Source organism: Phocoena phocoena, chromosome 16, assembly GCF_963924675.1.
Source record: "Phocoena phocoena chromosome 16, mPhoPho1.1, whole genome shotgun sequence".
Classification (NCBI taxonomy): Eukaryota; Metazoa; Chordata; class Mammalia; order Artiodactyla; family Phocoenidae; genus Phocoena; species Phocoena phocoena.
The window spans coordinates 9,367,314-9,489,861 of record NC_089234.1 but is presented as its reverse complement, the minus strand read 5'-3'; the positions used below and the strand labels follow the sequence as shown (position 1 = coordinate 9,489,861).

The following is a 122,548-nucleotide window of genomic DNA, read 5'->3' as shown; positions in this document are numbered from 1 at the left end:
TCTGAAAGCTAGCTACTGAACATCATTGCGCTGTTCTGATCTTGATGATACCTTGGAGAGGTGCTGGGGTCAGGTCTTTCTCAGCCAGAGTGTTTCTCCTGCAATGAATGGGCTTAGACTCTGGATACTTTCATAAAATTCTTCAAGGAGGAGATTAAATCACAGCAGTAACCAGATACCTACTGCATTAGTTTCCTATTGCTGCTATGATACATGGCCACAAAATTCATGGCTTAAGACAATACAGATTTATTTTCTGGGCTTCCCTGGTGGTGCAGTGGTTGAGAGTCCTCCTGCCGATGCAGGGGACATGGGTTCGTGCCCCGGTCCGGAAAGATCCCACATGCCGCAGAGTAGCTGGGCCCGTGAGCCATGGCCGCTGAGCCTGCATGTCTGGAGCCTGTGCTCCGCAACGGGAGAGGCTACAACAGTGAGAGGCCCGCGTGCCACAAAAAAAAAAAAAAATTTTCTTACAGTTCTGTAGGTAAAATATCTCACATTGGTCTCAGTGGGCTAAAATCAGTAGGGCTGTGTCCCTTTCTGGAAGCCCTAGGGAAAAACCTATCTCCTTGCTTTTCCAGCTTCTAGAGTCTGCCCACATTTATTGTCTTGTGATGCCCATCCTCCATCTTCAAAGACAGGAACACAGCATCTTCAAATCTCTCTCTGACTCTGCTTCCACTATCAGTTCTTTTTTTCTCTGACTCTCTTCTTCCTCCCTCTTCCACTTATAAGGGCCCTTGCGATTATACTGGGCCCACCCGGATAATCCAGGATAATCTCCCTATTTTATGGTCAGATGATTAGCAACCTTAATTCCCCTTTGCCCTATAAATTAATATACTCACGGACATCTTTGTGGACATCCTTGAGGAGGGCATCATTCTCCTGGCCACACCAGTAGGTTTCAAAGCATAGTGGTACCTTCCTGTGTCATGAAGGATATGCCTCTGGCAACTGGGGAGGGGCTATTTCACTTGAAAGGGATGTTATCTCAAAATACATGTTAGCTCTTTGCCTAATTGGAATGCTCAAGCTTAGGAGGTGGTGAGTGGAGCATATATATATATTTTTTTTTACCGTGAGTGGGTATGACCTCAGATCAGGGCACAAGGGCACAGAAGACTGGGCATTCCAATTCTCATGTCACGAACAGCTGATGGTATACATTTGAACAAATTAGCCTATTTGAGTGTCAGTTTTCACATTAGTGAAATAGGCACTTTAATACTAAACCCCTGAGCCCATGATAAGCATGTGGAGGAGGAATCTATTTAAATTTCCGTCAGAAATGTGATTCTTAGAAGCATGGTGTTTTTAAAAAAACAGTATTTTAGTGGAAGGCAATAAAAGTCTACTTCTTTATTCTACAGAGAATTCCCATTTGAGGACATCGAACCCTGGGCATCTGTTTCTTTAAGAGGAGGAAATGAAGCCTTGAGTCATTTGTGAGTCTCTTACCCTTTGGTCCCAGAGGATATAAAACACAGCAATGTTTTCTTGACACCAAACTTAAAATAGGAAGCCTGGCGCCCACGTATAGCCACAGGCTCTTCTCCATTGCGGCCTAGATGCAGAAATTTCCAGAGAAAAGGTGATACGTTTCACTGGTGCAGGCAGGTAAGCGCCACTCTGGGAGTGAGGTCTATGTTAGCGAAGGAGTTGATCTGGGGTCCTATGAGAAAAACAAAATACCGAAATCCACAACGCACAAATAGAAACTCACATGCTTCCCGGAAATATGGCCGCGGGAAGGGGTTTGGATTTAGCCTCTGCCCAATTTAGAGGGCATATCAGCCCAGGAGAAGGCACAGGCAACAGGTTTTGCAAACTGTAGAGCGCAGTACGCTCTAAGGCGCCATGGTTAAGCAGAGTTAGGACTAGGCAGGTGAAGAAAGAAGGGCCAGAATTTGGCTCCCGGAACCAACGAGCCACCACATCAGCCCCAGCTTCTTTCTGAGGCTCCGGAGGCCAGGGCGCCGGCATTCCTCTCCTCCCCTCCGTCTCCACACCCCACCCCGCCCCGGGCTCGGCGGAGGCGGAGGAAGCGCGCGTGGACCGCAGAGTTGGGGCACCGGCCTGTACTTGGCCTTCTCAGTGGTTCACACGCCGGTGCCTTCCCCGCGTTGTCATGAGTAGTGGAAAGCGCCGTGTAAAAAATAAGAGCTGTAGCAAGTTGTCATGACTCAGAGACTCCTGGAGGAAGTCTGCAGCGCATTCGCGAGCAGCGCCCGGGCCGCGCGTCCATCTTTCCGACTGTCTCTCTGTCCCCTGCGCGCTCGGCGGCCGCGGGGCGAGTGGGCGCGCCGCCGCGTGGGCCCCTCGGTGGCCTGGGCGCCCCGCGCATTCCTGGCCCGTGAGGAGAGCGCGGCGGGCGCCCAGCGCAAGCAGCTGGCTGCGCGCTGGCCGGCCGGGAGCGCCGAGAGCTGGGGGAGGAGCCTGGCCCGGCCGCCGCCGCTCTCCCACTCATTGGCCTTTTGTGCTGCAACTTTGCCCGAGCCCTTCGGGGAGCCGCGCCGCCCCGCGCCCGTCCCGCGCAGTTGCCTCGGGAAAGTGTGCGTCCCCGGCCGGGCCGGGCCGGGCCGTGAGACTCCGCGCGCCGCGCCGCCGCCGGGCTCGGAAACCTCAGCCTCTCGGGGGCTCTTGGGCAGTTGCGTCCCCGAAGGAAGGCGGCTCCGTGGTAAGTGCGCCGCGGGCAAGGGCGGGCGGGAGGGCGAGCGCCCGGAGTCGGGAGGAGACCCGCGTCCCCAGGACCTTGGCCGCCAGACAAAGTTGTGCTAGAAGTGGCCGAAGCTCATTTTATCTTTCCCCGACGGGGACTGGCTAAGGGGAGGAAACTGGCTGAACACACATGTGTGTCACTTGCTGGCAGGGGAGTGTGTCTGTGGGGGAGCCGGCGGGGTCCGCGGCTTCTGCCCGGGAAGCTCGTTCCGTCGGGTGAGGCGGGTCGGGATCCGCGCCCGAGGTCGGGGCGCATGCCCGAGGCTGGGATCCCGCTCACGGTGGAGGTCCCCGCCCGCGGTTGGGGTTCGTGCCGGTGGCCCGGCTCCGCGCCATCCCCGCTGGGGTCCTTGCGGGCTGGTGTGGTCCCACCCGGTAGCGCGGGGCCTCCCCCGGCGGGCCACAGCGGCGCGTGGATTAGCCCTAAAACTCTGCACTGGACTTCTTCCGAGTTTGGGACTTTTAAATTCTCGAATAGTTACGTCAGCGGGGCTAGTGCACTTCAGGGCTCGGGCGCACCACGTGACCAGCCCTTGATTTTTTTTTTTTTTTTTTTTTTTTCTTTTTTCTCTTTCTCCTTGGCGTCCTTGGCTCCCGCGGCCTCGGGGCCATGTCGTCCCCACGGCCTCCGAGCGCTTTCTGCAGCAAGCTGTTGCATGGTGTTCCTGCGACGTTTGTTGTCCTCCTCGGTGCTTGTCTTTTCTTAAATGGCATCGTCATCAGCGTGATATTATTATTGTTGTTATCTTTTGCCTCCATCAAATGCTAGGACAGGAAAATGTGGGAGTGGGTTGAGAGGCAAGTGAAATAGACATTGTGAGAAAAATGTGTCTCCAAGGTGTACTGGGGGGATGGAAATAGAAGCTGAGCCTAGGGAAGGATAGCCAGGGTGTTTGGTTGGTGCCGGAGTGTGTGTGTGCCTGCGCACGTCTTCATATGTGTGCGTGCATGTGTACACATGTCTGTCCCAAGCCTTTTCTATCACAGTACATGGAATAGCAGGGGTCCTAGTGCAATTTCCTATCTGTTTTATGCCAGAGGAAGGTTCAGCTCTGTTATTAGGTGGAGAACAACTTCTTATTTCTCTAGGATTCCCTATTGAGGCCACATTTCAAAGACTGTTTCCATTGTATTTAGAAATGACTTTGTCTGGGGCCTTGTCCTGAGACTGAGTTTCATCTGTGGTTTCCATCCATGGTTTTCATCCATCCAGATTCACTTATATATTTCAAAGTTAGTCTTCACTAGTGTTTTTAGGGGGTCCATTTGGACAAGTGATGGAACTCAGAGGAAGGATTTGGTTGGGAATTGTGGAGTGAGTTACCTCTTAGAATGTTCGGTTTTCCTGTTCTGAGGTCGAGCTGGGAGCTCCTCCAGAGAATGGGGCCAGTTGTGCTGGGCACGTGAGTGGAAGGGAGTGGATTCCCACGGGGCTTCTCATAGGCTGTGCCTGGGGCTTGGGCATTCTCTTCAGAGGAGAGTTGCAGGAAATAGGTCAGGGACTGCCCTTCTTGTGCAGACACCACAGCCAACTCTCAGCTACCCAGAGCCTCTTCTTTGGTTCTTACATTGTCACTGGCCCCTCATCAAAAGTTAACTTCCCAAGTCTCAGGGAGGCCAGCACCATACAGTACAACCCATACATAGGCGTTACTGCTTATGGAGCCAACGCACCCCTCCTGGTCCCCTCTGGGAGAGCGAGACAGAATTGGCCTCTGGTCCCTCTGTTCACATGCATCCCTTTTGTCTCTCTGAGCTTGAGCACTTAGAATATTTTAGCTGGAAGGAAACTTAAAGATCAAGATTTCATTTTACAGATGTGAAAAGGGAGACTCAGAGAAGTCCGGGGTCTTGCTCAGGGTCACATGTGAAGGTGGGACTCAAACCCAGGACCCCAGACACCTGGCCTGGCAGCTAAGTCCTGCGGCCTCTTTGGTTTCCCGCTGTGTACCGTGGTTATTTACATTTGTCGTTTCTATGGAGACAGACAGTGCTTCCCGGAAGGCTTGTCTAGTTTACGGTGGTACCACTCCACAAGTGTGACGAGGGGCCGGGGGTCGGGGTGAATGGTAGTTGAAGTAAGTAAGGCCACCCCTGCTCTCAGGGAGGGGTGTGTGTGTGTGTGTGAGATACCTGAACGGACACACACTGGGCAAACTTTATGGTGAGGATAGTGCCCCAGGAGGGGATGTGTGCATATACATGAGGATGTTTGGTCGTCCCAGGGACTGGAGTGGGCAATATCTAGTAAGGGCCAGGGATGCTGTGCATGGGACAGTCCTGTCCAACCAAGAACCGCTTCACCCTAAATGCCAATAGCGCCCCCTGTAGAGGACACTGCAAGGGTTTGAGGAGTTGGGAGAGACCAGTTCTAATTGGGAAGATGAGAGATGGGGATCTATGGGCTCACTAGATCCCAGGCTTCAGGTTTGAATGAGGCTGGGAGAGACTGAGGGTGAGGTCAAGAGCCGTGTGTGTGTGTGTGTGTGTGTGTGTGTGTGTGCGCGCGCGCGCGTGCGTGTGTGTGTTCTCCTGGTACTCAGTTCCACAGCCAAAAGCAGATGGTTCTTGAATTAACTATGGTTTGAGTCGAGCAAGCCCTGACACCTTTTGCATAACCAGGAGAAGGTTTAAGAAGCTGGTGGTGGTGTCCCTGACTAGTCCTGGTGGGAGAAGCAAGTCTAAGGAGGAGGACTGGGTGCCCTGGTCTCTCCCGCTGTGACCTGTGGCCACGGCGCGCGAAATCTGTCCTGGAGGCTGGGCTTTGTCTCCCTTGCCCCCGCTGAGGTCACAGTCCTTTGTTCACAGCCTCAATAACCATTTCCACAGCAACTCACCGTGATGACAAAACAGGCCAAGGATTATGAGATCATTCCAGAGAAAGGAAGCCATGAAAAAGAAGAGCTGGGGAAACAAGTTTGTAGGGAAGTGCCTCTAAAAATAGAGTAGAGGGCAGGCAAAATTCTCGGGGGACTACAGAGCCGTGACCTGTGATGGGGCTTTCGTTTCAGATACATTGGGTATCAGCTGCGTCCCCCTCCCTTTCCTGTCTGGTCCACTCTGGTGTATGGTTTCAGACTGTCATTTAGCAAATGTATTCAGGCTACCACTTAAAAGAAAGCAAAGTTCCCAAGACTGTTTTTCCGTGACTTGGAGAAAGGCGGTCTAGAGAGAGCTCCAAATTCAGAGACAGAGATTTTGTATTAGAATCCCTGCCCCACTCTTACCAGCTCTGTGACCTTGAACAAGTCACTAACCGTCTCTGTGAATCATGATTTCCATCTCATTAACAGTGGGGGTAGTCACGGTGCCTGCCTGGCTCACGGAGCTGTAGGGGCAAGTGAAATCATGTGCGTGAAAATACTTGGCAAACTGTGAAGTGCGGTGCAAATGGAAAGTCATGCTAATGTTTTTCACTGTTATGATTTAAAAGGATTTAATTAGAGGAGGTAGATTTCCTAACACCTCCTGTAGCTTATTTTTGTTGTTATTATTTTTAATTGGAAACAAGGAGGTGTGCTAGTCGATGCAGATCTCTTTTATTTGGAAGCTGGTTATCTAGGTTTCCTTTCTATCCGTCTTCCCTTGCTTTGTCCCCCTCCCTTTTAATTGCTTATTTATACTTTCCCCAGAAAACAAGTAAAAATAAAAGAATAGGAAATGCACGTCAGTTCCTCTTACAGAGAGCAAATCTGGTGAAAAACTGGAAAGAGAAAGCAGTCGCTTCCCTGGCTCCTATGCAGGATTGGCTATTTAGAGTCCTAATTCCTCTCACTGCCTGGTTGCGTCCAGTGGGTCCTCTGAGGTCCAGAGCTCTCCGGGTGGGTGTCTGTGTCATCGAGAGCGTACGGTTCCTGGCCAGCATCCTCAGGTTTAAGCTCCTGAGGGCACAGGGTTGGTTTCCTATCATGACGTTTCCCCAGTGCGGGCCCATTCCAAAGAGGCCATAAGAAGATGGGGCATGTCCACATCAGGAGCATCTTTTCCCTCCTCCTTTTATGGTCAGGATGCCCCTCCCTCCAGCCCTCAGGCTTCCCCTGGCTGCCTGTTCTCCAGCGCCTGCTTCACAGGAAACAGTAGAAGGTCCAGTGTTCCCTTGCAAACCTTGACCGAGGCTCGCTCACCTTGTGAGTTACCTGGCCCAGGAACCTGTGTTCCACAGCTCCCTGCTTCCAGCTCCCAGGTTGTCTTGTGCTCAGCCATGTGCTAGGGTCTCTCTCTTCCAGTGCCGACAAGACCCTGCCTCACTTCCCCGGCATCCTCGTGCCTAGTGTCGTGCTGAGTAGGACACCTGTCCAGCGGTTCCTTCTTGGGTCAGTGACTGTCTGCTTTGGCTTCTCTCTGGAAACGGCGGGTACAAGGCTTTGCTCCATGCGTGATGTCTAGACCTCTCGTTGCATTCCGTGGGTAGGGAGGGCTTAGAGAGGTAATTTTGCTACTTGTGTAGTTTTGGAATCAGGGAAAATCTGTGACTGTTATAAGATATGGAGAACTCCAAGAGGTTTTTTTTAAAAAAGAACACTAAAATTTTGCCTTGTCTGTACTTAAGGCATTTGTTCAGGCCTCAGCTTGATTAGGAGCTCAGTTGCCTGCTCTCAGTTCAGAAAAGTTAGAGAAGCTGGCTCTGGCCTGAATTAAGTGGCAGCTAGACAGCTCTGGTGGCAGCAGCAGTTAACATCTCTCTGCCCTTGCTACTTTCCTTGCATCCACACGTTCAACTAATATTTACCGGACACCTACTGTTTGTTGAGGACCCATTGTGAGATCGACACTATGCTTGACATCTGTGTTTTGCTTTTATTTCTTTTAATAATCTTTCCAAGTTATTCAATTTGTCCCCATTTTATAGGTTCAGAAACCGAGGCTCAAAGAGGTTAATGAACTTGCCTAGGACTACAAAAAGCTAGTAAATGGCAAAGCTGGCTTCAAGCTCACATCTGCCCGTCTCCAGAGCTGTGCTCTCTGTACTATACTCACTGCCCTGCTCACCCACCCAGTGGATGACTCAGTTGGATTTCTGTGCCCAGGGTTCTGGTGAAGTCGAGGCACCTGTTGGTTACATGCACGGGCTCTCGGGAGAAGTAGGCAGCCTTGGCCGAGGTCTTGACCCCAAGGTGCTGGCCTATTCATCAGGCATACCCCTTGGCTTTGTGCTCTCTGATCAGGGGAGCAACTACATCGTCACTTACCTGACCATGTACCTTCTCCCAGCACCTGGATGGGCTTCTTTCTTTGTCTTTTGAAAAGAACAGTGACTACTGTCTCCCTGCCTTGTCCTCCTAGAATAACTTCCTCCCCTTTGAGCTTTGCATAAACCCCAGTCCTTGAGTTCGTTAACCCTGAGAGGTACGGGGGCAGCAGTCCGATTTTAAGGAGTGCGTAAGTAAGTTGTGTATGAGAGGGGGGTTCCCCCTCTGCGCCCCCTCCCCGTCACCAGGTCTCCCAGGGAGCTGGTCACCCCCGCCTCCCATCTGTAAGTCCTAACCAGGAACCTGGCCCCTGGACAAGGTGCCAGACCAGCTGGTGCTGGGCCACAGTGGACACGGCCCAGAGCCTCCTCCAAGATGTCCTTTTCCAGCCATCCCAGGGGGCTGTGCCTATAGAGCCTCGGGGTTTTCAGATCAGAAAATCAGTGGCCTGGAAGGGACCCTGGAGACCCAACAGTCCAAAGCATCATTTTATGGAGGACGTGCCTGCAGCCTGGGTGGGGAAGGGTCTTGCCTGGCTACCCCGGGTTAGAGCCGTGCCAGTGCCCCCGTGGACTGCTCACATGCTCTCTGTGGGGAGGCAGACCCCGCTGGGCTGCTTTGTACGTCACTCTCTTCATTCTGCATGCTTGAGAGAGACGCCGCTTGAGACCAGGGTCCTGTTGGCGTGAGGTCTGCGGTCGGAGCAGCCGGATGGAGCTGAGCTCTGCGTGGCCGTGGGTAGTGACTTTCTCCACCCAGGGGCTCCATTTGCTCTTCCTGAAACGGGCTGTCACATTGCTCACAGTGACAAAGGCCCTGCACGGTGCCCGGCACACAGTAGGTGCTCCTAAACCTTGGTTCCCGTTGCTGTTGCCACCTGTATTCATCCCTGTTCTATGACCCCAGACGGCGTGCACACCTGAGGGAGCACACCTGGGCAGGGGCGGCGGGAGGAGGGGCACGGGTGCTTTGAAGAAGCACGTTCAGTGTGTTCCGTTGGGGAAAACACCACACCCTGTTGTGTTTTGTGTTACTGACGCCATCACTTGTGAAGTACTTCCGTGTGCCGGGCCCTTTGCCAGTCGACATGACTGGTCTCAGCGAACCCTCCCCACGCCCTTTCCAGACAGGGTGGCCCTTGCCCTCTCTGACAGATGGGGAAGCTGGGCTCTGAGGAAATCTTCCACAAGGTTGCACAGCTCTTTATTGCGGGAGTGGTGTTGAGACCCTGGCCTCCTGTCACCGGCTCCATCCTGCCTGTCTGGGGAGAGCGTGGTGGGGATGCAGGTTCTGTCTCGGAACGCTGAGGGGGCACCTGGAAGGGATGCGTGTATGTGCCCCACGTGCTCTCGTGCCTTGGCCCTGGCTTGTAATCTTTGCCAGCTGGGTCGTGCCCAGCTCCTAACCGGCCAACAGCTCCCAAGATGGAGATCTCAGAGTATGCCGTTTTGGTCATTTATGACAGGTTTTGCTTTTCTTAAAAAAAAAAAAAGAGGACTGAGCCAGTGTGAGCAGCCCTGGGCTGTCTTTCAGCTGTGTTGGTGAGAGCTTCACCAGCATTTTCCAAAGTGTGGTGCCCAGCTCCCGGGCGGCCTGGCCTGAGCCTGGGGGCTGCCTCGTCGTGGTGAGTTATCTATTACTCATTCTGTTAGAAAAAAAAGTGCAAGCAGCACTTCAAAACCTCAGACTCACCAGGGTTATTCCCTAGAATGATGTACCTTTATTTAATTTGAACAACTGACTTCATTGAAAGTTAAGTAGAAAGTAAATAATAGTACAGAGGGTCTAAGGTACTATACGTGAAACATGCAGTTATTAACGCGACTTTCCAACCAATCAGATGCTTAAAATCCAAATCATCTTTGATTGTTCTCCGTTTCGCTTTCCTCCATCTTCACGATGTGTTGGGGGGACATCGTGAAGCTCGATGCACGACTGGCCCTGGCTCCAGCTGCTGGGATTCCGTCCCGCATCACCTGGCCCTGCTCCACAGCTCCGGCTCCGGCTCCCTTGTCTGCATTTCCTCTCCCCGGTCATTATTCTCTACTCCGCATAAGGGCTGTCTCCCAGATATTCTGCTGCTTCCCTGCTCTTAAATCTCTGGTGCTCCCCATGCCTTGGAAAACAGCCAGTTCTTGGCCTGACGTTTGAGGCCTTCTGCAAGACGTTTGGGCCCGAGTGAATGGCCCACAGGCCACCGGCTGCCCCGGTGAATGGCCCACAGGCCCCTATTCAACACTGCTCCCGTCTCGACCACACTCTGTCCTCCAGAACCCAGACCGAACTCTGCGGGTGCTGGGGAGAGGCTGCCTGCATGCCTTCACTCAGGAATGGTTTTTTTCTTTTCTTCCTGAAATAATTTCCAACTTACAGAAAAGTTGCAAGAGTCGTACAAAGACTTCCCTACTCCCTTTGCCCAAGTTCCTGAATTATCGCCATTTTACCTCAAGTGCTGTCATCCCCTCTTTATATGTGTACATATGGATGGAGATACATATATATATCCACTATCATCGCTCTTTTTCTGAATCATTTGAGAGCAAGTTGCAAACACGAAGGTGTCCCCATCCAGACGAACACTCCAGTGATCATTTCCCCCAAGCAAGGTCCCTCTCCAGCACAACGCGATACAGCCATCCAGTTGGGAAATCAATAGGATATGTCACGGCATCAGCCAGTCTGCAGAACCCATTCGAATTCATCCACACCGTCCCTTTTCCTACAGATCCAGGCTCCAGCCCAAAGGCACGTGTCACACTCTAAGTATGCCCACAGACTCTCCTTCAGTCTGGAAGAGCTCCTCCGTCTCTTGCTGTCTTTCATGACCTTTCAGAGTACAGCTCTTCCGTTCTGGGAAGATCCCTCAACCCGTGTCACCTCATGACCAGACTCTGGCTGTCGTTTGGGGCAGGGATCCCATAGAAGTGACATAGGGTGAGGACCACCCACCGCCAGGGACGTAATCCCGGTCAGCACCTGGCCACTTCGGTGCCCACCGAGTTTCTCCACCTTTAAGTCACCATTTCCCCCTTTGTAATCTATCAGTATCTGGTGGGAAGGTACTCCAAGACCACACCACTGCCCTTCACCTCCCTTAGTGTCCTTTAAACCTCCTTCACCTTCACCAGCTGTGGGTGCAGATGTGGTAAATCCAGGTTTCATCACAAGCCCTGAATGGATTATTTAAGAATTGCTCTCTATTTCACTGTCATTGTGTTTTGTTTTTGAAATTTATTTTGATAATGGGATTTAGCTGATTTTCACAGCTGCGTTTATGCCGCTGTACACACACTTGATTCTCTTACGGAGACATATAAATCCATAGGTTTTAAGATTCTTACTAGTCAGGTATATTCCTAGGCATTGAATATGGGGTGTTGAGTCCATTTCGTTTGGACTTTAAACCTCCATCCACCTCCCTTAGTGTCCTTAGATGGCTCCTGCCAGAATTCACCACCACTCTGATAGTTTTTAAATGGCAGATTTTCAGTTTTCATCGCTTCTTCTACATTCACCAGTTGACATTGTACTGTAAAGAGGAACTTTCCCTCCCCCGCATTTATGTATTTGTTGGCGTTTTTATATCTATATGGACTTGTGGATTATTAATTTACTCAATGGATTTTAATCTGTTACTATCTGTATTTTTTTTTTTTGATGTCCAAATAGTCCCAGATGTGACCCGTGGCAGCCTCTTTAAGTGGTTCTGATGTCCTTTTGACGTGACCCCTTTCAGCAGACATAGCTGGGAAATAGGTGTGTGTAATGTGTACACACACACACCCCTCTCTATCTATAGCTAGTGTTTGTCTGATATGTCTGATTGCAGCCCAGCCCTGAGAGTTCTTTCAAGCCTCATCACCTTTGTATATTCTATGCAAGTCTTCCCTGACTGTGAGAACATGCTCCCTTTATCCCTGATGAGTTTATTTTTCTGCTAGTCTCCCTGTGGGTAACAGTTTCCTTAAGACACCAGTCTCCTCCTCTGTGCCAGTGTGGCCCCTGTCCCTTCTCCGGTACCCCTTCCTTCCTTGCCCTGTCCAAGGGAAGGGAAGCGAAGCCTGGTGGCTTTCCACCCAAACCATCAGGGAGAGAGGGAGGGAGAAGCATTTTTCACCGAGAAAGCCCTTTGCACATGTCTGTCTGTTGAAGCACTTGACTTGCTTCATCCCCTCACAGGCCCTTCCCAGATCACCCTGGCCTGAAAGGAGCCCATTTTTCTGTGGCAGCTTGTTTTGCTATTACCGCCCTTCACAGTTTTCCTTGAGTTAGACTTTCAACTTGCCTTGCTCTCCATCAGCCTGTCCACCCTGAAGCGTGGGATCCCCATCTTTTTAAAACTACTTTATTGAGGTGTGATTGACATATACAAAGCTGTAGATATTTAATGTACACAATTCGATGAGTTTGGGGATACGTGTACATCTGTGAAACCAGCACCACCATCAAGGCCATAAACATATCCATCACCTCCCAAAGTTTCCTCCCACCCCATTACTATTACTGTTATTATTGATGTGATTTAATTTATCTTGGTGCTGGCCACAGAGCTCTTGCTGTGCACAGGTCTTATGTGTAGAACGGAAGGTGTTGGCTTTTTAGACTAGAATGTGAATATCTTCCTCTTTGAAGCAGAGCCCTCTCTGCCTCAGCCTCTGAAGGAAGGTGACTCATGGCCCTTTGGAGAAGCACTTGTTGATACAAGCTTCCCTCCCTGACATTCCAGTGGAAAATCAACCCTTTGCTGGCTTGACTAAATTTATAGTGGGTTGGCCCCAGCAGCTGGTAGAAGCAGCTGGTGGTTAAAATCTCTGACAGATTTTTTTTTTCCTCTCTGAAAAATATTTCAGTCACCCTAGTCCCGGCACCACAGAATTTGGAAGCCATTTATAGCCTCTTACAGCTGGTCTGAGAAGAATTCCCCTGTGTCCCCAGAAGTCGGCTGTCCCCTATCCTTAGCCATCTGGAGCACGACCAGACCCCTGCGAAGTAAGACAGAAAGATCCTGAGGCTGATGGTACAGTGTGAATTTGACAGTTTTTTGCTTTTAACAATTTCACATAGTTCAATTTAATATATGTGTATACACACATATATGTATATGTAAAAATTATTAAAATTATGTCATATGGGAGGTTTATAAACCTCCCATATGACATAATGTGGGAGGCTTATCCAGCCTATTAACTCTTGATTTACACACTATTCTAACACCCATAGTCTGTAGTACATTAGAAGCAGAGAACTGGAAGGCATAAAGTAAAAAAGAGTCAGGTGAGTTGGAAGCAGACGTACTGGCTCACAGCCTGTGAGGGAGGGACCAGACTGAGTTTGCAGAGTCCTTGAGATTGTGCCGTCCAGGGCCTTCCCTTTTAAAGACGGAAAAGTTGAGCTCAGAGGAGTCACCTGGCTGAGATCCCAAGGTGGGGCTGGTCTAGAATCCAGCCCTCTTGACTTCGTGCACAATTGTTTTAGTGCCATAGCATACCTCCTCACTTATATCATAGTCACTCAAGATGCTGATCATGTGTCATTGACAAAGTGTTTAGTTATGTTCAGGATTCTCTGTTCAGAAAAAATCAAGGAAGTGTCTAATATGCTTTGAAAACTAATTCCATCCCAAAGAGTTAAAATTAAAATGCCATCCCGTAGAATATGCGAGCAGATACTGGTTATCTAAAAAATTCTCTACCAGGACCTTATTTTCCTCACGGGTGCCTGTTGAGTGAGACATGGCTGGGTTTCTGTCCTGAGATGAGGCTGACAAGCCTGGGTCCTTCCTGGGGGAACGTGTGAGTGTAAAAGTGGGGGAAAGACGACGTTGCTCTGCTTGTCCCGTCTCTTGAAACTTTCACTGAACTATGAATTGAAGTTGCTCCCTGGCACTCAAAATTGTCCTTAAAAATGCTTTCTTATTTCTTTTGCTTATAAAAGCAGTATGTGTTCAGAATAGAACTAGAAAATAGAGAGAAATTCCACGAAGAAGAAAAAAACACTCATAACTTTACTACTGAAAGAATTACCATTAATACCTTGGCATTTATTCACTCTGTTGCTCGCTTCCTATGTGGGTGTTTACACATACATGCATGTGTACACATATACACACACATACGTATATATCGATACACACATGCACATAAAATCTGGATCATGTTGCCAATAGTTTTTTAAACTATTTTCAGTTAATAATGGATCCTTTACCTCTGGATACATGGAGGGCTACTTTCTTTTTTTTAATTTCTTTTTTAATTATTTATGTTTTTTACCTTCTTTTTTAAAATGGTTGCAAATGAGTCCATTCTGTGGACATGCTTTAACTTGATTGACTGTCCCCTAGTGTTGGACATTTTGGTTGTTTCCATTTTTTTTTTTTTGCTATTGTGGTCACAGCTATGGTCAGCATCTTTGCTCACACCCTTAATCATCTCCTTAGAATAAATTCTTGGAAGTAGAATGGCTGTGTCAAAGAAAACAAAGTCTTTTACGGCTTTCGATCTGTGTTGCCAGAACTCCTGGGCCACATTTTTCCGCTCAGGTTTTATGACTTTAGAAAGTCGATATTGCCTGTGGTTTAGGATTCTCCAAATCGTGATCCAACAGAGACACCCAGAGTCCCTGCCGGCCTCCTCCTCCTCCAGGCTCGCCCCTTGCTTCACTTCACGCTGTGCCCATTTCTCTCTGGCTCCTTGGGTGTGGTCATTACAGGGCTCCAGGGTCACGTTCTGGGGGATTTGGGATAGTGGGTGGGAACCATGGAGGAAAAAGGAAGCATCACAAGATCCATGGGAATAAATAGAAAGGTGTGGGCACAAACGTGTGCTAGTGCGGTCATATTTAGAACATAGTTTTGGGAAGTTCGCCCTGGGCCTCCCTGCCTGTCTTTCGTCTCGATGCCCAGGGCAGTACTTTGTGGCTGAGTACTTGATAGAGGCTTTGGGCTGATTCTTCAGCTTAGGATCAAGTCCCAGTCCCTCGACCTGGCCTTGTGATCTGGTTCCTGTCCACCTGTCCCCTTCCTGGTTGTTTTGATCTGCGTTCCAGCTACAGTGGCCTTTCTGCATTCCTCCAGAATGCCAGTCTCCTTCCTGATCTGGGGCTTTCAGGTGTGTGGTTCCCTGTGCTGGGGGCACTCTTCCTTCCCTTACTCTTCAACCTTTGGGACATAGCCTAGTGGGGTGGTTAAGAACATGGCTTCTGGGGTCTGGCTTGGGTTTGTATCTTCTTACAGGCTGTGCAACCTTGGACAAATTCTTCAACTTCCCTGTGCCTTAGTTTCCTCATCTGTAAAATGGGAATAATGATAGCACCGACCTCACAGGGCTGTTGTGAGGATCACCATATGGTGATATCTGTAAGTGCTTAGATCCTGGCACACAGCAAGTGTCAGCACATATTCGCTATCACTGAGCTGGTGACTGGCCTCAGCGTACAATTTTACGAAGACATTTTTCCTGACCCCCACTCCCACTGGGACCTCCTAGTTTATGCTTTCTTAGCCATCTGTACCTTTCCTTCTTAGTAGTTACAACAGTTATTACTGGATAAATAAGCATTTAAAAAAAATGTTTGACTGTTTCCTGAGACTGTAAGCTCCAGGGGGGCAGGGACCACCTCTTTCCTGCTCACCACATAAAGTTGTTGTTCAATCAATATCTGCTCAAGGTATGAAGATAACTGTCTCGTTACTCACTGCCCCAGAGCTGAGTTCATCAGAAGGAAGAACTCTTGGTAAACTGAGACATAACTGATCATGAAATGGGTTTCCCAGCAGAGTAAGCAGATTTGTGTGACCAGAGACAGTGTCTGGTGACCTGTGTCCCTCCGAACTTTCAAATCCAGCCTGCTCTTGGAGGTTGTCAAATGCTGACTTTCCCAGTGGATGAAGGACCAGTGTAGTTTTTAATTTCTATCTCACTGTAGATCAAAACTTTTGAAAATATAATTAAATGAATTACTAGAGAATGAAACAAAGCTCAAGGCCACGGTTTCTCGACCTCAGCACTACTGACATTTGGGGCCAGATAATTCTTTGTTGTGAGTCTGTCCTGTGCACTGCAGGATGTTTAGCACCATCCCTGGCCTCTACCTTCTAGATGCCAGTAGCACCCGCCCCCTCCAGCTGTGACAACCAAAAATGTCTTTAGATATTGCCAAATGTCCCCAGGGGGCAAAAATCACCCCTGCTTGAGAACCACCCATCAAGACCTACAAAACACAAGCCGTGACTTACATTATTAGCGTCAACAGACAAAATGACTCTATCGTGTTGCTCTAAAGGTTTCTAAACCCTTACCCCAGGTGTCTGTGCTGTCTCCTCGTGGAGCGGTAAACAGCCCCTCCTGGACCAGCCCCCTCCGTGGGCTACACCTGGAGCAACATCGGCCCCTTCCTTTATGAAAAGGGAAACTGAGGCCCTGCTTAGGGCCCAGATAAAATGTGCTGTTGAAACATATTTAAGGCATTCAGGAACATTTCTGAGCCTTGGTTTTTTTCCTTCCTTCAGTTCACCTGTAGTGGATGATGTCATCGAACCAGCTGCCCTTGAAGACCTGGAAAACCCTCTCTTAGCTGCCTTCTCCTCCCACGGTGATGTCAGCGGCTGGGTGTCCCCGGATTTGACAGCCCAGAGGTATGGTGGCGGTGGTGCCCACGGTGGATGGTGGGACACCCGGGCCCGGCCCCTGAGGCTGCCTCCTGTCCTCTGTCCCATCTTCTGTCCCGCAGTTCCCCCACAGACCCAACACACACACAGGTGTGCTCACTCTCCTGCACAGGGCTGGGCCTCTCTTTAGGGCCCCAGGAATTACCTGAGGGGGCAACAGAAAGACACCCTCCGCCCCTCTGCTCTATTTAAAATAGCAGTCCTCCAGGAGCGATATTGTGCTCTTTATACGTTTCCAGGGAATGACTTAGCCGCCTCTGGCTTCCCGGATCACCCGCTGGGTCATTGGGGAAGGGAAGAGGCATCAGCACACGGGGAAGGGGACCAGATGCCGCGCCTTGCTCAGCAGACCGGCCTGGGCGGCGGGGGAGGGGCTTTCTCCTGCCTCGTGTTCCGCCCGTGCGCCCTCCCCCTGTCCTGCATGCCCCAAGCCCCGCACCCATCGCTGCTCCCCGTGTGCGGCGTGTACATCGGGCTTCGCCCCGGACTCGGAGGGTGCGGATTTGACCCGTGGTTTATTTAAACCAGGCTTGCTCACAGCCAGCCTTGGGACTTGGCTCATACGCCTGTACACACACACACACACACACACTCACACACAATCTCCCTCTCTACACACGTCTATATGTGTCTCTGTATTTATATAACATATGTACGTACACACACACACACACACACACACACAAGCTCTCTCTCTGCACACGTCTATATGTCTCTATATTTATATAACATACACACACACAGAGTCTCTCTACACACATCTATATGTGTCTCTATATTTATATAACATACACACACACAGTCTTTCTCTACACACGTTTATATGTGTCTCTCTCTGTATATAACATGTACATACACACACACACAATCTCTCTCTACACACGTCTATATACGTCTCTATATTTATATAACATACACACACACAAGCTCTCTTTCTACACACGTCTATATGTGTCTCTCTATATAACATATACACACACACATATACACAGTCTCTTTCTCTACACACGTTTATATGTGTCTTTCTATATTTATATAACATATGTACACACACACACAATCTCTGCACACGTCTATATGTGTCTCTATATTTATATAACATATATACACACACACACAATTTCTCTCTCTACATACATCTATGTGTCTCTCTGTATATTTATATAACATATATATATACACACACACACAATCTCGCTACACATGTCTATATATGTCTTTATATTTATATAACATATATATACACACACACGCAATCTCTCTCTCTCTACACACGTCTATGTCTCTATATGTAACATGTACATACACACACACATACACAGTCTCTCTACCCACGTCTGTATATGTGTATATTTATATAACACACACACACACACAGTCTCTTTCTCTACACACGTCTGTGTCTCTCTATATATTTATATAACATGTACATACACACACACACAATCTCTCTATACACATCTATATATGTCTCTATATAACATACACACACACACAGAGTCTCTTTCTCTACACATCTATATGAGTCTCTCTATATTTATATAACATACACACACACACTCAGTCTCTTTCTCTACACACGTCTGTGTCTCTCTATATATTTATATAACATGTACATACACACACACACAATCTCTCTATACACATCTATATATGTCTCTATATAACATACACACACACACAGAGTCTCTTTCTCTACACATCTATATGAGTCTCTCTATATTTATATAACATACACACACACAGTCTCTTTCTCTACACACGTCTGTATGTGTCTCTCTATATATTTATATAACATATGTACATACACACACAATCTCTCTCTCTACACACATCTATATATGTCTCTATATTTATATAACATACACACACACACAGTCTCTTTCTCTACACATGTCTATATGAGTCTCTCTATATAACACACGTACACACACAAGCTCTCTCTCTACACATGTCTATATACGTCTCTATATTTATATAACATACACACACACACACAGTCTCTTTCTCTACACACGTCTATATGTGTCTCTCTCTATATTTATATAACATACACACACACACATTTTCATTGTATTTGTATTAGTAAAACAGCTGCTTTTTGCCGGATGGTGCATGGCACTGGGGAACCATAGTGAACGGGACAGACACTGGGTCCCTTCTCCCCAGGCTGAGACAGGAGCCTCCCTCTGAACTCCTGCAGCCACCCCTCTCCCCCTGTGTCACTGCCCTTCACAGATCCCTATGAATTACCTGTCTCGAATGCCCTCGCAGGGAGGAACTGAATCCGCTGCGACCTCTGGAATCACAGCACCCAGCCTGGCCTGGGCTGGTCCTTGGGGAAGGGCAGTACACTTGAACTGGGTTAGAGGGAAGACGGGGGTGAGTCTCCTTGTCTGCCTGCTTGGGGGCCAGTGTGTGCTAACCACCCCCGAAGTCGGCCCTCTTGGGGGACAGGCGGTCCATTCCTGCCTGGTCCCCGCTGTCCTGCTGGGACAGCGTCGAGAGGCCTCTTCATAAACTGGGAGGAGGTTTGCCTGGTGGAGGAGAAGTGTGAGGGCAGGGCTGACACAGCAGGAAGCTCCAGGCCAGAAACAGGTGCTCTAAGGCAGCTGCACGTTGACGTCGAACTCCGAGTGTTTCTGTTACAGGTGGGAGTCAACCATAGTTCTTACGTATGAGTTTAACTTCTTAAAAGAGGCATCCTAGCTGGGCAACAAGGCCCAGCACACAAGGAGCGTGCAGAAGCTTCCAGGGTGAAGTCGGGCATCCCTTTCCGTCCTTGTGCTCGGCCTCCTCCCCTCCCCCATGGCCCTTCCCTGACCCCCACCGTTGTAGCAAGGCCTAGGGACCTCCAGCTGCAGCCAGAGAGGCTCAGCCTCCCTTAGGGAAAGGAGTGGGGCTGAGATCATCCTCATCCAGTGCTCGAGGGACGCCAAGGGGCCGTGAGAGCAGAGGATACAGGAGGACTTGGCTGGGTGACTCAGGAGAACCAATGTCCACCGGGGGGTGTTACTGGCGCTTCTGAAGTTCCCGCCTCAACCCGAGACTGTATTTTGAATGACCTGTCCCAGGCCCCATAGTAGTCCCGTGATGTCAGCTCTTTAAGCTCCCACTGAGGGCACTTCCTGTGCTCCAGGCACCATGCGGGGTGTATCTCCGTAAATCCTCACAACAGCCCCAGCAGGTAGGGGGTTCTGTTACGACTGCTGTGTTACAGGTGAGCAGACAGAGAGGCTCAGAGACACGTGGCTAGTGAGTGGCAGAGCTGGGGTTTGAAGCAGGTCCAGCTTGGCTACCGAACCTGGTTCTGAGCTTCTCCACTGGCTGCAGGGAGCCGGGTTCCCCCTTCCCCCCACGCCACGGGGTCCCGCCTACATCGCTGGCCTCTCAAGTCCGAGAAAGACATGAGTAAAGAAGTTGTGTCACCTGTGACCATGACCGAGCGTGATCACAGGATGCAGGAAGGGACCGGTGGCTGAGTACTGAGTTCATCAGTGCTGAGAGCTTGGCCAGCTCTCTGGCTTTATTTTCCAGTGGAAAGGCTCAGTAGATCTCAATGCCGACTGAGCAACTTTGGTGCCTTGCCAGTGTGATTGGACATTTGTCTGGAGTTGTATTGTCCTATTTTTACTGGAAGTTGGTGGGAAGGAGGTAGTTCTGGTAGGAGCAGAGATTGGTCTGGCTTTGGTTACCAACTCTGTCTACAGAATACGGTCGATCCGAGTTATTTGCAGATTCCGTGTTTGTGAGTTTGCTTCCTCGCTGAGATTTATTTGTAACCCCAAGATTGACACTCAAGGCTCTTTCATGGTCATTTGTGAACACATGCAGAGCAGCACAAAATTTCGGTCACCTGGCGACCGTGCTCCCAGCTGAAGTGGAGCAAGGTGACCTCTGGCTTCTTGCCACAGCTCTCGTATTATGAAAAGTGTCCTTTCACAGTATAGTTAGTGCCGTGCTTTTTGCGATTGTGTTGATGATTTTGCTGTTTAAAATAGCCCCCAAGCACAGTGCTGAAGTGCTGTCCAGTGTTTCAAAGTGCAAGAAGGCTGTGATGTACCTGATGTAGAAAATACTTGTTAGATAAGCTTCGTTTGGGTGTGAGTTACAGTGCTGTCTACTGTAAATTCAGTGTTAAGGAATCAATTATATATTAAATAAGATGTTTTTAAATAGAAACTCACATAAAGCAAGATTATGTTTTGATCGGTTGACAAAAATATTGGGACCAGTGGCTTGCAGGAACCTAACCCTAGATTTCCTCTAGGAGCAATGGTTTAGTGTCTGCTAATTCAGTGTCCAGGGTGACTTTATAGAACATAGTTACTGTGAATAAAGAGAATCAACTGTACTTAACCTTGCTGCTCTGTGGGAGTGACTGAGAAGGGCATTCTGGGTGTGTGCTGGTGGCTTTTTAGACCTCAGAAATGACCCTGCCTCCCCACCCCATCTGTCTTAGTCTGTTCCTGCTGCTATAACAAATACCACAGGCTGGGTGGCTTATACACAGCAGAAATTATTGCTCACAGCTCTGGAGGCTGGAAGTCCATGATCAGGGTGCCAGCATGGTCGAGTGAAGGCCCTCTTCCTGGTTGCACACCTCTCCTTGTGCTCTTACGTGATGGAAAGGTCTGGGGAGCTCTGCAGGGTCTCTTTTATAAAGTCGGTAATCCCATCATGAGGGCTCCAGCCTCATGATCTAACCTGCTAGAGGCCCCACCTCCTAATACCATCACCTTGGGCACTGGGACTTCCACATAGGAATTTGGGGGGACACAAACATTCAGATCATAGCATCACCCAAGGATTCCCCCCCTCCATTTCCTGTTCAGAGCAGAGACAGGAGAGGCAGGGGGAGAGGTGAGGAGGGACGGGGAAGGAACAAACCTGGGCAGAGGGCAGCCTGCAACGTCCTCTAGAGGTTTGCTGCCCCGCAGAAGCAGGGTTGGTACCTTAAATTAATTTAAATTAAAATAAAAATATGTTAAAAATTATTAAAACAAGAAAAGTGGGGCTGGAGCATTTTCTTTAAGCCACCAGAGAGAAAGCAGAGCAGGACTCTCTCCCTCCTTTCTGCCGCTACTAATTCTTTGGTACTGATCCTTCCCTTTCAACTCTTCTTTCTGAACAAGAACAAAGAGAGAAGCTACCCCCATCCCTGCAGCAATTCTCAAATAAAATGAAAGGGATTTTGACGCTCCCCTTCTGTCCAGTTAAAGCCACTGGACGACATCAAACTTGCTCCCTCTTCGGGAAACAGCCCCTGAACCCCCTGTAAATGGTTGAGCTTCCCTTTGGCTTTTGACATCCCCAGATGGCACAGAAAGCCAAGCCCAGACCCTCCAGAACGTTCTACAAATGACTAGATTGCCCGTGGCCACTTGTACTCCCATCTGTTCAATATTTTCTATTTTTTTTATAAAGCAGCAGAATTGTTTTTCAATTGGAACCTTCCAGCTCTACTACCATTTGTTAAACAGAGTAAAATGGGGCACCCTGGTTACATCTGGGAACCTTCGGTGCTTTTCCTGTAGTCAGGAATCCAGGCTGAGGGGTCTCTTTAGACCTTGAGGTCTCCCGTGGACACAGCTGGAAAACTACTCACCTGACTCACGTCCATGGGGTCCAAACGTTAGCATGCCTCAAAATAACCCACTTCCAGCCCAGATTGCTGCCCCATCCCCAGAGTGTCTGATTCAGGAGGTCTGAGGAGGCACCCAGGGTTTTGCCTTTTTAACAAGTTCCCGGATGCCGCTGCTACTGCTGGTCTGGAGTCCACAATCGGAGAACCACTGGGTAAAGCAACGTGTCCAGATGCTCTTCTCCTCACCTGTCTGGCTGTTAATGGCTCCTCAGGGTAGGAAACACCCGACCCAGCAGCTGGCGGCTGAGCTTTCTGACCAAAGAGCCAGGAGTAGGGGATGGCCCCTGCTCAGCGCGATCATCTCACTAGAGTTTCCAAATTCAGAATTTTCCAGAGTTGAAAGCACAGGGAATTCATACTGACTTACAGCTTCTGTTTTTCCTCTTGCTCCAAATCATGTGGTTTCTTTGGGTTTCATCTGTTTGCACAATAAGGTTTTTTTTGGTCTTTCTGCTATGGGTGTGCGTGGGTAGGTTCAACTGCTTCAGAAAGGTTAGCTGAACCTTTATTTAAGCAAGCACCTTGTTAAAAACCGAGGGATAAAGTGGGGGCGCTGTTGTTTTAACTTAGAAAAGGGATCACCTGAAAGTCTTCTCTGAATAACCGAATTCCTTTGTACCATTTAAAAGCTACATGTTGAATGAAGGTACGTGCTCATGAAATAGAGTTACATAACCAGTACCTAGCAGGCTGAGCCAGTTGGGATGCACCTGTATATCTGTTCAGAACCTTTGCGTTTCCAGTGTCCAGCTGGCTACTGTTAGGTTGAAGCACAGGAATCGCCACATTGGCAATTGTCAAAATATTGACAGCTTCGTAGGGTTCAAACTAGCACAGGATTTTGTTCTTGGTTCGGTTTTTCATGGTTCTGGAGCTGCTTTATGTAGTAGGTAGGTTTGACTTTCTGAATAAATAGTTAAATCTTGGATATCTGAGATCAGTTTCCTTTTGTCCTCGGTATCCTCAGCTCTGCATTTTCTGTTACCAAGGACCGTCAAGGCACGCAAGGAATCTTGCACCTGGGAAGAGGGATGCAAGGAACTGGGAGAGACAATGGTGGGAATTAATGGGCTGGATGACCCAACCCAGATCAAAGCCTCGTGTAGTTTTGGGATGGTATTTATGACTTTCCCTTTAGTTAATATTTTCCTTCCTGATTAAGTTTTGCTTCTGCCAAGCTTAAAAGTAATCTCTGTCCTCTGAGCACAGACTCACTCTGTGAAAAGGGTATGAGTGTGCTGGGAAGGAACCGACAAGCCTGTTCAGGGTTAACTGTGCAGAGCCAGCCTACGGCCAGACGTCTGAAGGTCGGTGGCATTTATACTCTCATGTGGGCTGCTCTTCACAGGCTGGAATATCTCCCTCGCGACTAGAGATCACTTGATGTGCCTGTCTTGGAGTTGTCAGCCAATTTGCAAGCCTCTCTGGGCGCTTTCTGATTTGGGCTTTGTTGCTTCTCAGCGGCTGCATCTCGGAGGAGGGTGATGCAGGATCTCCCATCTCGGAGACTCCTCTTATCAAACCCCAGGCCTCGGTTGGACTGATTGTCCGGTGCTCCTGTCGACCGAACGTAGCTCTCCAAACCAGCAATTTCAAAGCGCTTTTCTTTCTCTGGCTTGCATCTCACTTTCAGCCTGAGCTGAGTCTTTGGCCTTAGCTCTTGCCCTATTACGTGATCGTGTGCACTTGGGGATTCAGGAAGAAAAAAATCAAGGGGGCCTGTGAGGAAGGGCTATTGTGTTAATACCTTCCAGATGGTGATGTGAAATAGGAGATAAGATGCTCTCGCCCATCTGGCCCGACAGGACGTGATATGCTCGGCTTGTATCTTGGGGGCCGTTATCACACTCCCGTGACAGCCAAGGTCACTCTGGTGTTTGTCCTTAGACGGGGGCTTAATTTGGCAACTCTCTCCGATCTCTGAAATGAAACCTGCTATCAGTTCAGTGGGGGATCCGCCAAGGACTCAAAAGCCCTGGACAGGGTGTCAAGAGACAACAGCTGGTGACGGCATCTCACTACAGCTGGGCTTGGAGGACTGTCGGGCTGAGTGCCAGCCCTGAAGCAACATGCCCTGTGTTTCTCAGGTCTCGTGTGGGTGGCGACTGCATCCAAACAGTTAATGGGACCAGTTTTTGTTAGTGATGATCTTGGTGAGGTACTGAATCAGGGATGGCAAACTCTGACCCGTTAGTAGTGGTTCCTTAGGGATCTGTGTTGAGAAGGATTCAGAGGTCTTGTCCAGCTGGGCCTCGCAGGAAAGAATGCCTTGATCGACATGCCATTTCTGTCTGCTGAAAGTATGGTGAGTTTATTTGCCCTTTTTTTTTGTCAGCCCTTCCCTTAAAAAATAAAAGGCTTAAATTAAATCAACATTTCCTTCATCTTCCAAAAATACAAATACTTTACATGAATTTGAATTCAGCTTCTTTGTTATTCCATAGGAGACACTGATTAACTCCTTACATGGGAAAAGGGATTAGTGGACTTTTACAACTAGAAGGGTCTTTGCAGCCCTATTCCTGGCCCATTTTATAGGGGAGGAGATCAAGGGCAAGTGAATGTAAGTGCCTTGCAGAAGCCAACTGAGGGGAATTCCTTGGCGGTCCAGTGGTTAGGACTCCGCGCTTCCAGTGCCGGGGGCACGGGTTCGATCTCTGGTTGGGAAACTAAGATCCCACGTGCCACGTGGCATGGCCAAAAAGAAAGAAAAGAAGACAACTGAGAAGGCAGATGTGGACCCCGTCTCAGGGCTCTGCCCCGCTCTGTGCTGGGCTTGACAGCTGCCCACAGGTTCCCACTGAGGGCTGGGAGTGGTACTGGGCATTGGAAAGGGCCCGACTCCCTGAGAATAACGTCTCTAAGACAAGTCACTGCCGCTCATGGGAGACTTGAGTGGACAGGAGCTGGCAAGGGAGGCTGACCTGGTTATCTGCTCCAGCAACAAGGCCCTCTGGCAGCTCAGGGGGCCTTGGAGGGGCCCTATGGAAGCTTTCCCTCGGGGTCTGGAACGAGGGCTGACTTCGTGGGCATGTGACCTGGGCAGTCACCCAGGGCCCCGTGCTCGGTTCAGCACGTTGCTGTCGTCACCCTCCTGAAATTCTCACATTTCAGGCACACGGGGCCTTGCGTTTCCACTTTGCTTTCATCTGCATTCCTGCAGCTTATGTTGCTGGTCCCACCTCAAGACGGTTGGACTCTGAGATTCCAAGAAGATAGGACAGTTGTCCCACTGTCGGTGGCCTGCACGTTTGGGAGGCCAGGGGGCGGGAGGGAAGGAGCTGCCATGTGCTGTGCACTTGTTCCGGGCCAGGCCCCGTGCTGGGGGCTGGAGAGACCACAGTGGCTGAGTCTCTAATAGGAGAAGAGGACGTGTTAGCAGAAAACAACAGCATATGCAGAAGCCAGGCCCAGTTAAGCCTGGCAATGCAGGGTGGACATCGTTACCCCTGCTGGGGATGGGGGGAGCTTCCTCTTTTGGGTGACACTGCAGGATGATTATGGGGTGGGCTAGGAGGGGGCCTGAGAGAGGTAGGCGGGGATTCAGGGGCAGGGTCTGCTAGAGCAAAGACACAGAGGCAAGAAACTGCCAGGAGCCCTTGGAGACTGGCTTGGTGGGGTCAGGGCAACAGGAGGACAAACCCGGGAGGGGACAGAACTGGGCTGCGGGAGCCCCAGCTTGCGAGGTCCAGGAGTTTCACCTGTATTCCACCAGGTGTAAGGCGTGGAAAGTGGCGGGGGGTGGCCTTCAGGCAATGAAAGGACCTGATCAGGGCTTCCCTGGTGGCGCAGTGGTTGAGAGTCCGCCTGCCGATGCAGGGGACACGGGTTCGTGCCCTGGTCCGGGAAGATCCCACATGCCGCGGAGTGGCTGGGCCCGTGAGCCATGGCCGCTGAGCCTGTGCATCCGGAGCCTGTGCTCTGCAACGGGAGAGGCCACAACAGTGAGAGGCCCGCGTACCGCAGAAAAGAAAAAAGAAAAAAAGAAAGGACCTGATCAGAACTCGAGTTGGGACATCCTGGTGTCTGTGTGTGTGTTGGGGGGTGGATGTGCAGGAGCCCTGCCCAGAGAGGCTGCAGGCCTGGACCAGCAGGACAAAGGGGACAGATTCTGGAAGGACAAGGGCTGTGACTCAGCATGGAGGGGCGATGATGGGGCGAGAGAACAAGGAGAGTCAAGGACAGTCTCAACTTCTGGTCCAGGGCCTGGACAGCTGGTGGGGCCACTAGCCAAGCTGGGGAGAAATTTGGGGGAGGAGGAGGGTTAAGAGGGGACAGTGGGACTTCTGTGGGGCCGGGAGGCATCTGTAGGTGCCCGTGTGTCAGAGCTTCGGTCGTGAGTCACTGAAGCTTTCCCTGTTGGGGCCTGACCTCCCCGCCTCTGGGGTTGGACCAAGGGCAGGCTGCAGACCAGTAGGGAGGGGCGCCATCATTCTTAAAAGAGCTGTTGAGTCATTTGTTTGGTGCCTTTAGCTGATGGGAACAGGCCAGCGCTGGAAGGGTGTGGCCCTGGTGGTCTGGGTGCCAACCAAGTGAAGGGTGGAGGGGGCAGGCATCGGGTCTCCAGGCTGAAGAGCTGAGGGGACCACAGGGTTTTCTCAGGGGTGGGGGCATGCGGTCAGCCTCGAGGCACCCTCATCACAGTGTAACTGTCACTGTGCTTCCCCGAGGGGTTGGCCTTGTTTTGAGGCCACAGCTCCTCCCCTCTGCCAGGGTTTTCAAAGGCAGAAACCTTTCCTTGCACTTTGATGGAGTTGTGTCCACGAACTGTGTCACCTATCCTGTTTGCATTAAATTAAATAAAATCTTCAGGGGGTGTGCAGAGGAAGGGGCTCGGCCAGTGTAATTTCTTTCGAAAGCAAATTTCAGACTGAAGGCTTGAGTTTGTAAGTGGCCTGTTCACTGCTTATGGATAAGAATAAATGTAGCTTTCCAGAGTGTGAAAATGGCTTTCTTAAGGAGCTTAACAGCCCCCCGTAGTTTTCATTATTCGTTTGAGTCATCTCTTTACGAAAAATGTTATTTCAGCCACTGTCCATGTTGTGACAAACAGCAGTTTGAACAGCCAAGGCGTCGTGCCATCTGTAAACCCACTTTGCACTTCTGCCGGTTCTGCCCACGAGCTCATTGTAATTTCTGTTCACGTGTGGATTGCCTTGCTCTGGGCTTAGCCAGGATCATTACTCTCTGCTCTGTTTTTCTCCTAGTTTCCATGAGGCCCAGGGGAGAAGGTCATGTGGTTCCAGCTCTGTCTCTGCTCCCTGAACCCGGTTTGGTCGTAGCCATTCGGGACTCCCCCCACCCCGTCCCCGGCTCTCCCTCTGCCTGTCCGAGTGCCCACTGTGGGTGGCCCGGCTGGATATTGGGCTGCTGGGGTGAATCTGAGAGACAAAGCCCCTGTCCTCAGGGAGCTCGGTCTCCCTCGCGGTCTTCAAGTCCCAGGTGATGGGAGTCACTGGTGATGGGAGTCACTGAGGAGGAGCTGGGGGCTTCCGGGTGTGTGCTAGGGGGTCCGTTAGAAAGTGGGCATGGAGCTGGACCCCAGCTTCGACCTCTGGCTGGGTTTCAGGCTCTCGGTGCTGTGTTAAGGATTCAGAGCCTGGGTTCCCATCCTGGCTCCCCCGCCTGCTCGCTCTGTGACCTCGCCTCTCCAAGCCTCGGCTTTGATCTCTGTAAAGTGAGGGTGGTGACATCTGACTCAAAGGCTGTTGTGGCGCTTCCCGAGGTCACGTATGTGAAGTATTTAACACAGGGCCGGGCTCACAGGCTCAGGCACCTAGGACAGAGCCACCCCGGACATTTGCACCAGCAGGGGCAAGCTACTGCTGTTTTCGTAGCTGCGGAATAGTGAAGGCCAAGCCAGGACGCGGGCAGCGGAGCAATTGCTGGCCCGGGGAGGAGGGGGGCTTCCAAGGCCAGGAGACAGCAGGGGCAGCCAGTGCTGTGGGAACCCGGGGATGGGGGTCCGGCTGGTCAGAGCAGAGCAGGTGAGGGTGAGGACCGTGGGGCGAGGCGCGGGGCAGAAGCCCGGCCCTGCAAGACCTGCTGAGAGCTGCGACGGGGATTCGGGGCTAGACTGAGAGTTCTTTCGCTGTACTGGGTGTGCGGTGCCCGTGGCAGCCGTCCTCCAGGCCGGGAAGCCAGCCTCGCAGGGGACGTGGAGGAGGTGGAGATTAGCAGGACACCCTTGACACGGAAACCTGGAAACCCTAACGTCCTGCCTTCCTGCAGTGCGGGAGCTGCCAGCAGGAGCTCACGCCCACAGGGAAGCAGTGAGTCCCCAGCACGAGGCTGTGAAACTCGTAACCCCAGATTCGACCTCTGGCTGGGTTTCAGGCTCTCGGTACTGAGCCACACAGTGTGGACAGCAGTGCGGACAGCCGGAGAGGCTGGGAGGGCTAACCCGCCCTGGAAGTCTGTGGACGGCCTTGCTAGTCTTGCTTTTGCCAAAGGGGAAGATCAGAACCTCTTTTGAGCTCCAAGCCTGGTGCCTTTTGGATCCAGGGGTGTGTCTGCAGGTGGCTGTCCTTCCTGCCTTCCCTCCTTTTTTTTTTTTTTTGCGGTACGCGGGCCTCTCACTGCTGTGGCCTCTCCCGTTGCTGAGCACAGGCTCCAGACGCGCAGGCTCAGCGGCCATGGCTCACGGGCCCAGCCGCTCCGCGGCATGTGGGATCCTCCTGGACCGGGGCACGAACCCGCGTCCCCTGCATCGGCAGGCCGACTCTAAACCACGGTGCCACCAGGGAAGCCCCTGCTACCTTCCCTCCTGCTGGGGGCCTCCCTGCACTCCCAGCCTTTCCCTGGATGTCCAGCAGGGGGCACTCACCCATTAAACCAGGGACAGGGCTGTGCTCTGGGAATCCTTCCCCAGGGAAGAGGGATCCCGGCAAGTTCCTGGTGCAGGTTCCTTGGTTACACATCAGCCTCTTCACCTCGACTTTTCTCAGCCTCAGAGTTTTGGGCCAAATCCTGGGGAGTTTGCAAAATTGTATTTTAGTTTTCAACTCCCAGAGTTTCACTGCTTATTAAAAAGTGATGAGAAACGATCATATGAAATTCCCTTCCCCCAAACAAAACTCAAACAAGACAACTCAGTGTTCTGACACCCGAGCTGCCTGCAGCCTAAGGGGTGGGGGGGGGAATTCACAGCCTGGCCTGGGGGCTGCTGCACTGGAAGGTGCACCCCGACTGTGTCTAAGTAGAGGCCTGGGGAACCCGGTGGGGAGCCAGTGTGCTGGGTCTTTAAATACCCAATGCCATGTGTGTGACTGGGTTGGGAGGGGTGAGCCGGCCTGATGAATGTGCCAAAAAGGAGCCGAGTTCCGCTGGGAATAATTCTCCCTTTGTGTCCCCAGCACCCACCCAGCTGCTGCCCGTGTGGATCTCACTCCCCCGGCCTCAGAACACACATCTTTGCCTTCCGCCCCAGCTGGTGATGGACACGCACCTTTGCCTTCCACTCCAGCTGGTGATGGAGTCGAAGCTTCCGTTCCCTCCTGCCAAGGTCTAGCCAAGGACTTAAGCAGGTATTGTACAAAGCTCTCCTTCCAAGCCGCTGCCCCCAGAGAGGAGGGGCCTGGTGGTCTCTGTCCCTTAGGCCCTGGGGAGCTGCATTTAGGATGGGGCCAAGAAGGCGTTGACAGTTTGGACCCGTGATGCCATGTGTGATTGTTTGGGCTGTAGTTGATTTGAAGTTTATCCATGCTAGCAAGCTCTCCATGTAACAAAGGGGACGTCCTGTGTGAGTATTGGTGTATTAATTGGCGTTCTCCGGAGAAACAGAACCAGTGGGATATATATACACACATACAGGCAGAACTTGTTTTATTGTACTTTGCAGATGTTGAGTTTTTTACAAATTGAAGGCTTGTGGCAACCCTGAATTGAGCAAGTCTATTGGCTTCATTTTCCCGACATTTGCTCCCTTCGTGTCTCTGTGTCACATTTTGAGGATTCTCGCAATATTTCAGACTTTCGCATTAGTATATTTGTCATGGTGATCTGTGATTGGTGATCTTTGATGTTACTATTGCAAAAAGATTATGACTCACTGAAGGCTCAGATGACGGTTAGCATTTGTTAGCAATAAAGTATTTTTTAATTAAGGTATGTACAATGGTTTCTTTAGACAATACTATTGAACACAATAGTCTACAGTATAGTGTAAAAGTAACTTTTATATGCATTGGGAAACCAGAAACTTTGTGTGACTCACTTTATTGTGATATTCGCTTTATTGTGGTAGTCTGGAACCATACTTATATTACCTCGGAGGTCTGCCTGTTTAGAGAGAAATTTATTTTAAGGAATTGGCTCATGAAAATGTGGAGACTGGCAAATCCCAAAACTGCAAGGCAGGCCAACAGGCTGGAGGCCTGGGGACGCATTGATGTTGTAGCTGGAGTCCAAAGGCCGTCTGCTGGCAGAACTCCTTCTTCCTTGGGGAACCTGAGTCTTTGTCTCTTAAAGCCTTCAACTGATTGGGTGAGGCTCACCCACATTATGGGGGGTAATCTGCTTTACTTAAAGTCTACTGATTTAGATGTTACTCTTATCTAAAAAACCTTCACAGCAACATCTACACTGACCAGATATCTGAGTACAATGGCCAAGACAGCACTTAAAATTAATCCACAGCAAGTATTTAGAACTCCTGTTTCTATGCAAATGGCTGGTTCTGATTAGAAACTATTCTGCTTAGCTATTAAGTCCTCTAAAGAGCATTTTCAGATAGTCTTTTCTTGTGGAGGGCTAAACACACCTGGGTGTGTTGAGAAGGGGAAGCCTGTGGCCTCAGAGAGTCCTGCTACTGGGGAGGCACAGAGGTGCCCAAAGCTAAGCTGAAGGAGAGAGTGAGAGTACAAGGGGTGGCCAACGCATTGATGATCACCTGCCAAGCCAGTGTCCAGAAGTAATAGAGGAATCAGGGGAGAGGAGGCTCGTTGTGTGCAGATGTGGTTCTAGAACACGCAGTGATGAGGAGGTGGGGATGGAGCTGGACCTGAATCTCTCTTATCTGGATGATACTCCATGGAGCAGACGCTCTTCCTTGCCCATTATCTCTTGAGGTCTACCTGCCTCTCTGTTGGTCCCTTGTCCCCGAGGGCTTCCCGGGGGAGGCAACTTCTAAGCTGAGAACTGAAGGCTAAGTGGACTTAACTACACACGGGCAGGGGAGGGAACAGCATCTGCAGAAACCTTGAGGAAAGAGAAGGGAGCAAAACTGAAGAGGTCCCTTGGAGGCTGGGGCAGGCAGAGAAGGGAAGGGGGTAGCACAGTGGTCAAGGGCCGGTGGTTGGCACACCGTGGCTCATGTTAAGGATTGGGGGCTTTATTTTTTTTTCTCGGTAGAATTTTTTTCGATTAATAGATTTCTTTTAAGAATAGTTTTAGACTTACCAAAAAAAATCGAGACAGTAGTATCAAGTGTACCCATTTACCAAGCACACAGTTGCCCTATTATTAACATCTCAGCAGCAGCGTGGTTCATTTGATGCAATTCATGAACCAATACTGACACATTGTTATTAACTAAAGTCCACAGTTTATTCCGATTTCCTTACCTTTTCCCTAATGTCCTTTTTCTGTCCCAGGACCCCATCCAAGATACGACATGGCACTTAGTCTTTACGTCTCCTTAGGCGCCTCTTGGCTGTGACTGTCCCTCAGACTCTCTTGTTCTTGATGACCTTGACAGTTCTGAGGAGGACTGTCAGGTACTTTGTCGAATGCCCCTTAGCTGGGATTCGTCTGATGTTTTTCTCATGATTAGAGTAGAGTTATGGGTTTGGGGAGGAAGATCACAGAGGTAAAGTGCCATTTTCATCACATCATATCAAGGGTACTTACCGTCAACGTGTTTTATGACTGTTCACGTTGACCTTGATCGCTTGGCTGGGGTCGTGTTGACTGTCAAGTTTCTCTTTTTTGTCCCCTTTTCCATACTGTCCTCTTTGGAAGGAAGTCACTATGGGCACATGTCAGGACTGGGGAGTTGTGCCCCCTCTTTTAGGGGGAGTATCTACATAAATTTTTTGGAATTCTTCTGCATGGGAGATTTGTCTCTTCTCCTCCATTTATTAACTTATTCAGTCATTTATTTATATCAATATGGACTCGCGGGTATCTATTTTATACTTTGAGTTATAATACAATACTACTTTATTTGGTCGCTCAGATTGTTCCAGCTTTTCGGCCATTGGGCCATTGGCTCCTAGGGCTTTATTTTAAGAAAGTCCAGAAGCCCGGAGGCAGGCAGAGATCTGAGCAGATTTGCATTTTTAAAAGATGTCTCCAGCTGCTTGGCAGGGCAGGAGTGGTTTCAGGACTGATCAGGGCCCCCAGACCCTGAGACTCCCTGTCCTGGCCCAGCGGACTGGACAGGACCAGGGACAGCTGTGGTCCCATCGCCCTAAGTACACCCTCAGGTGTGGCTTCAGGTTGTTGGCCAGCTCCAGTGTCTCTCCATGGCTGCTCTTTTCAGCGGGGCTGTGGCCTGGATCCAGGGATCCAAATAAGTCCTGTCTTTTTCCCTTTGGCGGGTCCTTGGAAGTTTGCGAAGCAAGTTTCAAAAATGTACAAATGAAAATTTCATTTCACTGAAATGGAAGTTGTTATTCGCCAGGTCTGGGCCAGAGTCTGAGGTCCCTGTTGGTCTCATGATTTGGAGATACATCCTCCATCAGTGCCCATCTCCAGCCAGGCCTCTCTTGTTGGAGCTGTTACGCCCTCTGTGTGTTTTCACCATGCCCAGGCGACGGCAGTGCCCCTGACATCTATGGCTTTGTCTTCCCCTCTTTGGGCTTGGAGGGGAGAGCAGTGGGGCAGTGAGACCTGGTGTCTTAGCAAAGAAAGCCCAGGGCACATCTTATTACAGAATCGACAGATGTTCTGTTCTTGCAGGCATGCTGGGTGACTTCCTGCAGCCTCCCCCTGCTTCTGATGGCTGCTGTGGAAATGATGACATAATCCCACATTTCCAGTGCAAATGGCTTTTCTCCCGGAGTTTTCCCACCCTCCCCCCTCCCCCATGTCCACTGGTAATCATTAGGCCACAAGCCTTGGGGAGAACAGATGTGACTTTGAGAGAGTCCATGGGGAGGAGAGGGGGCTTCATTTCTCTGCTTCCCAACCCTGGCTGAAGCAAAGGGGGTGTCCTGGGAGGGACACTGTCCACCAAGGTGGCAGAGCTCCGACAGGCCTTCCTCGTTCCTTCAGCCCTGCCCGTCTGTGGCGTTTGTGCCCAGCAGACACCCTGACCCGTCTGCGGCGTTTGTGCCCAGCAGACACCCTGACCTACTAAAGCTGTTTGGAGAGCATTATGTGGCGATTAGTCGAGCTTTAAGAGGCTGGAGCCAGACAGGGAATCTGAAGATAAAGACTTTCCAGGAGTGCAAGTCGAAAGCCCTCACTCTTGCAAAGGCAGCCACAGCTGACCAGGGGCTTTGGACCTCGGGGGGCTTATGGCAAAGAGCCTGCTGTGTTGGCACATGGGGCAGGCAGATATGAACCTCAGCAAACATCAGAGCTGACCTCCCGCTCTGCCTACTGGGGATGGCGGTCCCTAAGGAATCGGTAACTTGGAAACCTGGCCAGCGGCTGCCTGGACGACCCAGAAGGAATGAGACGGGGGAAGCAGCTGAACTTCTTGCAAGGAGGAGCTGGTTCTGTGTTGGTGCAGGAAGGCCAGGGGGCAACAACCCTGAGACATACCACCCTGAATGCAGCCTGGCGTCTGGGGAGAGGCAGGTGGCCTGGGCTCACCACGGTTTCTGGTGGGATGTTTGGCCCACCGTGGGCAGCCCTCAAATGCTCCCGTCTCTCTGTCAGCACCTCTCCCAGACTTGAGAGCTTTTCCTAGCGGGAGAGGGAATGAGGAGACCTTCTCCCTGGCCTCTAGGGTGGTACGCTTCTCCTGCCAGCTCAGGGGAGTGAACCCCTTAAGAAATACCGCACATCCTTGCGCACAGCTCAGGGGAGTGAACCCCTCGGGAAATACCGCACATCCTCGCGCACAGCTCAGGGCAGTGAACCCCTCGGGAAATACCGCACATCCTCGCGCACAGAGCCAGGCCGTTTGCCCACTCACAGCTCAGTGGTTAATTTCGTAGGTGGGGTCAGGACCATCCTTGGGGTTGCTGATGCTGAGACTCTCTGGTGATGAGATGCTGCACTGAGCAGACTGGGGTCTCATCTGGCCTCATTCATTGGTTTACGTGAACCCAGTTTCATTTCACTCACTCTCCTGCCTGTCAGACCCACTTCTTGCCCTGGGCGTGGATATGTTGCTGAGAATCACCGTCCTGGCGGGACAAGCAGAGGCTGTCTGACCTGGGCCTCCGGCTCTCGGCCAGTCTCATGAACAGGCACCGGTGTTTGGGGGCTGCTGAGCTTCCCAGTGTTTGCAGGCAGGCGTGTCTGAAGCTCCACCTGGCTGGCTTCAGCCCCAGGAGCACAGCGAGGAAGCCCGTCACTCTGTTCTCCAAACACAGTTCGGTAAATGGTGGCCTCCTCAGTCTGGGCGGAGCCAGTATGGAGCAGGCGGGACCCGTGATCCCAGCTCTCAAATTCTTTTTTTTTTATTTTAATTTATTTATTATTTTTTATGTTTGGCCGCATTGGGTCTTCATCGCTGCGCGTGAGCTTTTTCTATTTGTGGTGAGCGGGGGCTACTCTTCGTTGTGGTGCGCGGGCTTCTCATTGTGGTAGCTTCTCTTGTTGCAGGGCATGGGCTCCAGGCACGCGGGCTTCAGTAGTTGTGGCTTGCGGGCTCCAGAGCAGAGGCTCAGGGGCTCAGTAGTTGTGGCGCACGGGCTTAGTTGCTCCGCGACATGTGGGATCTTCCCAGACCAGGGCTCGAACCCACGTCTCCTGCACTGGCAGGTGGATTCTTAACCACTGCGCCACCAGGGAAGTCCCAGTCCTCAAATTCTTTTTCCCATTTCTGGGGGAAGACAGGAGAGTGGGCCGCCAGGCAGGGCTCCCCTGACCCTGCTTATTGGGGTGCAGTTGGGAGACTTCTCCAAAGCTGGAAGGGATTCTGACCTGATTTGGGGTCCAGAGAGGAGCAGGGTGTGCATGGAGCTTTGAGGGGCCAGTGAAGGCCTGGATGGAAGTCCCCAGCCCAGCTCTGCGGGCGTGGGAGGTGTCAGGGCAGCGTGAGGCCCGGGAGCCCGCCTTCCATTCCCAGTGGTGCCCCGGACCCCATGTTAGGTTGGCTGCCACTTTATAATTTTAGATATTTGCATTTCAGGAGGGTCTCTGTGTCCCCGGCATTGGGCATTTCGTGGGGCATATGGGAGGCATGGCCTCAGCCCTCCAGGAGCTGACCTGGCCCAAACCTCTGCTTTGTAAGGAGAAACTGGATGCTGGGGGTACTGAGGGGCGGCTACCCTAGTTTGAAAGGGTCAGAGCAGACCCCTCTGGAGGGCGATGTGGACCTCCCAGAAACCAGGGAGCCACACCTTGCTGTCCCCAATGCTAGGGGACCAGAGGCATGTTCCCAGGCTGGACAATTACTGCCCCAGGGAAATGTTGACATAAAGTAGGACCCCTTCATCTTTTTCTGCATTAATGGCTTAAAGAGATGCAAAAAAATGTGAATATACCATACACATATTCTGCACTGAACTTTTATAAGCTACCAGCCTCTGAAAGCTGTCACGAGACCTGGTGATGCCTCTCGCACATTTTCTTAGGGTCAGTGGGATGGGGCAGGAATTGGGTCAATCTGCTGTCACGGCAAGATTGTCTTCCCATGGACAGATCAATTCCTAAAAAATCCGGGTATTTGGGAAAAATAATCCCTTTTCCTCAGGCGCTAAGTTATAAGGTAATTGCATCCAGTGACGGTTAGGCAGGGTGCCTAGTGGGTTACATAGTTAGGGTCTATGGGATGGTTATGAAAAGAAGGAAGTATATTTAGGGTTTGGTAGCACACATGTGCACACACACATGTCCCCCCCCCCACACACACACTCAAACTCATTCAGTCACTGCCCTCAGATGTTATGCTAATTAGCTATCAGTAGATGCGCATGGTTGCTATTTCTGGCCCAGCTGTTCTGGATTTCTGTTCTATCACAGAGCCTTGAGTCAGCAGTTCTGGGACTCAGCGCCTGGTTTTCACCGCTCCGCTCGTAAGTAGGACAGCCCCGTGTCAGGCTCTGTGTCACTGCTAGTCAGGCATGGGAAGACATTTACTCCAGACCAGCTGACAACCGGCCACCTTCCTGAACTGGCCTCTGCTCTGGGGCAGCGGACGTCACAAGGACCCAACGAAGGAAGGACCATGAGTTTTAGAGCTTCTGCACGTGCTCTTTTGCATTTTCATCTTGGAAGCATTTCCACGCTGAACGGCCACTTTGGGGCCACTACGGAGAACCCTCTCTCAGTCCAGATGGGTGGAACCTGCAGTTCTCAACCTGTTTCTCCAGTCTGGCTTCAGAAACCAGCTTCACTGTCCATTTTGACAGCTGGGAGATTCCATCTCTGTTTACACTTGAATGTTCTCTTTAAAAGGTCTCTTACTCCTGGTAACCTCTAAAACCAGTAGGCTTAAGCTCTAGAGGAACTCAATAGATTAACACAACAGTCAAATCAAATACAATATTTTAGCTCTTTTAACAAGGACTGAAATGTTTTTATAGTGCTTTTGCAATTTTCTGTTCTTCTTGGAAACAGTTCTCCAAGAGGAAAGATGGATTTCACTGGTTATGTTTTTGACCCCAGTCAATCGGTTCTCTCTTCCCAGGTTTGAATGAAACTTGACTATTTCTTAGTAGAAGCTTGAACTCTGGAGGTCGGTGTTTTATTTGGCCAAATGTCTCCCTGTTCGGTTTTGCCTATGATCTTAAACCTAGTTGTTAAAGTAGTTACAGTAAGGGGTGCAGATTATCTAAAGCAAATTGTTCCTTGAGAAAGGCCACTTAAAATGAATCCACTTGTTGAATCAAACTTTTACGGTAATAGTGGGGAAAATGTTTAATTGGGACTTGATCTTGAAAAAAGAAATGAAAAAATTATGAGAATGATTAATATTTAACAAAATGTGGGCTTTAATGATAACCATATGTTCATGCTTAGCATGAACAAGGAATTTTGGCTACGTTTTTCTGGCAGATTTTCAGACTTGCGTATTCTTCACTTCACACTTGACCCCTGCAGCTCAACTACACAGTCACTTTAACATAAATGCTTCAACTGTTTTCTGAAGGGCTCTCTCCCTTCTTTGATGTCCTCTCCTCGAAGCTACCTTCTTCCTCCTCTTTGTGAGTTTCTCCTCTTCAGTTGTTCACAGATCACCATTATCTCAACAGGTTTGGGTGGCTTTTGAGCAGTTCCTCAGGATCAGATTCATTCACTTCATGGTGTCCTGCAGCTTCTGCTAGGTTTGCAGTTTCCTTTGCAGTTGGTGGTGTTGTATATTTCCCCACAATCAACGAGCGACAACTGGCAGGAACTTGTGAAGCCAGGAGGAGTATCTGAGGGACCACTGAGTCCAGAAGTGGTTGCTTTGTTGATGAACGTCTTCCAAGGCTGACCTTTGCTTTGCCTTATTGTAACCTTGTTACTGTGGGAGCGTGGATGGGAGGGACCCTCTCTGCAGGATGGGGCAACTGGAAATATATCCTCCAGGAACTTCTGATTTTATTGATTGCTAGAGGAGCTAAGTAGGGGCTGATATGTTTGCTGAAGTTGCCATATGAAATTGAATGTTGTGTTGGTGGAAGGATATTGTTGAAGGCATTATCCACCATATACCCTGTCTCCTGATGGAGAACCCATAGGAAAGAACATGTTGAGAATGTGAGTCACGCAAAAAGCTGCTTATCCACGGAATGGCCTTTTTAAAAAAAAAAATCTGCTGGGTTTTATGAATTGTGTAACTGAAAATGATTGTTTCCCTTTTCGCTTTGGCTGCTGGGAAACGTAGAGCCAAACTTGCAGCTTACTCCAACCAGGGTTTAGGTAAGTACTTTCGGGATAACCTCAGTCCCTCAGGCTTTTAGCCATCTTTTCTTTCAAAATTCTTTTGCTGTCTTGAATTGCAAGCTTGAGTCCTTTTTGAGATTAGGTAGGATATATTTTCTAAAATGTTATCTCAAGAGTGTCTTCTACCATTTCCATCTCAAAAGAGCTGAATTTATTTGGTAAAGAAAGAGGGATTTTAAGGATCTTGTTTAGTCTTCTGGGATGTGGTGTTCGTGTTGCTGATTTCCTTTGCACATGTGACGAGACTTCTCAACTCAATGCTATCCTCATTTTTGCATAGCCCTGGGTTTTAGGGTTAGCCTGCTTTCCTTCCTTCTTGTAGGAATCAAAGATTAAAAATGTATCCTGAATCCTTAATTTTGAAATAAAAGTGAGTCTTATCGCTCTCTCTTTTTTTAAATATTTATTTTATTTATTTATTTTTGGGCTGTGTCGGGTCTTAGTTGCGGTGTGCGGGCTTCTCTCTAGTTGTGGTGCGTGGACTCCAGAGCACATGGGCTCCGTAGTTGTGGCGTGCGGGCTCAGTAGTTGCAGTGCTTGGGCTTATTTGCCCTGGAGCATGTGGGATCTTAGTTACCGGACCAGGGATTGAACGGACTTCCCCTGCATTGCAAGACGGGACCACCAGGGAAGTCCCCCTTATCTCGCTTTACTGATTCCTTTTCTAGTACATTTTGGCTTGCCTTCCTGGGTCTAACAGTAAAATCGTCAACCTTCACCTTCTATCCTAAAAGAATTGAAAGGAATTTTTTTCCCCATGGAGAGTAGCCTTTGGGGTGGTCCTTGCTTGCAAGGAACTTTGAACGATCTCAGGTGTACCTGTGGTGAAGGCGGTGAGAAAGGCATAGAAGATCAGCCCTTTTCAAAGAGAGAGCGAGAGAACCTTGGAAAAGGTGAGGTTTTACCTGAGCCTGCTCTTCAGCCCAAGTAAACCACTCAGACTCTGCAGGGTGAGCATGTGAGATCTAATGTTGGAGTATAGAAGATGATCAGAATCCCTGTGGCCCTGGAAATGAAGGAACCCCACCATCTTCTACCTTTTCTCTATTTACCATAAGACTGAAGACTTTTGCCAGGACCTGTTCCCACATCCTCTGAGGTTTCACACCGTGTATGTTTATGAAGCTCTCGCTGAGCGTGGGGCACACGGCAGGCCGGAGAGCGTGGACACCAAACACAGACACACAGATAAAGCGAGACTGATGAGGCGAGAAAGCACCAGGCGTAAATCTGCCCGCGGTAGAGAATGGGGAGAACGAAGTCTGTGGGCTGGAGGAGACTCACCCCTCCTACAAGCTGGCCGGGAGATGGGCCCTGACGCACAGGAGGAATTGGGGGAGCTGGAGAGGTTGGGGAGGAGCATCTCCTCGGCTTGAGGTCACAGCGGGGACCCTGGCCCTGCTCGAATGCAGGATGGAGCCAGTGTCAGGATCAGGGCCGGAATATAGAATTGGGACTTTTTCCCGAAGGCAGTGGACAACTTATGGAGCGAGGCTGTGGGACGTTAAAGCTGTGTCTCCAAAAGCCGAGGAAAATGGCCCCCTACTCTGTAAAACCTGGGTGGGGAAAGTATCAGCAACACGCCGTTCGTGACCTGCAGCCTGGTCCTGTACGCCGGTCGGCTTTGCTGGTCTCAGGCTCCTATTTACATATGGTTGCTGAACGTGGGCCTGCAATCAAACGGCTCCCAGCTCTTAGAGTCTTAGGAAAGGCAGTGAGCAACAGGCTGGCTGGAGCTGTGGGTTGTGGGGCAGGACCTTCCGGGCTTGAGATGAAGGAACAAGCTGCAAGCGGGTGGTGATGGCACCGCAGAGCCGGGACCCTGCCTAAAGGTTGGCGGTCCACATGCTTTTGTGCAGCCTCCCTCTGGTCCCCACGGTGACGGTGAAGGCCAGAGACTTGAAGAAATAGGATCTTGCCCAGGCCCATTCTCCATCTGTATTGACATTATTCGTGCTTGCCAGATGGATTTTCCTGTGATCTGACCTGGTTTCCTTTAGCCAGTGTGCTTGGGCTAATTAGTAGCACAGGGGTCCACTGGTCTTGTTTGGAGAGTGTTGTTGCTATGGCAACTGGAGACTTCCCCGAGGCTGGAGGCAAAGATGAAGCCGCTCAAGTGTGTTTTTCTTGGGGTGTCAGAGGTGCTTCAAATTACTCGCCCTTTCTGACTGTGGCTCGGTCCCTTGGACCCTAATGGGATTTAAGAGTCTGTCCCATGTATCTTATCCCTCAATTACAGGGATTTAGCAGGTTTGCTGATCTTTCTGGTATGTGTCAGTGAGTAACTTGAGAATAGACGCATCAGGCCCATGCTAAATGCACTAATATATGTGGAATTGCTAATTGATCTAGAAATGATGGGTGCATTCCTTGATTTATCCAGGTTTCTAGGATGTCTTGGGGACATCAGTAGGAGGGCTGGCAGTGGAGCCCATCTGAGTGGGCTTAGCTGACCTTTAGCGTTCTAGAATATGCATGCTCTGATCCAGAGCAGAGCGGGAGGAGTTCAGGTCTCATTAGGGCCATGGTTAGAAACATTGGGCATCACTGGTTTGGTGGAGAGAGGAAGTGCTCTGCTGTAGCAGCCTCTGCATCTCACAGAGTGGCCAGGTGCGGGCAGGTAGAGTCTGGAGTGTGGGGTGGGTGTGAAGAGGCGGTAAGGGAGGGAGGGAGGGGCAGCCGGGCCGTTTGAAGGCAGCACTTCGGGGAAGGAAGGCTGGGACTAAGCAGAGGGGACTGATGGGACTGTTGGGACTGACGGAGCCTCAGCTTCAGCCAAAGGTCTGGCCCAAGTGGGTGCTCAGTGCAGGTTTGACTACACTAGGGAATGTGTGATTGCAATGCTAATTGCTTGCATTGTAATAATTTTGGATGGAATCTGTGCTTTCTTATTGTATAAACCCCATGATTTTACCTCCTGGGCATGATTTGGGGTGGAGTGGCTGAGGACGGAAGGGAGGAAGGGGAGGGAGTAAGCAGGCAGGCGTGCGGCCTAGCGGGTGGTGTCTGTGTCATCTGCAGTTTCTGTGGGTAACCAGAGCCTGGGGTCTACGGAGCATTTAAGCGGGCTTAAATGGCCCTGGACTGCTGTTTTTTCGAATTTCCTTGGTCTAACTTGGGTATTTTGTTTTGTTTTGTTTTGTTTTTTAATCTTTTCCCTTTTTGTTAGTCGTTCTTAGTCCTAGAAGTGTATCTTAAGCAGTCCATCTTGGTTGGTCAGCTTGGGCTGCTGTAATAAAAATAACTTGGGCCAGGGGGCTTACACAAAAACAGCGATTTCTCACAGTTCTGGAGGCTGGAAGTCTGAGATGAGGGTGCAGGCACGGTCGGGTTCTTAGGGAGAGCAGCCCTTTTCCTCTCTAATCAGTCTCCCTCCCCATTTTTTTTAAGTTTTCCTTTTTTTCTGGAGGCAGAATTACTAGCTAACCAAGCTTGTTTTATTTTATTTATTTCTTTGGCCATGCTGTGCAGCATGCGGGATTCTCGTTCCCCTATCAGGGATCAAACCCGTGCCCCCTGCAGTGGAAGCGTGAAATCTTAACCACTGGACCACCAGAGAAGTTCCCAAGCTTGTTTTAAATGGTGTGTAAAGTAAGCATCAACTGTCTTAAATGAGGGTCTGAGAAGTTCTTCTGGAAGTTCATCACAGAAACTAGTAATGCACGGATTTCAGTTGCATCGACCTCAAGGGCTTCCAGGTTGTATTTGCTTTCCCCCTGGTTTTTGGTCATGTTTTTAACATCACTGAGATGGTGTCAGCCTACTAAGTGAAGTGTCACTAGGTCATAAGTTTATGACTGTTGGGGCTCTAAATAAAAGCACTTCACTGTAATGCCTCCTCATTTCCCACGTGGTGCTATACTTAGGGGAAAACGTTTCTTATAAAGAAGGAAAGAAAATTAACACCACTCAAGCAGCAATTACAGTCCTAGTCCCAGGCTTTCATACGTATAATTTAATATTCCCAATACCCTGCAAAATAGATGCTTCCTCACTTTTGCCAGCTGAGGAAGCAGTGGTTCAGCATGGTCAAGCGATTGCCTCAAGGCCACACAGCAAAGGAGGGAGAAGTCGGGAGTTGAACTCCCTTCTCATGTCAAAGCCCTCTCTCGTTATTGCAGCAAATCCCTACCGGTTAAGGATCTGGACACTTGGAAGGGTCTGTGCTTTCACGTGTCATGAAAAATAAAAGTTAGCAGATGAGTTCTAATTGTGGTTTCTCATTTTTTCCCCATGTATCTTCCTAGTGCTGAGTTTGGCTGAAGGCCGTACATACCCTCAGTGCCCAGGGAAGGGGTCACTTTCCTCAAAAGATGAAGTCTAAGTTAGAGCTTATGAAGTTTTCAGCTCCACGTGGTCAGGTTCTTTGGACTCCCAGCTGCATATGTGGCCCAAGAGGTCTGTTTTCTGACAAAGAAACAAACCCTCGGGGTGCCGAGAATGACAGGATGAACAAGTCTGAGAATCCCTGCCACCAGATGACACGCCACACGACAGTGAGTGACAGCTTCCTGGGAGGTGCTTTCTAGAGCAAGCCTCACCAGGCCAGCCCCTGACAGTCGCCTTCCCTGCGAGACTGACACATCATTAGCTATTTTCATATAAATTGGAGAAAGTAAACCTTCTCAGTGTTTCCCGGAAATTTCATGTTGCTGCATCCCGGGAAACGATTTTGACTTTCTGGCTCTTTGTCTGACACTGATCTTAACTGTCAGCAGAGGAAAGTCAGCCCACCATGAAGCTCTAGAACTGCTCAGGAGCCACAGCCTCAAAAGTACCCGTCCAGACACCCCTGGCCACAGTTTTAGAAAACACTCAGTGTGTTGGAGGACATATCAAAACGCTTTGAGTTTTGTTTCCATTTAATTTTTCTTTTGGCCACGATTTAGATGCATTTTAGGCTGACGGCGCTGTGGGGTGAAGAAATGCTGGGAACCTGGGGAAGAGTTTTCAATTTACGCATCAGAGGTTCCACCTTAATTCAGTCGTGAGTCTGTGTTTGGAGCTCAGAATGGGATGGATGGTCAGTTCCCGGGTGGGCCCCCAAACCTCCTGAACCAAAAGGAGATGAAATCCTTCTCTAGTAGCCTTCGATGACGCCACCCAGGAGCCCAGGCAAGACTTGAGGGTTTTGGAGCCAGCCAGAGCCAGGTGGGGGGACCTGGCGAGCTGGGCATGGTTACCCCAGCAGGGGGATGGGGGTGGGTACTGTGGGCACTGGATGGGGTGTCACCGACAGTCCTGCAGGCCCAGCCTGTGTTTAGAAGCACAGAGATGGATGTTTTGATTGTATGTCAGGGAGGGCTGCCTTTTCCCTGTGCAGCCTTAGCCTTAAGGGGCTTTTGACATGCTGCTCGCAGCCTGCCTGGCCTCTGATGGTTTAGGACGAGCCCTGGCACGGGGGCTTCTCTGTGGAGCCCTAATCTGGTGGCCAAAGATGGGGCTGCAGACTCTGTAGCCGCTGTGTTTCTTTCTTCCCCCAATACCCCCACCCCCAAAAGGTGTCCTTGGAGGCCGGGCCTAGGTTCACGAGGGGTGGGGAGGCGGGGAGCCAGGCCCTCGCATCTCCCTGGTACAGGCCTCAGCCAGCGCCAGCCTGGCCACCGGGCCTGAAGGAGGCAGAAGCCGCCAGGATACTGCACACGTCTTGCACATTTCCCGCTGCAGCCTGTTTACCTGCTCTCCCAGCCATCGGGAGAGTCCACTTCCTTCCTTGGAGGGATGAGCCAGCTGGAATGAGAATACCCTCACTCCCTCTGTGGTCAGCCTGGCCGAGACCACCACGCCCCTCCCTCCTGGGGCCCCGCGCTCCCCAGCCCGCAGTGCATTTGCATTTCAAAGCCACACAATGCCGGCGGTCTGGGCGAGGCTGCGGGAAGCTGGGGGAGGCGACTTGGGTGTAGAGGGAGGGTCTTCGCCCCGTTTCCGGAGCCAGCGGTGGAGCTTTGTGAAGATCCAGGCGTCGGGGGCTGCTCGGTGATGATGACATCACCGTGTCGTACACTGGAGCCGGGCTGCCGGGGGGTTTGAGAGCAGATCCATTCGGACCCCACCGGCGCTCACACTCACACTCGCGCGCCCCGGCAGAGCCGCGCGCGCCGTCCACACTCGCGCACACACTGAGGCGCGCGCCGGCCAGCCTCGCGCGCACACTTCCGCGGCGCTCGCTCCCCGGGCTCCGGCTCGGGCCCCGATCCGCAACTCCCCGCCGCCGCCGCCCCGGATGCCAGCAGCTGCTCCCATCTGCAGTGCAGCAGCCCCGGCCGCCGGCCGGCCCACCCCGGGCTCCCGCTGGAGGAATCGTGCCAGGACGCTGGCCCTACTCGCGGCTAGCCTGCTCGCCAGGGCGCAGCGAGGATGGGAGGGTCGCAGTCTCTGCAGCCAGTCCCAGCCAGCGACCTGAACCTGGAGGCTTCCGAGGCTATGTAAGTGCTCCGCCGGGCCGCCCTGGAGGCCCCCCCACCGTCCCCCCAGGAGGAGAGGCTACCAGGGCTTTGTTAGTGCCCCCTCTCCTGATGCCCTGGCAGCCCGGAGCTGGGACTGGCCCCGCCGTTCTCTCCAGGCAGCCTTGCATGGTTTTACCTGGTGGCTCCCCCTTCTAGCATTTAGTTCCCCCTCTGGAACGGGCATCTGGCAGCCCCAGGATACTGCCGGGGGCAGAAGTGACCCCCTGGAATTGTACGGTTGTTGAGCAGCCCAGTGCATGACTGGGGGCTTCTTGTGTGTCTTCACTCTGCACCCCCGGCACAGTGGTATTTCCTGCAAGGGAACAGCCGGGCCTCAACAGGGGCCTCATGGGAAGAATCCTTGAGTGTGGCAGTGCTGTGCCCATGGAGACAGACCAGTTTAGGGGCAGCCACTCACGTGGCTAGGCGGATGGAGTGGAGCATCGCTGGTATACGTTCAGTCCCGTTAGCCTGAGCGTCCATGCACTCACTCGCTGGTGAACGCTGTCGATGACAAGGCCTCTTGCTATTATTAGTAAAGGCAGCTGAAGGGTCCTGTCGTTGGTCCATCGGTCGAGGCAGCATTTGACTGTGCATCCATCCAGGAATCCGATCGTTTCTCTAAACCGCAGAGCTCATGTGCTCAGAAGTGGCCTTTATCCTGGCTGGGTGTTTATTAGGATTGCCATTTCTGTACGGTCGTCTCCATTGCCTACCCCGGGCATGCCTGGAGCTTATTGAATAGATCTGGCTGCCGAGCTGTATTTCAGCAGGTCAGGCTTGCGGGCCTCCACATCCCAGCCTTGCCTGCTCTCCTTTCCCAAAGAGAAGAATGTGTTTCAGAGAGGAGTATTTGGTGGATGCAGGGGTGGGGACGGTCAAGTGGTCACGGGAGCCACGGATGTGTAGATTAAAGGGTTGCAGGGATTGGTCTGTGTGTTGTAGTAGGGATGGGGTGCCATGTGGGGCTTCCTCACTCGTCCCCGCTCCTGGGTTTCAATGAGGAGCTGGCTCAGCGCGGTGATGTAATGCTAAGCTGAGTGAGCCTCATGGTTTTCCAGGCTCTGGCTCTTCAGCAGCGAACCACGCTAAGGAGCAGGTGTGCACCGATCATTTGTCTTCCTCCCCGTAGCTCGAGAAAGCATCATCTTACAATGGAAGCGCGTCGTGTTGGAGGATTTTAAGTGCCGTGAGCCTTGCGCTTTGCCTGCCCTGTTTTTCGTTCATGTGTCGTATTGTTAGATGCGTGGAAATCACGTACTACCACACAGGATTTGAGCCTAAGCCTAAAAGAACGGTTTCAGCCTGTGTTTAGTTAAAGGGCACTAGCTGGCTAGTGAGATGTCAGGGCTCAAACCTGTCTAAAAGCTTTAGAGAGACTTGGAAAAGGTAATGTGACCGTATGTTTGGGAAAATACACTCCTCAGCCATTGGGAATTCAGCTTCCCCGTCCCTGGCATCCCCTCCCTCTTTCCCAGTTACGTTAATAAATGACCAGGATTCTGCTGGTTGAGGTCTGAGTTGGGAGAGATTCTGTTGGTAGAAGCTGCCTTTTTGGCTAAGGTCCCCTAAGTCTACCCTATGGGAATAAGTGGTGTTTAAGTAAAACTCCAGGCCAAATAGCCACATCGTGATGGAAGCTGCTTCTCAAATATTGCATGCGTGAGCTGGTCCATATGTGCCAGCCTGAGTCTTCTTTCCCTGGAAGTGCGACTTCTGAAATGTCTCTAAATCGAGATCTTTAAGATGGTATATTTACTCCTAAACAGAATCCCACCCTCCATCCCCTAACATTTTTGTTTTGAAAAAATGGAGAGAGTGGAAATGCTTGGGGCTGGTGCCATACCTGGCAACTATTCTCTAAGATCGCATCTCTGATGTCTGAATAACTGGGGCTTGTTTTCCTACTACAGATTCGCTTATTTCCAGTCTAGAGATTTAAAAAAGTATATTAAGAGAGTACCCCCTTTTTGCACAGGTTCGTGTCTTTCACAATAGCATGCGTTTCCATGCACATAAAATCACAGGCACATGGATAATACGCAAGACAGCGTAGCATATGGTCCATGGCAGAAGAGACGCTTCCACTGTAAGATAATGCTGTCAGGGCTGCAGGGACGGAGATGAACTCGGCGCACGCCTGCCACGAGGTACAGCCCATGACAACTGGTATCTGAACCGAACATCTATATCTTTTTTTTCTGGTGGTTCCCTGTTAAAGATCAAATGAAGGGAGGCCCGTGTGTAAGAGTGAAACCAAAAGACAGAGGAAGACAGGGATGATTTGGAAATCCCTGCAGGACATTTTTTTTTTTTTTTTAGTTTCAGGATTTCTCTTTCTGGTTTCAGGTTGGGGTGCCTTTGGGCAACTTTTGTGGCCCCAGCTGATAGCTTCATTCTGTACAGGAGTGCAGTGGGGTAAGGAAGGAGGAGGAAGATGGCGAGTCTTGGGGTGTAGCAGCAGACTGGAGGGTGGCACATGGGATTGGGAGGTGAGGCAGGGGGACTGAGGTTCAAGTGTTGCAGTCCCTTGCTATTCCCGGGATGGTCCACAAACAGCAGCATCAGCTTCCCCTGGCTTGTTAGAAAGGCAGAATCTTAAGCCCCACCCCAGATCGGCTCCATCAGAATCTCCATTTTAACCAGTGATTTGTAAATATGCCCAGATGATTTTTAGGCAGAAAAGTTGGGGAAGCCCTGAGCTAGGTGAGTCTTTCCATCCTGGTCCCTCAGAAACCATTGGCCACTTCTCTAGCTGCTGCTTTCTTGTCTGGGAAAGAAGTTCTGGTAGTGACAGTAGCCGTTGTTTCCGAATAGAAGAGGAGTAGCAGGGAGAGGAGAATTCTGCCACAGAAAACACTTACTTCTCAGCACTGACGGTTGGGAAACACATACAGGAAAGGGACGGGAAGTACTTGAGTAAATGTGGTCTGAGTCTATTGATTAGACCCGCTGGCTGTGCCCTTCTTCCGCTGCAGCATTAAGTACTTTGTCCTTTGTGTAGCTAGAGACCCTCATTCCGGGGGCTTCCTCAGCTTCCTGCAAATTCCCACACCCTGGCCACCGAGGGGCAGCCAGGGGCCATTAGCATCTGAGAGTGAAAGCGATTGTTCTGTGGGAAAGTTCAGCCTGCTTCGTCTGTGGCACCACTCATGACCTGGGCTCTAAAAAACATCACAAATAGGGAAACCCATGCCTGTGTAGACCCGTGAGGATCAAAATAGGAGGGCCAGGATGGATGGAGAGAAGTGATGACTGCCCTGGTGATTGATGAGACAGGGGAGGGAAGGTTAAAGACAGTGGGGAATACAAGTGCAGGGTTTATACTCAGATGACCAAGAAAAGGATGGTTTCCTTGTTTGCCAAAACAAGGAAACGGGATTGGGAGTGCGTTTGGGGGAAGGTTGATGAGTTTGGGCTGGGATGTGAGATGCAGATGGGATCAGAATTATAGCTGAGAGGGAATTCCCTGGAGGTCTAGTAGTTAGGACTCCGAGCTTCCACTGCAGGGGGCACGGGTTCGATCCCTGGTCAGGGAACTAAGATCCCGCATGCCGTGCAGCATGGCCAAAAAAAAAGAAAAACAATTAGAAAAAGGCATATATATAGAGAGAGAGCCAAGACAGTGGCCAGGACCAGAGAGGCCTTGGGCACCACCTGCACCAGGTTCAGTGGTTCCAGGACAGGGGTTGCACCTCTTCGTGCAGCTGTGTTCGCAGACGGGAAAGTAGAGTTTTGGTCTCTTCCATCCTCGTGTGGCTGGCTCCCCATCCTGTCTCTCAATCTGGGAGCTGCTTAGAGGGTCCAGTGACTCTGACCTTGCCCCACCTGCCTCTTAGGGCTTCTCAGAGGTGAGGTTCCACCTGTGTAGACTCTGAGAAGGCAAAAGCACCAGACAGTGGCAAAAGCAGGAACGCTCTGTGCCTGAAAATTACCAGCATGTCAACCGCTCAGAAGTCCCGAAAGGGCTGCTGGGGCTCCTGGCAGGATCTTTCTCATTGGATCTCTTTCAAAGTCTTGTTTCTTAAGGCGACCCTTGGCTAAGTCATTTAGCTTAAATGACAGCATCTTGAATGTGGGCTTCTCAGTTCCTAGAAGCAGATTTCACTTTTGGATATTATCATTTGACAAAATGATGAGTAGTTCTTTTCCCCCGAAACCGAATAAGCTGTAAAGTTGTCTGTAGAGTGGGAGTTGCCTGAGTCCCAAAGGTGCTATCTTAGTTCAGGTTGCTATAACAAAAATACCACAGATGGGGTGGCCTAAACAACAGATATTTATTTCTCATAGTTCTGGAGGCTGGGAAATCCAAGATCAGTGTGTCGGCAGAGCCAGTGTGTGGTGAGGGCCCCCTTCCTGGTTTACAGACGGCTGTCTTCTTGTCCTCGCATGACAGGGCAGTGAACGAGAGAGACGGAGAAAGAGAGAGAAAAGCAAGCTCTCAAGTATCTCTTCTTATAAGGGCACTAATGCCCTTACAAGGCTCCACCCTCATGACCTAATCACCTCCCAAAGGCCCTACCTCCTAATGCCATCACGTTGGGAGTTAGAGTTTCAGTGTACAGATTTTGGGGAGACATAAGCACTGAGTCCATAGCAGATGTTCTTCCTTGGTTATCATTTCTGAATATATCCAGCGTGGGCTCTGTGGCCAGGTACCTGGGTCCAGAAGAATGGCCCTTCACTACCTTCTCTGTAGGGCTTATCTGCTGGCTTTCTCTAAGGTGAGCAGAAGGCAAGAACATTCCAAGGCCTTCCAGGTAGCTGCCAACTGTCCAAGGGGTCATGCCACGCCTTTCTGCTGGGCACTGGCACAGGGCACCTGCTTATGGTAGGGTGAGCAGCTACGACTGGGAGATGAAGTGACCGTGGCAGGTGTTACATCCAGGTCAGTGGATTCGGGGCACTCTCCCCATCGACGCTCTGTCCTCATCTTCATGTTTCTTTCTGTCATCTACAGCCTGTTTCAGTGGCTATAGTTTTGGTTGCCTGGGAACCACTGTAGCCTGAAATATGATTGGCTGCTCCTGCCAGATGGATTGCCTGAGCTGGGGCAGCGTTCGGGGGTAGGCAAAGGATGTTGAACAATTCCGTTCTCTCTCCCGAAGATTAATGATGAGGACTTAGGCATTGTAAACAATTGTTCCATGAAAGCCAATTGTTGATGGACTCATGCTTTTGCTTCAGGTTGACGGGAGTCTGCGGGAGACTGGTTGGCCATAAAGAACTGACTTAGAACCGCTCGTGTATATCCATTCTGCATTGGAAGTGGTAGCTTTGGTGACACTGGTTCTGTTTATGTTTACAACTTCACTTTAGCGGTTGTTTCTAGAGAGCAGGTGGGTGCTGTTTGCTTTTGCCAAACATGGAAACAGAGCTGGATGCTGCAGTGTCAAAGCCAAGCGTGAAAAGCTCTTCTTCTTGGTCTTGTTGAGTAGACTCAGGTGTTTCCCATGATAGACACATTATATCATTGCTCCTATGATGAGGCAAGTACTTCCACCCCCATTTTACAGGTAAGGAGACTGAACTCACTGCATGGCTTAAATTAAGGGGTTGGCAAACTTTTTCTGTAAAGGGCCAGACAATAAACATGTTAGGCTTTGCAGTCTGTATGGTCTCTGTTGCAACAACTCTTCTGTGAGAGTGTGAAAGCAGCCACGGACAGTTAGTGAGTACATCAGTGTCCCAGTTAAACTTTAGTTACAGAAACAGGCAGTGAGTTTTACTTTGCTGGCACCTGATCATACAGGGCTTGGACCCGTGTCCCCTCCTCTCATTACCTCATGGCCATTTATCAACACAAGGGTCCTCAAGTCTTCGGCCTGGGCCACCTTCTCTGTTCTAAGACATCTCATCCATGCGCATGGATTTAATACTATTATGTACCAAGAATGCCCCCATTTATATCCTTCCTTCTCATCTGAGCACCATACTTATCCAGCTGCTTACTTTATATCTCCTCTTGGGTCTCTCAGGGGGCGGTGAGGCCTAACTTGTCCAGAATAGAACTGATGACCTTCCTTATCTCAAAAACAAAAAAAGTACCTATGAAGTAACCGAGCCTCCACGCCAGTTCCCCATCTCAGCACATGGCACCTCACCGCCCAGCTGCTCTGACCAGAAACCTGGTAGTCAAGTCCTGTTTTTCCTTTTCCCTCACCTCCCTTCTTTCTAAACAGTTCCCTGTATCTGCTTCCCATTGCTTTTAGTCTAACATTCGGCCCTCCTGTTGGGGCCTACAAGCACACCGGTCACCGGTCAGTTCTTTGAGCATGCAATACCCACCTGCCCCAGAGCCTTTGCACATGCTGTAAGCCGTCTAGAAGGCCTTCTGCCCCACGCTGGCATGGCCGCCTCCTTCTCCAGCTTTGATTCTCGGCAGGTTTTCCTGCCTTTACTCTCCAGTGCTGTCCGGTGGAACCTGTGACGATGGAAAGGTCCTATAATTCGTGTTGTCCCATATGGTAGCCGCTAGCCACTAGTGGCTACTGAGCGCTTAAAATATGGGTCGTACACCCAAGAAACTGAATCTTTAATTTTATTTAAATTAAAAGAGCCACGTATGGTAAGTGGCTGTTGTATTGGACATTGTAGCTCAGTATATCATTCTTTTGTTTGAGTTCTTTGTAAAACTCAGCACAATGTGGAGTTGTTTGATTTGTCCCTTTAACTGTTAACAGAATGTGAGCAGCATGAGGGCATTCTCCTTGGTTTTCTTTTCTTTTTTTTTGCTGCTTTTTATTTACTTATTTATTTAGTTAAATTTTATTCAAGTATAGTTGATTGACAGTGTTGTGTTTAATTTCTGCTGTACAGCAAAGTGATTCAGTTATACATACATGTATTCTTTTTCATATTCTTTTCCATTACAGTCTCTCACAATTTTCCTTTTTATGCCTGTGTCCCCCGTACCTAGTACAGTGCCTGGCACATAGTAGGTGCTCAGTAAATCATTTGTTGAATGAATGAATGCATGAACAGATGAATGAATGTCTTACTAGCAAAAAGAATCCTAGGCCCATCAGCTCCACACTGAGCTATGCCAAGGGACCCTGCAGTTGGGGACTTGATGGGGCCAGAACAGGCTCGGGTGGACCCCAGGCACTAAGGTTCTGTGGTACTTGACCCAGGAAGACAGCTGGTTCAACCCTTGGCCTGCCAGTCACCACCATGTAGCGTCACAGGATCCTGCCAGAGCCCCGGGTTAAAGGAAGCACATCCCTGCCTAAAGGCTCCCGCAGAATATCCCAGGATGCATTGCAGGCTACAGGTTACTCAGGTAACAGCTGGACACGCACCGCAGCCTCCTCCTTCCCTTCCTGCATGGCTCGCTCCTCCTCTCAGACGTCTGTTTTCTCCCAAACTTCTGTGCACCTGAGGGTGTCTCTGTCCGTCTCTCAGCTGGTCTCTTCCCCGCCTTCATTGCTGGGTAGATGAGGCAGCGGCTGCAGGCAGTGCAGAGGCTTATGAGGCTGGGGCAGGACAGTGTGAGGTGCGAATTCCCTTTGTTCTCTCATTCTTTGCCCTAGCAAAAGAAAGCGGCTCCTAGGGCCTTCTGCACAGTGCATCCCATTTCTGTGTGATAAATTACCTGTTGGAGAGGTGGACTTCCCACAGGTTTTGTACTTGCCAACCCTCCTTATTTAGAAGCGTTGTTTTCTCTGCGTTAGCTGCTTTCACTGTTTTCTCTGCTTTCTCCTGAAATGGAAGCAGCAGCAGCTCCTGGCTCTGGGCCGGGGATGGTGGGGTGGAGGCAGGGGTGGAGGTGGCCCTTCTGTCCAGGGTTTGCTCCAGCCCTGCTAACAGGCAGATCCAGCATCTCTTTGTCCTTATGGGACTGACAGCTAAGGCCAACTGCTGGGCCCAGTTTGCGGTCAACATCCCAGCTTCATTTCCTTCAAGGTGTTTGTGGAGTTGCAGAGTCTGAGAATTTTAGAGCTGGAAACATCAGGATCTTAGATATCACAGGGGGCTTTTTCCTGACAGAAAGTTAGTTTTAAATCCCATGAGCACGTCATTTGTGAACTATCACTCGGGCCTTTCCTGCTAGTTATTATTCAAACTGAGTCTGGTAGTCATTTTTGTTGTTGTTGTTGTTGTTTTTGCGGTACGCGGGCCTCTCACTGTTGTGGCCTCTCCCGTTGCGGAGCACAGGCTCCGGACGCGCAGGCTCAGCGGCCACGGCTCACGGGCCCAGCCACTCCGCGGCACGTGGGATCTTCCCGGACCGGGGCACGAACCCGCGTCCCCAGCATCGGCAGGCGGACTCTCAACCACTGCGCCACCAGGGAAGCCCTTGGTAGTCATTTTAATCGTTTCCCTTTAACTTTCAATTTGCTAAAAAATATATTTAGATATATCATTTGGCAAGCTTAAACCAGAGGTGTCCTCCCAGGGCAGTGAAATAGCTTAGACTGTAAATTCTCTCCCCGCTGAGGAAGTGTAGTGGATAGTTTATTTGGGGATAAAAATGACTGACAGGGCCCTTGGTCCAGGCCCTCCCTTGAGTCTTAGCCTGTGTCTTTGCCCTGAAGTGTCTTTTAATTTTCTGATTCCTTCCATCATCTCAGGGATGTTCTAGAGGTCAATTTCTAAGGGAAGTGGGGGTTTACCCTGTTTATCCGAGTGGGAGGTAGCTGAAGTTCGTCTAGGTTGAGCTTAACACTTATTAAACACCCAGCCGCTCTTTATTGATGCTGGGGGAGAAAATCACACTGAGATTTGCCAACAACCCTGTCAGTGGCTGCCCGCCCAGGAGCAGCCATGCTTTCTGCAGCTCCGCCCCCTTCCCCCCACCCTGCGCAAGCTCGCCTTTAATGGGGATCAGATCTGGGTCTCTGGGACTTCAGAAGCAGTCTGGATCAAAGGGGGCTCCAGCTTCTGAGAGTTACTTTTCTTTGTCAAGGCCCTGGTGGGACTTGCTAATCGTTCTTTGATCTGCTTTAAAGGGACATGCCTAAAGCAGTCTGGAAGTATTTTCCCTCCAGGAAGAAGGCGGGAGAGGCTGGCTTTACTTTAGGGAAAACATCTGCAGACACGTAGGTCTTGCGTGGAATTTCCTGGCCCGACTTTGTTCATAGAGGATCTTGTCACTGTGTTCATTTCCTTTAATGCTCGAGGGGAGAAAGACTGACCCTGAAGACACTTTCCTGGAGGACACTGCTGCTGGGGGAGTGAGGTCATCACTCACAACATTAGTCTCCAAGGAACTCTGCTCCTGGGGGAGAAGGAAAAGGCTGAAGTGCCCAGAGGGTGTTCGGGAGGCAGCTGCTGGGGGTGGGGGGGTGGTGCCGGGGTCAGGCTGGACCCTTTGGTATTCCAGCCTCAGTGTCTCTTCCTCGGAAGGGCTTTGACTGTGGCCTCAGCTAGGCACCTTCGCTGGCACGTGAAAAACCAAAACTTCAAACTGATTTAAAGAAAAGAGGGAGCGGGGGAGAGAGAAATTAGGAGTTTGGGATTAACAGTTACACATTACTATATACAAAATAAACAACAAGGACCTATTGTATAGCACAGGGAACTATATTCAATATCTTGTAATAACCTGTAAGGGAAAAGAATCTGAAAAAGAATGTATATATATGTATATGTATACCTGAATCACTTTGGTGTACACCTGAAACTAACACAACATTGTAAATTAACTATACTTCAACTGAAAAAATAAAAAAGGTCCAGAGCAAAGAAAAAAAAAAAAAAAGAAAGAAAGAAAAGAGGGAAAATGTTTCCTATAACTGACAGGTGGTAATTGTCAGGATGGCTTAGAGAAAGGGATCTCCTCCCATTTTGTCCAAAAAGCTGGACAAAAACCTGAAAAGCCTAAAGCATCAGAGTTTGTGGCTTTTAGACTCACCTTCTTTGACCTACAGTAGGTGAGTTCCTCCTGGGGCTGCCCCTCTAACCTCTTGATGCCTCTAAGGGGCTTTCAGCAGCTGGGGTTTTGTGCAGCCTCTGGTGCTGCCTGCAGGGACCAGGCTGGGAAGTGAGGAGACCGAGGGGAGGGGTGGTCCTCTGGGCCCCGGTCCTTGTTTGGCCGATGAACTGACCTTCAGCAGCTCAGCCTGTGTCTCGGGCCCTAACGGGGGTGTCATGGGAGGCGAGCCTGCTCCTGGGAAAACTCCCGGGTGTTTCGGCACCTGTCTTTCTCCTGACTGAAAGTCCTCCGTTTCCTCTCTGTCTTTCTGGCTGGTGAAACGGGTCCATATCTGTGACCTGCATATTTTACATGGACCAGAGAGTCAGGTGACATTGACACTGCGGGGGCGGGGGGTGCTGATGTAGTGACCCAGCTGCTCCCGAGATAAAGAGGGGTGAGTGTGCCCAGATCAGCACTAAGCAGCCCATCTCCACTGTCAAGAACAGTGCGGAGTTAATAAACACCGCCTTAAAAAACAATTAGTGGACCGCCGCACACAATGCAGACCTGTCCTAGGTTCCTGGGCACGAGGCATTGCCGGCTCAGTCTGTGCCCTCAGGATCGTCAGCTTTCAGAGCCTCAGTGATGACATCCGTGAAATGGGGTTAACACCCCATCCCCCTCCTTGTTGCAGAAGAATTCTCCACCTAAGAGAATATATGTAAAGAAATGATATATGACATAATGATGGATACATGTCATTATACATTTGTCCAAACCCAGAGAATGTAAAACACCAAGAGTGAACGGTAATGTAGACTGTGGATTTGGAGTGATTATGATGTGTCAATTTTATGTTGATCAATTGTAGCAGATGTCCCACTCTACATGAGGATATTAGTAATAGGAGAGTCTATACATGTGTGGAGGCAGGGAATAGTAAGTATATGAAAAATCTCTATCTTTTCCTCAGTTTTGCTGTGAACCTTAAACTGCTCTTAAAAAGTAACGTCTTAATAAAAAAACAAACAAAAACAACAAAACAAAGAAATGATCTATGAAATGTTTCTGGTTTTTTGTTTGTGTGAACATAGCGTAATTCCTATGTAATCTACTGAAGAAAACCCTGCAATGCCAATACATTATGTAGTAGACTACATTAATATCACTTGTCTGAACTGTTTATAACAACAAGAAAACCCCTTCGTGCTTATGAATGTGGAAAAGAACATGCTAAACCTCAGAACCAGCCTGCTGGGAAGGGGGTGCTCTAATACTGCTGTTTCGTTCTCTAAGCTCACTCTCTTAGGTTTATATATTATATTTCCCAATCTGTGCTCAAAATATATACTATGACATGGCATGACATGACATGATATTTGTAATTTCCTGGGTACTGATTTTCTCCCACTTCTCCGAAATGTGACCACTCCTTCTAAAAGTCAGGGTTTAGATGCCTCTGGTGGTGGGTGGAAGGGACCAGAGGTGCGGGGGTGTTTGGGTACAGGCTTGCCAGATGATACGGATTGCCCAAATCTCAGGGGCCCTGGGAAATATCTTCCCCATACCCAGATGTAACCTTTTATTGGTAAAAAATGAAGTTGGGGATGAAAATCCGTGACGTTGGAGCAGTCAAGTTGTAAGATAGAAGGGAACAAAGTAATAGAATGATGGCTACACATGAAGAATTGGGGGCCAAGGTGATGCAGCGGCCACACTCGGCCTGCAGGGAGCCCACATCTGTTGGGGAGGCCAATGCCACACCCCCAAGCCGTGCACATGGGCATCCTAGGCACTGGGCTGGAGACCTCAGTGTGCAGTGGGGGTGAGGAAATGACCGAGCAGCATCCCGTGTCTTTGCGAGGTCCCCAAGCTGCGCGTTGACAGTGTGTCCATGTGTCAGGAAGTGAGTCTGCATCTTCTCTCATCTGGGACCTGGAAAAAATCTAAGACGGAGAGCACTGGACATACTGTGATAAGATGGGTGAGCTCATCTCAGACAGGCATCTATTAAGGGCTCAGAATCCAGTGTTTGTGCCCGTGGAGTCCCTTGTTCTGAGTGACACATACCCTCCCCTTCCCGCTCTCCTTCTGGCTCATTCTGAGGCATTGCTTCCAAGGCCTGGGGTGAAAATAGTGTCTAAGGGAGAAATTGAGGGTTTGTGGGGCCTCCGTCTTGAAATGGTGCTTAGGAAGTGTCTGATATTTTTTCCATATCTGAGTACTTTTGCATTCTTTGGCGGAGATGCTCATTTTCCATCCCTGATGTCTTTGTTGTAAGATTTCTATTTACTTGAACTTAGAGGCTGTGGAATGAGGACCCGGTGGATGGGGTTTCCTCCAGGAGTCTGATCTCAAGCTGGCCAGTTCTCTCAGTGGCCATGATGATGATTACCTGAACCAAGCCCGTGAGACCCTCTGGTGTTGCTTGTTGAAGGAGGTGCGGGGTGGAATGTCAAGAGTCAGAGCTTCTCCATCTTAATTTTGGGCAAAATGTATCATATTCTCCATTCATGCTTCCCCCAGTTTTGTGAGCAAAGACTTAGGTGAAATTCCTGATTCTTTCCTTTTCTTATCTCTTATGCTTAATCCATTCCCATGTCCTGTGACAAATAAAGGCAAGAAGAGATAAGCCCCTAATTATTTAATTCATCTTACATTAAGGTTTTCAGCTGAAACCAGAAGCATGACTTTTAAATGGCAGGAACCTTGAGATAATTGGAGAACTTTGAGCCTTTGATGCAAGAGATTTGAGAAACAGAGCACAAAGCTGGCCTTTAACATCTTGCCCTAAAAATAAGTGAGGATGGAGGCTGGAGCATGCTTATAAGTAACTGGGTTTGCAGGCAAGATGAAGAGAAATAGCCAGGTGACTGTGGTCAGATTTGTACCATGTTCTGTTCCTTTTATCATAAAATTGAGTTGATTGTTGTCAAGAAGGTCAGCTCTGAGAGTCTATTTTAACCCAATTGGCTTATTGTCACAAATCCCTTAACCTTGAGACAGTTTGTCTGTTTGATGTGGGTAATTTATCTGTTCGTTGGAGCTTTGTTATACGTAACTGAAATATGAGGTTACTTATCAGCTTTGTCATATTTAAACCAGTGATGATGACTGCGATATTTTTGTTATTATTAAATCAACCAGTGTAAAAGATGATTCAGAGTCTCTTGGAGTTGAGAAAAAACTATTTTTTTCCTTGTATCAATTATAGTGCAAGTAAAAATAAATGCTTATATTTAGCCAAAACTTTTTTTTTTTGCGGTATGTGGGCCTCTCACTGCTGTGGCCTCTCCCGTTGCGGAGCACAGGCTCCGGACGCGCAGGCTCAGTGGCCACGGCTCACGGGCCCAGCCGCTCCGCGGCATGTGGGATCTTCCCGGACTGGGGCACGAACCCGTGTCCCCTGCATCGGCAGGCGGACTCTCAACCACTGTGCCACCAGGGAAGCCCCTAGCCAAAACTTTTTGAAAACGCTCTTGGAATCTCAGTTCCACCGCTGACAGCTGGCTCCTTAATTCTCACATGTTAGCACCTCAAATCTGGCCACTTCTCACCACCTTGGTCCATGCCCCTCCTCTAGTCTGAGCCCCATCTTCTCCCTTCTGGACTCTCCTATCTCCTTGCTGATCTGATCATCTCCTCACCCCCCCACCCCCCCCCCCCCCGCCTCCCACTCCTGCTCCTAATGCTGTTCTCTGAGCAGCCAGAAAGACCTTTTAAAAACGTAGATCAGGGGCTATAACTTCTGTTTTGTTGATTATAGTTTCTCTCTGAGTGGCTGTGAATTAATTCAGTAAATAGTCGAGTGAAGTTTCTTGCTTAATTTTACAATTCCTCGCCCACAGCCCTTTTAGCCGTACGTGTCTGGGGGCGGGGGTTGCTGTTAGGTGTGTGGGAAGAACAAGAAAATCACACTCTTTTCTCATCGCTCTGTAGAAAACTCAGGAATCATTGGTACAGCTGTCCTCTGACTACAGGGGGCTTTAAAGAAAAGATGACTATGCTTAGTGTTTCTCTGATTATGTTTAGGTGATGGATACAATAATCTTGGTTGTAGAATTTTAACACTTGAAGGACTGGAGAGAGTAAATGCCTTCGAACTGCCTGGGCTTGTGCACGGCATTTCCCAGGTATAAACTCACTCCTCAAAGTAACCCCATATGGCTGGTGGTACCACCACCTGTTACTCGCTACTACGCGCACTGCATAGATGGGGAAACTGCGGCCCAGGGATGTTACAGAAACTGTCCCACGTGGCTCACCTCACAGATGACAGAGCAGGACTTTTAGAACCAGATCTGTTGATCTCATTTTTTATATTTGGTGAATGTTGCGCTCTGTTCATCTACAAAATGATCAGAATCATAAATTCCTATCTTATACACAAAGAAAGTGCTTTCACTTAGATTTTATCAGTTCAGAATTTTTAATAAGTAGGTCAAAGACTGGGTTGATGTCGCTGCGTCTTGTACGAGAGAGGGCACGGTAACACACTGAGGCAGGCAGTGCCTTCAGGGAAAAGCGTGTTTTCAAGGCATTGAACAATACTTATACTCTGCAACTGGCCTCCTGTTTACCAGCTGTTCTTTTCCTTTTTATCATGTAAAGAGATGGGAAAGAAAGGGACACAAGATTGGCATCCTGCTCCTTCTTTATTATACAGAAGCGCTGTTTGCAGACGGTGGTAGAAAATGAGCTTTTCAAACTTTCTAAATGTCAGACTTTTTTTTACAGAAGTATCCTGGCCACCCCATCCCGAGTTCAGGTTTGTACATCTTGTTTCTGTGTGCAGCATCGCGATGGAGGCTCATTGAGACCCACAGTGGACCGCAGGTTGTCATTCACTTAGCAGAGCTGGGAAAGAGGTTTTCTGGAGAATTCATCTTTCTGATTAGCAGAGAGAGGCTGTGGGACGTATTGGTCCAGATAAGTGAAATATAGCAAAATCTAAACCCACTCTGGAAGCATGTTCTCAGTTGTCACAGCATCGGGGTCTCCAGATGCGTCGCTGAAGGTCACTGTTCTCTTCCCCAGGAGGGTGTTGTTTCTGAACTGAACTTGGGTCCGCTCGCCTGCTTTGCAGCAAAGCCGATCTACTGACACTGGATTGCGGTAAAAGAAAGTACAGCATTTATTTGCAGCGCGACAGGCAAGGAGAATGGTCAACTCATGCTCAAAAGACCTGAACTCCTCAAAGGTTTGCAGGGAAGGATTTTTTTTCTTACTTATTTTTGGCTGCGTTGGGTCTTCATTGCTGCACACGGGCTTTCTCTAGTTGTGGCGAGTGGGAGCTACTCTTCGTTTCGGTGCACAGGCTTCTCATGTGGTGGCTTCTCTTGTTGCGGAGCACTGGCCCTAGGTGTGCGGGCTTCAGTAGTTGTGGCACGCAGGCTCAGTAGTTGTGGTTCGCAGGCTCTAGAGCTCAGGCTCAGTAGTTGTGGCACACGGGCTCAGTCGTTGTGGCTCACGGGCTCTAGAGCGCAGGCTCAGTAGTTGTGGAGCACGGGCTTAGTTACTCTGCGGCGTGTGGGATCTTGCCGGACCAGGGATCAAACCCGTGTCCCCTGCATTGGCAGGCAGATTCTTAAGCACTGCGCCACCAGGGAAGTCTGGGAAGGATTTTTAAAGGCAACATTTGGAGTGAGGGCTGCAGGGTGGATAACTTTCTTTTGATTGGTTGGTGGTGAGGTGACAGGATGACGTTTAGGGAATCTCAATCATCAACCTTCTGGTTCCAACCAGTCTGGGGTCTGCGTACTTGTGGTCAGTGTGTAGTCACCATCCTCCACCCGGGAGGGTCTTGGTTCCTGCAAAACATGTGTCCACTTGTTCTGTGTATATTGATACCTTCAGGAGGAACTAGGACTCTGTTTTATCACTGAACTATTGTTTCTTTACTGCTTTTCCTTTGTTTCTGCATTCCCTCACTTCCTAATCAGTAACTGCTTGAGTCTGCTCTTTGGAACCCAGGGAAGGCCAAGGAGACAAAAACCTTTTTCTACAAACAAGAATCTGTAGGTTCCTGCTCCGTTAATAATCCCAGCTGCTTGGGTCTCACAAGGAACTCGCCATGCTTTCTGGGATGCTCAGGTTTTAACAAGCTGGTTGAAATCTACCTGTAAGGTGTATATGTATTTGTTAAGGACAAGGACTTCTCAGCGTGACTCAGTAATGTATTTATACTGAGTGAAACATTACAAGGGGTGAGTATAGGGATGTTAATGCCTGATGCAGTAAGGGCCCTCAAGTCCTTTCTCCAGTGGCCATTATTAACAATAATTTGCAAAGCCTTAAAGGACCAATTTAAAGGTAAGATTATAAATGAAGAATTTTATGAAGTCAAAATGCATGAGCTTTAAGTTATTGATGGAAAGTGCGGGAATCAAATTGGCAGGGCAGCCTCCACTGCTCCTTTTCTTGTTTTGACTAGAGAGGGGGATGGCATGGCGGGGGAGCTAGGCAAGGGAGGGGACACACATACACGTGCGCACACGCACGCACGCACAGGAGGGGAGGGAGGCAAATAGAAATGGAGACACAGAGAGATAGACACACAGAGAGAGACAGACACTCAGGTGAGGACACTTTGGATCTAAAGAACTTGGGAACCAGGAATCTAAGGCCAGAGCCGCCCCTGCTCTCTGCTAAGCGGAAATCCTGTGGCCTCCTGAAAGAGTCTGTCCTGGGATGTCAGCACTTCAGTCTCCCTTGACTCTGTGATGATATTACCCTTTGCCCAGGATGTGATTGATGAGGGTAACAGACTTCAGGGGCTGACTTGACCCCCAACAGAGGCCACTTTCTTGACCCCAGAGGTCTGAGTGGCCCATGACCTCCCCTCATCACTCCCTGTAGGTTCTAAGAACCTCAAGCCACTATAGTCAGGATGCCAGGGCCAGGGTGCCTAGACATACACTGGTTGAATGAGGGGGAGGGGGTTAAGTGTGGCCATAAGGAAGGGGAGAGGGAGTGAGTAGGGCAGGAGACCCAGGCTGGCCTGGCTGGATACCCTGCATCAGGCAGTCGTGGACCCAGACGCAGAAACTCCATTTGATCTCTTGCCTTGGAGGTGAGGATGCTCTGGGAAACTGACAGCACCCAAATGTACCAGAGACTGATCTGCAAATGAGGAGTCTAGCCTGTCAACGTCCAGGAGCCTCTGGGACGTGGAGGACGGTACTTGGGTTAGGACAGGAGACGGAAGACACGAGCTCTGGTATTGGCTCCGAGCCCTCGGCAAGTCGCTGAGCCACTTGGCTATGGATTCTCCTCCTGGGCACCCAGGAGGACGCAAGCTTCTCGAGATGGGGAGCTGATCTGTCTGACTCAGCTGCCCAGGTGCCCAGCACCTGACAGGTCCTGCTGAAATAGTCATGGAGTGAAATCCACGTGCCTCCCTTGTTGTGAGGATCACGTGAGAGGCTGGATGAGGAAGCTCTGAGGTACTGATTGTAAAACATTGGCCCCTGCTTGGGGCACCCCCATCCTGGTACCCAGGTGCCTGCCTGGAAAACCACCTTGAAATCAGAAGAATGCTCGCTGAGTGTGGCAGGTGAGCCCTGGATGCAGGACGGATGCTTCTTGCAGGCTGTGACAGCACCTGGAGGGTGGCCCCGCTGCACTCCTGCGGGTAGAGCCTGGAGGGGGCTGGCCCACGTGGGCGTGTCTGCCCTGAACTGTGCAGAGGGGATTGGCTGCATTCTAGCTGCCACTCTGCTTTCTCCAAACTCCTTGTCGGCGCCTTCTCTTATATTGTGTCACTCTGGACATCCAGCTAATCAGGTCCCAGCTGTGTTCAATTCCTTGCGTTCTGGACCATCTCTACATAGATATATATGTGTATGTAAATATACATGTGTTTATGTGTATTTGTTTATGTTTATATATAATTATTGTACCCCAAATAAGCTCATACTATATTCCTTAATTTGCTCGGGTATTTTTATAAATTTATTTATTTTATTTATTTATTTTTGACTGCATTGGGTCTTCATTGCTGCGCGCGGGCTTTCTCGAGTTGCGGCGAGCGGGGGCTACTCTTTGTTGCGGCACGCGGACTTTCCATTGAGGTGGCTTCTCTTGTTGCGGAGCACGGGCTCCAGGTGCACGGGCTTCAGTAGTTGTGGCACGTGGGCTCAGCAGTTGCGGCTCGTGAGCTCTAGAGCGTAGGCTCAGTAGTTGTGGCACACGGGCTTAGTTGCTCCGTGGCATGTGGTATCTTCCCGGACCAGGGCTCAAACCCGTGTCCCCTACACTGGCAGGCGGATTCGTAGCCACCGCGCCACCAGGGAAGTCCCTGATTTGCTGTTTTTCTACTTACCACTTAGCTTGGAACTCTCCTGACTGTACTTGCAAACCCACCCACCCTCATTAACAGTATGCGGTTCTGAGGGAGGGTTTGTTACTTGCCAGGTGCTAGAAAAAGCCCTGGTGGTTGTGGCCAAACATTACTGCTCTGTTTGAGTTTTTGCCTCCTCTCCTATTGTTTTTCTGTCTCTTTTACCACTTAGTCTTTATAGGTGCTATTTATCTGCCTATCGTTTTTTTGCTAGCATCCATCAATATCCAGTTAGATTTTTAAGAATCTGAGTTGAAAGATTCCAATGTAAGTTACTCAGGCAAGCCGTTAGGCTACAAAGATGAGATTTCAGGAGTATCAGCATGAAGGTCAGGACATAAAAGGGCCATCTGGGTCCCTTGTCTCTTTATTTCTCCTGAGACTTGATTCAGTCTGGCCTTTCTCCAGGAAGGCATAACACCATGCGGTTACAAATCTGTGGAATCACGAGTCCGGAGCCCATTCAGCGTTGATTCTTCACTGCCTGCAATGAGGCCCGCAGCCAGTAGAGTCACTTCTCTTTTGTGAAGTTTCCGGTGTCATTGCAGTTAAGTCAATTTCAGAGCTAACTCTGTGTGTGTGTGTGTGTGTGTGTGTGTGGCGGGGGGGGTTCATCGGGCACACGTGTACACACACGTGTGTAGTGCCACACCGAGCCCTCACCCCTGTCCCTGGCAGACGTGGGTTGTGTGCACCTTGAGGGAAGGATGAGGCCCAGCTCAGTGTGACTCTGAGAGTGTCCACATTCTCATGGATGCACTTGTGTCCACGGACCACCTGGCAGGACAGCCATCCCGTGCTGTGTGTGGCCTCCAGATTCTCTTTCATGCCCAACTCAGTAGGCAAGACCAAATAAAATAGAAGACTTAACTGGCTAGCAAATCACATTCCCCCAAATTTCTGTTGCTTAGAAGCCAAGGGCAGACTTGGAGCCGTAATAATATGGAGGAAGTATTATCCTTCCAGTTATTTCCCCACTTATTGGACAAACAATCCAAGGGCCTGGGAGGTCGAGTGACTTGCCTAAGGTCACACGGTTACAGTGAGTGACGTAGTTATAGTGTCGTGAGAGCTGATGGACTGCATACCATCCATTCCAACTTCTGATTTCTTTGGGGGACATTCTGTCTCCCCCATTCCACTGGGTCTGGATGGGTTGCTTATTTATCAGGGTTCCCTACCCTCTTCTAGCTAAATGATGGGCCTGCGATCCAAGGTGGGCCAATTGGACACTCCTCCCTATTTCTTCAAATCTGACTCCTCAGCCACCATAGCTTTTCTGTATAAATTCCATTTTTTAGTTATTGAGTCGGTTCCTGTTTCTTGCAACTATAGTCAATTTACAACAGGCCATCACCAGGTCTGCGGGACTCCTCTATGTATGTATACTCTTTCCCTTTGTGATTGCATTTCTCTTGCTGGAGCAGCAGCCTAACCCAGAGGTGGCCAGTAAGTTGATGGCCAGTGCCTTTTGAACCCTGCTGACGTCTCAACATAGCCACCAAGTGAAAGCTGCTTGAATCTGAAAATGGACCTGGCTTATAGCCCGACAGACGCTAGGTGCCAAGAATCTTGGGATACGTGTGTTAGCATCTATGTTGATTTTCCCTAGAGTGTCAGGCTGAAAATCCTAGCTGCCTGGCTTGCCAGAGCTGGCTCTGTGTTCGTGAGAGACAGCACTTGACCGTGGGCCCCTCAGTCACCTGACAGTCCAAGAAGCATCCCAGCCAGCCTTTGGTTGTGTTGAAATCACGTTCTCCCTTCACCTGTATATTGAGGAGCGATGCTGTTGAGCAATCCCTTTTCTATGTCCGGGATGGACAAATTAAAGTGAAAGGCCCTTTTCAGTTGGCCCGAAAAAATGACCAGTCCGGCCAAGTTGTTTTAGGCAGGAGGGAAGCATGTGTGTGTGTGTTTGGGGCAGAGACAGCTTTTCTTGACAAGGCTCTCACAGCAGAATGTTCTGACGAGTAGAATTTAGTGCACATCAGTTTCAAAGATATCTGCTCACTCACAAATCCATCCGACTCTTACGTGAGCTGCAGAGATGAACGAGACGTCTGATCTCTCGAGAGCTCAGGTTCGTTCCCGGAAGGTCTCCCTCTGTCTTCGGGCGGGACGGTGGTCTTCTGACCTGGAGGATTCGAGCCGTCCTCCCTGAGTCGGGGCTTTGGGCCAGTGCTCTGCCTTTCCCTTGGTTTGTCTTCAAGGAGGGGGTGGGTAGGAGGAGAAGGGGCTCACTTCTCGCTCATGTGGTCCCTCCACGAGGAGCTCAGAGGCTGGGGCTCGTGTCCTGGGAAGCCCCCCACCTCTCAAGTGCCTACACTGTGTCCTTTCACTCTTGGTGGGTGGTGACAAGAACCTGTGTCCCCCGAATCACTTTCACAGTGGGAACTGTACACTGGAATTCTGAGGAATTGATCTGGAAATTGATACGCACGTGGAAACGTCCCCTCCACCTTAGCAACGCTTAATCACACAGTGTGTCTTGATAATCAGGTAACCTGTAAGTATAGGTAACTTTAGATTTCCAGGGTGGGAGGGACATTATATTTAGAAAAGAAAGCTGTTATTTGGAGTCAGTGTTTCCTGCAGGCAAGCCCAGTTCTATAGAACGTCTGCCACGAATGGGCTGGTGGCCTTGGGAATCACTTTAGCTCTCCAGGGCTCAGTTTCCTCACCTGTTTAAAAAGACGTGATAAGAGTGTTGGAGCAGGAAGGAGTCTCTAAGTTTTCCACCAGCTTCAAAGTTGGAAGATTCTGTGGTCTCTAAAATGTATTCTCCCAAGCCCTTGAATTAGCTTTAGTAAAACTTAAGCAAAATGTAACCGTTTAATGATGTGCTGGAAAACTGCATTTATAGTTCTCTCTTAAAAGGGTCTGACGTTTTATTTATAGATACACATTCACACATGTATTTGTATATGTATGTATGTATGTGTATATATTATAATATGTTAATTATATTATACTAACTACTTATATATGATACTAATATTATACTGTGTTATATTATTATTATATTATGTGAGTGATCTTATACTACTTTGTTGTTGTAGTTTATAGAAGTAAAACACAAACATATTTAAACCAAATCAAAAATATAGGTTAATAGGCCTCGGGGTTCTACATTCTGCCGGCTGTCTTGCTTTGGGGACAGTTGCCATAAAATACTGTTTTGACACAATGTGCCATCTATAGAGGGACCGTATTCGTTGTTGTACAGAGGAGAAGTTTCCAAGCTGTGCTCTGTGGGCTTCAGCACTCTATAGAGATTCTCCAAAATCTGAGAAAAGTATTTGAAAAGATATTTAGAAACTTTACCAGCGCACTGGGGAGCTTGGTAGACTTCAGGTTTCAGCACCCAGCACGGTGTGTCCGCACTTGGTTACACATTTCCATCTTTCTTTGTACACACACACTGTGTGGTGTTGGATGCCACAAGCATATGGCCCTGTGCTGATAGATTAATTTGGTTTTGCCCGGTTAGGTAGCTCTCCTGTCTTATCTGCCTTATTAAAGAATGTTCCATGGTCACAGGACAAGCTGTTAAAAACAGGTGTTGTTTGTGGTTAACTCATCGGTATGTATCGGGACTTTTCTTTTCTTTTCTTGTTTTGGCTGCACTGTGCCGCTTGCAGGATCCTAGTTCCCCGGCCAGGCCTCGCGCCCGGGCCCACTGCAGTGGAAGCACGGAGTCCTAACCACGGGACCTCCAGGGAAGTCCCTGGGACTCTTCTTAATAATGCGCAGCCAGGAGAGGAATTAACAGATCTAATGCTGCAGTTGGCATCCCCGACCCTCAGTGTCAAATTTTCAAGTTCATCAAAATAGCTTAATTGTTCTCAATAATAGACTTTATAATGAGAATATATTATACCTTGAGCTTACATAATAAGTGAAATACGACCTTTCTCTATGCATAGGAATTTCATGTAAGATGCATTTGGAAAAATAGTTCTGTTGCTAAAAAGGTTTGGAAGCCACTGATGTAGTAAGACAGCCCAGATTTTAGAGGCAGACAGTTCTAGATATGAGCCCAGCTTTCCCTAGCTTACTAACCGGATGGCCTCGAGCGAAGTAATTTGCCTCTCTAAACCATAGTTGGTGTCTTCTGTAAAATGGGCCTGCTCTCCAGCAGCAGGATGTTTTTGCAGATTCTCGAGAAATGTACAGATGGCCTAGTCCAGTGCCTGACACGTAACAAAGAGTTCAGCATTTGATAGTTATTAGAACGCTCTTCATGCTAGGAATTAAAGTCATGATAGTTCATGCCTGGCCATTAAGAGGTATGTCTTTACACTATGGAAGTGCATATACCTTATCGTATTTGCATGTATTTACATATTTCCTTATATGGAGAGCCTAGCTCTGCATATCCTGCTGAATATATTTCCCTACCATTTAGAGTCGTTTTGGCAGACTGTAATGGCACATTTCTCTTTCTAATACAGCTTCTTGGCAAATTAAATGAGTTACTTTTTCATTTTAAAAGTGTGGAGCCTTTGCAGAATAATTTCCTGTGCTTTAGGTTCTTTTGGTAGGAAAAAATAATCAAGCAGCCGATGGGAACTGCTTTTATGCATTGGGACTCTGAAATGCTGCTTTATTTTTATGTCCAGGCTCTGTGGGGGGACTGCAGAAATCCCTGCTCTTGGGAATGTTTTTGAGCCCCCTGAGAAACTGAATAGGGAGAAAAGAGCTAACTTAAAAAGCTGCTCTCCGCCTCCTCTAATTAGCTTGCTCTCCGCTCCTGGGAGAGGGAGTGAAAATATGAAAACAATGCAGGAAGTGCTGGAAGTGAATGGCATTCTAGGGGTCCGTGGTAGCTTCTGATGCTTTGATGCAGAAAAGTTCACGGTAAACAAGGCAAGGAACCACACGGGGGCTTGGTGTACCCTTGCCCTTCCCACGCACTGCGTCCCGCACGGGGCCGTGGGGAACGGTGGTCCCTTCCGAGCAGGTGTGCCAGCTGGGCAGCTGCAAGTAGGGGAGACCTCATTGGAATTCAGCAGCTTGAATCCACAAGCGTCCAACCCTCCCTGTCGCTTGCTTGTGCTCTTGGGAAAGATCAGGGGCCCTTTGTGCTCTAAAGCCACGCATCGCCAGGGCCCGGGGATGCAGAAGCCATGGGAAGAGCACAGAGTCTCTCCCTCAGTATCTCTGCTGGAGGCTGGGGAAGCTCTCACAACATTTGTGGCTGGCGGTGCAGCTAACCTTTTCGTGACATCTTAAAGAGATTCAGATCCCGGAGATACCAGCAAAGGAATTAGGGGTGGGAATTGGGGCGACAGAAGCTGTTTTTCAGCGGAGATGGCTTTTGCCTCCTGGTGGACATGGCCCCCGGTGGAATGGGCCCGGTGGATGTGGACAACGGTGACCGGCAGTGGGGACTCCAGTCTGCAGGTCCTTCAAGGAAACTCAGGAAAGAGGCAAGTTGTCTCCGTGTATCTCTTCAGCACTGCCCCTGACGTGTGTGAAGCTGGGGGCCAGGGCGACCCCCGGGGCCCACCACGCAGATCCAAGCTCCTCTTTCTCTTTGATGCTCAGTTGTATAACTTCCTTGTGTTTTTCATCCCGGTAAACAGATTCTGCAAAACGTCAGCACCTAGATCTGTTGTTGTCCAGGCGTGGATCTTAAATTTCCCCCCTAGACAAAAGCTAAGTCCGTTAATATTAACGTGTGTTTGTGAAAGTCAGCATGGCCTCTGTCGTGTTTGCATGAATCCAGTCTTTACTAATGAAATTTGATACTATGCAGGCTTCGGCTCATTGGATCCCATCAAAAGCAGCTCTGATGTTTCTGTTCGTCTCTTTGTCCCTGAGGGCTGTGTGGCAGGTTGGAGGAGCCAGGGTCCTTGAAAGGATGGGGGTGGGGGAATCTTTGGCTCTGACAAAGTGAGTCTCTGACAGACAAGTTGTAAAAACATCGATGTAGATTTCCTGAAGGAGAACTCACCAAATGGCCCTTTTTTTCCTGTCCTGCCTGACTGTGGAGGGATTGGTTTGTCGTGGCGTTCTCTGCCGGCTGGCAGATGGTCTTTAGAAGATGCTGACTTCTGCAGAGGACACTGGTCCTTTGATATCTTGGTGCTCTGCGCTGTGAGCGTTTCGCGTTCCATACACACCTGATGCGTCGCCCTCCGATTATACATCTTCTGCCAAATCGCCGGCTGGGTCGCTCGTGCCAGCAGCGATCCTAAGTATCCACCCTCTTGATAATTACCTTCCTTGTTGCAAGTAAGTAAGTGGCATCTTGGTCTATTTAAAGTACCCCGAGACGGAAATTAGCCCACGTGATGCTGCTGCTTCTTGCACGCCGGCATCCTCAGAGTGTGGTGGGGCTGGGACCATGGACCCCCGTGCATCCTGAGTACGTAAGGAGCTGCCCTCCAGCCTGAGGACACATGCCTGGCTCAGTGATTTGGGGGTGCCTCATCCTTTCTGGCTTGAAATTGAGTCCTCAGTGGAAGCAGGGTGATGGAGGAGGACTGACTGCTCTGGATTTTCTCGAGCCCAGGATAAGGCTTTAGTTCGGTGAGTGATATCCCCTTGTTCCTGGGTGGGGGGCATCCTCTGGGTGGAGTTTCGGTTCATCTCTCTGGCTGAAGAATCTTCCTTGAGAAGAGACTTTGCTGCAGACCAGCGAGGGCCATTTTCACACTCTTGGGATCAGCAGGGGGGCTGTGCTTTGTGTTTTAGTCTGACACGTCCTCCACCTGACCTGCCAGCTCTCATTCATTCATGTATTCACTTACGGGATGTTTAGGCTGGGGATGCAGTGATAAAAAAAACACAAAACAAAACAGGCTGTCCTCTTGGCCTTTCAGCTCAATAGAAGGGAAAGATCATTAACATGATTAGAAAGTGACTAAATCTATAATAACAGGTTTTGTGCTACGAAAGAAAGGCAGTGGGAGAGAATGATGGGGTGAGGGGGAGAGAGACCTAATGAGATTTTGTCTTGTGGGGTGAGGGTCCCATGGGTGTGTTGGAACCACAGCATCACAGAGTATCCCTGGGAATGCTTCCATATCATTTTGCCTGAATTGTTGCCAAAATAACGCGAGCCAGCGTTGATCAAAAGATTCCACTGTTTGTATTTGCCACTAAGGCCAGAAATACGTATTTCGTGTAGAGCTGAGTTCAAAGACTCCATCATTTGGGCGCAAAGCTGGTGATAACGAGTTTCACTCCTGGGAATCACGCTGAGAAGTGACTTTGCTCACGGCTGGCCTTGGACCGTTTAATTGGACAGTGAGACTGGTTGCACCGGTCCTGGGAAGGGTCATTAGGCCGTGCATGGCTCCCCAGCACTGGCCCCTCGGAGCCAACGCAGCCCCGGCCACTGTCTAACCTGCTCTCCACCCCCTCTCTCTCCATCAGGAGTTCTGACTCTGAAGAAGCATTTGAGACCCCGGAGTCAACGACCCCCGTCAAAGCTCCACCGGCCCCACCTCCGCCACCCTCTGAAGTCGTTCCAGAGCCCGAGGTCAGCGCTCCGCCTCCCCCAGAAGAACCAGGTAACCAAGGATCAGGCGCCCCTGGGGGAGGCCTGGGGGCAGCCCTGCGGCTGAGCCCCAGGAAGACTCAACAGCGGCTCCTCAGGGGACCCGGCCGGAGGAGGGCACACACCCCGGGGGGCTGGAGCTCCTTAGATTGTCACCAGCCTCTGGGGCCTCTCAGCTCCCAGGCTTGCTTTGATGTGGTGTAAACTAAGGGTGCGGAGATACAGTGGGCTATTTTGTGTCTGCTTTGCAGAAGTTTAGGGGAGGCCTCTGGGGAAACCATGCATTTAACTCTGGGTGCCTTTCAGCTGACGTCCAGAACTGGGTTTGTGCGGGTCATGGAATTCTCTGGTGCAATCTTCGATTCTGACATTTGGCCCCTTGCTCCCATAAGAGTACTGGTTCTGGATCGCCCATGTGAACCTGCATTTTTATTAAAAACGTTGCCCCTGTGGGCTTGGGGATGATAATTAGTAAATGGGCGAGAAGAGAAAATGATGGACGGCTGAGTCTGTGCAGGGATGGCTCCTTTTTTCCTCATTAACTTCAAATTATCCAGACTTCTTATCACTTTCCCACACCCCCTAGTGTGACTTAGAACAAAGACCTTTATGTACCTTTCGGATGTGGTGACTACTGTGATTGGGAGGATGGGGAAGGATAGGACAGACCTCCTGTCCCAGCCTCCAGCCTGCCCAGCTGGCTGGAGTCTTCTGTGTGCTTCCTTCAGTTACACCAGCAGGGGTGGGACCACCTCAAGGAGGCCTGGAAGGAGATGGGGATTGCTAGGAATGGCCTCACAAGCTGGTCAGGGGGCCAGGTGGTCTCAGAAATGGCCATACAGGCCAATCAGGGGGCCAGGTAGTACTGTCTTCAGAGCCGGACAGCCTCAGCTGGACCCTGAACTTCAGAGGGCCCCATTCTGGCCTTCCTGGGGCCACAGCCCTCACAGCGAGGTAAGTCTGCAGAGCCAAACTCCTCCTGGACCGTGTTCTGGATACCTGGGAGCAGCCACTTCCTGGGCCCACCCCGTCCCCATCTCCTGGCCCATCTTCCCAAGGCTGACTGTGCCCGCGTTTGCACCCTTTAGCCAAGGAGATACCAGGGATGGGGCTGTGACTTCCAGTTGGGTTGTCCACACACCTGTGCTCGAGGCTGCCCCTGGTGAGGGATGGAGGTTGGGGAGAGAAGGAACAGGCCAGGGGCCCGGCCTCCATTTGTACTCTCACCCTGGCCAGGAGCCAGGTGAACTGCAAAATAAAAAACGATTTTGACCTTAATGTTGGTTTTAGAAAGAAATGGATGGGATTCTTTCTAGCTGCTCTGGCTTCAAGCTGGCCATAGTTTCAGGGCAGATACTCCTGGAGCTTTGTTCCTAAGCAGATGTGCTCCATGGTGCTGGGGGGAGAGGAGAGATACCTTTGCTGGTGTCTAATAAATGCAGTTTTCATATTCTCCCCTTTTGACAGCTTGTCAGTTAGTAGTACCGGATGCTGCAAAGTTCGTTTAGGCACTGAGCTCTGAGAGGGTAATTATTGGAATTTATTTGATTTTAAGGTGGGGAAGAAGCAGGAAGGGCTGCTTACATTTCTCAGGGAGTCGTTTGCACCCCAACTTTCTTTCTTTCATATAATAAAGAACGTAAAAATTCCATTTCCTATGATATTGTAAAAAACTCGCCCCAAGGTTTTAATGGAAAGTGACTGAATGACAAACATTTCAATCCTTAGGTCAGATGTGCAGTTACGATTAAATTACCCTTTTTTATGGGTGTAATAAGTTCACGCCTTAGGAAAGATGTCAGAAGAAGAACGAAGGCCGAGGACAGTGTGTGGTCCAACCCCAAGTGCCGTGCAGCGTCCAGAGGACGGTCATTGCTGTGGGCACGTGTGCGTCCCGTGGGATTTCCAGTCACATAGCGCTTCTGGGGTTGGTTTGCCACCTCTGTTCTTTTCTTCAGCCTGTCTTTGTTCTTTCTTCCTGACTTCTCTTGCAACAAAGCGAAGAACAATCTCCATTCTTAAACACACACCCACACGCACGCACAACACTCAGCTCTTGCTTGGTGGCACTTTTTGAAAGAATGAACACTATGGAGGATTAGGAGAGAACCCCCAGTGGAAGGGGTTGGAGCCGTGAATTGCCATGAGTCACAGCCCCATGGAACTTTTGATTACCCTGGCTGGAGTCTGACTTTATGCTTCTCCTCCTTGGAAAACTACAGTGAGGCTACATGTATGCGGATTATACAATAAGGACGCTTACGGTCGGGATTGTGTCTGCCTAAAGCCCCCCTGTCTCGGGCTGTACAAAGATCCATCTGATTTGTCGCACTCATTAGAAAAGTCTGCTGGTCCCTTCTGTGGACAGCATGGGACGGTACAGATTAAAGGGGCGCTGTGCTTGCTTGTGGAGGTGGCTAGAGGAGAAGAAAGCTTCCTTCTGGGAACCGAGGGAGAGAGAGGGCAAGAGAGGAAAATCTACCGTTTGGTTTTTGCCTCTGCAGAGTGCCTGCGATGTTGCTAAAGGTGCCAAAAGAACCACAGGAAATAATAGACGAGACCTTTGGCTGTGAATAAAGACATGATTTTTCCTCCTGGAAACTTAATTTGACAAAATAACCTGTCACCTTACCTTGGGTGCCGCCAGATGGTGGTGCTGCACGGGACAGGATAATGGGTGAGATGTGGCTGGCCACCATGTGTCTGCCGCTCGTCTGGGCTGTGCCAGGGGGTGGCTTATCTGAGCCCAGTTTTTTTTCTTTTTTTTTTTAATAACTGACCTAAGATTTTTTAAATGATTGTATGATTTTACTAGTTATTAGGTAAATATACATTCCAGAGGCTCTTAGCATTTACCATTGATTAACATAGTCTAACTAGGGATGGTCACTCCAGCCTTTATGGCTTTTACTTCAGTGGCTTTGTAATTCTTGCATGGTTGGTTAAAACTGATGGTTTAGCTCATGATACAAAAACATGTGATTGCCTACGTGGATTAGTCATTAAATCTTCTTTTCAGCTAGGACATGATTTTACCTTAGGTTGCTACGTTATAGACAGATTAACTAAAAAATAAAAGTGAAATTAACCTCTTTAATTGAAAAGAAACGGGAGAAAATTAATTTGAAAAGTTAACATGCACCCCATTGTTCATAGCAGCACTATTTACAATAGCCAAGACATGGAAGCAAACCACGTGTCCATCGACAGATGAATGGACGGAGAAGATGCAGCGCATATATATACACAGTGGGATACCACCCAGCCATTAAAAAAGAACGAAATAATGCCATTTGCAGCAACATGGACGCACCCAGAGACCATCATATTAAGTGATGTAAGCCAGACAGAGAAAGACAAACATCATATAATATCACTTATATGTGGAATCCAAAAAAAATGATACAAATGAACTTATTTACAAAACAGAAATAGACCCACAGACCTAAGAAACAAACCTACGGTTACCAGAGGGGATAGCGGGGGAGTGGAAGGTAAATTAGGAGTTTGGGATTAGCATAAACACTCTACTGAGTGCAAAATAGTTAAACAGGGACCTACTGTAGAGCACAGGGAACTATTTTCAGTGTCTTGCAATAACCTATAATGGAAAAGAATCTGAAAAAGAAGAAAAAAAAAAAATATATATATAATCACTTTCTGAGCCGTTTTCTTATCTGTAAAATGAAGCAGGTGACCCGTGAGTCCTCTGAGATCCTTCCCACTCCGACTTTTCGTGGTTCTGTAATCAGGACGCGTGGCTGCTCTACAGTGGCTGCATTATTAGAACTCAGAACTGACCACTGAAGGACAGAATGAAACGTCACATAATTAAATAATAGCTCCATTTCGTGTCTATCATGTGCCAGTCCTGTGCCAGGTTCTTAGCAAGTTTCATCCCATCTCAGGCAAGGGAAGGAACCCCAGTGCTCACAGCATCCCTGTACTGGGCATCTCATCACCTGCTTGCCAGTGAGATGTGGGGCTTCTGGACCTTGCCCTTGGTCTCAAAACAAGTGAGGGGCTGTGGCATCAGAATCCCCGCTTCTCGACTCCCTTCCATTTGGAAATCAAGTTGCTCTCTGTGCAGGCGAGATGAGCCGGTACATCCGAGGCAGAGGGTAGGCCATGCGGTTGCCAGGTGGTGGCAAGTAGGTGGTCAGTGAGGAAAGCCTGTCTATGAGACCAGGGGCGGGTTTCCATCCTACAGTTGCCCTCCCTCTGGAGACGCGGTTCCCCGTGGGGGAAGCGCTGTTTGCTCATTGTCGCACGGGAAAGGCCGGTGTGGGGGCCTTGGAGGTGACCGGAGCCACCCGTGCCCTGCTTGACCTCGACCTTTCCTCACTGCTCAGCGGGGAGGGTGGCCTTGTTGAGGCTCCAGTTGTGCTCCACGTGGCCGTGTGTGGACTGCTGTCTGCAGATTGACCCAGAAGGGAGCTTACTGCACCCAGGGGCTTCTGTTTTTACGTCTCAGGACTCAGTCTCCATACATATTGTCACTTGCTTTCATCTCCTCTGAGGTTGAAGTGCAGGGTGCCCCCCGCAGAGAGAGAGGAAGCCTCCTGGTATCAGGCGAGGCATCTGAGAGCCCGGCCAGGCGAGGGCCCTTCCCATCCTGGGGCAGGGGCACAGGGAGTGGGGTCACGGTGGCGTGTGTAAGAGTTGGGGCCCACGGCTGCTGTTTCCTGGCACTGCTGTACCCGGGACTAGGTGCTTACGTGCTCCTCCTGTTTCATCCTCACAAGAGTGCTTGATTTATGGTTGAGGCTCAGAGGAGTTGAATAACCTGCCAGGGGTGGCCCTGGGCACCTTGGGTGGGCACACCAAGAACCTGGCAGGGCCCTGAGCCTCTGGGCTCACATTGTCTGCCCTTAATGACCTCGCTGGAGGACCTTGACTGCACTCAACGTCCAGCTCAGGTGGATCCAACCTGTTTTCACAGAGAATTTCTCCATCTGCAAACAAAGTCACCCCGGTCGATAGCTGTCGTGACCCACAGAGCCTCGAGCAGGGCTGCTCCTCAGCCTTTGGGAGCTGAAGGCAGTTTGGAGAGCATAGATGTGGGAGAGGAGGGCAGGTGTCCAGGAAGCAGCGGGCACAGACCTGCCAGGTGTGGAGGTCCTCGGGACCCAGCAGGGTCTGCGTGAGAGTCCGGAAGCCGGTTTTGCATGGGCTGCCTGCCTCTCTTGCTGGTCCGTTCTGGGTTTAGTGACCACATCAGAGAGTGGACACACAGGGACCGCATCTGCCTGTCACTTCCACCCGCCCTGACGTCTCACACCGCTGAGTACCCATAAGCAATCAGAACTCACCTCAAAGATCAGTCCAAGCCATCCAGGCTGATCCTTCAAGCCGTATCTGTGGCCACATATGAAAACATTGCCCCCGGAGATGTGAAGAACTAGACTGTGTCCTGATAGGAAGCAGGTGACGTGAGCTAGCCCGGGCCCGACTTGCCTGCTCTGGGAGCCACCCGTGGCACCCGTGAAAATGGGCGTTCCGAGCCCTGATCCCAGCTGTGCTGAACTGCTTCGCCAGGAAGGAGCCAGAAGCCAGGGCTTTCAGTGAGCGTCTCAGGCAGTGCCGCATGAGGACTGAGTCAGGCTCCATTTATCTCTCATTAGCCTTCTTAAAACGGAGGCCTTGGGCTTCTCTGGTGGCGCAGTGGTTGGGAGTCCGCCTGCCGATGCAGGGGACACGGGTTCGTGCCCCGGTCCGGGAAGATCCCACGTGCCGCGGAGCGGCTGGGCCCGTGAGCCATGGCCGCTGAGCCTGCGTGTCCAGAGCCTGTGCTCTGCAATGGGAGAGGCCACAACAGTGAGAGGCCCGCGTACTGCAAAAAAAGAAAAAAACGGAGGCCTTTTCCAGAATAAACATTATTGATTGCAATCGATTATTATTCACATGCTTGGAAGGATGTAGAGCTAGGCTCCCCGTGTACAAGACCATTTACGCTTGATATCCTGGGTGAAGCTAAGCGTCTGAGTGCAGGGGTGCCTTGTGTTGGCACCTTTAGGCCTCTGGGCCTGTGGGTTCCTGCCCAGGGCGAGCTGGCTGTGGGGGCGGGGGGGGGGGGGAGGCAGAGGGAGCAGCACAACACAGCTGGCAGTACGTGCTCCAGCTAGAAGCAGTCAGCAAGGCTAAGGGATGTGGCCTTTGAAGACAGTAGTGTGAGAGTTGGGTGACATCGGTTGCCCCTCGTTGGCTTTCTCCCTTTCCTTGGAATCCCCTCTTGTTTCCAAACACATTTCTTTTTTCCTTAGCTCGGGGATTGTATTGCCTAGCACAGTTAGGGACTGCCCTGTGTGCCCTCAAGTTCATATGTTGAAGCCCTGACCCCCCAGTGTGACTGTATTTGAAGATAGGACCTTTAAGGAGGTGACGAAGGTTAAATGAGGTCGTAAGGTGCTAATCTGTTAGGGCTGACGTCCCTGTAAGAAGAGGAGGAGACGTTAGGGATGTGCTCACACAGAGCAAAGGCCGTGTGAGGACACAGGGAGAAGATGCCCATCAGCAAGTCAAGGAGAAACCAAACCTGTGGACCCCTTGACCTCGGACGTCCAGCCTCCAGAGCTGTGTTGTTTAAGCCCTTTGGTCTGCGGACTTTGTTCTGGTGGCCTGAGCTGACTGATATGTCGGGCACCACCTAGTAATCCTTTGGGTATCGTGAACCAAAGATGCTGATTTTGTCCTCAGACTGAGCCAGAACCTGGAGCCAGGACAAGGCGTTGGTCTCCAGGGCAAGCGTTGCCCAGGTCTGCGCTGTTGGGATGCAGCAGGCAGAGGACGTGAGCACGTGGATGGATCCTTCCTTACCTCTGTGTCCACAGCATGCCCCACAGTGGCTGACGTATAGGAGGCAGCCAGATTGTTTGACATATAGGAATGAATGAATAAATTGTCTTCATGCAGATACGATGTATGGACATTTAGAAATCCAGTGGGGGGGACCGGGAATCCAGTTGGACCACACTTGCTTTGGAAAATCAAGGCCTGCACGTGGCAGTGACCCATTTCTCTGGTCTAAAGTTTTCTCTGAAGAGCATCGAAGGGCCCTCCCAGCCCTGCTCCGGTCAACAGACAATAAAACAGTGGTTCTCAACCAGGGATTATTGCGCCCCCCAGGGAACATTTGGTAATTTCTAGACACATTTTTGTTGTCACAGCTTGGGGTGGGGGGATGCTAATGGCATCTAGTGGGCAGAAGCCAAGGATTCTGCTAGACATCCTACAATGAACAGGATGGGCCCGCTGCGACAAAGTACTAACCATCCTGAGATGGCCACAGTGCCGAGGCTAAGAAGTCCTGTGTCGAGACTCGATTTCCTGGTCCATGATGATTTAATTAGGGTGTGTCAGTTCTAAAGAGGAAAGCCACATTAAGCCGTCAGAGAGCTTTTCTTCTGGGGAAAACAGTTAGCAGATGGTTGAGCTGCATATCTGCTGACTGTTGCACGGTCTGGGGAGAACTCCTGACATCTGAAGGGCCTCGAAAGGCTTCCTTCTTCAGGCTGCTGGGGTATGCGTGGCAGCCTGAGAGAAAGCAGGTCAGCAGTTGTGGGCCTTGCTTTGGAAATGATGGGCTGGGCTGAGGCCCTTTCTCTCTCCTGCAAGGCCCATTTGAAACACCTGGTCCTCTGAGTCCCCTGGTCCTTCGGTGCCCTCTGTACTGTGTGTCCAGGGCAGGAAGGGGAGGCAACTGCTGATGCGAGGATGGGGTGCCGGAGGGTGCCAGTCTCTGGAGGAAATAGGGAGGGAGACGGTTGTAGAAAGAAGAAGGGAGGGGACATCTTTTGAGATGAGAATGAAGCAGGCGTGTTTTCGAGACACGGAGGAATCTTTTGGCAAAAAGCGTTGAGAGCCTTCAAGCAAGTGCTCCCATCTTCTAGGACATCTGCTCCAAGTAGGGCCTGGGGTGGCTTTGGATGCAGAAGAGAAGGGAAGGTTTGAAACCATGGCTGGCGAGTAGACCTGCTTCCAGGAAGTGATCTCAATGCCAGAGGCATTTATTGAGCCGGCAAGAGAAACTGTGGCAGGTCCAGGGAAAACGAAGATAAATCAGACCAGGTCCTGAGCTCAGGAGGCCGGCATTTCCTCGTGTTGTCTTCATTTCCTGTGGTTCTCTGCTAAGTGCTCACCACCTCGGGGTGCACTGCCGTGAGCATGAACCGCTCTGAGAAAAATCTACAGTAGGAAGCCAGTTTGGGTGTAAGTGAGGATTTCACAAACCTTGTTGGTTTGTTGGAATGAGGGATTAGGGCTGCCAGATTTAGCAAACAAAAATACAGAGCGTCCAATTAAATTAGAATCGCAGACACACAGTGAGTGACTGGGACTTTATACTAAAAAATGTATTCTTTTATCCTAAATGCAAATTTAACTGAACATCCTATATTTTATCTGGCAACCCACGGCAAGGGGTGGGGTGGGTACTGCAGGATATAACTCCTGACAGTGGAATGCCGTCCCAAGTCATATATGTGCCAGCTCTTTTTTTTTTTTTTTTCTTTTTTTGGCCGCTGCACACAGCATGCGGGATTTTAGTCCCCCGACCAGGGATCGAAACTGCGCCCCCTACGGTGGAAGCCCGGAGTGTTAACCACTGGACCGCCAGGGAAGGCCCCGTGCCAGCTCTTGAATTCCTTCTTCTGCAGACCACTTTGCAACGTTTTCTCCCCTTTGTCTAGGGACACGTTTTCAGTTTTCTGGCCAATCGTTTTCTGGCATCTTGACTGCCCAGGACAGCTGTGAAGCCAGAAATGCATGCAAGGTGCCGCCTGGTGCAGGCAGAGCCCAGAGGAGCCAAGCCAAGGCCAGGCTGGCCTCATCCCAACAGAGCAGTGGGGTCATGAGATGATGGAATATCTCTTGGCCAGCATCTGGAGCACCGCAGCATGTTTTAAAATAAGGATCAGCCTCCTTGGCTGGTAGTGGCTGAGGGGGGAGGAGAAACGGGGAAGAAGCTCCAGAAAAATGGAGAGACGATGGATGAGAGGGAAGGCCAAGAAGAGGAGCATGGCAGGCAGGGTTGGAGGGAGAGATCACGGGGATCCCTGGAGTCGGGACAGGTGGCAGACGGGGCGAGCTCAGTCCTGCTGCAGTTGCCCGGGGACCTCCAGATAAAGGCTCTGACGAGTCGAGAGCAGGCTGGATGATGATAGCAACTAGTATTTCCCAAAGGCTCACTATGCTTTACTTGCATTATTTCTCTGTCTTCCTTTCCTGCTCCTCTCCTTTACTTTAGCCACACTGGCCTCTGATATTTCTGCAACATACCAGGTGTGCGCCTACCCCAGGGCCTTTGCACTTGCTGTTCCCTTTGCCTAGGATGCTTCCCCCCGCAGGTATCCCCCTGGTTCACGCCTTTACCTCGTTTCTGATCTTGGCTTCAGTGTTTCCTCCTTGGAGGGCTTTGCCCAGCTGCCTTATTTTAAAATTGCAACACCCCTCCCCTGGCTTTCTTTTTCTCCATAGCACTCGTCACCATCCGACAGTCCATATGTTTTACTTGTTTATTGTTCCTTGACTGTCTTCTCCCTAAAGAATGTAACTTCCAGAAGGGCAAAGATTTCGTTCATTGTTGAATACCCAACGCCCAGAACAGGTGCTTTGTTTGATCAGGCACTTGGTAAACATATTTTGAATGACAATGATTTGAGCTATTCCTTAAACAGCCCTTATTGCTCCCACTTTACAGATGAGAGAGCTGAGGGTCAGCTTGTCCAGACCCTGGAGCCAATGGGTGAGAGCAGGATTTGTACCCAAGCAGCGTGTCTGTCCAGTGGTGGGTGGGTTGACCTGGGGCTCTGGTATTAGAGGGTTGTAGTCTGGCATGGGATGAGAGACTGTCCGAAGTGTCCTGTGTCCTTCAGTGACGGCTCTGTCTCCGTTTCCTCAGGATGTGGCTCTGAGCCGGTCTGTGTCCCCGATGGCCCCCGCAGCAGCTCGGTGGAAGGAAGTCCTTTCCGTCCTCCGACACACTCCTTCTCCTCCGTCTTCGATGAAGACAAGCCGATAGCCAGCAGCGGGACTTACAACTTGGACTTTGACAACATCGAGCTGGTGGATGATTTTCAGACCTTGGAGCCTCGCTCCTCAGACTCTAAGAATCAGGATTGCAAGGTGAGCTCGCGGAGGAAGTCCACGGACTCTGTCCCCATCTCTAAGTCGACGTTATCCCGCTCGCTCAGCCTGCAAGCCAGTGACTTTGATGGTGCTTCTTGCTCAGGCAACCCCGAGGCCGCGGCCCCGGCCCCAGATGCACATAGCACGGGTTCGAGCAGTGCTTCCAGTACCCTTAAGCGAACTAAGAAACCGAGGCCACCTTCCTTAAAAAAGAAACAGACCACTAAGAAACCCCCTGAAACCCCCCCAGTGAAAGAGACACAGCAAGAGCCAGCCGAAGAGAGTCCCGACCCCAGCGAGGAGAATCGAATCGCCGAGACGAAAACGGAATCGGCCAAGACGGAAGGTTCTGGACCAGCCTTATCGGAGGAGGCACCCGTAGAACCTGCTGCTGTGCCCAAGGCTGCCTGCCCTCTGGACTCCGAGGGTGCAGAAGGGGCCATCCCCCCAGCTTCTGGGGGTGGCAGAGTGCAGAACTCACCCCCCGCTGGAAGGAAAACATTGTCTCCTGCCACGGCCCCAGAGGTGGTGGAGGTGTCCCCATTGGATACTGGGGGGCAAGAGGACTCCCCAGCCAAAGGCCTCTCAGTGAGGCTGGAGTTTGACTATTCTGAGGACAAGGGTAGTTGGGACACCCAGCAGGAAAACTCCCCTCCCACCAAAAAGACAGGCAAAAAGCCGGTTGCCAAAATGCCCCTAAGGAGGCCAAAGATGAAAAAAACACCCGAAAAACTCGACAACACTCCTGCCTCACCTACCAGATCCCCTGCTGAGCCCAATGACATCCCTATCGCTAAAGGTACCTACACCTTTGATATTGACAAGTGGGACGACCCCAATTTTAACCCTTTTTCTTCCACCTCAAAAATGCAGGAGTCTCCCAAACTGCCCCAACAGTCATACAACTTTGACCCGGACGCCTGTGATGAGTCCACTGAGCCCTTTAAGACATGCTCTAAGACCCCCAGCTCACCTTCTAAATCCCCAGCCTCTTTTGAGATCCCAGCCAGTGCCATCGAAGCCAATGGAGTGGACGGGGATGGGCTGAACAAGCCCGCCAAGAAGAAGAAGACGCCCCTCAAGACGTAAGTTCAGGGGTGCAGGTGGTAAGATCGGAGTCGGGGTTGGGCATTGGCTGTGATTGTTGCTCACGTGCCTGGATGACCCGTCCCGCATTCGCTGCAGTGCCACCGTGTTTGCGGCAGGATATCTGTTTTCATTCCTCTCTGCACCCACAGTGGTGGCTTTTCCTATCCACATATCCCGTTGGGTCTAGAGTCATTGATCTTTTGCCTCAATTAGTCAGTGGTCTAAAGCTTTACTTGTAGCTGAAGACCTGACTTTCAACTTCAGGAGAGTGTGGGAACCATGGAAAGGGAGCAGCCCAGTGGAGGTCTGGTCAGCCTCCCTGTTGGTGACTTGGCATTTTCTGTTTAACACGTGAATTGCTTTTTGGAGTGGCTTCAAAACTAAGAGATTTGCCCTTATATTATTAAAATTTGTAGTGTTTGTTTCTGCCCATTAAGGAGACATTAGCCCAGGAGGCAAACACAGTAGGCTTGGGAAGCCCTTGAGAGAGAGAGAGGTCTGGTCTGGGCCCCTTCCTGTACCCAGCTAACGTGTAAGAAGCACGCCGGTTTGTCTTCACCCCTGTGTAGTCATCTTCATAGACGAGCGTCCACAGGCCCTGTAGGTCCAGTAAAGGTCAATGGAACCTGAAAGGGAGAAGCAGTCCCCATGGTCCCCAGGAGGCCATTAATAATCAGGTCTGCTATCCAAACACTGGCCAAGTAGACTGAGCATAATACTACGTGTCCATGCCTCTGGAATTCATCCCAAGACCCAGCTCCAACTCGGATGGCTACTGGTCCATCCTCAGGACTTTGGTCCAAGTGTAGGTGGTTTGGTGCTTGGAGCTTTTCTCCACTCATGTAGTATCGTCAATAATTTAACAAGGGCAAGGAGACCGGGCTTCTGGCGGCAACTCAGCAGAACAGACCATGGCTGCTGGCCCCTCCGAGTCTGCCTGGCACAAATCGAGATAGATGGTGTCCTGTTTACCTCTCATTCTGGGCTCCCCCAAGCATTTAACATTTGAGAAGAACCCAAGGCTTCCTGAGAAGAAGGTCTCTAAGCAGGCTTTGGCCTTGGATCACCTTACCTCTGTCCGGTGTTGGATAGAGGAAACAGTCCTGGCCAAAAATGGGACTTTTCTTAGATCAGCTGCCAAACCAGGCCCTCCTTAAAGATTCCATAGTATCTTTGTTGGAAGCTTTGTTTTAAGCCTCAAACGGAGAAATCTGAAATGCCCAAATCACAAAGCTAATCTCTCATTTTGGGGATGAGAGCCAGTTTGTAGCCACTACCTCCTCCTTCCCTGCAGATAGCTTGGTTCTCTTCTGTTCTGTCATCAGAGGTAGCTAACCGAGGTTGGGGAAGCTAACCCGTCTCCAGGTCTTACCTCTAGGGCAGATGGCTTGGAATCCTACACTGGGGTGACAAAGCTCTTTGAGCCACCAACATTTTATGGGATAACTGGAACCAAGAGAGGAAGGCGTTCTCGGACAGCCCCTCTCCAGAAAGCGGGGATGTGGCCCACACTTCCAAGCAGAGCAGCGGATGGCTGTAGCCTAACCCATTAATAACCAGTTGTCTGCAGATTTACCTTTTTTGTCAGTTCCTTCTGTCTGTCTCTCTTTTTCTTTGTCTTCTTGTCTTAGGATGGTTGAAGACGTGATGTCTGTATGTTCTCTGTTGTAAGTAAATTAAATGGAATCTGCCTCTTACACCAAATGTGCTTTTTTCTGCCTTTGTTTTTGCTTCCAAGCTTTTTTAATTTCCTTTCCGTGGCTGCTCCTTACGTATTTCTGTGGCAGGCCTGGGGATGCTGGGGCATGGGGCTTCCCAGTAGCAGAGGTTATTTATCTGTTTCATCGTGATTAGCATAAATGAAACTGCTTGGCTGTGAAAACGTGATTATCCAACATCTGCCTGCTTGTCAGGAATGGAAGTTTTTTTTTTCCCCTTGCTTATTGGACGTCTTCATCTGAAACCCATACGTTTTTTTTTTTTCACTCTCATCCCATTCTTTCATTTGAAATTGGGCGATTGCTTTCAAAGTATCGTGGCTTCACATTAAAATAACCACCCAGTCCAACCGCAGGCAGCAACCGCTACCACTTGTTCTGGCTACACGTGAAGCAGAAATGTTTGAGCTGTTTCAAATTGAGACCGATGGGAGCCCCCTGAAACGCAGGGTCAGCTCAGTGGAGCACACGGCCGTGAGAGCCATCGCCAGGCTGCTCTGGGTCAGCAGGACCGGGCTAGGTATCAGCATGCCATCTGGGGGTCGCCTTGTTGAGGGAGACAGAGCAACAGAGCAGACCACCGCTGTGCCTGGACTGCTTTGCCTCCCTGGCCAGGAGAGATCTTGTGGGCTGCTCCCGGGGGGCCCAAGGACAGGCACTTTCTCTGCCTCTCCATTATTCCACGAGGAGCTGGCCTGGCCCCAGACATCCAGCAGCCCCGGGATAGGGTGGAGTCTCTCAGGCTCTCTTCTGCCCAAGGGATTTCTTTGGTATTTTAGAGCCATTTAGCAACTGTAAAATACACAGTTGTATATTTATATGCATGGACAAATGTATGCTTCAAGCTGTGATTTCACTGTTCACATGGCAAATGTCATAAATGCTGTAAATAACCATTTATGGTATTTCTTTCATGACTGAAAGCCATTGTTGGAGCGTTTCATTCCAGAGAACACGAGGAGGAACTTGGTGCCAATTTGCTCTGTCCACCCAGTTAACGTATAGAGCAGGGGAGGGGAGGGGGGTGGTCTAAGGTGAGGGGGACCCCCGCACAAGCCCTTGCCTTGCTGGGGGCAGGACCAGACCACGGAGGGGCCTGAGACCAGGGGGCAGGGGCCGATCTGCAGGTGGAGAAGCCTCCATTCTGATAGTGGAGATGAACCCCTGACCACCCAGTAGACTTAATGGAGCCATCTGTGCTAAAAGCCCCTTCTGACTCCTCTGGAGTCTGAGCTGATGCTTCCTTTGCCTAGGTCCTCCCCTCTCCTCCCCTCCCCCTCAGCCCCCAGTTATTTATACGAGGGGGAAAAAAAGAGAGACCAGAGTTGGTAGTCGTGGTTAGGAAAGACATTTTTTTAAAAAATTGTTTCATCTCCGAGAAAGAGTTCCGGAGATTGGTTGCCCAACAACGTAAACGTATTTTACGCTACTGAACCGTACACTTAAAAGCGTTGACGGTGGTAAATTTTGTGTTATGTGTATTCTACCATAATTTAAAAAAAAAACGATCTCACCCCTCGCCCTGCCTTTAGTCAGAATCCCACCCGGAAGTTCAGAGGTGCGGGAATCCATTAAGCTCGGAGTCCCCGCACGTAGGAGGGAATCTGCCAGTTCTCCCTGAAGACCCAGGACTTTCCTTCCTGTTTCTGCACGGCTCCTTCGGTTGTTTGAGTGCTGTGTCGGCTTGGTCTTCTGTGAACTGGATCCTGTTCACTGGTGTCACGAGCTGACATCCCCTCCCCCACCTTAGTTGGTTCAGACATTCCTGGATGGATCCAGATATATTAATCTGCTCACCAGAATCTGCTTTTTGAAATAAGAACATCTGGGTAAATTTAGCTTCTTTTTCTGGGTCAGCTCTCCAAAATGGCATCTCTTCCAAGATTTCCAGCTTGATGACTCTTTCCCTCGGGGGCAATAATAATATCTGTTGAAAAGTCGGAATGGCTTGTCGGTGTGGACGTCTTTCGGTTGGTGTTGGAGTGGTGTAGACTGGAGGGTGGTCTGGGTCAGATACTCAGCAGTCAGACGCTCTGGGCCTCAGTCGGCTCTGGAATGTTCTGTGCCTCTGTCTGTTGTGTTTACATTTTCCATTTTGTTTCCAGTGACACATTTAGGGTGAAAAAGTCGCCAAAACGGTCTCCTCTCTCTGATCCACCTTCTCAGGTATAATGTTCCCTTGATACTTGTGATTTTATCCCTCACTCGGGAAGATAAGGCTGGTGTGTTTTTATTCCCCATTAGTCAATAGAGTTTTCTTTTCTACTCATCATGCCCCTCTCCTTGCCTCCTACATGGAGGGTCCCTCAGTGTTTGCAAGACATTGTTTTGATCCCTTTCCTTGGGGAAACATCAGAGTATGTCCCGAGAATAGGCAGATGTTCAGGAAAAATGTCAGTTGGATTCTATGGGAGTCGTGCTGGTCCATTTTGGCCAGTTAATCTGTTGAGAACTTAACTTGAATATCAAGTTGCGGAAGACTGTTAAGATAGACGCATATATAGTGAGAAAGAAATGAATATGTGTCAGGAACCCTGGATTATGTAACCAGGGTCCGGATGGGGAGATAAAGGGCTTTCATCCCCTGCAGAAGTGGCGGCTTGGGCTCTTTCTTCATACGAGTCCCTGTCTCCCTCTTCCTATAGTTCCTCTACCAAATATACGCCATTTCTTCTACCCTGTTTACAGACCAAGAAGGGTATCCTGAAGTATGTGCCAGGCCATTCAAGGTCATAAAACAAGCAAAGCCCTGGCCAGCCAACCCTGGGCAGGGCGAGGCTGCAGAGAGGCGCCCAGCCCCACGAGAGGGGTCTTGGGTCCAGTGCCACCTCTGCTGTAACATTTCTGGGCTCCCACCCTGCCCTGCTCCACTGCACACCCTCTGTGGAGATGGAGATGAGACCCCCCTCTCTCTACCTCCCGTGTCAGGCGTGAGGATTGTCAGGCAGTGTTGATGATGTTGATGTACAAGCCTGAAGCACCGTGTGGGCGTAACACTATAGTTGCCTTCATAAACGTGCCCGTAGTAAAAGTTTCCTTATTTTTCTCAAAGTGAACGGGCAGAAGTATCTCAAATAACCAAGACACAAAATCCTGATTCTTTTAAAACCCACGGCCATCACCCCCTTGAAACAAACCATCAGAAAAAGAAATTCATAGCGGAAAGACTTTGTGTCCTTGGGACTATTTTGAGCAGAGGAATTTGACAGGGACCGGTCCTGGTGAGGGGGGCCCAGATCCCTGTGGGTGGGCGTGGAGGCTGGACGAGAGAAGAGACAGCTTCCCTTCTCCTGGTAGGACCCCACCCCTGTGGCCACGCCGGAAACGCCGCCCGTCATCTCCGCGGTGGTCCACGCAACCGACGAGGAGAAGCTGGCGGTCACCAACCAGAAATGGACGTGCATGACGGTGGACCTGGAGGCTGACAAACAGGACTATCCACAGCCCTCGGACCTGTCCACCTTCGTCAACGAGACCAAATTCAATTCGCCCACGGAGGGTAAGCAACTCGGTGGCCGGCTGGACTGCCACTCTGCCTTGGAGACCACTGCCCCTAGGGAGCAAAAGGCCAGGAAAGGAACTTCTAAGCCAGGTAACCCTGCTGTTGGCTGCCATCCCCGGTGCACCCCGAGCTCAGGCTGCCTTTTGAAACAGCCTGAGGCTTGAAACCAGCTGAACGGTGACCCCGGGGTACCTGCTGAGAGCCTGTAAAGAGCTCTCTAACTCTGGGTCCTGAGCTTACCTGAGCCTCGCGCCTTCTTGGCTGTATGGCTTACATCCCTTGAGGATTTTGAGTCAAATGCTCAGGGCACGTCAGCCTGCCTGTGGGGTCTCTTAGCCCACTGTTCATCGGCCCCACGGGACGTCCCACAGTGTGACCGACACCTGCTCAAGCCCCAAACCAGAGGTTCCCCCCAGGCTTGCCAACGAGAGGACTGAGTCCTTCTGAATAGGCCCCAAGCAAGTCACTTATCTCATTTGTATCTTCCTTCCCCTTGCGTATACCCACTTTCAGCTTTCTGCCTGATTCTTCGGCTTAAAAAATTCATGTATCTTAAGTCAGCAACTAGAACCTTCCTGCGAAGGATTAGTCCATTTCCAGGTGTGACGGTACCCTGCATCCCTAGTCCTCCTGGGGCCTTTCCTCCACCCACCACCATGTGCGGCTTGTGAGCCTATTACTGGGCCGTCATCCCAGCACTGTGGGCTGTTGTGATGGTTCTAAGTTTCCCTTTCCAAGATCTTGATTTCTAGCGATTTTTAAAAACTGAGTAGAATTCAACATGAGGACAGTCATACAGGGAAACCTTATCTCCGCTTCTTTGCTGCTAAGGAGAAACCATGATCTCCATCAGACAGCCTCCTGCCCCCGCCTGGGCAGGGCAGGGCAGGGCAGTAACTGAGGTAACTTTTAATTGTAAGTAGGAGTGCTTCCTCTGGAGGTTCTTGTATGATCAGGCTTCTTGGTGGCTTGCTTTGTGCCCATGAGGTCTCTGAATGATACCAGTGAGATCCATTTCAAGTTCTGGGGGGATTTGGGGTGCTTATCTTATTGTAATGCCTGTCTCTAGTTTGATGATGAAAAGACAATCCAAATTACGAGTCTTTGGACTTTCGGGCATTGTATTTTCTGCATAATGGAGCCTTTGGTTGGTTGTCTGGTTGGCCCTCTGGCTAGGGGTTTGGGAGGCTTAAGAGTCACCGTCTCGCTCCAACCTGACCCCAGGGACCCAGGCCTGGCCTCAGCTTTCTTCAGTCCTCCTTTTCCTCTATGCACACACCCCTGGGCCATGACTGTACCGGATGGAACCACTTTCCCCCAGGGACGCCCCTGCTCAGCTCCGCTGCAGTGGCTCCTGCAGGATGCCCCCTGCTTCCCCGTCTCCCAGCCTTGCCCTGGACGTGGCCCCTCTGCCGTCTGCTATCAGTGCTTGGTCTGAACTCGCTCTGAGGTTACGTAACGCGGTAAGGATGATGCGGGCGCTCCCTGCTAGACTGTGTGTTTCTTAAAGACGGGAAGCCCATCTGAGCCAGCTTTGTTTTCCTTACAGCGCCGTGAACATCGTAAGGGCTAAAGACAGCTTTGTGAGGAAAAGAAAATAGAAGGCTAGGCAGGTAGACAGCTTAGTGGCCACGGTTTGATCTTTGCATCAGTCAGCACCTGTGTGAGGGAGACGGCGGGGGGGTGGGGGGGGGTGGGGGGGGGAGGGCGTGTTGACAGCCCAGAAGCAGCAGGGGGTGACTGAAGACTAGCAGGAGCCTGGCCAGTTTGTAGCACCTGTGGTTTCCTGCTGGCTCACCTCTCTTGAGGCTTAATAAGAAACTTTTAAATGTCATAGAAACCAACCTGACCTCGCCATTATAGATAGGAATCAAAAGGTGTGTGTTTTGGGCTGTGTGTGTGTGGTTGTACCATCAGGAACCAAATAAATACATGCTTTTTTTTTTTGGCCGCGCCACATGGCTTGCGGGATCTTAGTTTCCTGGCCAGGGATTGAACCCGGGTCCACGGCGGTGAAAGCGGGGAGTCCTAACCACTGGACCGCCAGGGAATTCCCTACATGCATTATTTTCATGATACCTTTCAATCTAATAGGTGCCTCATTCAGTGGTAACATCTATTTCTTCATCTTTAACTTAGAACTAAAGCAGTCCACTCACTAGCTTAGTGGCATATTTGAGAATTGTTTGTTTTCTGCAGAAGTTCCACAAATAGGGAAATCTGTAAGTTTGGAACAAAGCTCTAGTAAACCTGCCTCCTTAGAAAATGACTGTGGGGCTTCTCTGGTGGCACAAGGTTAAGAATCCGCCTGCCAATGCAGGGGACACGGGTTCGAGCCCTAGTCCGGGAAGATCCCACACGCCGCAGAGCAGCTAAGCCTGTGAGCTACAACTCCTGAGCCTGCGCTCTAGAGCCTGCGAGCCATAACTCCTGAGCCCGTGTGCCACAACTACTGAAGCCCGCGCCCCTAGAGCCCATGCTCCGCAACAAGACACTGCAACGAGAAGCCCACGCACCGCAACAAAGAGTAGACCCCGCTCGCCGCAACTAGAGAAAAGCCCACGTGCAGCAACAAAGACCCAATGCAGCCATAAATGAATGAATGAAAGAAAAAGAAAAAGAAAATGTGAATATGTGGGAAGTCCTGACCATAGTTATACCTGGTGGGCGATGGGAAATCCATTGTCTGTGTGAATTCAGAACAGCCTCAGTTTCAAGAGGTGTGGCCTACATTCACCTCTCTAATGTACCTGGTTCCCTCCAGCAACTGGATGTAGAAACTGGATGCAGAGCCCTGTTCTCGGATTGTCCTCCTGTTACTGAGCCACATCCGGCCATACCAGACACGAACCTGGTTGGGGTGCAGATGTACTCCCCAGAAAGAGCCTGCCCAGTGCTGCAGCCGCGATTGAGGCTTTCTTACACTGAAGTCATAAATCACAGGACACTGAAATGTTGGGTTAGAAATAATATTTGCCACTTGGACACGTATTCACTGCAATATGAATTCTCCAAGTAACAGTAATAAGGAGGAGCTGTCGGGCTTCCCTGGTGGCGCAGTGGTTGAGAGTCCGCCTGCCAATGCAGGGGACACGGGTTCATGCCCCGGTCCAGGAAGATCCCACATGCCGCGGAGTGGCTGGGCCCGTGAGCCATGGCCGCTGAGCCTGCGTGTCCGGAGCCTGTGCTCCGCAACGGGAGAGGCCACAACAGTGAGAGGCCTGCGTACCACACACACACACAAAAAAAGGCAGAGCTGTCATTGGTGGAGTAGCCCTGCTGCGCCTTTTCATACGTGATTTCATTTCACCCTCGCAGCTCTAGATGGTGGATTTCTGCACTTCGTCACGTAAGAGCAAGGGAGCAGAGGCTTTGAGCTGTTAAGATTTGCTGAGTGTTGAGGGGCTAGTTCTCGTAGGACCAGGTCTGCCTGACTCGAAGGGCCTCTTCTTTTCCGCCATGCTCTTTACGTGAGCGTCATACAGACTTCCTTTCGTTCAGTGTAGAATGAGGATGTTGAGCTGATCGGTGCTTCCCTACCTGGGTTCACAAGAGATTCAAGTTGTCTTAATATTTCAGAAAACCTGTGGAGCTGGGTTAGAAAGATGCCCAGCTAGTTTAAAACCGCATGCTTGGGGGCTGTAATCATATCGGCTCACTGTGGTGACACTGATACTCTCTCATTGATTTAAACCTCAGATTGGCAAAATTATAAACATTTTTCTGTGAGTGCTTGCTTACCAAATGCCCTTTTCTGGAGCAATCTATTGAAACATGGTGCCGTGAGAGAAAACCTCGTGCATGTGATCCCCAGAGATGGAAAGTTTAGGAACCGCTGGACGACAGAGCCTCCGAAACCTCCTAGCTCTGGTCTGAGACCCTGAGGGAGTATTTGCTTTAGATTCGAAGGTCTGGATGGCCATTGCTGGTCACCCTGTCTCCCTCTACACACAGCTGCACCAGCACCTCCTCTTGCATACGATAGAGAAGGGGTGTCCTTCTCAGGAGCCTAACCTGGTCTTCAGTGGTGGGCACCATTGTTGTCACACTACAGGCATGTAGAAGGGCCACCCAAGGAAGTTGGAGCAGTGTCCTTGTCCCCTTCCAAAAGGCTCGTCTCCTCTCATCACTTATGTTAAAAGTTTCAGAAGTATTAGTAAAGAGCAGTAACAGACCTGGTCACAGTCCCTTACCTTTGCGTGACCAGCTGTGGGGCTTTTCATCTTACATCAAATCATTTTACCCTGCAAGATGTATGCACTTTGAGCTCCATTTATGGATAAGTCGATGGGCTAGAGAAGTCAGGGAGTTGGCTTCCCTGATCCTGGCAGTGGCAATCAGGACTCGGTTGCATCCTTCCGGCTTCTACCCAGGCTCCTTCGGTCCCCCAGCAAAGCTCCAGCCATGAGAGTCAGATGGAAACACAGGTCCCTTGCCTTCAGAACGACAGGACCCATTAAAAATAACTTCGGGGGAATTCCCTGGCGGTCCAGTGGTTAGGACTCCTCGCTTTCACTGCAGTGGGCCCGGGTTCGATCCCTGGCTGGGGAACTAAGATCCCGCAAGCCGCACGGTGCACCCAAAAAACCAAAATAAAACAAAACTTCTGTGGCCTCTTCAGCTCGAAGCAGCACATGCTTTAGCAAGCGGCCTCTTCTCTCATTTGTAAAGATGTTGAGCCATTTGGTATAACTGGCGTTACCCTTCTTGGCCTGCCTGCTGCGTGTGGCGTAGTTGAAAAATGGGGCTAAAATTGGTCGTGGCTCCCCTCTCCAAGCCTACCCTCTAAGGCTTAGAATTTAAGGCAGGTGAATGGGATTTTGAAAACCAAGTTCAGTAAGATGTTTTCTCAAAAGGTCTGAGACCCTCTTGGCAGGTAGGAAAGAAGGCAGATGAATGAGCTCAGTGACCTCAAACTCCCCCAGATCTGCTGCCCGGAAACGAGCTCAGATTCCAGGTGGGACACTGAGGAGAGGCTGGAAACCAGAGCCAGCACTGACGCGGGGCCCCCGGGCCTGGAAAATCTCCATGGTGGCTTCAGCTTATTCAGTGCATCCCAGGTGCTCTGTGGCATTGTGGGGTGTGCGGGGGTGTGGTTTCTGTGAAATAATTTAGGGTTAAATCATGCCTTGGCGATAGTAGTAATACCTCGGAGGAGGAAGCAGCTGGTTCACTATTTCTTTTCCATTTAGACGGTCTTTAGTAGAGCAATAAAATGATAGTTCTGGGGTCCTGCACCCAGAAAGTGACAGGTCTAAAAGAGGGCCTAGAAATCACTTTGTCCTTCACTGTCCCCTGCCTTTGAAAGATAGTAAGTCTTAGTAAACGAATGCTTCTTCGTCTTCAGTTGAGGCAGACCCTAGGGACAGAGTCACACGACGGTAACAGACACTCTGAGTTCCTGCCCAGCATATGGTTTGGCTTAGTCTCCATTCTTCCCAAGTGATGCACAAGTCAGGGCCTTAAGGACGCACGAGGTCCTTCTGGTCGTTAATCCACAAAACTGTCTCCATTCCTGTGATCAGGTATCCAGTGAGAGTATCTGGAGTTTTCTCTGCAGCCTGAAGTCTCCGGTCAATTTGAAGTAGGTCATCTTTCCATCAAATTGGACTTTAATAGTCTTTGCAGCTGGACGTTTGATTTGCACCGGCCCTGTTGGCACTGGAAGAATTTCGGGAAGCATTCTAGACAACTCACAAAGCTTCTCTTACAGCAGCACTGTTCTTCCCTTGCTTCCGACAACTGGATGGGCAACTGTGGGTCCAGTTCCAAAATGTCACCAGGACTTGGGAAGGTTCCGTGTATCGCACGTGAGACTTACAGAGAAAAGCAACACCCACAGTGAACACACTGTCTGATCTGAAAACTCTGTGCAAAATGCTCAGATCTTTCCCCAGTCAAATCTGTGCTTGGTCATGACATTTAATTCTCTTGGAACTCTCTCAGGCTCCCAAATGGTGGAAGCCCCTTTACGGTAAGGGGTTTACCAGTTGTCCGAAAATAGCTGAGTCGAGCCTCCCCTTTTGACCATATCAGAAATCTCAGTCAGTGGACATTCTCAGAAAGCTTAAAGCCTTGTTCCGGACCCCACCTGCCCAGCCCCAAACTTTTCACTCCCCCTCCCCGCTCTGGCACTCACCTCTCCTTCTGTTTCTTTTGCAGAGTTGGATTACAGAAACTCCTATGAAATCGAATATATGGAGAAAATTGGTTCCTCCTTACCTGTAAGTTCTTCTGCCTTCAGCCAGCAGGGAACTTGCTCTCCCACCCTGTCAGATTGGTGAACTGGGGCTGGGGGAGTTGAGGTTTGTCTCAATCCACTTCGGATGCCATTTTCAGTGAGAAAAATGATAGGATGCTGTTAGGCTCCCTGCAGAATTACTTCCTAGACTGAGAAGGAACTCGTCAAGAGATTTCTTTTAAAACAGGTGGAGGGAGTGCTTTGGTGGTGTCTAAGGTGTACCGTTATCTGGTTTCTTCAGATGAATTGTTTCCTAGAACTGAAAATTGTCCCTTTGGGCAGTAAGCCTTTCCCCCATCTCTTTTCATTTTGAGTTGTCATGATGGGCACCTGTCTTCCCTGGCTTAACATGTGCTGCTGCTGGGGCACTTGGTCCTGGACATGACCTCTTGTGCTGCTGTCGTCCAGCGATGCCCCCAGAGGTGTGGAGATGCCCAGGAGGGTTTGTGCGACACTCAGCAGCCCGGACACGTTGCTCTTATCTATCTTTCTTTGCATCATTCATAGATGGGGTGTTGCTGCTCTTAAACCACATCTGCTGTAAGTCAGTGAACCTTGATGGTGGCGCTCATCACAATGGGGCATCATGCCCGTCTCCACCATTCAACTGTGGGCCACGCCCGGATGGGGGTCTCGCCTACCCCTCTGTTTATCCTCGGTGGCCAGCATGGTTGCCCATCCAGAGAGGATGACCCCTAAATGCCGATGGGCTGAGCAGCATGGAGCACACCAACACCATTGCAGTCCCCCCTGGAAATGTTCCCAACTGCAGGCGGTCCCACTTTCTTCCTACACTTTCCTCTCCCCTCCGGTCCTCCTCTCCTGTCTCTTAGCCAGCGCTGCTTTCTCCTCTCTTCCGGGTGGCTGGAGAGAAATGAAGGCTTCTCCCTGATGAGTTATCTGTCCCCATTGAAGAGCGCTCTGGTTTTCGTCTCTGTAGCGTGTTTAGGCCACTGCATCCGAGCTGACGTGTCACTTTGATCCCCGCAGCAGGACGACGACACCCCGAAGAAGCAGGCCTTGTACCTTATGTTTGACACTTCTCAGGAGAGCCCGGTCAAGTCTCCCCCCGTCCGGATGTCGGAGTCCCCGACGCCGTGTTCAGGGTACGACTTCCATGTTGAGAGAGTTACACCCCGGGGCGGAGGTCCCCAGGCCTCTGAGTACCTGCCCTGCTCCCCTGACCCCCGTTCATTTGCACACACTCAGGCAGCCCACAATCCCATCTCCCTGTGTCCACACGGGCACAGATGCAGTGGGTTTGTCACGGGCTGCCCTTTGGACTAAGGTAGCACCCTTTAACTGCTGACACCGTGAGCCCCTCCCATGACCTGCCGGTGCACGCCACTTTATTGTGTAATTTGTCCCATGGGGAAGCAGGACGCCTCAGCATTCAGTGCCCGAATCCCACTCCCAACCCCTACTGGTTGTGTGACCTGATGCAAGTTACTTGACCCTCCTGGGCTGCAGTTTGCTCACGTGTCAAGTGAGAGTAATAATAAAATTGATCCTGTAGGGATTTTTTGAAGATGAATTGAGGTGCCACTTGGGATAGGGGTAGGGGTACCTGTTCAAATAGCCAAAAGGAGGAGTAAACTGAGATGCTGTAAGGAAAGCACTTGTCGCAGGGCCTGGCGCAAATGAAGTTCTGATAAACGTTTATTATTCATATGGATGTGAATGTAAGCATTTGTCAGGCTCCTGTTCTGAGCCGTGTGGTGCTGGATTGGGTGGTGGGGGGGGTATCATGCTAACATTGGGACCTTCCTGTCCTCTCCTACCTGCTGCTTTCACTGAGTAGGGGTGAACGCTCTTGCTGTGACTTCCCATACCTACTCCGGAATCTGCTCAGGGTGGTGGGAATGAGGTGATGATGTTATTGTAACAGCAGTAATGGCGCCTTATGACTGGTGCTCTAGGTGCAGGCAGCATCTCACTCGATCTTCACAGAGTTACAGTACCTAATCCCTCCCGCCAAGGTGCACAGCCAAGGGGTTGGCAGTCTGCTAACTCCAGAGCTCGTACCCTTAGCCAATGGCATCTGTGCTTCTGGCTGTCCGTTGTCAGCAGGCTCTTACGTGGGGCTGGACCACCCTCTATCCAGCCAACGGACCCCTTGGTCACCTCAGACCTGCCCGTTTTCCTCAGGGAATATAACCTTGGAAGTCGAGGATCGCTTGCTGTGTTAGTTGGGTCATCCTGGCTAATTTCAGTGGGATTTCCAGTGCAACCTCTAAAGATGCGCTTTGCTTCCTTAGCTCAAGTTTTGAGGAGACTGAAGCCCTCGTGAACACCGGGGCAAAGATCCAGCATCCCGTTGCACGAGGGCTGGCCCCCAGCCAGGAGCCACACTTGCAGGTGCCAGAGAAATCCTCCCAGAAAGAGCTGGAGGCCATGGCCTTGGGCACCGCATCAGAAGTGATCGAAATTGTAAGTGGGGTTGGAGGGGCCCGAGGTCACTGCGGGTGAGCCCTGGGTCAGCTGGGTTCTATCACCACTTGGGCCAGGCCTTCAGAGCAACACTCCCCTGGGACCTGATGTGGGTCCCTATCCCCCTATCCCGCCAGAGAAGCCAGCCTAGGAGACCCCACCCCATAATAATGAGAGAAGTTCTCTCCGTCCTCACCAATGTGGTTTTGCGGTTCTCACCTAAGTGCTTTATTGGCCTTCAGGGTTATTCATTTTCCACTTCTAGCCCCTTCGGGCTGGACTGTTGGTTTTTGAGCTGCCATCGGTCTGTACCCTGCTTCTCTGTCCTCTTTGGCAGAGGGCAGAGTATGGTAGATCAGGAAACACTCTCCTTTCGAGGAACAGTTGGTTCTCCTGGGCTTTGGTGATGGGAAGTCCCTCCTGTCTATAGACCAGGACTTATACCTCTTCCCTCCCAACCCCTGTGGGACCTGCAGAGCGAATAGACCTGAGCTGAAGGCCTCACCCACGCGCCCCACACGTCTAAAATCGATCACCCTTCTGGCCAATTCTATTTTTCTTTTTTTATTTCCCCCTAGCAATCCCCAAGAGGGTATGAGGCCATTGACTTGGCGTGTTGCTCTATTGCTCCAGATTAGTAGACATTCATTGATCTCACGCATCAAGTATTTATTTAGCACCTACTGTATGTCTGGCAGGTGGATACTGGGAAAATAATAGTGAGCAAAAAGAGAGTCCAGACGGGACCTAGGCTGTTTCTCAAATAGATACTATGAAGGACTCATGCGTGATTCAACTTATGCAACCTTTGCCTTCTGATTTTGAAGTCTTTCTGATCTACCAGTTTGAGGTCATCTTTCCATTATTTAGAAAATGACCTTTACCAAACCTTCCTTTGGATGTTTACAATGGAAAGTATGTTCTTGATGACTTACGTTTAGAAACCCCATCACCTACCTTGTCTCCTACCCACTGAGGTTTTCAAGTAAATAAGTAAAGGGTAGCTTTAACTGGTTATGGAGTGAGGGTGACATGGGGGTGGAGAGGGCCCCTAAGGCTGTGCTTTTGGGGAGCGGGTTGGGCCTGCCGATCTCACGATGCCCATGACCAGCATGTGGGAATTAGTCCAGAGGAAAAGGAAAGTATTGGCACCTAACTGATACTCTCTTCAGCCTTAAGGCAGAGATGTCCAGCCAATAGATGGGTGGTCCTTGCTTGGAACCGATATCACTCTGCTCTCCTCTATTTTTCCTCTGTGTCCTCCTCTGCCGGCCTTCAGACAGCTCCTGAGGGCTCCTTTGCCTCTGCTGATGCCCTCCTCAGCAGGCTAGCTCATCCAGCCTCTCTCTGTGGTGCGCTTGACTATCTGGAACCCGACTTAGCAGAAAAGAACCCCCCAGTATTTGCTCAGAAACTTCAGGTTTGTAGCCCACGTGTGACCTTTGGGGAGTTTGTCAAAACCTCAGTAGAGAATGAACCTCCGAACTCCAAATGCAATGAGGCAGGATTTAATGGAGCATTGCTGAGAATGTTCCAGATGGAATAGCTTCCCCTCAAAGACAGATATATGTGGTGTTCTTTACCCAGGACGCCAGAGTACTATAAATCGTGCCATTACATGTGGAACAAACCATTTGTATTTCAATTTGGAAAATGGACCGAAGCAGTCATTCTTTAGAAGTTTTGATAGCCCCAAAAGCAGTTTCTCTGATTTATTCCTGGAACCAAGGGTATTAGCTCACCATGGAGCCAGGCTGTTTATGTATACAAGGTTATCTCAGACCCCTGTTGAGATAACATCTGGACTCAGGTCTTGTATCTGGCACCAAAACAATTGTCCACAGTCTGTGCTTTAAATTTGACAGCTCAATTTGATACCCTCTAGACTGGGATGTTCAGAGCAAAAACTTAAGAGAGATTGTTAATAGTCATTTGAGATACGCAAATCCGCTCGTGGAAATTGTTGGCTGACTTGACATGAAATGAACAAAAGGAGAGAAATTGAAAGAACAGTGCACTAAAAATTCTGATCCCATTTTAAAAATTATTTCGTATTTGCGTAATACTTCCCGCCAGACATCCCAAAGGGTGATTTAAAAAAAAAAAAAAAAAGGAAATGAGACACTTATTTCATGATCTGCTGAGGTGTTAATTGTGAAAGAAAGCCAGCGCGTATGTTTCCCCGAGTACCTGTCATGACACATTCACGTGGCACATTCGTTTCTTGGATGTGGAAAACATTTCCGTCCTGTCTCGATGCATTTCCCCTGCGGTCTGCTCATTTCCCACCCCTCCGGCAGGAGGAGTTAGAGTTTGCCATCATGCGGATAGAAGCCCTGAAGATGGCCAGGCAGATCACCCTGGCTTCCCGTAGCCGCCAGGACACCAAGGTACCGGTTTGCTGCTGCCGTGTGCTGCCTCTTGAGAATGTTGTGTGGTCCAGAAGCTTCTTTGCTAACCATGGCCAGGCAGGTGTTCGACAGAGTATGATTTTCCAAAAAGCTAAAAGTGTGATTTGTGCATAAGTACGCACTGAACACACCAGCAGGATGGTAAAGCTTGTTGAATGGAGAAAAATACGAGAAACCGATGTCCAGTCAGTGGGGTAAGGAGGCTGGAATAAGGTTGCAAAGTTAGATACAAAACAGGTTAATACTAGTTAAACAGGACAGATAATTCATAACCTTTGAGGTTCTTTTTTCTTCCTATAGAAATCATTTGCTTCGCTACTAATAAAAAATAATTTGCACCTTTTCTATTTTCTACAAGTTAACATCTAATTATACTGAGACCGGATCCCAGTCAATAGTGAATAGGTGAAAACAAGATCTTCCTGAGATGTCAGATGACCCTTAGGCCAGGGTCAAAAGGATTACAGAAAAGCAGTCTCTTTCTGCAACGGGAGAGCGTAAATATTTCAGGTTCTGTAGGCATCTATTTGATCTCTGTAACAACTAACTCAGCTCTGGCACCAAGCTCTGCTAAAGCAGCACCGGACCACACGTGGATGAACGGGTGTGGCGGGTTCCGGGAAAACCCTTTTTACAGAAAAGGGCAACGGGCCACTTGAGCCATCGCCGTAATTTGCCAGCCCTTCTCTAGAGCAGAGTGTGGTATTGACAAGACCTGCAGAAATTGTTTTGCTGGCTTCCAAGTTTGGAGTCATTTTTCTTAACAACTGGAATGTGTCGCTGATGACACGCACGATGGAGCGTGGTCCGGGGAGGTTCAGCCCACCCCCAGGGCTGACGGGTGCACCTGGCCTCTGAGGATCCGCCTCATTCCCTCTCCCACACCCCACCCCCAGTTGGCAGCCCGGTGAACCTGGGCTGTGAGACCAGGACTGGGCCCCAGTGCGCCCTGTGGCCCTGAACCAGTTGGTGAGCCTCTCTGAGCCTCAGTTTTTCCATCTGTGACAAGAGGCTAATAGCAGCGAGCTTGCACGTTGCTGTGAGGACAGTAAGTGCCGTGCATAGAGCCTAGCACACAGTAGGTGTACGATCAATGAAAGCTGCTGGGAGGTGACCTTCACTTGTGCCTCTCGTTACCTGATGAGACTCTCCCAACATCTCCCTTCAGACAGCGGGTCCAGGTCCCATTTTACAGATGTGGAAAACGGAGCCTGGGAAGCTGGGAGAGTTAGTTGCCTGTACATCTGGGAGCCTGGGAGCTTGTTGCCTGTACATCTCAAGTAACAGCTTATTTGGCAGAGGGGCCCGTGCTCTCTCCCATCACTTGTCCTTGGGACAGGATCAGGAGTTCATCTGCTGGCCCTGCCCTGTGGGTCCCCCACATGTGGTTTCCCTGGAACCAAATGGGGACCCCTTTCCAGAGACATCTCTCAGTGAGAGAAGAAGGTCATCCCATGGGTGTCCAGACTGGGGCCATCAGGTGTTTACAGGAATGTAAACACCAATTGCTGATGTCTTTGTTCTTGTGGCAGACCCATACACTTGGGTTTAATTTCCGTCAAAATGAGATTTTTAGAATGCATTAAGCAGCAAGGATTTTTTCCCCGTTAGATTTATTTCTTGATGTCCTTGGGTAGTGGCTTAAACACAGAACGAATTCCTTGACGTTTGGTCACTATAAATACAGTTTATTCCTGTCCAGAAGTCTGAGGCAGAATTGAGCATGTTCTCAGTGGTTCCAGTTGAGTATAAAGTGTTCAGGACTGCCTGATACCCGTGCCTACTTCTCAGAGACGGCCGGCAGTTGACTTCCCGTCAGTTAAAGCCTGTTCTCAGACCGTGTGTCCCGATTTTGATTGAGAAAATACTGTCACCTGAGTCTACTGAGTGTGGTTTGGAGAGACAGCCCCCCACCGCCCCCCGCTCCCTCCTTATGTATTCCAGAAGGGCGTGTTAAAAGAATTATTCCATAGGGGTAGAAGTGTCTTGGAGTATGAGGAACATTTTTCTCTACCATAGGAACTTGTACCACTTTTGTAAGAAGTATCTTAATCTAGTGACGTTGGCCCATGGAAAATAGATGTTCTTTTCTGTAGCTCACCAGACCTAGGGTGGTCCATTTACCTGAACCCATTTCGGTTTCTGTGGGTTTCTCGCTGGTGAGATGCTTGGTTGCCCCTTAGCGCATATGGAAACTGCTGATATATAGAAAGAGAAGACAGCAGCTGTGTATCCAACTTGTTCTTTTTTCTGCTCATATGTCTCAGTTGCAGGTGACCTAGCCCAGTGTTTCTGGCAGCATGCTCTTAAACTGTTGCTAACACAAAATGAAATCACTTGGAATGAAAAAAACTCATACTGAGGGCATGAAAAACGTCATGAAATACGATGGGGGTGATTTCTGGTCGCTCCTGTGAGCAGCTTCACTTGACGTTTCCCTTCAGACTGAGGGCCAGGCCAGCAAAGCCAGCCTTCCAGGCACTGCTGTGCGGTTTCCTGTCTCATTAGAAAATGTTAGAAACGAGGGAAACTCCGCAGGGGCTGGGGTGTCAGACCCCTTATTGTTTTCTTTCCACACGCTTCTGGTGGAACTGAATTCGGTTGTGTCCTCCTGCGGGGGATCTGACCAGGTCACTGGCTGTGAGGTGCAGCAGCCCTGGATTCACCACTAAACCAGGGTGGATAGAACGTAAGCGTTCCATCTGTATGGCTTTCCAAGGGCTGCAGGGCACAGGGATGGATTTAATTTGTGTGTATAACAGATACTGGGTATGGTCCAGTACCTGGCCTTGTGGGATTAGGGGGACCCTATATAAAGAAGGAAGGATGTGTCTGGGTAACATAGGAACAAGGATCATACAAATGGCAAGCTTTGGGACCGGAGGAGGTCCTAGAAACAGGCTCCCCTGGGAGGGAAAGGGTATTAATCTTCAGTGTGTGATTCCTCCAGGAGTCCTGGCCCATAAAGGAAGATGCCTGGGTTGTCGCAGCATCAGTGGGAGAAGGAATCAGGTCTGGGGCAACTGTATGGTTGGTGAAAGGCCTGATAGCATAGCTGCCTTTTCTCCTTCTGTGTCCGGAAACCACCCACCCCGGCCATTTAACCAGGTGATACCCGAAACCCGCAAGAACAGTCTGAAGGGCAGTGACAAAGGGCTGGCACGTGGGTTTCAGCTTATTTGCCAGTTTCAAGAATTTGTGGTTTTCGTCTGCAGCCTGTGTTGAGGTCTGAGGCCATGTCTTGACCCAGTGGGAAGGAGAGGCCGGTTGGTACTGGTGGCGCCTCCTGTGGGGAGTGGAGTAAGGGCACGTATCAAGTGCCTTCCTTTTGTTTGCCATCCTGAACTTGAGACCCGCCCCTTGTCAGATTTGGATGGGGCGGCACCGGGGTGAGGCTGCTCTCTGCGCCACCTGGCGCCACGTGGCCCCATCACCCCCCAAGCACCCAGCCTGTGTCCACGCTCCATGAGCTTGGTCCATGACCTGATCTCGGCTTTTGGGCCCTACCCCTGCGCCTTCTCACTGCTTCCCACCTGGTTTCCGGGGACCAAAGCGATCCTGCTTTGGTCCAAGACATGGCAGCTTCCCCTGAGCCTGGCAACAGGCTGAGCCTGTTGTGAGCCTGGCTGAGCGACAAGACCCCCAGCCCCTGGCTGCAAGGCCAGAAGGACCCCAGGCATGAGGTCTGCAGGCCTGATCCAGGCGACAGTGCCCCAGGGGTCCCCGCAGGGACCAAGATCTGAGGGAGTGGATTGAGAGGTTGGACGTTGGTCCCGTGCAGTCTGAGTCGTGGCCACTTCACATCTTAATTTGTGATTCTGGTGGCTTTTCGGTTCCTCTAAAGTCGCAAGTGGGAGGTTATGTGGGAGAAACAAAGCTTAATCTAAGTCTGATCTTAAAATATCATCAAGAGACAAACCTATTAATTTCAGTTAAAAACAATTCTTGGTTGTAAGAGAAAACCAGGGTGTGTACCTTGAATTGCATTAACATGCAGATACTCTGGTAGTAATTCAAATGGATTCTTAAGTCATCATGTTTCTTTATTGAAAACACCAGGTGGCCAGGATGACCGGTGGTAGTGAATTACTGTATCTGGTAGTAACCGTTTGCATTTCCTTAGAAAGCTCCTTATTTTGTTTATTTTTCATCCCCTTCCTTGTTTTACAAAGGACATTAGGCAGCTTAAAGATCATTAATTCCTGCACTGGTCATATTTTGTTTCTGCCCAGTATGATAAAGTTAGTTTTAATTCATTCTCTCTTGCACTTTAGAGAGTTGGTTTATTTTGGGTCAGAATTGAATCTCATTCTGGGAAACGATTTGGCCAAATCTTATTTAGATCCTCAATTTTTTCATCATCAGAGGGACCAGGATGAGTTGGACGGTGTCTAAGGTTCTTTCCGTTTTGAAATGTTATTCTGATTTTTTTCAAAGAATACATTATTTTATTTAACTGTGACAGGAACAGGTTTTTTTAAAATCCTCTTCAGAATTTTTTGTGTTTGAACTTTCTCGATAAATGTAAATACTGAGTCTTGGTGTCTAGGTATAATTTTCTATTTACTTCCTGAGAAGTTTCCCATTTGACAAGTAGAACCTTGAAAACATCTCAGACATCAGAGACTAATGCCTACATGGGAGAGGCTCTGCCCTGTGGTCTGGAGGACCTCTTCAGAGAGGTCAGCCTGCCTGCTCCTGAGGGCTTTAAACTTGTGTTCTGCTCAAATGTCCTGTCACCGAAGATCCTGGCATCCCACTTGACAGGTGGGCGTGTCCCTGGGTCTGGTACTCCCTTCTGACCAGCAGTGGTCATTCTGGGTCCCATGTGAGAGTTAGCCCAGATACGCAAGGCCAGGCAGGGGTAGTGACACCCACGCAGCAGACGCTCGCTTCCAGGACAGCCTTAAACCACGTAGTTCATCGTGCATGTGTACAACTAACTGGTCCTAACTCGGTGACCTCCAGTCCTATCCATTAAGCTTCCACCTGCATTTTCTAAGCTGTCACAAGTTCATTGCCTCTGTGGCCACAGTAGGGTAGGCATGCCTGTTCCCGAGATTGAGGAGAGAAATTCTGCCCAAGCACCTTCGGGTCACCCCCTTCCCAGTTACCATTGGTTCTTTCATCTCCTCTGCTTCCATCTACAAGATAAGTCCTCACCGATCCTTTCCCACATCTCTCTCTGTCTTCCACACTGTGGTGTTCTGTTCACGGCTCCATCTCTTCTCATAAATTTCCCAAAGAAATAGCAGTTGCCCTCCGCCATTACACCCCCATTGCTTCACGTCCAGGTGGACTCTAGTAACCAGGGTGGAGGTTTGCCTTGGCAACCACGACGGGCCAGGAGGTTAATGAATAGGACTGAGAGTGTGATTGGCTTGACATTTCTTTTGCAGTAGAACTAGATTGACAACCCCGCTGCACTGGTTGACGGCGCTCCTAATGCTGCGTTTCGGGCGTGTTGGAAATGGCTGAGCATTTATGCAAAGGGAGGAAGAGTCAGCACAGACCTCTCCTCCCTCCCAGGAGGCTTGTGACTGTCCAGTGTCAGTTGTGGGGGCAGGGAATCACACCACTCATCGAGGGGCTTATCGGCACAGGTGGATGTCGTCAGTGATCCAGTTTTCAATTTTCCCGCTGACGCTGTAACTCCAACGTACCGCTTACCTTTTGGCACCCAGAAACTAGCTCGTAGAAGGTGATGTTGGTTGAGAGCCATGGTAGGCCTTAAGCTTTGTGTGAATTATATCCTTTCAAACAGAGCTAACCAATGTCCCCTAAGTTGAAATGTGGACAAGTCTTACAAAAATGATCAGATCTGTGGTTACTCAAAACTGGGAAAACATAGAGTAGAATTCAACATTGTTCACCGTCAGGCTTTTATTTTGGAAGTGGAACCTGCTGGAAGATGACCTTGGTTCTTATGCGCCGTGCCTAAATGCCTCTGCAGCTGATAAATGGCAGTGATAAACGGGCACCAGACGTGCTTGACTCCAGGGCCTGGGAGCTGGGGAGGCGTCCGCCATTAGACCCTTTGTCAGCCGGCGCAGGTGCAGAATGATAGATTTCCGTAGATTGTATCCGGCATTTCCCCATTCATCAGTCTTAGCGTTTTCTCATACTCTTGGTGTTCTTTGTTTCAAAACCATACAACGGACCCGTTCATGAGAGGATGAATGCAATTCTCTTTGTCATAAGATTAATGTTAACTTTTTAAAATTAAAAACCATTCCACAGAGAGAAGCTGCTCACCCAACAGACGTCACCATCTCCAAAACAGCCTTGTATTCCCGCATCGGGACGGCCGAGGTAGAGAAACCCACGGGCCTTCTGTTCCAGCAGCCTGACCTGGACTCCGCCCTCCAGATTGCCAGGGCAGAGGTACTGTGGCGTGTGTGTGGCTCAGAGAAGGCAAGGCCAGCTCTGGGTGCCCTGGGAAAAGCTCCGGGTTCTGCCATTTGTAGATAAATGTATGTACCCACGTCCCACAAAGCCAGCATCTCTGGACACAGACTTTCTTCTCTGACCACTGCAGGCAGAGACAGGTGGCAAACCATGGGTTTTGATCTTGGACACTATTGGGTTTTTTGGGTTTTTTTTTTTTTTTTTTTTTTGTGGTACGCGGGCCTCTCACTGTTGTGGCCTCTCCTGTTGCGGAGCACAGGCTCCGGACGCACAGGCTCAGCAGCCATGGCTCACGGGCCTAGCCGCTCCGCGGCATGTGGGATCTTCCCGGACCAGGGCACGAACCCATGTCCCCTACATCGGCAGGCGGACTCTCAACCATTGCGCCACCAGGGAAGCCCGACACTATTGTTTAATGAGCTTTTAGGGCCTCGTTCGAGTTATAACAAAAAAGCACATGCCTTTTAGTTGCTCTCTGTGGACATTGTGAAAGTCTCACGTTGGCTTATTTCTATCTCATGCTCGGGGAAATTCTCTAAATACAATTATTTGGTGTAGCAGGTTTTAATTCCGTATTTATTTAGTGTTTCCTTGTCTTGGTGTATGAATTGCTCAGATCTGAATTGACTCAGCTGGGACTAACCTCCTTCCTCTTCTTCTCCCTGATACTAGATCATAACCAAGGAGAGAGAGGTCTCGGACTGGAAAGATAAATATGAAGAAAGCAGGCGGGAAGTGATGGAAATGAGGTCAGTCGTGATGCTCGGGCTTCCTGGTACCGGGGGGGTGCTTACCTGTGGTTTGATAACAGCTGGAGCTGGTGTGGCCCATGAACAGTGTCCTCTATAGAAGTTACCCGTTACTCCACAAGGTTTGTATTTTCACAGAAGTATTCTTAGTGTATTACTATTATTAAAATACCGTGAGTCATATAATGCAATCAAATAAATATATGTACAAGGAGAAACACATCTGCTTCCCACTCAGCCTCTGGTTCCACACCCTTCAGGGACCTACTATGCACCATTTCTGGTGTATCCTTCCCAGAATTTTCCATTTCTGATCCCAAATGTGTTAAGGTATCTGTGTAGCCTCCATTTTTCTTCAGAAGTGGAGTGTAGAAATGTACATTACCCTACACTCTTCTTTAACTTAGCGTAACTTGGACAGATTTTTATATGTCTTGACCTTATTGTTCAACAGGTGCTCGACAGTCCTTTTAAGGGTCTAACATAATTAATTTCACCAGTCTCAATTGATAAACATTGAGGGTGTCTCCCAAATGTCGCCTGAGTGATTTATTTTCATTTGCTGCCTATTGTCCTAGAAGTATGACAGCTACCACGCGGTAAGTACCTGCCGTGTGCCAAGCACTGTGCTTTTGGCTGGAGACACACAGCCTGTTTCTCCCCACAGCTGTCGAGAGGATGGTCAGCCCCGCGCGAAGGCGCAGAGAGGTTAGGTGACTTGACGGAGGCCCTGGAGCTTCTAGTTAACAAGAACATGGATTTGAATCCACCTTTCTGACTCTGAAAGCCAAGCTCCTTCCACCGTACCCAGCAGCCTGCCTCTTGCTTTCACTCCTCACGTGCCTTTTCCCCTTTATTTCCTTTCTCAATTCGTCATCATCTTAGAAACTAAGAAACCAGCCTGGGGCTAGAATTTACCCTTGGGATGTGACTTTTAAAACTGTATTGTAAGTGGCACTTTTAAAGCAATTTTGGCCCAAACCTCTGCTCTGACCGTTCCGGGTTAGCACATCTTGTCCGGGTTCTAGATGCTGCGGGTCTAAGAACTGCTCGTGGCGGGGTGGAGGGGGCATAGTTCGTTCTCCACACACCTGCCTTTCTTCAGCACGAGCTGAGGCAATTGCAAGAGAAGATACGGATTCGAGCACAACCATTTTAACAAGACAGAAGGTCTGGCAGTGTGCCAAGAATACATAATAGGCTTCATTTTAAAGTCTCAAAGTGTGGGAATAAGAGAATTAATGCATTTTTAAACATTGGTCGAAGAATCTGTACATTTTTAGTACACTTCATGGCAGTAGTGCTGTTAGCTAATTATCAAAATCATGTTCCTGGCTACCGTTTTAAGTGATAAGCAAATGTTTAGGTGATCATATCCCATTTTCTAGGTCAAATAGTATCTTCCTGAAAATTCTTCTGTTAGTTCCATCTTTCTGCTGACAGTTTTTGTGATCACTTCTGGAGCTTAATCTTAGCGCTATTTCACATTCAAACTGAGGCCCTGTAGTTGCATTATTTTAAAATCTCTTTTATCTTTTTTTTTTTTTTTTTTGGCTAAAGGGGAGTTGGGGAGGGAACCGGGTGGCTTTGGTTTTTTGTCTGCACTCAAGGTGGAGGCAGGACATACGGGGAGGCTGGAAGTTCTTGTCTCTGATTCCTTTTGCTTTCCTGGGAGAAATTATACCTCTGGGGGCTCCAGGGAGTGCTGTTTGCTAACTGGTATGGTGGGATTTCAAGTGTCACCAGCTGGCACAGAGGCACTAGTTTTTGGTGCCCTAAACGTCAGCCTCTGGAGCCAGACCAGGTGGAAGTCAGGCTCTGCTTTGTAGCTGCTTCTGAGTCTGTTTCTTTTTCTTTCTTTCTTTTTAAATTGTGATACAGTTGTTTTACAATGTTTTGTTAGAGTTTCTACTGTCCAGCGGAGTCAAGTAGAGTTCCCTGTGCTATACAGCAGGTTCTCTGAATCTGTTTCTTAACTCTGTGTCTAACTTTCCTCATCTGTAAAATGGGGGTAAGTCACAATGCCTGGAGGCAGTGGAGCCGAAGGGTTATAACAAAGACTCCAGAGTTGATACCTGGATTTGAATCCTTGCTCTGCCACTTTGTAGCCCTGGGATCCTGGAAAGGTTCCTGAATGACCCTGTATAGCAATTCTAGGGAGACCACTTCTTTGGCCCCCAGTCTCCTAGCGCTTCTGAAAGGACACGTCCCTTACTGGCTGTGGTCCCGCCTCTGCCCTCAGTGGTGGTGGGTTTAGATGGGGCAGCCTCAGAGATCCATCACTGTTTTGTGATTCAGGGGTGCCAGGAGGGGTTGTTTAAGCACAGAAAACATGAAGTGTCTCTGTAGGATTCAGAGAGAGACTGCAAGTGCACTCATGTTGTGGCTGCCTTTCTTGTGGTGGGTCTGCCCTTGGGTGAGGCAGTGACCTTGGGGCCAAGTTCAAGAAGCCAGGGACAGACACCCAGCAGCTGCAAGGCCTTAAGCCTTTGCAAGAGTGTGTTCTGCTGTCACTGTCGCTTTTAACTTCATTTAATTCCCACCCCCCAGTCCCGAAAGTCAAGGTCTAAGGTAATCCTCACTGTACCAGGGAGTAAGCTGAACCCTCAGCGTCCATTACTGACTTGTTCAAATCACACAGCTTGGAGAGGCAGGGTCAGCTGCAGTCAGGTCCTAGTTCTGTTGGAGGTTAGTAACTCTTGGTTCTCTTGTGGATTGGATAATGTAGGTGAAACCCTCAAGTCTTTTTTGAGCATTTCCTTTAATCTTATAAACAAGGGATCTTAGTGCTTTTGTGCAGCTTCTCTTCATTGAGCCTACCCAAGAAGTGCTACTGTTTCGTTTCCTGCCACTCCCCCACTCAACAACACAGGTGACTAAGAAGTGGTCCCTGGACCTTGAGGAGCTTCCACTCAAGTACTATGATGTATGTTTTGGAAGAAGATGCAGATAAAATGTTACAGGGTTCTAAGGAGAAATCAGGGAAGGCTTCCTGGAGGAGGTAGCATTTGAATTGGCCCTTGAGAAACAGACTATGACAGGTGGAAAGAGAGAGGGGAAGTGAACAACATGGGCAAGGCCATAGAGGTGAGAAAGCTCAGGGCAGACAAGAAATCATTTGTTCTCACTGAACCGCTGTGTTCACGAGATGGCATGGAAGGAGGTAAGATTGATGAAGATCAGGCCCAGGTGACAGAAGGCTTCGACTGTCAGGCTGAAGGTTTGGCCTTATTTTTTTTCTCAGTGGGCAGAGAGGAGACACAGGTTTTGTATAAGGGAGTGATTTGGTCAGAGTCTTGCACTAGGAAAATGAACCTATTTGGGTGTACAAGAAGAGGACTGATGTTGGAGGGGTCCCTAGTAGTCTGAACCACCTGTGACCCATAAGACTTGTCCTCTTAGACAGTGGTCAGGCTGTTGATATCCAGCACATGGGCTCCCGCATGAAATTAAAAACTATTCTGTGGTCACAGTTCCAACCTATTTTCACTTCTCTTACAGGAAAATAGTGGCCGAGTATGAGAAGACCATCGCCCAGATGATAGGTGGGTATCCTCACTGGTGGGGGGCTCAGGCCTGCCCTGAGATTTCTGAACTATGGGGAGGGCTTTGAAAGTAGAGACTCAGAGTGTGTTCCTCTCAGGCTCCTCTTAGAGCATGAAGCCCTTTAGGGAGGGACCAGAGCATCCCAGAAGGTGGCTCTGCCCCAGATCAGTGAGTCTGGGGACCTCCTGGAAACACCTGTCAGCGTATGTGTCCCTTAGCATGAATTATTCATGCCTGTGGGAAGCCGTGGCTGTCACTTCAATGGCTACCATTTGACCCAGCCAGGATGGCCCACCTCATGGGGAAAGAGATTTGGGTTGGTTACTAGGATATTTGGGTGATTTTTTTGCTCATGGGAGAGAATCAGATCTCTATAATCAAATCTCTAAATCCTAATTTAGTTTAGACACAAGTGAAAAAATACCTGACTCGGCCTTTACACAGAGGTCTAGAACAAGGACAGTAGAACACGTGGCAGTCCAGCTGCCTGTCCCTATTAACTGGTCACAACACTATTTCTCACTGAGGTTGGACACTGCCTCAGAATCCATCTTAACACAGCATCCCTGGCAGCCAGTACTGACAGATTACTTTGGCCTACAATAAAAGAAGGCCTCATGTTACAAGTTATACACACCTGGCTCTTTTTTTTTTTTTTTTTTGCGGTACGCGGGCCTCTCACTGTTGTGGCCTCTCCCGTTGCGGAGCACAGGCTCCGGACGCACAGGCTCAGCGGCCATGGCTCATGGGCCCAGCCGCTCCGCGGCATGTGGGATCTTCCCGGACCGGGGCACGAACCCGTGTCCCCTGCATCGGCAGACGGACTCTCAACCACTGCGCCACCAGGGAAGCCCTCTTTTTTCTTTTTAAAGAAAAAGTGAGAAAAGGCCTTTTGCAGAAGTTCCAAGCCCAAGTCTTTTCACTGATGATCATCATTGAAAAATGCTCTTATAACTCTGGGTGCGAGGTGTGGGATCTTTGTTTATTTATTTATTTGCTTAGGTCCATGATAGCAGTTTTTTAAAAAACATTTTACTCCAAAGGACATAAGCTTACTGCAAACCACAGCTTGATGCTGTTTTAGCAGGTGACCCCTCGTCATCTCGAACGTTTGGATATGTCACACCACACCTCTAGCTTTTGCCCCAAGGTAAATATTACCGCAGCCTTGGGAACAGTGAAGAAGCTTCCAATTGAGTGCTTTCCATTCAAAAAAGCTTTAATTTTGGTTTATTATAATAAAGACCATTTCTCCCAGAGCTCAAGGGGAAGCCCATTGGGGTTTTTTTAAGGATCAGCCTCATGGTGTATGCTTTCTATCAAATGAAACCTCTCTGTTAAATTGGTGTAACATATGGATACATATGGATGAGATAAAAAAAAAAAAAACCCTTGGAACTGAAACTGCTGCTGAAAATGGTCAGAAGGAAGGATTTATATCTTCCAGTACACATTGTTTGGCAACCTTTCCGCATCCTGGAGTCTTGGGACGTGAAAATGTCACTCAAACCTACATGGCTCATCTGGAAGCATCCTTCTGCGTCTCAGTCATACATTTTTATCTTTTACTTTTGATGATGACGTTTAGGCCAGTGTTGAAGAGGACCTGAGCCTTTGTCCTGACAGCAGGCCGCCCAGAGCAACCAGATGTCCTGGCTCAGCTGGTGGTTTGATAGAAGCAGACATCCCCTCTTGAAAACTGACAGAGTCAGAGTCTCTAGTTGACACAGTGGCCTGTCCAAGAGTATTGGACTTTGATGCTTTCCACACTGCAGGTGACAGTAGTTAGAACAGTGTTTTCAATTCAGACACAGTCTGAGGAGCATGTGGAACCCTGACTCCAGGGATTAAGGCCACACATGCCACCCCCCTATCCCCACCCCCTCCAGGAGACCTGGCGTGTTTGGCCTGAGAGCCCCTCTCTTCAAGAGCTGTGAAATTGCCCCTCTGAGCACTTTCCTGTTTTGGGGGTGTTTAAGCACTCTGCGGGTGGCTCTGCGAGACCCCCTCCCCAGCGTCCCTGGCTGGAAGCAGTGCTGTCACTGGGGTGGCGCCTCATGGTGTGTCTGTTCCTCATCGCCCCCTACCCATCCTCACTTCCTGTCCCATTCATCACCCACCTTCCCAGAGCTGTTCTCATCCGAGAGGTGGCATGTCTGTGGGTGTCATCCATCAGTCACTAGCAGGTCGCCGATTAGGGCCACTGTCAATTTCAGGGTCCTTGTGTCCTTGCCGAGGATGGTGTGGGGCTGCGGCATGGCTGGAACTCACTGTAGCTCTCGGCGGGACCTGCCTTCTTTTGAGGCAGGAAACACACCCATATGTCTCATCTGGATCCCGTATTTTTCGTCTCATTTCCTCTCACCCACCCACCATTCCTCATGGAAAGGGAAACTCAGGCCCAGAGAGCTTGCAGTTCAGGGCCCAGAGTGAACGTAATAGCATTTTGAAGTTAAAACCAGCTTCTACCCAACTTCCACTAGCCTTGACTCCAGCCTGGCTCCCTGACCTCTGTTTAACCTTCACACATGCTCCATGTCGGTGTGACATCTGTCCTGTCATCACAGTCCATTCTCACCATATGTTACTAAAGAGAATATGTTTCATTAAGTTCAAATATTGACTATTGAGAACAAAAAGGGATTTCTGTGCTTTCTGCATTCCAGGTTGTTGCGATTGATTTTTTTTTTTCCTGCTTTCCTAACAACTGCCCTGATTATCTGTTTTGCTTCCATTTTCTGTTGCTTCTTGCCCTTTGCTTGCAAAACAAACAGGCAAGCCTGGTAAGTAAATGCTTTTTCACCTAATTTGACACCCGCCCACTGCAACCCTTATTTGTTTGTTTGTTTTTCTATTTTTGTTACTTTTGCTTTTGTGTTTTGGCTGCATTCCCCACATGGTTTAATAGTGTTTCCGCCTGAAAAAGCCAGAACATCTCCAGGGCCGTTGTTTTATTGTTGTGTCTATAGAGCATCTTGCCTCTTGAGCTGATTTCCTGCTTTGAAGCACCTAGCAGCATTTGTAAGTTACAAAAAAAAAAAAAAAAAAGATGTGTGAAGCATTTTCTCCTCCTCCAGCATTCTCTCCTCCTCCATCTCCCCGCCGGGAACAGGGAAATTCTATTTTTACAAGAGTTATGGGGGGAGGAAAGGAAGCTGAGGCGCCCTAATCTCAGATCCAGGAAATAAGATGGACTCCGTTTGATAAATGGCTCCTTTACCAAGCCAAGTGAAATGTATACATGGTGTAAAACCAGCCCAGAATGTGCATCGTACAGCTTGCCGAGAACTAAGGAAGCAGCTAAAATTCAAAGAATAAAAACAAGCATTTGGTTACTGGTGGAACTTTGTAACGCCCTTTCTTTTAGGAGTCTAGATGTAGCAAACAGATTGCTGGCGGTTCTGTTCTTGCCATATGTTAAAAAGCTCCCCCTTCATGGGTCACTGCAACTTGACATCATACCAGTTGGGGGGAGGCAATGATGCTGCTGATAACGGGTCACTGATACTGGGTTCTTACTATGTGTTGAGGGCTTTATATTTAATCTTCTCCCAGATGCCATAAGATAAATACTGTGATCCCCTGTTTCAGGTGTGGAGGACAGAGCTGAAAACCTCTGCCCAAGGTCACACAGCTGGGAGGTCTCAGAGCCAGGTCTGGAATGTGGGCTCTCAGACTCTGGCTCCTGGGTCTTCACCTCTGCCCTGGTAGCGGGATCTCTGAGAGGCAGAGTATGAGGACCTCAGGCATCTTCCGGGCCTGTGGTTCTCCAAACGTGGTCCCTGGACCAGCTGCCTCAGCATCGCTGGGGACCTTGTCACAGATGCAGATCCTCGGCCCCACCCCAGACTGACTGAATCAGACCCTGCTGGGTGGGCACAGCCATCTGTGTGTGAGAAGCCCCTCATTTTGGAAATGAGGCCCTGGGACCTCGAGGGAGGACTTAAGAGCAAGTTTATGGTCAAGGCTGGAGCCGAAACCAGAATGTGGCCCCCTGTTCCGTGCTCTTCCCTCCTCCCCACACCCGAGAACATGCCTGACGTCAGGATACAGAAAGATGCCCATCTATCGGGAATCTAAGGGGAAAGAACCCAAAGCAACATCTCCTCACTTTTTTTTTTTTTTTTGCGGTACGCGGGCCTCTCACTGTTGTGGCCTCTCTCGTTGCGGAGCACAGGCTCCGGACGCACAGGCTTAGCGGCCATGGCTCACGGGCCCAGCCGCTCCGCAGCATGTGGGATCCTCCCGGACCGGGGCACGAACCCGTGTCCCCTGAATCGGCAGGCGGACTCTCAACCACTGCGCCACCAGGGAAGCGCCATCTCCCCACTTTTAAGGGAGCTACATCCTTCCAGGTCCATTCCTAAGGGGCTCACGTGGAGATGCAGTTATGAGCACAGCCTTGGGTTTGGATCTGGATCTGCTGCGTCCTCAGTGAACAAGCGACTCGGCTTCTTCTGTCGGAAGGATAGGAGAAATCTGCCGCAAGGCTGTGCTCATTCATTCACTGCCCGGCTGCACAGCGCGTATTGAGGTGTCCTGTGAGTCGGGCACTGTCCTAGTTCTGGGACAGAGCGGCGGACAGAACAGACTCAGGACCCCGCTCCCAGGGAGTGTGCCTTCTACACACACACACGTGCACACCCACACGTCTGATTTCACGATACGGAGTGGCCAGCACTGGGCCCCTCAGAGGAGGTGTTTCCCACACGGGCTCAGGGACGGCGCCTCTTGAGCGAGGCGGAAAGCTGCGGGCTGGCGTTCCCAGCAGAGGCGCAGCAGTGCTGAGAGCAGAGCGTGTGGGGCAGGGGTCTGGATTTTATTCCAGGGCAGAGGGAAGCCCCTGGGGTGGGGTGACCCGGTTTGGACTTCCTGGAAGTGGCTTAGGAGCATTGAATCAAGATAACAGTCGGTCCGGCGCCCGGCACGTGCAAGAGCCCGGTACACTGGCCGCTGCTCTTACCATGGCTGTGTCATCATTTACAGCTGCTGTCCATCCTGCGGCCCAGGCACCCCTCCCAGCTGACCTGGGGCCAAGGAAGGACAGGAGCTCGGGGTGGGGCTTCCCCTCACCCCCGCCACTCTGCTGTCAGCAAAGTTCCAGACGGTTCAGAGCAAGTGGTCCCTTGCCCACCCAGACCAATGATGGATTGGCGTACAAAGCATAGAGAGCGCTGTGCGGTCGAGGGGCTTTTCTATAGAGTGGCCAGAGAAAGCCGTTCCCATCCATATGAGGGGTTTTCACGGGGTTCCAGGCGTATTCGCTGCAGTGGCCCACCAAGCAGTCTGTGGGTCAGCCACTCTGAACTGGGCCAGAATTTAATTCTTTTGTGCATAACTGGGAAACTCACTTTGACAGAAATAGCTCCCTTTTCCTGGGAGTTAAGATACTTGCTGTATCAAAGGAAATGTCCATTTTTGTGTGGAGTGGAATTTCAGGGCCATGATTATGTGGGCTTTGGGATCATGGGATGTCTTAGGGATGAGGAGACTGGTTTTCTTCTCTAATGACCATCTCTTTCGCTTAATAACACTTAAGAAGGGAGGTTCCCGCCCTCACAGCTCAATCTACGACACCTTTGAATCTGGACCAACACAAAATTCAGTAGCGACGTTTTCTTTTTTACCGTATGGATCGGTCTGTGTGCTGTGGACAATCAAATAGAATCACCAGGGTCTCCAAGGTTGCATTGATCAGGTTAAAGAATGCTAGTTCATTTCCATCCCATCTAATGTTGCCCAGGCCCAGGTCTGGGATGCTGCGCCCGTGGGTTTTGTTCCTTTAGAGCTGGATGGGCTCGGGGGAGTGGGTCTGTCTCAACCAAAAGCCAAGGTCTGAGATTGCTCGCAGTCAGGCTGAGTTGCATCTGAGGCCTCAGCCAGCCCTGAGACCAGGTCCGGAGCCCATGGGCCCCATCATTTTGTTCCCGTGTCTCCTGCCAGAGGATGAACAGAGGGAGAAGTCGGTCTCCCACCAGACGGTCCAGCAGCTGGTCCTGGAGAAGGAGCAAGCCCTGGCCGACCTGAACTCAGTGGAGAAATCTCTGGCCGACCTCTTCAGGAGATACGAAAAGATGAAGGAGGTCCTTGAGGGCTTCCGCAAGGTGTGTTGATGTTCGCGGGCAGAGCAGGAGGGACGCGTGTGGCGGAGGAGGTGGGGCGGGCTGGGAGGATTGCGGGCCGCTCGGGAAGGCCTTCCCTGCAGGCCGGGGCGCTCGGACTTGGCTGTCCGGGGTTACACCCGCGTCCCAGGGCGCTTGGGGTTCCCAAGCCTCCTCGGCATTTCTTCTGTGGGCCAACCCCTGTCCTCTGTCGAGTCAGAATGAAGAGGTGCTGAAGAAATGTGCGCAGGAGTACCTGTCCCGAGTAAAGAAGGAAGAGCAGAGGTACCAGGCGCTGAAGGTCCACGCAGAGGAGAAGCTGGACAGGTAATGTCCCCGCCCCAGGTCTGCTCCCAGGGGCCCCTCAGCAGCCCCGGCCGAGGCAGGCTGGGAGCTCCCGGCACCCCTGCCATCGGCTTGGGCAGGGTGGTTAACGCAGCGTGTTTTTCAATACAGTTCAAGATGAGAGCGCGCTCTCCATTCGCATCCATTTTGATAAATAAGGGATGTGTGTTGTAATTTCCGGGGTACCCACTGGAAGCACCTCGGCATCACGGGCATGGGGGTTCTCATGGGCTCCTGTGCTCCAGCCTCCATTAGAAAGAGCTAGAGCCGGGTGGTTGGGTTCCCCCTACCCAGATTTGGGAGGAGGAAAGCGGGAGGCATCTACGAGGAAGGGTGATCATTTCTGAACCCCATCCCCGCGCCATTCCTGCAGGGCCAACGCTGAGATCGCCCAGGTCCGGGGCAAGGCCCAGCAGGAACAGGCTGCATACCAGGCAAGCCTGCGGAAGGAGCAGCTTCGCGTGGACGCTCTGGAAAGAACGCTGGAGCAGAAGGTAACAGGCCCAGGCGGGCCGGGCTGGCCAGACACTGAGACACACAGAGGCTAGGCTTCCCTGCGCCCGTGGCAGCTCCGGGACAGCCCGCATGTCAGGCACTCCCGGGACAAGTTCATGCTTCATGAGCATGGCCTCGCTCTCCCTCTGGAAGATCCAGGTTACCGCAGCCCTGAGGCTGGCCTCTTTTCTGCCTTTCTGGGAATTGCCATTTTTCATCCCTTTTCAGCGTTCATTCGTCAGATATTTGCTCAGCCCTTGCAGTGTGCCAGGCGTAGTACTTTACTCCCTGCATCCAGCGAGCTTACCAGTAAGTGGATGGTACCCACCAGGCAGCCCCCTGGGCAGAGACAAGCGGCTGCTGCAGAACATGGGCAGCGTCAGGGTCAGAAGGGCCCCCAGGTGTCCTCTCATTTTCGCGGATGGTGGGGTCCTCCTGAGGTCCCTCAGCTGGTCCCCAGATTTCCCGATTTCCAGTCAAGCGCTTGGACCACCTTAAACACCGTCTCCCTGGGTGTCCAGACGAGAAGCCCCTTCCACCCAGGGGTGCTGTGAATCTGATTCTGAGTGAGTGTGTGCCAGGCAGGCTTCCTCCCTGGGTGTGTTTGCAGACATGCACCCCCATTCTGGTTGATTTACTGAGCCATGGGCTTCCCCAGGATGGGGTCGTCAGAGGGCCCAGTGGCCGGGGGCAGCAGCACTTCACATGCATTGGGGTCTTGATGGGCGTTGGTGAGGATACTTTATAGGCAGGTAGCAGCAGGAGCCCAGGGTGTCTCCCAAATGGCCTCTGCTCCCCGAGAAGCACCCATCCAGGTTCCAGCATGGCTGGCTGGGGTCCCCAGGGGTTCTGGGCCAAGCAGTGCTAACCTCTGCAGTGGGCAGGTACCACCTCCCACGTCACCTGCATGGTGTCAGGGAGAGATTCAGGTCCCTGCCCCTCCCTGCCATCCATCCTGACCCTCGGCAGGCCTGGCCCTTCACCTCGGTTTCTAGGTTTGTAATGTCGGAGGACTGAACCAGTAGATCTTGAAGGTTGGAGGTTGTTCCCTCTTGTTTCCATCGGGGTATGATGGTGTTTAAATTGCATCCTGATGTTAGGTAAATCAATAGAGCTAAGACCAGGGTCAGGAGAGATGCTTTTCAAGGCACCCGGCCTGTTCAGATGGTTACGGTCGCAAAGTGAAGGTGATTGATGCTAGGTTTTCTGGCAAGCTAAAAGACAAGGAGAAAGCAAGTTGGATTTGCATTGTTTTGGATAACAGAAAAAATACAAATGTATCTGCAGACATAGTTTTGTCTTAAACTAAGACTCAGGAAGAAGGGGTTAAGCACGTGAGTTCTTCGCTAAATGGCTCTAAGTGATGTGGAGACGGTGCTCTCTGTTTTCAAGAGATCCAGAAGCATGATTTCCCCCCAGGGCAGCTCTCAGGTGACGGCGTTGGGCAGTTCACCCAGTCGGGACTTGATAAAGCGAGCTGGGACTTTTGCCCAGTGCGCTGAGCTCCTTGATGGGGCAGTTTCCTGGGCGGTGACAGCCAGGACAGAGCTTGGGAGAACCTCCAAGAACTGATAGCTAGTGGGTCTGCTAGTACCTCTCAGCATGCCTAATACATAAAATCGCCAAGCTGTATAGGAGCCAGGCCGACCTGAATTTGCATTCCAGGTTTGCTACGTCTGACCAACTGTGTGACCTTAGCACAATGCTTAACCTCTCTGAGCCTCAGTTTCTTCACTGAAAAGTGGGGGGATAATAATGGCTACCTTTAAGGGACTGCAACGAGCACAGAGTGCGACCACAGGGCCTAGGCTGGGTTTGCATGGTGACCGGCATGTGGTAAGTGCTCCGATAAGATGAAAAATCACTGTTAGCAGCCCCAGCAGTGGCAGTAGTGGCGATAATAGTAATTTCAGGATTAGTGGCTGGTCCTGCAGCCCATGCAGAGCCCCATCTTCCAACCGGCATTTCAGTGCCTCAGGGAGCCGAAAACTCTAGACGGGCCAAGGCCAAGGGGATGTTCCAGGTGGGGCTCTCTCCCGGCGGGGCTGGTGGCAAGGCTGCAGCCAGGACCGAACCTCTCCCCTGCTAAGGAGGGCTGATTCCTCCCAGGCACCGGCTCAGTGATGAGTGGCACCTGGAGCCCAGCTGGGACACAGGGCACGTGGCTCCGGGCTGGAAGGTGTCTAAGGCCCCAGGGTTTCCGGGGAAGGGCCTCAGGACAGCTTCAGGGCACAGGCTTGTGATTGACTTGCCTTCCATGGGGACCTCGAGGAAAAGCTGGCTGCTCAATGTTCTGCGGGTACCGGAAGGATCTCGCCCCCTTGGAGAGGACCCTTCAGGATTGGCTGCTGAGCCGGGTCAGCATCAGGTTCAACGTTTAGTCCATCTGAGAGCAGAGCCACTGCTGTCCAGACGGAGGCGTCGCCCCGTCGGATCCCCGTCCACTGCTGTCCAGAGGGAGGCGTCGCCCCGTTGGATCCCCATCCCTGGAGAATGGGTAGTGTTGTCGGATCGCTGGTGCGAGATGAACACGTAGTTGACTCCTCTTGGCGGGGCTTCCGAGGACGGGCAAGGTGTGACTTGAGGAGTCCCTGAAGACGTCTTGCATCTGCCCTCACCTCTCTCCTCGGGCCCTGTATCCACAGCACCTCCTCACCTGGCATCCTCTGAATAATGCTAGGGATCCCATCCAGGTAGAATTGCTTATCCCCTCTGGTGGCATTTCTCAAAAAAAACCACCATCCTTCTGTGCCCACATCCATGGAGACAAATAAACGGAAGAGAACCAATACTAGTTAAGCCTTTACTATGTGCTGGTCACTGTGCAGGGAACTTTATATTTCTCACCTCATTTAATTCTGAGAGAGACAGATGTTATTAACCACACATTTGAGATAAGGAAAATTGAGGCTCAGAGAGGTTGTGTAACTTGCCCAGGGTCACACAGCTAGAGCTGGGATGTACAGATTGTTTGGCTCCAGGTCATTTCTTTTGCTGCTTTAGATAAATTCAGGGGGACCAGGTGGCCCAAAGGACCCCTTCCTCTTAAAAAGCTCAGTGACCGTTCTGATTGACTTGATTTCAAACAACCTCTTTTCTTGTCTTCATTTGCAGAATAAAGAGATAGAAGAACTCACCAAGATTTGTGATGAACTGATTGCCAAAATGGGGAAAAGCTAACTTTGAACCAAATGTTTGGACTTTGACCATTGCGTGCAATATGACCGTCGGCACACTGCTGTCCCTCTGGTTGTATGGACAGGTTCTGTTTTCACTTTTTCGTATGCACTACTGTATTTCCTTTCTAAATAAAGTTGACTTGATTATATGCAGCACTAAGGAGACTATCAGAATTTCTTGCTATTGGTTTGCATTTTCCTAGTATAATTCATAGCAAGTTGACCTCAGAGTTCCTGTATCAGGGAGATTGTCTGATTCTCTAATAAAAGACAAATCGCTGACCTTGGCCTTGCCCTTTGTACATGAGTTTCCAGGGTGAGCGGCTTTTGGATTTAATATGATCATGTACAGCTTGCAAAGGGACTCTTGCCTTAAGGAGTGTAAACTTGATCTGCATTTGCTGATTTGTTTTAAAAAAAAGAAAATGCATGTTTCAAATAAAATTCTCTATTGTAAATAAATTTTTTTCTTTGGATCTTGGCAATAAGTGTGGCTGTGATTTATTTTCTGGGAAAGGTTGGGTCTTTTCTCACCTTTGTTAAATCATATCAGATTTGGCCTTTCACTCTTCTCTGTCTGGGCTCATTTTTTTGTCCACAGATTTAAATAACATTTCCTTTGTTTATCGTGGCTGTGTTTGTAAGATGAGGCAATTGAGAAAGATTGACTTGCTACTTAAATAATTGAGTGTGTTAAATTAACTTAAATTTTGTTTTTACAAATTCTCTTGGACTTTAGGGGGGCAAAATCTGCTTCCCTTTATTGGCTCAAAGAGGTAGCAGGCTGTCACTCTTCCTGTTCATTCCTTTAGTCTGTGCAGATCAACCCTGAAATGTTGTCCATTCCTCTCCAGAGGAATAGGAAATGGTGGCTATTCAGGTAATTAAGCCACTTTGGAGGTTAGGGATATGTCTGCCTTAGATTCCCTAACTGCTCCTAACTTTCCCAGGGACCCCAGCCTGAAGGGTGGGTGTATAAGGGCAATGAAGGGGTAGGGGAGGTGTCCCAGTTTCCCAGGATGGCCGTAACAAATCACCACAAACTTCGCAGCTTAAACAACAGAAATTTACCCCCTCGTAGTTCTGGAGGCCAGAATTCCAAAATCAAAGTGTAGGTGGGGTTTGTTCCCTCTGGAGGCTCTGAGAGTCTGTTCCATGCCTCCCCCGGCACCTGGCCGTGGCCGGCAATCCTTGATGTTCCTTGGCTTGTAGCTGCATCATGCCAGTCTCTGTCTCCGTCTTCACATGGGCTTCTCTTCTTCTGTCTCACATCTGCCTCTCCGTTCTCTTACAAGGACACCACTCTTTGGCTTTAGGGCTCATGCTGTATCCAGGATGAGCTCATCTCAAGATTCTCAATTACAGCTGCAAATACCCTATTTCCAAATAAGGTCACATTCACAGGTAGTGGGATGTGGATATGTCTTTTGGGGAGGACACCTGTGGTGTGGGGTATTGGCTTGGAAAGCAGTCCCAAGCGCCTGATGGCCCTGAGCTTGAATGCCCCTCTCCTGCCCAGCCACAGTGGCTAAGGGATGCTCCCCTCCCACAGGCCCACCCCACCCCTAGCAGGGCAGGCCCTGTGCAGCCTCAGCTGGGTGGCAAGGGGGTGGGGTGGGAGGGTCTCTTCTATAACGTACAAGGTAGATGAAGCTCAGCTGTACCACGCAGGAGAGAGAGACACAGCCTGCCTTTCTGGGAGAGAATACCTGCCTCTCGTCCCGCTGTCACCCTCACTGGACACTGGGCAGGGACCCTAACCAGGGCAGGGCTGTGCCTCCTGCCACCGCCCAGCAACCTCTGCTTGGTCCAGCCTCTGGGTACACCTCCCAGGGCTCAGCCGCGGCCCCCTGTCCCCCATGCTCACTCATCCAGACCAAACCCCCTTTCCACCCCGCCCCCAGATTCTGACCTCAGTTACCTTCTCATTCCTATCGCTCGAAAGCTTTAACTTTTTTTATTAACATTTCCATCGCTAAAAATCTACAAGTGCAGGTAAGAAAAAACCCTCATAATCCCCAAACCAAGAGATGCTATTAATGTTTTTTTTAATTAATTTATGTATTTTTGGCCGCGTTGGGTCTTTGTTGCTGCGCGCGGCCTTTCTCTAGTTGCGCTGAGCGGGGGCTACTCTTCATTGCGGTGCGCGGGCCTCCCGTGGCGGTGGCTTCTCCTGTTGTGGAGCACGGGCTCTAGGCGCACGGGCTTCAGTAGTTGTGCACGGCGGCTCAGTAGTTGAGGCTCACGGGCTCTAGAGCGCAGGCCCAGTAGTTGTGGCGCACGGGCTCAGCTGCTCCACGGCGTGTGGCATCTTCCCAGACCAGGGCTCGAACCCGTGTCCCCTGCATTGGCAGGCGGATTCTTAACCACTGCACCACCAGGGAAGCCCTATTAATGTTTTTAGGCTTATATTTCTATGCCTTTTTCCCTCAGTGTATGAAAGACTTATTTTTATGAAAGTGGATTATTTGGAGTTATGTGTTGTCACACCGACACAGCCATCTGCAGGGCCCCTGCATAATATTTTGTAAACCCTTTTTTCACCTAGAACTATAATGTGGCTATCACGCTATGGTAACTCTTATATAAATAAATATCGCTGTTTGTCATCATTTTGAATGTCTTCCATGGAACCAAAATGTATTTAACCAACTGCCCACTGATGGACATTTATACCGTGTCCAGTGCTTTGCTATCATTATGCACGCAGCTGCAGTGACTTTCTTTATGCACATATGTTTCTGAATGTGAGTCTTTCCTTAGGTTAAATTCCTAAAGTGGATAACCTGGGTGAATGCTGTCACTGTCTTCCAGCCAAAGGCCACCATGAACACAACAGTGGTTGAACAAGTCGGGTTTATTGCTAGTTGCAGTGAGGGAGGATGCCCGCCAGGGGGAGCCGTGGGGCATCTCAGTAAGTGGGTCTTTAGGAGGCCTGTAGATACACAGCATAGGATTTGGACTTGGGTGAGGTGAGTCTGGGGAAGGCTTACGGAAGCAGGGCTTTGCTCCGTATTGGAGGTGACAGGCCCAGAGTGAGGGATGCCTGGCTCCCTGAGCAGCTCCTTTCACGTAATCCTTGCTCAGCAAAGCCTCTGTGCTTTCCAGGACATTCTAAGTGAAAAATTGAGCGGGACAGGCAGTGTTCCGATGGGGGCGGGGTGGAGATGTGCGCGTGCGCAGGCCATGTGGGCAGGAGGAAGGATGTTTACACGTGAGCACCCGCGGGGTCTCCACTGGGGTCAGTGCTCTCTAGCTCTTTTTTTTTTGTGGTACGCGGGCCTCTCACTGTTGTGGCCTCTCCCGTTGCGGAGCACAGGCTCCGGACGCGCAGGCTCAGCGGCCATGGCTCACGGGCCTAGCCGCTCCGCGGCACGTGGGATCCTCCCGGACCGGGGCACGAACCCATGTCCCCTGCATCGGCCGGCGGACTCTCAACCACCACACCACCAGGTAAGCCCCTCTCTAGCTCATTTTATCCTTGAAATATTCTGGTGAATGGGAACTTTTTTTTTTTTTTTTTTTTGCGGTACGCGGGCCTCTCACTGTTGTGGCCTCTCCCCTTGTGGAGCACAGGCTCCGGACGCGCAGGCTCAGCGGCCATGGCTCACGGGCCCAGCCGCTCCGCGGCCTGTGGGATCTTCCCGGACCGGGGCACGAACCCACGTCCCCTGCATCGGCAGGCGGGACTCTCAACCAGTGCGCCACCAGGGAAGCCCGGGAACTATTTTCTATTTCCATTTTACAAGAGGGAAACAGGCTCAGAGAGGTTAACCCCAGGGACTTGGCTGAATCACTCAGCCAGGAGATTGGATCCTGGTTTCTTCAGTGACTGCAA

General features: G+C 50.1%; 1 protein-coding gene across 3 annotated transcripts; it reads left to right on the top strand.

The window, feature by feature from the left end:
* The first annotated feature begins 44,410 nt into the window (after positions 1-44,410).
* Positions 44,411-119,195, top strand: LOC136136462 (transforming acidic coiled-coil-containing protein 2-like). 3 transcript variants are annotated; one of them, XM_065894632.1, is made up of 17 exons: positions 44,573-44,640; positions 70,248-70,384; positions 80,270-81,581; positions 85,409-85,469; positions 86,601-86,802; positions 92,968-93,029; positions 94,037-94,152; positions 95,305-95,476; positions 96,756-96,896; positions 97,777-97,866; positions 104,128-104,271; positions 104,968-105,044; positions 108,546-108,589; positions 114,534-114,694; positions 114,912-115,018; positions 115,410-115,530; positions 118,646-119,195. In XM_065894632.1, exons 1-17 carry the CDS (start codon positions 44,573-44,575, stop codon positions 118,709-118,711), a joined length of 3,081 nt encoding a protein of 1,026 aa, XP_065750704.1. In that variant the 3' UTR covers positions 118,712-119,195. The 3 variants fall into 3 exon arrangements, with proteins under 3 accessions (XP_065750706.1, XP_065750704.1, XP_065750705.1); XM_065894633.1 differs by lacking the exon at positions 97,777-97,866 and adding an exon at positions 83,217-83,252; XM_065894634.1 differs by lacking the exon at positions 97,777-97,866 and having other exon boundaries at positions 44,411-44,640.
* The last annotated feature ends 3,353 nt before the right edge of the window (positions 119,196-122,548 follow it).

Bases quoted from the DNA above. Each gene is read 5' to 3' on its own strand.
- LOC136136462 (XM_065894632.1), top strand. From the start codon at position 44,573: ATGGGAGGGTCGCAGTCTCTGCAGCCAGTCCCAGCCAGCGACCTGAAC. The intron at 93,030-94,036 runs GTAAGTTCTTCT...TGATCCCCGCAG, and splicing joins AAATTGGTTCCTCCTTACCT to CAGGACGACGACACCCCGAA. The intron at 115,531-118,645 runs GTAACAGGCCCA...CTTCATTTGCAG, and splicing joins AAAGAACGCTGGAGCAGAAG to AATAAAGAGATAGAAGAACT.